General features: G+C 42.2%; 1 protein-coding gene, 1 long non-coding RNA gene, 2 other non-coding genes and 1 pseudogene across 5 annotated transcripts; 3 read left to right on the top strand and 2 right to left on the bottom strand.

Annotated features, from left to right (window-relative positions):
* Positions 1-4,942: 4,942 nt before the first annotated feature.
* Positions 4,943-5,045, bottom strand: LOC133252182 (U6 spliceosomal RNA). Its single transcript, XR_009737812.1, has one exon. It is a non-coding gene; the product is annotated as a U6 spliceosomal RNA (small nuclear RNA).
* A 72,461-nt stretch (positions 5,046-77,506) lies between these two features.
* On the top strand, positions 77,507-143,787 carry RUFY1 (RUN and FYVE domain containing 1). 2 transcript variants are annotated; one of them, XM_061421298.1, is made up of 18 exons: positions 77,507-77,791; positions 90,980-91,153; positions 92,504-92,621; positions 96,692-96,793; positions 98,380-98,503; positions 103,497-103,558; positions 107,082-107,147; positions 112,383-112,452; positions 116,078-116,179; positions 117,031-117,147; positions 117,539-117,706; positions 129,537-129,634; positions 135,284-135,403; positions 136,064-136,193; positions 137,817-137,911; positions 140,452-140,500; positions 142,200-142,277; positions 143,183-143,787. In XM_061421298.1, exons 1-18 carry the CDS (start codon positions 77,536-77,538, stop codon positions 143,327-143,329), a joined length of 2,076 nt encoding a protein of 691 aa, XP_061277282.1. In that variant the 5' UTR covers positions 77,507-77,535; the 3' UTR covers positions 143,330-143,787. The 2 variants fall into 2 exon arrangements, with proteins under 2 accessions (XP_061277282.1, XP_061277283.1); XM_061421299.1 differs by lacking the exon at positions 77,507-77,791 and adding an exon at positions 90,740-90,801.
* LOC133250289 (uncharacterized) lies at positions 87,887-90,658 on the bottom strand. Its single transcript, XR_009737292.1, has 2 exons — positions 88,862-90,658; positions 87,887-88,631 (listed from the first exon to the last, which is right to left on the bottom strand). It is a non-coding gene; the product is annotated as an uncharacterized LOC133250289 (long non-coding RNA).
* LOC133252227 (small nucleolar RNA SNORA11) lies at positions 88,346-88,475 on the top strand. Its single transcript, XR_009737851.1, has one exon. It is a non-coding gene; the product is annotated as a small nucleolar RNA SNORA11 (small nucleolar RNA).
* Positions 131,131-133,798, top strand: LOC133252177 (keratin, type I cytoskeletal 18-like; annotated as a pseudogene).
* Positions 143,788-144,179: the final 392 nt, after the last annotated feature.

Genomic DNA, 144,179 nt, shown 5'->3' with positions numbered 1-144,179 from the left:
AGTTTTGACTTGCATTTCCCTAATAATGAGCAATGCTGAGCATCTTTTCATGTGTTTATTATGATATGTCTTCATGACAGATTGGTCCTTTTTCTGGTGGATTAGCTTTATTTCCATCATATGATTTCTTTCTCTGTCCCTGATAATTTTATTCACTCTGAAGTCTACATTATTTAATATAAATGTAGCCACTTTTGTGTTTTTAATTAATGTTTGCATAGTATATATTTTTACCCTTTTACTTTCAACTATATCATTATAAACATTATAAGTTTCTTGTCAACAGTGCATAGCTGGGTCATGTTTTTTAATCCAGTTTGCCTATCTCCGCCTTGTAGTTGATATATTTAGACTATTTATATTTAATGTAAATGTTTACATGTTAGGGCTTAAGTCTGCCACTTTATATTTTCCTCTTATTCTCTCTGATTTTCATTTCTGTTTTCTTATTCCCACTTTCCTTTGGGTTACTGCAACTTTTTTTAGAATTCCACTTGACATATCTCTAAGATCTTTGAATGTATATTTTTGTATACCCTTTAGTGGTTGCTGTATTACATTATATGTACATAATTTATATAGTCTAACATTTTAGGAATCAATGAACTAAAATAGACTTGAATGGGTGAATTTAACTCAGATGTCCATTATATCGACTACTGTGGGCAAGAATCCCTTAGAAAACATGGAGTGCCAATCATAGTCAACAAAAGTCTGAAATGCAATACTTGGATGCAATCTCAAAAATGAAAGAATAATCTCTGTTCATTTCCAAGGCAAACCTTTCAATATCACAGTAATCCAAGTCTATACCCTGACCAGTAATGCTGAAGAAGCTGAAGTTCAATGGTTCTATGAAGACCTACAAGACCTTCTAGAACTAACACCCAAACAAGATGTCCTTTTCATTATAGGGGACTGGAATGCAATAGTAGGGAGTCAAGAGATACCTCGAGTAACAGGCATATTTAGCCTTGGAGTACAAAATGAAGCAGGTCAAAGGCTAACAGAGTTTTGCCAAGAGAAGGCACTGGTCATAGCAAACACCCTCTTCCAACAACACAAGAGACAACTCTACATGGACATCACCAGATGGTCAACACCGAAATCACACTGATTATATTCTTTGCAGCCGAAGATGGAGAAGCTCTATACAGTCAGCAGAAACAAGACTGGGATCTGACTGTGGCTCAGATCATGAACTCCTTATTGCCAAATTCAGACTTTAATTGAAGAAAGTAGGGAAAACTGCTAGACCATTCAGGTATGACTGAAATCAAATCCCTTATGATTATACGGTGGAAGTGACAAATAGATTTAAGGGATTAGATCTGATAGACAGAGTGCCTGAAGAATTATGGATGGAGGTTCATGACATTGTACAAGAGGCAGTGATCAAGACCATCCCCAAGAAAAAGAAATACAAAAAGGCAAAATGGTTGTCTGAAGAGGCCTTACAAATAGCTGAGAAAAGAAGAGAAACTAAAGGCAAAGGAGAAAAGGAAAGATAAACTCATCTAAATGCAGAGTTCCAAAGAATAGCAAAGAGATAAGAAAGCCTTCCTAAGTGATCAATGCAAAGAAATGGAGGAAAACAATAGAATGGGAAACGCTAGAGATCTCTTCAAGAAAATTAGAGATACCAAGGAAGCATTTCATGCAAAGATTAGCACAATAAAAGAAAGAAATGGCATGGACCTAACAGAAGCAGAAGATATTAAGAAGAGGTGGCAAGAATACACAGAAGAACTGTACAAAAAAGATCTTCACTACCCAGATAACCACGATGGTGTGATCACTCACCTAGAGCCAGACATCCTGGAATGTGAAGTCAAGTGGGCCTTAGGAAGCATCACTATGCACAAAGCTAGTGGAGATGATAGGATTCCAGCTGAGCTATTTCAAATCCTAAAAGATGATGCTGTGAAAGTGCTGCACTCAATATGCCAGCAAATCTGAAAACTCAGCAGTGGCCACAGGACTGGAAAAGGTCAGTTTTCATTCGAATCCCTAAGAAAGGCAATCCCAAAGGATGTTCAAACTACCCCACAATTGCACTCATCTCACACGCTAGCAAAGTAATGCTCAAAATTCTCCAAGCCAGGTTTCAACAGTACGTGAACCATGAACTTCCAGATGTTCAAGTTGGATTTAGAAAAGGCAGAGGAACCAGGGATCAAATTGCCAACATCTGTTGGATCATCAAAAAGAAAGGGAGTTCCAGAAGAACATCTATTTCTGCTTTATTGACTATGCCAATTGACTATGCCACTTTGACTGTATGGATCAAAACAGACTGTGGAAATTCACAAAGAGATGGGAATACCAGACCACCTTACCTTCCTCCTGAGAAATCTGTATGCAGGTCAAGAAGCAATAGCTAGAACTGGACACGGAACAACAGACTGGTTCCAAATCAGGAAAGGAGTACATCAAGGCTGTATATTGTCACCTTGCTTACTTATCTTATATGCAGAGTACATCATGTGAAATGCCAGGCTGGATGAAGTACAAACTGGAATCAAGATTGCCAGGAGAAATATCAGTAACCTCAGATATGCAGATGACACCACCCCTATGGCAGAAAGTGAAGAAGAACTTAAGAGCCTCTTGATGAAAGCAAAAGAGGAAAGTGAAAAAGTTGGCTTAAAACTCAACATTCAGAAAACTAAGATCATGGCATCTGGTCCCATCATTTCATGCCAAATAGATGGGGAAACAATGGAAACAGTGGCAGACTTGTTGGTGACTGTTGGTGACTGTTGGTGACAGACTGGATGGTGACTGCAGCTGTGAAATTAAAAGATGCTTGCTCTTTGGAAGAAAGGCTATGACCAATCTAGACAGCATATTAAAAAGCAGAGATGTTACTTTGCCGACAATAGTCCGTCTAGTCAAAGCTATGGTTTTTCCCAGTAGTTATGTACAGATATGAGAGTTGGACTGTAAAGAAAGCTAAGTGCCGAAGAATTGATGCTTTTGAACTGTGGTATTGGAGAAGACTTTTGAGAGTCCCTTGGACTGCAAGGAGATCCAACCAGTCAATCCTAAAGGAAATCAATCCTGAATATTCATTGCAAGGACTGATGCTGAAGCTGAAACTCCAATACTTCGGCCACCTGATACAAAGAACTGACTCATTGGAAAAGACCCTGATGCTGGGAGGGATTGGGGGCAGAAGGAGAAGGGGACAACAGAGGATGAGATGGCTGGATGGCATCACCGACACTATGGACATGAGTTTGAGTGAACTCCGGGAGTTGGTGATGGACAGGGAAGCCTGGCGTGCTGCAGTCCATGGGGTCGCAAAGAGTCGGACAGGACTGAGCGACTGAACTGAACTGAATGGTGTTGCCACTTAACCAGTTTGAGTGACGGGAAGAACACTTACTTCCTTTAAAGTCCCTTTACCTTACACCGTTTATAGTTGTCTTAAATATTATCTCTATAAACACTGAGCCCCACATTAGACAGTGTCATAATTTTTACTTCAATCATCAAAAATAATTTGGAAAACTCAAGAGGGGAAGTCTGTTGTATTGTCTACATTTTTGTTCTTTTCTGTATTTATCTACATTGTTCTTTTCTGATGTTCCAAGGTTCCTCTTTTGTTATTTCCTTTCTGTTTGAGGAACAACCTTAGCCATTCTTTTATGGTAGATCTGCTAGCAACAAATGCTCTTAGTTTTCCTTCATCTGAGAATATCTTGATTTTCCCTATATTCCTGAAGCATATTTTCATGGGCTTGACACAATTCTGGGTTGCAGTCATTTTTTTCAGCATTTGAAACAATACTGCACCACTTCCTTCTAGTCCCTATGGTTTCTGGTGAGAAATCTGCTGAAATTTTGTTTTTCCCCAAAGGTTTCCATATTGTTTCTCTTTAGCTACTTTCAAGGATTTTGTAATTTGTCTTTAGCTTTTAGATATTTGACTCAATGTGTATTGACATGGATTTCTTCAGGTTTATCTTTGAGTTCACTCAGTTTCTTATTGTACATTCAGGTGTTTTGTTTTTGTTTGTTTGGTTGGGTTTTGTTTTTGTTTTTTGCCAAATTTAAGAATCTTTCAGCCATTATTTCTTCAAATATTTTCAGTCCCATGTCTTCTCCTTTCCTGGGACTCTGATGGCATATTTTAGATCTCTGTTAGAAGCCCACACGTCTCTGAAGTTCTATTCATTTTTCCACCACTTTATTTTCTCCCCGTTATTTCAATTGGATAATGTATTTCTATTTTTTTTAATTTTATTTTTAAACTTTACATAATTGTATTAGTTTTGCCAAATATCAAAATGAATCCATCACAGGTATACATGTGCTCCCCATCCTGAACCCTCCTCCCTCCTCCCTCCCCATACCATCCCTCTGGGTCATCCCAGTGCACTAGCCCCAAGCATCCAGTATCATGCATTGAACCCGGACTGGCATCTCGTTTCATACATGATATTTTACATGTTTCAATGCCATTCTCCCAAATCTGCCCACCCTCTCCCTCTCCCACAGAGTCCATAAGACTGTTCCATACATCAGTGTCTCTTTTGCTGTCTCGTACACAGGGTTATTGTTACCATCTTTCTAAATTCCATATATATGCGTTAGTATACTGTATTGGTGTTTTTCCTTCTGGCTTACTTCACTCTGTATAATAGGCTCCAGTTTCATCCACCTCATTAGAACTGATTCAAATGAATTCTTTTTAATGGCTGAGTAATACTCCATTGTGTATATGTACCACAGCTTTCTTATCCATTCATCTGCTGATGGACATCTAGGTTGCTTCCATGTCCTGGCTATTACAAACAGTGCTGCGATGAACATTGGGGTACACATGTCTCTTTCCCTTCTGGTTTCCTCAGTGTGTATGCCCAGCAGTGGGATTGCTGGATCATGAGGCAGTTCTATTTCCAGTTTTTTAAGGAATCTCCACCCTATCTTTTTTTAAAATATGGAACACTTCGCAAATCTGCACATCATCCTTGTTGAGGGGCTGTGCTCATCTTCCCTGTATCATTCCAATTTTAGTATATATGTTGCTAAAGCAAGCACTATATCATTCTATCTTTAAGTTAACTGATTTAATTGATTCTTTCCCCTATCCGCTCCATCCTACTCTTAGGCCAGTTGTTGAGGTTTTTGTTGTTACTGCACATTTAGGTATAAAATTTTTCAGAGTTCTTTATAGTTTCTATTTCTTGCTGAGACACCCTATTTTTTCATTTGTTTCAAGCATGTTCATAATTGGCAATGTTTCGTTTCTCACCCAGCACGTATAGAAGTCTTGGCTCCTCACTTGGCCTTCTCTGCTAGCACCCTACTAATGGAGGCATCGATTGAGCCACCTCATTACAGCATGGCAAGAGAAGAAGTCTAGATCCTCTGGAGAAGGGCATGGAGACCCACTCCAGCATTCATGCCTGGAGAATCTCATGGACACAGGAGTGTAGGCCAGAGGGTCGCAAAGAGCTGGACACAACTGAAGTGACAGCATGCAAGCAAGAACGGACGTCTAGGCTCTCCTCGTGACCTCTGCTGACACAGAGCGGGTGGGACCATCATTGTTTCCTGCGGAGTCTGGCTGAAGCAGAGTAGTTATTGTCTAAAAGTTTTCTGTCTTGCTAGGCTATCTTTCTGGTCCTTTGACCACAGAGAGCAGGCTTTGTTGAGTCCTTTACTTTGTTGGCTTCTATCTCTCTACCTTTCAGTCTTCTTGTGTTCATTTTATATACATCTTCCAGGAGCTTTAGTTGTACTTAACAGAAATAATAGGAAAAAGTACATCGACTCCATCTTTCCAGAAGCAGGGTGGAAGATTCTTTTTAAATATAATCAAATCTATTTTACATTCCTACTAGCAATGCACAATGGTTTCGTTTTCTCCATGTCCATACCAACACTTGTTTTCTGTTTTAGCATAGCCATTCTGATAAGTGTGAAGTGATATCTCATTGTGATTTGTATTTGCATTTCCTTCATGATTACTGATATTAAGCATCTCTCCAAGTGCTTACTAGACATTTATGTATCTTCTTTGGATAGAGGTCCATTCAAGTATTTTCCTTATTTTTGAATTGGGTTGTTTGGGGGGTTTGTTATTGAATTTTAGGAGTTCTCCATATACTTTGTTATCAAATCAGATCAGATCAGATCAGTCCCTCAGTCATGTCCGACTCTTTTCGACCCCATGAATTGCAGCATGCCAGGCCTCCCTGTCCATCACCAACTCCCGGAGTTCACTCAGACTCACGTCCATCGAGTTAGTGATGCCATCCAGCCATCTCATCCTCTTTCGTCCCCTTCTCCTCTTGCCCCCAATCCCTCCCAGCATCAGAGTCTTTTCCAATGAGTCAACTCTTCGCATGAGGTGGCCAAAGTACTGGAGTTTCAGCTTTAGCATCATTCCTTCCAAAGAAAGCCCAGGGCTGATCTCCTTCAGAATGGACTGGTTGGATCTCCCTGCAGTCCAAGGGACTCTCAAGAGTCTTCTCCAACACCACAGTTCAAAAGCATCAATTCTTCGGCGCTCAGCCTTCTTCACAGTCCAACTCTCACATCCATACATGACCACAGGAAAACCCATAGCCTTGACTAGACGAACCTTTGTTGGCAAAGTAATGTCTCTGCTTTTGAATATGCTATGTAGGTTGGTCATAACTTTCCTTCCAAGGAGTAAGCGTCTTTTAATTTCATGGCTGCAGTCACCATCTGCAGTGATTTTGGAGCCCAGAAAAATAAAGTCTGACACTGTTTCCACTGTTTCCCCATCTATTTCCCATGAAGTGATGGGACTGGATGCCATGATCTTCGTGTTCTGAATGTTGAGCTTTAAGACAACTTTTTTACTCTCCACTTTCACCTTCATCAAGAGGCTTTTTAGTTCCTCTTCACTTTCTCCCATAATGGTGGTGTCATCGGCATATCTGAGGTTATTGATATTTCTCCTGGCAATCTTGATTCCATCTTGTGTTTCTTCCAGTCCAGCGTTTCTTATGATGTACTCTGAATATAAGTTAAATAAGCAGGGTGACAATATACAGCCTTGACGTACTCCTTTTCCTATTTGGAACCAGTCTGTTGTTCCATGTCCAGTTCTAACTGTGGCTTCCTGACCTGCATACAAATTTCTCAAGAGGCAGATCAGGTGGTCTGGTATTCCCATGTCTTTCAGAATTTTCCACAGTTTATTGTGATCCACACAGTCAAATAGGTGTTTACAAATATTTTCTCCCACTTTTTTACTTTGTTGCTGGTATTCTTTGATGCATGAAAGTTTTTAACTCTGATGAAATCTAGTTTGGCCATTTGTTTTCTTTTTTTGCCTTTAGTCTCATATCCAAGAAATCATTACCAAATCCAGTGTCATGAAAATTTCCCCTGTGTTGTCATCTAAGAGTTCTATGGTTGGGAGCTTCCTAGTGGTCTAGTGTTAGGGTTCTGCCCTTTCACTGCTGTGGTCCAGGCAGTTTCTGGTCAGGGAACTGAGATTCTGCAAGCCACATGGACAAAAAAAATAAAATAAAAAAGTGTTTTACAGTTTTAGCTCTTACACTTAGGTGTTTTATCCATTTTAACTTAATTCTTGCATATGGTGTTAGACAAGGGTACAGTTCATTCTTTTGCATGTTGATACCTAGTTTTCCCAGCACCATTTCACAGCACTATTGAAAAGACTGTTCTTTCGCTATTAAATGGTCTTGGCAACAATTACTTGTCAAAATTCACTTTTTTAAAAGAGTGAAATCATGAATTCATAAAATATAAAATAAGCAAATACAAAATATTTAATTCATTGATTAATGATAAACCAATAAGATGTTGCAACCAGCTTAAAGGAGAATTCAAAGGATAGAGACATACATAGAGCATAAAATGAATCTACAAATAGATATAAATAGACATTTGGGGGGTGTATTAGTTTCTTATTGCTGCAATCACAAATTTACTGGCTTAAAACAACAAATTTATTACCTTACAATTCTAGAGGTTGGAAATCTAAAATGGGTGTTCAGCAGTGTGGAGATTCCTTAAAAAACTGGAAATAGAACTGCCTTATGACCCAGCAATCCCACTGCTGGGTATACACACTGAGGAAACCAGAATTGAAAAAGACACGTGTACCCCAATGTTCACCACAGCACTGTTTATAATAGCCAGGACATGGAAGCAACCTAGATGTCCATCAGCAGATGAATGGATAAGAAAGCTGTGGTACATATACACAATGGAGTATTACTCAGCCATTAAAAAGAATACATTTGAATCAGTTCTAATGAGGTGGATGAAACTGGAGCCTATTATACAGAGTGAAGTAAGCCAGGAAGAAAAACACCAATACAGTATACTAACACATATATACGGAATTTAGAAGATGGTAACAATAACCCTGTAAGCGAAACAGCAAAAGAGACACAGATGTATGGAACAGTCTTTGGACTCTGTGGGAGAGAGCGAGGGGGTGATGATTTGGGAGAATGGCATTGAAACAGGTATAATATCATATATGAAACAAATTACCAGTCCAGGTTTGATGCAAGATACAGGATGCTTGGGGCTGGCGCACTGGGATGACCCAGAGGATGGTACGGGGAGGGAGGAGGGAGGGAGGATTGGGATGGGGAACACGTGTATACCTGTGGCGGATTCATGTTTATGTATGGTAAAACCAATACAATATTGTAAAGTAATTAACCTCCAATTAAAATAAATAAATTTATATTAAAATAAATAAATAAAATTAAATGGGTGTTCAGGTCTGTTTCCTTCTGGAGGGTCTAGGGGAGAATCTGTTTCCCGCCTTTTCCAGCTTTAAGAGATTGCCTTCATTCTTTGGTCCATGACTGCATCACTCCAACCTCAGCTTCCATTGTCACATCTCCTTCTCTAACACTGACCCTACTGGTAAAAGGATCCTTGTGATTACATTGGACCCTTCTGGATAATTCAAGAGACTCTCCTCATCTCAAGATCATTAACTTATCACATTTGCAAAACCCTTTTGGCCATGTAGAGTAACATATTCACAGGTTATAAGTAGGACATGGACATTTTGCAGGGAGCATTATTCTGCCTACAAAAATGGGGGGTCAATTATTCCTTCCATCATAAATAATTAAGTTGCATATATAAGATTAAAATCATTTGCACTGGGGACTTCCCTGGCATTCCAGTGGTTAAGACTTTGCCTTCCAATGCAGGTGGTCAGGGAGCAAAGATCTCACATGCCTCATGGCCAAAAAGACAAAACCTAAAACAGAAGCAAGATTGTAACAAATTCAATAAAGACTTTTTTTTAATGGCCCACATCAAAAAAAGAAAAAGAAAGAAATCACTTGCATTGCTATTGGTTATTTACAATTTGCATGTGTGTGTATATTCAGTCGCTCAGGCCTGTCTAACTCTTCGTGCCCTACGGATTGTAGCCTTCCTGGTTCCTCTGTCCATGGGATTTTCCCAGCAAAAATACTGGAGCAGGTTGCCATTTCCTCCTGCAGGGGATCTTCCCAACCCAGGGATCAAACCCATATCTCCTGCACCTTATGCACTGCTGGTGGATTCTTTACCACTGAGCCACCGGAGACGCCCCATTTACAATTTACAAAATCATAAAATAGCACAAAGGTGCAGCCCCCGAGGGGATAATCCAGAAAGCAGTGTTTAGTGTTCCATTCCACTCCAAAGCATAGTTTTCCATTAAAGATACCTCATAATCCTTTTGACCCAATTCAATGTCTTTCACCGTCTTCACTGGTTCTCTAACCTGTTTCATTCCCTTATTGCTGTTTCAGGTTCTTTCCTCACTGATAACCTCTATATGCCTTAGTGTGCTTTCTGCTCTACTCTCTTTCAAGCTCCTTTTAATTTAGTGTTCATTTCTGATTTTGTGTTTTCTTCTGTTTCTCTCCTGATTTCTACCAAGATAGTTCACTATCTTCCTTTCGTTTAGCTCCTTCTTTCCTAAGGTCTTAAATTTCTGCTGTGTGGTTTTTCTTCAAAGCTGCAACTATTTCACTGAGCTATTATTATTATCATTAATATATGTTGGAAGGTTAGGGTACAATTTTCCCCCACCTTTAGCAACATTTTTCTGGTGTGTTTTCTTCATATGCAGAATAATTCTGTTTTTCCTTTTCACTATTTTTCTTATGATATTCTTATAAATGTGCTATAATACCTATTATGTTCCTGATATTTTGGTGAGTTCTGTTTTCTAGGATCAGCTGTTAGTGGGCAATCCTGAATGTTGGTAGTACTGGGGCTCCAGGGCCCCCTCTTCTGTGAATACAAAGGACAGATTCTTTCACCTACTTTCTGCAGAGCCAGGCTGCCAGTGTAGAAGGGCTCCCCAAGGCTCACAAACACATGACAACTAAACAACGCACTCCTAGACAACAAATGGGTCAAAGAAGGAGTCAAAAGGAAAACCAGACAATGCTTTGAGATGAATAAAAATGAAGGCACAACATACCACAACATATGGTATGCAACTAAACAGTGCTTAGAGGAAAACTTATAGTTATTATCACTTTTGTTAACAGAGAAGAAAGAGCCTATCAATAACCTAATGCTGCTGCTGCTGCTGCTAAGTCACTTCAGTCGTGTCCGACTCTGTGCGACCCCATAGACGGCAGCCCACCAGGCTCCCCCGTCCCTGGGATTCTCCAGGCAAGAACACTGGAGTGAGTTGCCATTGCCTTCTCCCAATAACCTAATGGTCTACCTCAAAACGCTGGAAAAAGGAGAGCAAACTAAACTACAGAAGGCTTTCTTCCCAAACTCTAAGCATCTTCAGTTCCTTTATCAGTAACTGCTGTCTCCAAGGAACACTGAATCTGCCTTCCAGGGACCCACTCTTTTCCTAAAGCAGTTATTCCTAGGTTGGCCACATCTAGACACCCTCCAGGCCCATCTACATCTTCTCTCAACCTCCTCCAACTGATTTTCAGTCTTTATTACAGCAGCTCCTCCTCAGAGTAAGACCTTCTCCTTCTAGGAAATTCTTGTTAGACTCTTCCCCACTGCCCCTTCTTCTCTGCCAGGCCTAGTGATCAACTGTGAGAGCTTTTGACTGCAGTTAAATGTAATTCCAGCTTGGAGCTCTCCTCTGTCTCCTAGATTCACCAAAGGTGCCGTTTCATGTTGTTATTGAGACATGGAGGAAAGTTCAGGGTACTCATTGTTCTACAAGGCTTTTAGGACAAAAAGCGTGAAAGTCTGTGACTAAACTGCTACCTGAGTCCTTCCCAGATTTCCAAGGGGTTTTCTCACCAAATAACTCAGTCTCAATCATGGCTCACGTGAGAGGGCACAGGGAGCTATTGGGGGAGCCCTAGGTTATACTACCATGGCCCTCACCAAGGAACAGAGGCCGCTGCCCCCTTGCATACATGCTCAATTCCACATTTACACTGGGATTATTAAGCCAGAGTGCAATCCTGCAGTTCAGTTCTGATGCTAACAGTCGAGAGCTAGCATCAGGCTCCACAGGGCAAAGCACAGTAAGTAAACGTGCTGTCCATCTGGGCTCACTCTGCCCCTCCAGGTTTACAACAGGATACAGCATCAGAACTGCAGTGTCTGCAAAAGCCCCTCTGCGCAGGGCTCACCGGCCATCTTTCCTCCTCACACTTCCTCTTGCCACGGGCTGGGTCTGCTCCTCTCTCTTCCCACAGTACCAGCCTCTTAGCCTCAAATTCCTGTACACAATCCCAAATGAGTCTCCAGGACAACCTCTGCTCAACTAAGAACTCACTAAGGTGAACCCTAAGCAAAATGCCAAGAACCCTTGGTCTCTGCTCTCAGCAGCATGGAGAGAAATCTTTGACCCTCCTCCCTGAACACAGGGCCCCGGCCACAGGGGTAGGCTAGGGTAAGGTGCTTCCTCTCGCCAGACAAAGAAGGCCATCCTCCCCAGGCTCTGCTGCCTGTTCTTCTGCTGCTTGCCCAGCCTGAATTCTTGGGTGCTTGCTCTGGACTCACTCACCATGCATAAGCTGGTTGGGATTCTGTAGGACAAGGCTCCATATGCCCCTCTCTTGGCTCTTGCCTGCCAAGTCCCCATCTGTGGTATCTTCAGAGTCTGCCCTTCTCTTCCTATGTGACTTTCATAGTCTCCTTGGGTGCTCCCACCCAGTCCTATGGCTTTACATCCTACCCAAATGCTGAAAAACCCCCATTTCCTGCCCAGGTCCCTCGTCCATCTGAATGAAAACACAGGAACTCTTAACTATGGTTTCCTCTGGGAAGAAGTTCCAGGAGTTTAGGATGGGAGGAATACCATTTTTCCTTTACTCATTCCCTACTACTTGAATATTTCACAATCTGTAGTTTTCTATCCATGAAGGTTAGTGTTATGTACCAACTTGGCTTAGATGTGAAAGTGAAAAAGTGAAGTCACTCAGTTGTGTCCGACTCTTTGCGACCCCATGGACTGTAGCCTACTACACCCCTCCATCCATGGGATTTTCCAGGCAAGAGTACTAGAGTGGGTTGCCATTTCCTTTTCCAGAGCATCTTCCCAACCCAGGGATCGAACCCAGGTCTCCCACATTGTAGGCAGACACTTTACTGTCTGAGCCACCAGGGAAGTCCTACACTCTTTAGAGACTAAGTAAAGGAGATTATCCTTGGTAACCTGGATGGGCCTCATCCAGTCAGATGAAAGTCTTCAGAGCAAAACTGAGGATTCCCTGAGGAAGAAGCCCTGCCTGTGGATGCACTGTCAGCTCCTCCTTGATGGTCCCAGCCCGCACTTCCTCACAGCCTGCCCTGCGGATTTTCAACTAGCCTCGGCAGCCCTACATGTAAGCTTTGCAATAAATCGACCTCTCTCTCTCTTTAATATCTTTCTGATTTGGTTCCTCTGGCAGAACCCTGACTGATACAGTGCCTAATACCATTAATTAAACTCAAACTCATTACTCTCATTGCCTCCGCCCCACCATCAAGCCCACCCAGGCACACTGCCACGATCCTATCCTGATGGACTGCATGGCCTTCCTGGCAGCTCCCCAAGTCAGAAGCCCTGGGGTGTGAACTGACTCCTCCCTCCTGCTCCTCCTCTACTCAGTCAGCTGGGTGGAAGGAGAGAGCAGGGGAGTAGAATTCTCTCGAATCTGTGCCCAGCCCTCCAACCCCACTCCAATTTCTTCTCCCTCTGGATCTGGCAGTAGTTGCCTCCCTGGACTCCCTGCACCCATGACAACTTCACCTTCCTTATTCACTCACCAGTCAGGGTCGTCTGAGAAACCCACTTCCCCTATCTGAAGGCCTCTGCACACGCAGCGTGGAGCCCACGTCCCCAAGCCAGTGGGCTCTGCCCGCCTCTCGCCATGTCTCCTCCTTCAGCTCCTCCAGCCTTGGTTCCACACCTGGAGCGGGCCTCCCTCTCTCACCTCTGCACCTTGTCTCCAATTTCCTCACCTTCCCAACCACCCCAGTGAGCCAAGCCCAAGTTGCCGAGCCTTGGACTATCATCTGGCTGTTTGCCTGCCTCCCTGGATCCCGAGCACATTCAGCCCCTGGTGGCAAGGGTTTGGGCTGGCTTTGCTCAGTCCCTGTTTCAGAGTCAAGAACCACAGTAATTGCTGAAAAACATGTCTAACCACAGAATCATCACGTGGACTAATTTACTCGCTCTTTCCTTCTTTCCTTTCCCTTTTGCTGCTCGTGATATGGAACCGAAGAAATGCGTTTAATTAGCTTAGGGGGTTACTAAAGGGAATTTCATTCTATGTTTATGACTTAACTGCAGATGATTTAGGACAAAGAATATTTTGCCCCTGAAGAAAACTAAATAAATTGCTTTGACTCATTTTGGGGCTTAAATTGAGTTTAACTTTTTGTTTTCCAGTAGCACTTGATACTAAAATATGTTCTGCTCAGTGATTCTTTAGTATGTCCTAGAAGAAAATGTGACTCCGGGGCCACTTTTACAGAGCCTTAAGCAGTTGGAAGAACCCCACGCCCCGGCAGCTCTTACTGTTGTTGCCATCGTGACTGTTTTGGATAGAACCCATCTGAAGCATCTTCATTTCCCAAACAGAGTCTTGTCCCTTACCTCAAGCCTTTGTCTCCATCCCTGCCATGAAACTCTTCTAAGTGTTAACTTGGAGATAAGCCTGGTTCACCAGGACTCAAGGCAGAGCCCAAAGCCAGGTGTCCTTGATGGGCAGAGCCCACAGGGTCCCGGGCCTGTGAAGCTGCCTGGTCCCCAACACCACAGGGCTGAAGACACAGCATCAGGAAACAGAGCTGACAGGAAAACCAGCAGCACTTGCTAAAATAGCATGCGTGAACTTTAACGTCCTTCTCTATTTAAGACCCTTCATTTCCCTTCCGTGACCCCCAATTCCTAGTAATCATGCAATACTGTGTCCTCACTGAAAAGTTATGGATGTTGATTGAGCAGACATTTCTGTCAGCAAATAACTGCAACACATACAATCACCTAAAGGTAAATTTAATCTTTACCTTTGCAGATTGAACCCCTTGCAGATCGAACCCAGGTCCCCTGCACTGGAAGGGCAGAGTCCTAACCACTGGACAGCCAGGAAATTCCCTAAGTTAATTAAATGAAGAGATCAGATGAAGCGAAGATGGACAGACTCCAAATCCTAACAACCTGTGTGCCAATGACATCTGGGAGGAGAATCCCGGGGCCCTTTTGGGGGGACTGTCTCTGCCATGGAATGTGTCCTCCCACCACCCTTCGCAGGAAGCTCAGGCCTCAGAATTGGCCTCCCCTCCGAGTTCCAGCCCCCTTCCAGAGAGGTCCATCTCCCGGTAGTTTTCCACCCTCGCCTTCTGAATTCCTGCCATTCCATTGCTCAGAGACAAAGTCGCACTTCTCATAAGCTCAGAACTTTCAGGTTCTCTCACACAGAGACCAGACTCATAAAGGGAGTAACCAAAGAAATTCTAAAGCTCCAGGAACTAAGAGGAGCGGAGAGGGCAGCTGCCAACGGCAAAGCAGTTGAGCCCGTGCGGATGGCAGTGAACCAGCAACCTGGCGGGCCACTGCGGGGCTCGGGAGCCCACTGCCATGGAAACCGCACACAGCATCGCTGTCCCTCGCACCGGCACCAAGCAGGTGACAGTGTTCGGCAAGGCCGCTCAGTGGGTAGAAAACAGCTGAATGAAGCCTTGGGAAGCGTGCCTTCTTCTCGTGGTTGTAACACACTCTCTTCTTATGTCTGGAAGGAGGGATTGCCCCAGCGGGACAGCCTCTCCCCGGGAAATAATATCAAAAGAACAGTAGATAAGAAACCTCGGCTCAAAGGCAGCAGCTGCTCTGTGAGCTTAAAGGGACTGGTGTTTCAGTTACTGTGAGTTGAATGACAATGATGAGGACAACCCTTGAGGGGCCAAAGGGAAAGTCACCCCTCCCCTCTACCAGTCAGAAAGCTAATGGAGAAATTATCCCTTCTGGCTAAGGAATTCTCCCCCAAACCGCTGCATGTGAGGTAACACACAACTGGTAAATAGCAATATTACACATTTCTTACCATAGCAAGCCACAGCAGGTACGTGTAAGAATTAAAAATTGCAATCTTTAGTCTCTTCCCATCCTGAGGCCACTGGAATTAATCTGCCTTGACATGGCTCTGGCCATCTTCTCCCTCTACTGTGAAACTTTCAATGGCTGCTTGCTGCCTGCAGGAAAAATCCAAATCTTTTGGTGTCTGGAAGCCCAAGTTCTCCACAATCTGTCCCTGAGCTTTCCTCACACTACTCAGCAGCTTGAACCTGGACCCCAGCCACCTGCATTCCACATCATCCCTTAAATATGCTGGGTTTCCTTCAACAATTCTTCATCTGGTGCACCACACAGTAAATGTAACACTCTATCTACTTATAAGTTATGGACAAGGAAATGGCAACCCACTCCAGTGTTCTTGCCTGGAGAATCCCAGGGATGGCGGAGCCTGGTGGGCTGCTGTCTATGGGGTCGCACAGAGTCGGACACGACTGAAGTGACTTAGCAGCATAAGAAACTTCTGCTAAAAGAGACTTGGACAATACTGGAGAAAAAAGACAACACTGTGAGGGAAAGGGGGAAATCTGCAAGTATTATTTGGTACTGGAAGACAAGAAAGGATTAGACTTAGTCTCACCCTTACAAATAGCTGAGAAAAGAAGAGAAGCTAAAGGCAAAGGAGAAAAGGAAAGATATACCCATCTGAATGCAGAATTCCAAAGAATAGCAAGGAGAGATAAGAAAGCCTTCCCAGAGATCAATGCAAAGAAATAGAGGAAAACAATAGAATGGGAAAGACTAGAGGTCTCTTCAAGAAAATTAGAGATATCAAGGAAACATTTCATGCAAAGATGGGCACAGTAAAGGACAGAAATGGTATGGACCTAACAGAAGCAGAAGATATTAAGAAGAGGTGGCAAGAATACACAGAAGAACTATACAAAAAAAGATCTTAATGACCCAGATAACCACGATGGTGTGATCACTCACTAGAGCCAGAGGTCAAGTGGGCCTTAGGAAGCATCACTATGCACAAAGCTAGTGGAGGTGATGGAATCCCAATTGTGCTATTTCAAATCCTAAAAGATAATGCTGTGAAAGTGCTGCACTCAATATGCCAGCAAATCTGGAAAACTCAGCAGTGGCCACTGGACTGGAAAAGGTCGGTTTTCATTCCAATCCCAAAGAAAGGCAGTGCCAAAGAATGTTCAAACTACTGCACAATTGCACTCATCTCACATGCTAGCAAAGTAATGCCCAAAATTCTTCAAGCTAAGCTTCAACAGTATGTGAACTGAGAAATTCCAGATGTTCAAACTGGATTTAGAAAAGAAAGAGGAATAGGAGATCAAATTGCCAACATCCCTTGGATCATAGAAAAAGCAAGAGAATTCCAGAAAAACATCTACTTCTGCTTCACTGACTATGCTAAAATCTTTGACTGTGTGGATCACAGCAAACTGTGGAAACTTCTTAAAGAGCTGGGAATACCAGACCACCTTACCTGCCTCCTGAGAAACCTGTATGCAGGTCAAGCAGCAACAGTTAGAACTGGACATGGAACAATGGACTGGTTCCAAGTTGGGAAAGGAGTACATCAAGGCTGTATATTGTCACCCTGCTTATTTAACTTATATGCAGAGCACATCATGCGAAATGCCAGGCTGGATGAAGCACAAGCTGGAATCAAGATTGCCAAGAAAAATATCAATAACCTCAGATATGCAGATGACACCAGCTTTATGACAGAAAGTGAAAAGGACCTAAAGAGTCTCTGATGAAAGTGAAAGAGGAGAGTGAAAAAGTGAGCTTAAAAGTCAACATTGAAAAAACGAAGATCACGGCATCTGGTCCCATCACTTCATGGCAAACAGACGGGGAAACAATGGAAACAGCGACAGACTTTATCTTTTTGGGCTCCAAAATCACTGCAGATAGTGACTGCAGCCATGAAATTAAAAGACGCTTGCTCCTTGGAAGCAAAAATATGGCCAACCTAGACAGCATATTAAAAAGCAGAGACATTACTTTGCTGACAAAGGTCCATCTATTCCAAAGCTATGGCTTTTCCAGTAGTCATGTGTGGATGTGAGAGTTGGACCATAAAGAAAGCTGAGCATTGAAGAATTGATGCTTTTGAACTGTGGTGTTGGAGAAGACTCTTGAGAGTCCCTTGGACTGCAAGGACATCCAACCAGTCAATCCTGAAGGAAATCAGTCCTGAATATTCATAAGAAAGACTGATGCTGAAGCTGAAATTCCAATACTTTGGCCACCTAATGCGAAGAACTGACTCATTGGAAAAGACCCTGATGCTGGGAAAGATTGAAGGCAGGAGCTGAAGGGAACGACGGAAGATGAGATGGTTGGATGGCATCACCGACTCAATGGACACAAGTTTGAGCAAGTTCCAGGAGTTGGAGACGGACAGGGAAGCCTTGTGTTGTAAAGAGTTGGACACGACGGAGAGACTTAACTGAGAAGATGAGAAAGGATCAGACATAGTCTTACCCAGGAGAAAGAGGTGCTCTCAGACATTGTTGAGAGAGGGAGAGATATAAAGGGGCAGCTCTAAAGGGACAGCTGGCAAAACCTACCAAAAGTATACATGAAAGTACATTTTAATGCACCAGTATCACTTCTGGAAATCAATTCTGCAAATACTCCTGCATACATAGAAATGACAGACACAAGATTATTAACTGGGATGTTCATTGTAATGGCAAAAGATTGAAAACTTCCCAAGTGTCCCTCAGTAGGGGATTCATTAATGTACTATGATACATCAACCAAGGGGACTACAAAAATAGAGCTGTGAAAGAAAATGAGGGAGATCTTTATGAACCAATATGAAAAGATCTCCAGGGTATATTGGTAAATATATTGCATATCACCCTTGTTAAGAAGAGAAAAATCTAAATATGTATCCATACATAATGCATAGGAAACACACTAGTAGAAACAAGAATCTAATGAAAAAAAAAAAAAAAGTCACCTAGAGGAGTGGGAGATGAAGAAAGAATGTGAATGGGGATAACTTTTCATGACATTTTGATTTTTGAACCCTGTAAGTTATCTCCTGTTTGAAATTAGACATGATTTTTAAAGGATTATACCCATGCAAACAAAACATTTTTAAATTCAAGAACCACAAAAATGTATCAAGTTGGGCTTCACTTGCTGGATGATCCATGAAATCTACGGATTTTGCATGTTCCTCCCTTGAGGGAAAGCATTTTGCCCTATTTGTGTCTCTAGGTCCAAGCTCATAGTAGGCATTCACAAGTATTTATTGGTTAAGATGGCGGCTATTTGTAGAAACTGACAGCCACAGATAATACACGAAATAAGGTACCAGTGTACACGATCAGGACTGTTCACTTTATTTAACAAGAATCACCATAGTGATGAGAGACAAGTGAGAAAGATGGCTCTGCGGTTGCTAACAGCAGCGGCCTGCAGCCGGCAGGTCCTCTGAACAAAACCTGGGCTGTAGCCAACGAGGGGCTCATCACTGGCTAGAACTTATGCTTGGGGGCAATTTACTCTAAAGGTTTATTCATTTTAACAGCAAATGCTGAAAATGTTCAAATATACATTGTCCCTTAAAATGTATAGCTAAAATATAGGAGATTTAGGTCTCTTGCCATTTTTCCTTTGCTGATAAAAAAAAAAAAAAAAACAGGAAATGAAATCTGGTTTATATATAATTTGTCACACATGTAATATATCCAACTTTGTAAGCACTCCAAGTTTTCATTAACTCTGCTGAAATATATTTACACTAAGAAATCTCTCAGCACTAGTGTCTCCAGTTTCAAACTTCCAAACTTAGTTGCTTTGCTAAAAATGCAGATCAGATCCAGATGGAAGATCAAGCACCCCCATTTGACCTCCTTCCTGATCAAAATCCTATAAATGACAGAAAAGACTCATTTAATTAACAGAAGCAAAAAACAAGAGAGGGGAGAAAGGAAAGGAAAAAGAAGTACATAATGGTAACCAAGAATCTCCAAACTCTTGAGAAAAATCAACACCATGATAAAATCAAATTTAGCATAGAAGAACTACAACCAATCAATAGAGGACATAAAGACATCATAGGACTTCTCCGGTAAAGACTCCACCTGCCAATGCACGAGATACAGACTCGACCCCTGGTCTGGGAAGAATCCACATGCCTTGGAGCATGCCCGTGGACCACAGCTGTTGAGCCTGTGCTCTGGAGCCTCTTGGAGCAGGCTCCAAGCCTGCACATTGCGGTGAGGAAAGAGTAGCCCCCGCTCTCCACACCTAGAGAAAAGCCCACACAGCAAGGGAGATCCAGCACAGTCATAAATAAATAAATTAAATTATTTATTAAAAAAATTATAGTAACTAGAATTTCTATTTTTAGAGAGATGACAGGATATTTTACCCATTAAAAATTAATTGCAAATATTTAGCAAAAACTGAAGATTAACTTCAAAAATAAGGCGTTATCAGAATAACACAGGTCAGGGAAACTAGTGACATGAAGATCAAAACAAGGAATTCTCCTAAAGCTAAGTTAGAAGGACAAAGAAATAGAAAACATGAGTCATGAGATATGCAGGGTAGACTCAGAAGTTCCACTGTGTGTGTAACAGGAGTTCCAAAAGGCAAGAACAGGTAAAATGCAAGTGAAGAAATACTCAAAGAAATAACGGGATGGTGGGTGGCAATTCCAGAGCTGAAGAAAGATATTAGTCTTCAGACTAATAGGGTTCATTGAGTGCTAAGCAGAGTGAATGAAAAATCAAATTGAATTTCAGAAATCTAGACATATTGTGGTAAAATTTTGGAACACCAAGCGTAAAAGAAAGTCCTACTAGCTTCAAAAGAGAGAAAATAGGTTATCCCAATACAATGAAAAATAGCTTGGCATCAGTTCAGTTCAATCGTTCAGTCACGTCCAACTCTTTGCAACCCCATGAACTGCAGCAAGCCAGGCCTCCCTGTCCATCACCAACTCCCAGAGCCTACCTAAACTCATGTCCATTGAGCGCCTTCAATCTTTCCCAGCATCAGGGTCTTTTCCAATGAGTCAGTTCTCTGCATCAGGTGGCCAAAGTATTGGAGTTTCAGCTTCAACATCAGTCCTTCCAATGATTATTCAGGACTGATTTCCTTTAGGATGGACTGGTTGGGTCTCCCTGAAGTCCAACGGACTCTCAAGAGTCTTCTCCAACACCCCAGTTCAAAAGCATCAATTCTTCGGTGCTCAGCTTTCTTTATAGTCCAACTCTCACATCCCTACATGACCACTGGAAAAACCACAGCCTTGACTAGACAGACCTTTGTTGGCAAAGTAATGTCTCTGCTTCTTTAACATGCTGTCTAGGTTAGTCATAACTTTCCTTCCAAGGAGTAAGCGTCTTTTTATTTTGTGGCTGCAGTCACCATCTGCAGTGACTTTGGAGCCCAAGAAAACAAAGTCTGCCACTGTTTCCACTGTTTCCCCATCTATTTGCCATGAAGTGATGGGACCAGATGCCATGATCTTTGTTTTCTGAACGTTGAGCTTTAAGTCAACTTTTTCACTCTCCTCTTTCACTTTCATCAAGAAGCTCTTCAGTTCTTCTTCACTTTCTGCCATAAGGGTGGTGTCATCTGCATATCTGAGGTTATTGATATTTCTCCCAGAAATCTTGATTCCAGCTTGTGCTTCATCCAGCCCAGCATTTCTCATGATGTACTTTGCATAGAAGTTAAATAAGCATGGTGACAATATAGGGCCTTGATGTACTTCCTTTCCTTTGGAACCAGTCTGTTGTTCCATGTCCAGTTTTAACTGTTGCTGCCTGACCTGCATACAGGTATCTCAAGAGGAAGGCTTTGGCATAGTCAATAAAGTAGAAATAGGTGTTTTTCTAGAACTCTCTTGCTTTTTCTATGATCCAAGGGATGTTGGCAATTTGATCTCCTATTCCTTTGCCTTTTGTAAATCCAGCTTGAACATCTGGAAGTTCATGGTTCACATGTTGTTGAAGCCTGGCTTGGAGAACTTTGAGCATTACTTTGCTAGTGTGTGAGATGAGTACAACTGTGTGGTAGTTTGAACATTCTTTGGCATTGCCTTTCTTAGGGATTGGAATGAAAACTGACCTTTTCCAGTCCTGTGGCCACTGCTGAGTTTTCCAGATCTGCTGGCATATTGAGTGCAGCACTTTCACATTGAGTGCACATTGAGTGCAGTTTGACATCAGACATCTCCATTACCCTGAATGCTAGAAGATAGTAGGGCAATTTCTCTCATAATCTGAAGGAAAAAGCATTTTTAACCTAGAATCTAATACCCAACCAAACTAGCATTCAAGTGGGGATGCTAAATAAAGACATCTTCATGCATGTGTCAGTTCATAGCAGGTAAAACTTGCAAAGAATCAAAGAATCAGAGAAAGTGGAAGATATCAGTTCAGTTCAGTTCAGTCGCTCAGTGTGTCCGACTCTTTGCGACCCCATGAATCGCAGCACGCCAGGCCTCCCTGTCCATCACCAACTCCCGGAGTTCACTCAGACTCCTGTCCATTGAGTCAGTGATGCCATCCAGCCATCACATCCTCTGTTGTCCCCTTCTCCTCCTGCTCCCAATCCCTCCCAGCATCAGATATAGAACCCAATAAATAATGGAGGAAGAGGTAAAGTAAAAACTTAGAGTTGGTGCACTAGTTTTAACAAAAAGTTAAATTTCAATATGGAATTAAAATCTCAGTGAGCTCACTGTGATAAGGAACTGGTTGCGGGGTTAATGGGAGCAGCTAGGAGAGAAAGAAGTGAAATTATTCACAAAGTGTATATACTGCCGGACTGCAAGAACAGACCTTTTTTAACAAAACATCCTATTATAACTGCCATATTCTATAAAAATAACTCAAATATGTATTTTTTAATAAATTGCTCAGATTCACTAAATAGTTGGACTAGTAAACCAGTGTTGCTTTTTATTAAGCTAATGAACGTGTTTATAAAGTTTGTCACTGAATTAACTCAAGGCCAGAAGCAAGGTGAGGAGTACAACTAAGATACTGATTTAAACTGTCACATATACTTTTCAGTAAATCAGATCATACTAGGTGGAGAGCTACCTGAGATGGTAGAGAAATAGTATGTGATCAGCAACTGTACAGGAAAGCTTGTATCCTGACAGGTTCTCTTAAAGAGTGTTGAGTTGCTGAGCATGAAAAATTTCTAAAATCACTAATAAATACATTATTAACATATCAGCATATTAAGCTTGAAAGAAACCTCTCCTTTATCCCTTTAAATCCAATAAAGAAGCTTCTTTTAATTTATAACAACAGAATGCAAAGGGTGGTAGACTGAACTATCTCCCCAGTTGTTCTCCTCTCTCTGCAGCCACACCCTTGTCACGGTCTCCATGCGGGAGGCACTTTCCCACCCCTTTGGGCTTTCCCATTGACTTTGGGCTCCCTCAATGATATATTAGCAGCTCTGACACAAGAAAAATTTGAAATATGTTTGAGTGGTCAAGAGTGCCCTCTCTCAGACCCCTGCCACCACCTAGAGATGAACATGACCCTGCTAGTTGCAGGAGGAGGGTAGGAGTCCAAAAAAGCATGAAACAGAGCCACACCAGGCAACTTGCAAACTCATGTGCCTCAGGTCATACACAGCAGGCGCTAAGTCACTTCAGTCATATCCAGCTCTTTGCGACCCTATAGACTGTAACTCACCAGGATTCTCCATCCATGGAATTCTCCAGGCAAGAATACTGGAGTGGGTTGCCATGCCCTCCTCCAGAGGATCTTCCTGACCCAGGGATCGAACCCCCATCTCTTAGGTCTCTTGCATTGGTAGGAGGGTTCTTTACCACCTGGGAAGCCCCACAAACTCATGAATAAAAAATAAATACGTATTACTGTATGTCATTGACATGTAAGTTATGCTGTTATGCAGCGTAACTGTGGCAATACCTAATACTGGGTAGGTGTTGGGTGTTACCGCAGCAGGTGTAAGGAGTGACTTCTGAGTCACTGCCTGTTAACATGACTTCTCCCATTGTAGATAGAACATTCCACCATAGTAAAAAGTCACCACTTCTCAGGAGCACTGTGGTGACAAGGACACGCTCATATGTTGCTGGTGGGAGGGTAAATGGATCCTTTCAGAAAGCAATTTGGGCATAGGTGTTAAGATTCTTAAAAATGCTCACATCTACTGACCCAGTAATTTTACTTCTGAGTATTGATCCCAAAAGAGTAATCTTAAATAAGGAAGAAGGCTTTGTGCAAGATAGTAATGTGGTTTATAACAAAAGAAAAAAGGAGCATTTACTGCAATTATCCCAGTAAGGTTTCCACATGCATTTTTTTTTAATTGGAGTATAGTTGTTAGTTTCTGCTGTAGACAGTATAACATGCAGGTTAGGACCATGGGCTGGGAACCAGCAGTCCAGCACTTCCCCTTCAAACCTGGACTGCTGGCTCCAGGGCCCATGGTCCTAACCTGCGTGCTGTTCCGCCTAAAACAGCCTAAAGAAAGCATGTGGTTCACTCACACTCTGGACTGTTATGCAGCCATTTTAAAGCACACAATAATTTTATTCTTTTTGATGCAATGGTAAATGAGGTTGTTTCTATCATTTTTGTTTCTGGTAGTTCATTGTTAGTGTATAGAAATGCACCAAGTTTGTTTACTAACTGTATTTATTGTTTTATTTATTGTTTACCAAATTGACCGATGAATTTTTCAGTTTTCTGATGGCACCTTTGGGATTTTCTGTGTACAGTATCATGTCATCTTCAAAGAATGACAGTTTTTCTTCTACCTTTCCAATTTAGGTTCCTTTTATTTCTTTTTCTTCCCTGATTGCTGTGGATAGGACCTCCAAAACTATGTTGAATAAAAGGGGTAAAAGTAGGCATCCTTGTTCTTTTCTTGACCTTAGAAGAAATGCCTTTAGTTTTTCACCATTGGGTATAGTGTTAGGGCTCCCCAGGTGGTGCTAGCGGTAAAGAACCTGCCTGCCAGTGCAGGAGACAAAAGAGATGTGGGTTCAATCCCTGGGTGGGGAAGATCCTCTAGAGAAGGGTATGGCAACCCACACCAGTATTTCTGTCTGGAGAATCCCATGGACAGAGGAGCCTGATGGGCCTACAGTTCATAGGATTGCAGAGTCAGACACTGAAGTGACTTAGCACGTACACACTGCATCTCAGATCCGGTATAATGTTAGCTGTGAACGTATTATATGGAGTCTTTATTATTTTGAGGTATGTTTCCTTTATGCTCACTTTCTGTAAAGTTTTGTCAAAAGTCTTTCTGCATCTATTGTGATGATTATATGCTTCTTATTCTTCAATTTGTTAATGTGGTATATCATATAAATTGATTTGTGGATATTGAAAAATCCTTGTATCCCTGGGAATACCTAGGAATAGACCTATCTAAGGAAGTAAAAGGCCTTGGAAAGTATAAGACATTGAAGAAATAAACTGACCACTAATGTCACCTGGGAAGCCCTCTCTTACCTTATGACCCAGCAATTCCACCCCTACATATTGACCCAAGAGAAAGGAAACACGTGTCCACACAAATTATTCTTCAAGAATGTTTATTGCAACTTTATTCATAGTAGAAAAATGGAAGACAACTCAAATGCTCATCAACAAGAAAATGAGTAAGTAAATTGTGGTATGGGTTTCCCTGGTGGCTCAGTGGTAAAGAATCCGCCAGCCAATGCAGGAAACACAAGAGACACAGGTTCAGTCCCTGGGTTGGAAGGTCCCCTGAAGAAGGAAACAGCGACCCACTCCAGTATGCTTGCCCGGAAAATTCCATGGACAGAAGAGCCTGGCGGGCTACAGTCCGTGGGGTTGCCAAAGAGCCGGACACGACTGAGCGACTAAACGACAGTGACAATAATACAGGGGAACACTACGTGACAGGTTTAAAAAGGAATGGTTTACTAACACGAGTGAGAACAAAGAGTACCCTTCAAAAGTGTGTTCTGAGCCAAAGGAGATCCGAAAGAGTGTGTACTTTATGATCGGTTAATATGGAGTTCAAAACTAGAAAAAAAGGCTAATTTTTTGGAATAGAAATCAAAATAGTGTTTGCTTGGGGAGCAAGATGGGGGCAGGAGGGAGACAGAGTGGAAAGGAACAGGCAGGATTTTTTCTAAGATGATAACAATGTTCTATAAGTTGATGGGGGTGTTGGCCACACAGATACGCAAATATTTGTTAAAAAAAATCATTGAGCTAAATACACTTAAGGTGTGTGCATTTGACTGAACTATACCTCAGTTTTAAAATGCATGTGTGTGGAGTTGGAGATGATATCCGGCTGAAGCTGAGGGACAGAAAGGCCCATCTGTGGACTTGGACAGCCCCCAACACCCAGCAGGCTCCAGGTAGACAAAGCTTGGCACTCTCACGAAGACTCTGGAACACTTTTCATGGGCTCGGGGTCTGGGCACACCTCTAGATATTTCTGAGGGCCCAGACGAATCTTGGGAAAGAAGTTCAAGTGGGCTGACAGTTGCACTGAAGCTTGTCTGCCGCATGGGAAGGAGGCTGAAGAAGGCAGGTGAGCAGAGGAAAAACAGGGCGTGTGCTGAACCCTCCGGAGGAGTCCTGCCTGGAGTCCATGGGCCCTGGGGAGGCAGGGGAGAACCTGCTTCTCAGGCTGTGCAGTTCAATGAACCCCCTTCCCACCTTGGCTCGCCAAGAGTCTTATGTAAGTCTGTAGTTTCAGCAGTCCTTCCCATGTGAGAGGGGAACGCAGACCGTGCAGGCTTTTCTCATCTCTGTCAGAGGAGGGAGATGCATGGGAAGCTCCTGGGAGCTTGCCCTACTACAGGTACTGAAGAAGCGGACACACTGGGGCCCATACAGAGTCTGAAAATAGTGTCAGTGGAACAGCAGGTCACAGTGGTGCCCCTGGCCTGAGAGGGCAGAGCGAGCAAAGGCCAGAGGAGCAGGAGCAGGGCACCGCAGGCCATGGCCCCGCACAGGACGGGAGACGCCCTCCACAGCCCAGAGACCAAGAGGGCCCCGGGGGGAGGGCTGGGGGCTGCTGTTCGAAGGCGGAAACACTTGAGGACACACCTTAGCCAGAATCCACAGGTGACACCTTAGAGGCAGCTGGGTCACTGAAGTAAGACCCACAAAGACGCTGAGGGCCAGAGCCCACCTGGGTCCCGGGCGGAAGCATGAGCAGCTGAAGGCTCCGAGCTGCCACATACACACGGCAATGTCAACAAAACAGGACTTGGCTGACACAGCCTGGGACTCTGAGTTTGTACTCAGAACACCTCAACTGTGCAGAAATATGTGCAGAAACACTGGGACAAAACATGGCAAGACATCAGTAGCGACTGTCTCTGGTGTCTTGGCCATACCCTGGAACCAGCCCACCCATGTGACTGCCCATGAGCAGACTTTCCCAAGGGGCCTCCAAATGGACAGGCAAGACACAGCCAGCATAGCAAATAACTCATATTTGTCTTGCATAAGACCTTAATTTGTATAATTTTGTGATTTACTTTGGCACTGTCATGAATCTGACTTTTTTGTCACAAAACAGCAAACAACATTTGTTAAACAATGTATGGAATTTAGGGACTTCACCAGTGGCTCAGCTGTAAAGAATCCGCCTGCAGTGCAGGAGACCCTGGAGACATGGGTTCAGTCCCTGGGTCAGGAAGATTCCCTGAGGGAGGAAATGGCAAGCTACTCCATTGTTCTTGCCTGGGAAATCCCATGGACAGAGGACCCGGCAGGCTGCCGGCCATGGGGCTGCAGAGTCGGACACAACTGAGCACACCCATACCATACATACATATGGAATTTATTTTTTATTGGTAATAAAAAATGAACTATGTACTTTTAAAAGTGATTTTCCTCTTCTCTGTAATGTTTTGGTTCTTTACAAATTTATAATACAAGAAAATCCTTGGGACTTCCCTGGTGGTACAGTGGTTGGAACTTTGCCTTCCAATGCAGGGAGTGTGGGTTCGATCCTTGGTGAAAGAGCTAAGATCCCCCATGCCTCTAGGCCAAAAAACCATAACATAAAAGAGAATCAATATTGTAACAAATTCAATAAAGACTTAAAAAAAAAAGAAAAACTTTGAAATGTATCTGTGGATATGTGATTACATATAAAATAGTGAATTCAAATGTTTTTGCCTCAGGATACTCTTAAAAAGCTATATTGCAGACCCCCAAAATAACTTTTGTTATGTGAGTTTGTACCTATCCATTTTAATTGTATTAGATAGTGAACTGAGGAGATCTTGAGATATTTATTTATTTTAAAATAGCGTTAATAAACTTAGTGCATGTTAATATAAAATAAGTTTTATGAAAATTAACTGTATCTTCTAAAAATGTAGTGATATTGTCTTACGTTTACAAATCTCTTTAAGGTCTGGCTTTGCAGATGACAGCTGGATTCTCAGATCTACTTCAGCCTTCAATCTGTTGCTATGTCATACGTCATGTAGTCTCCTAAAAACTCCACTGTATACTCCTGGGAGAAAGAGTAAAAAAAAGGGCAAATGACATCTTAGTATTATTATGAAAATAGTCTTGGTTACACTTAGATTCCCTGGTGGCTCAGAAGGTAAAGCATCTGACTGCAATGTGGGACACCTGGGTTCGATTCCTGGGTCGGCAAGATCCCCTGGAGAAGGAAATGGCAATCCACTCAAGCACTCTTGCCTAGAAAATCCCATGGACGAAGGAGCCTGACAAGTAAAAACGCCCAAATAAAGGTGCCGTGATGCCACCTGGTGGTGTCTCTAATTATTGCAAGTACTGGTTACCACACGTGTGTATGCATTTAGTGTGTGGCGTGTGTGTGCAGGTGTGTGTTCCCATAGGTCATGTGTGTGATGCAGTGCACTGAGCATGCAAGTGACACAGTGTGGGTGTGGGTGGTACGTGGTACATGCGAGGTTGTGGCACATGTGCGTGTATTGCCTGTGTGTGCTGCGCAGGTATTGTGCATCTAGGTGTCTGTGTGACATGCGTGTGTGCGGTGTCTGCGTATGTGAACACACCGTGTATATGGTAAGTATGTGCGTGGAATGCACGCCTGCAGTGTGTGCTGCCATAGTGTGTGTTTGTGGTGCACGTGCATGTGCTGTGTGTGTAGTATGTGAACACGAGAGAACACTTGCTCTTTCACTGTCTTTGGCATATGCACTCAGCCCTGGACCAATCGCTCAACATTGTAAAAACACCCATTAAATCGCCTAGCACAGCTCCAGGCAGGTGTAAGCCCTCAAGAGACATTCATTGCTGTCCACCAGCTTCATGAATCAGGCATTATCTTCATTGACAAGGAGGACTCTTGGAGGTAAAGTACTTGCTCAAGGTTCCACACCTAGTGAGTGGTAGACCTGGGATTCAGACCTGGGTCTTCTGATCAACTTGGAATTTAGTCATCTGCACTAATGACTGCTTCTAAGTTGTAAAAAATCATCTATAAGATATGACCCAAAATATGTTAAAAGGCAAAGGCAATGGCACCCCACTCCAGTACTCTTGCCTGGAGAATCCCATGGACAGAGGAGCCTGGTGGGCTGCAGTCCATGGGGTCGCTAAGAGTTGGACACGACTGAGTGACTTCACTTTCACTTTTCACTTTCATGTATTGGAGAAGGAAATGGCAACCCACTCCAGTGTTCTTGCCTGGAGAATCCCAGGGATGGGGGAGCCTGGTGGGCTGCCATCTATGGGATCACACAGAGTCGGACACGACTGAAGTAACTTAGCAGCAGCAGCAGCACGTTAAAAGGCAAACAAATTTCCAAATGAAAATAGCATGACAGCATCACCTGGGCATTTTCTCTGCTCCATTACCCTTTCCACTGGTGTGCGGGCACACATGTAGGCTACATGAATAATTGAAAAGATATTAATTAGCACCTACTGGGCACCAATTGTATGCCAGGCACTATGCATATTTTCACATTCAAGTATAAATGTAACAAATACAAATTTTCAGCCTCAAAATCACATGTTCAAAACCTAGCTCTCTATTTTTCATAATGCACTCTGAATTTTTCTTTGCCACATTGCATGGCTTGTGGGATCTCCCAACCAGGGATCAAACGTGGGTCCACAGTAGAGAAAGCGCATGTCTTAACCACTGAACCACCAGGGAATTCTCCTGAATTTCTGATTCCAGTTTCTGTACAGTTTCTTCCAGCCTCCTGAAGGAAAACTCGGTCCCATCTTTGATCCCTCAGACACTTCATGCAGATTCATCCCACCCTGCCCCCCTTTTCTTGGATGGATCCCTGGCTGCAAGACTGACACCTGGCCTCAGTTCCACCAGCATCCTCCCAGACAGCACGTGATGGACGAGCATTTGTGCCTCCACGGAAGCCCACCCCCAGCCATGGCCACCTGCTGGGAGGGAAGGCACTTTTCGTGTTTTTGTCATTGCTGAGAAAGTCCCTGAGGTTCTCTCTCAAGAGATCCAGGCTGTTTACCTGAACTCCCTGCCCCAAGTCCTGATGTGCTGAAGTGCTGGTACCCCACAGTCGGCAGGCTTTCCGTGCTCACACACAGCCCACCCACAGTCCTGCCAGGCTCCCAGCCAGTGCACTCATCTCTCAGCTCCTACAGTTCAGTTCAGTTCAGTCGCTCAGTCGTGTCCGACTCTTTGCCACCCCATGAATCGCAGCATGCCAGGCCTCCCTGTCCATCACCAACTCCCGGAGTTCACTCAAACTCATGTCCATGGAGTCAGTGATATCATCCAGCCACCTCATCCTCTGTTGTCCCCTTCTCCTCCTGTCCCCAATCCCTCCCAGCATCAGGGTCTTTTCCAATGAGTCAACTCTTTGCATAAGGTGGCCAAAGTATTGGAGTTTCAGCTTCAGCATCAGTCCTTCCAATGAACACTCAGGACTGATCACCGTTAGAATGGACTAGTTGGATCTCCTTGCAGTCCAAGGGACTCTCAAAAGTCTTCTCCAACACCACAGTTAAAAAGCATCAATTCTTCAGCGCTCAGCTTTCTTCACAGTCCAACTCTCACATCCATACATGACCACTGGAAAAACCATAGCCTTGACTAGGCTTCCCTGGTGGCTCAGAGAGTAAAAGCGTCTGTCTACAATGCAGGAGACCCGGGTTCAATCCCCTGGAGAAGGAAATGACAGCCCACTCCAGTCCTCTTGCCTGGAAAATCCCATGGACTGAGAAGCCTAGTAGGCTACAGTCCATGGGGTCGCAAAGAGTCGGACATGACTGAGCGACTTCACTTTTTGAGTAGACAGACCTTTGTTGGCAAAGTAATGTCTCTGCTTTTTAATATTCTATCTAGGTTGGTCATAACTTTCCTTCCAAGGAGTAAGCATCTTTTAATTTCATGGCTGCAGTCACCATCTGCAGTGATTTTGGAGCCCAAAAAAATAAAGTCTAACACTGTTTCCACTGTTTCCCCATCTATTTCCCATGAAGAGATGGGACCAGATGCCATGATCTTAGTTTTCTGAATGTTGGGCTTTAAGCCAACTTTTTCACTCTCCTCTTTCACTTTCATCAAGTGGCTTTTTAGTTCCTCTTCACTTTCTGCCATAACGGTGGTGTCAATCTGCATATCTGAGGTTCTTGATATTTCTCCCAGCAATCTTGATTCCAGCTTGTGCTTCTTCCAGCCCAGCGTTTCTCATGATGTACTCTGCATAGAAGTTAAATAAGCAGGGTGACAATATACAACCTTGACGTACTCCTTTTCCTATTTGGAACCAGTCTGTTGTTCCATGTCCAGTTCTAACTGTTGCTTCCTGACCTGCATATAGGTTTCTCAAGAGGCAGATCAGGTGGTCTGGTATTCCCATCTCTTTCAGAATTTTCCACAGTTTGTTGTGATCCATGCAGTCAAAGGCTTTGGCATAGTCAATAAAGCAGAAATAGATGTTTTTCTGGAACTCTCTTGCTTTTTCGATGATCCATTGGATGTTGGCAATTTGATCTCTGGTTCCTCTGCCTTTTATAAAACCAGCTTGAACATCTGGAAGTTCATGGTTCACATATTGCTGAAGCCTGGCTTGGAGAATTTTGAGCATTACTTTACTAGCGTGTGAGATGAGTGCAATTGTGCAGTAGTTTGAGCATTATTTGGCATTGCCTTTCTTTGGGATTGGAATGCAAACTGACCTTTTCCAGTCCAGTGGCCACTGCTGAGTTTTCCAAATTTGCTGGCATATTGAGTGCAGCTCTTTCACAGCATCATCTTTCAGGATTTGAAATAGCTCAACTGGAATTCCATCACCTCCACTAGCTTTGTTCGTAGTGATGTTTTCCAAGGCCCGCTTGACTTCACATTCCAGGATGTCTGGCTCTAGGTCGGTGATCACACCGTCGTGATTATCTGGGTCATGAAGATCTTTTTGTACAGTTCTTCTGTGTATTCTTGCCACCTCTTCTTAATATCTTCTGCTTCTGTTAGGTCCATACCATTTCTGTCCTTAATTGTGTCCATCTTTGCATAAAATGTTCCCTTAGTATCTCTAATTTTCTTGAAGAGATCTCTAGTCTTTCCCATTCTGTTGTTTTCCTCTATTTCTTTGCATTGATCACTGAGGAAGGCTTTCTTACACCAACCTGCAATCTTCCCTATTCAGTTCTTCATGCAGAAAAAATGTTTGAATGAGTCTTTCAGGATTTGTCTAAGCAAATCAAAAAGATCATGATTTTCAAATTAGTCTTTCCTTGGTTGTAAGTTAATCCATTTAGAAACTTGGCTGTCTTTGTGTTCTCTCTGGGTCTGAGATCTTAGTGTCCCTTCTTCCCTGAGCCAGGAAGAGGCCCGAGAAAGCCTACAAGGACCACAGTGAGGTAAGAATGGTAATTAACATGCACAGGGCTGGCTGGGTGCTGATTCAACCCAAAACATACAGATGGAGAGGTAGAGAAATGGGAATCCAAACCTCTGTTGGCCAGCTCGCTCACCATTCTCTTGTCCCCACGCCCCCAGGGAAGGAAGGACTTGCTCTCATGCCTCATGCCAACTCCCCAGTGTGGTTGGGCAAGAGCCCCCAAATCTTACCAGTGCAGGTCTGGAGGGGCCCACATCCCTCACATGAGTAGGAAAGCAAAGGCCACAGGGATATAAGTAGCAGTTCTCAACAGAATCCCTGGGGAGCTAGTAAACATACATGTTCCTGGGCCCTGCCCCCAAATATTTGATTCAGGCGGTCTCCAGCAGAACCTGAGCATCTGCATTCCCACAGAGCTCCCAAGTGACGCTAATGCTCTGGCCCAGGACCACAGTGAAAGCACTAATTCAAAGGACCTCAAAGGTGGCTTGAAGGAAGGGGACAGAGGCCAGCCATCAGAGGAGGTGGCCCCAGCAGAGGCAGACTTCAGAAAGGAAACAAAAAACAATGCTGAACACAAGAGACACTGTAATGAGAACTCTTAAGGAGATATGTCTACACAGAGACAGGGAGAGAGAAATTAGATACAGATTTGGTATAGATATAGTCCAAAATCTTTGTTTTTTCTTTTCTTCTTTTTTTCTTTTTTTCTCAGGAATTCTGGCCCTCAGTCCGACTTCTCCCTTAGACACAGGAGTCTGAGCCCCAGCCCCTCCTGTCTTGTAACCAATTGTCCAGGGCCTCTACTCTCCTATATGGTTCTTCTAGGTTTTTCTCGTGGGACCTGAAGAGCTGACCAATGTCCGCAACGTAGAGAGACTGAAGAAGGAGCTGAGGGTGAGGCTGGGAAGTCTGTCGCCCCTGCTCACGTCCTCTGACTTGCAGTTAGCCTGCCTCCCTTACCCTGGAAGCCCTCTCTAGGTTCGCTGAGGCGGCGGGCAAGGCGTTCATCAGCCTGGTCATGTCGGGCCGGGTGGTGGCAGCGACCGAGAGCTGGTGGCGGCTGGGGAGGCCGGAGGCTGTGCAGCTCCCCTGGCTGGTGGGGTCCCTGCCGCCGCAGGCCACTCGCGACTCCCCGGTGTACCTCTTTCCTGGCTGTGACACCTGTTTCCCCACAGGCTGCTGCTCCTCCACCTGGAACTGAAACGCTCGTTTTTTCTTACTGTTTCTTGCTAATATCTTCCTGACTCTCCTTAAGAGTTCTCATTACAATTATTTTTTAGATTTTTGTTATAATTTTAACATTTTATATATTTGTGTATTTTATTTTTATTTTATTTTTAATAGTTTTTAGTCTATATACATACAGAACATATATACATACATTCAAATTATAAAAATTCAGTAGAGATAATGAAAAGCAAAATGGATGCTCTCGCATTATCATAATTATCACTCCCACACACACGCCAAACTCCTGCCCCTAACTTCCTTGAACTCTCTTAATGAAACCTTAACCATGTTAAATCCAACTCTCCAGCAGAAGATAGCTGGGAAAAATCACAAGTCGCATGGATGGGCTTCACTCCAATCCCTGACTGTGAACCTCAAGAGGCAGTTTGTCCTGCCCAGGTCATGTTGTACTTCCCTCATCCGTCCACTCCCCAGTCTCCAGAGGCTGGTTCTCACTTTCCTCTCTCGCCGCAAACCCCCAATATTCTGCCTTTGCCAGCCCTCTCCCACCAGCGTCTGCCCACCCTGGATTGTCCAAGCTGCCACCCACAGCCAGTCCCTCCTAACCGATGCAAGGGTCCTGCTCCAAAAACATCGCTCTCTCTCTGCCACATCATCAGTCTTCATTCTTTCATTCTCCTGGATCTTCTTCAACTGTATATAACAATGCTGTTACCTCTCCCAGCTGAAAAGAACAAGAGAAAACACCCTAGTGTTACAAACATAGAGAAAAGACTTGTGGACACAGCGGGGAAGGAGAGGGTGGGACCAGCTGAGACAGTAGCACTGAAACATATACATTACCATATGCAAGGGGCTTCCCTGAGAGCTCAGTTGGTAAAGAATCCGCCTGCAGTGTAGGAGACCCCAGGTTGATTCCTGGGTCAGGAAGATCTGCTGGAGAAGGGATAGGCTACTCACTCCAGTATTCTTGGGCTTCCCTTGTGGCTCAGCTAGTAAAGAATCTGCCTGCAATGCGGAAGACCTGGGTTCAATCCCTGGGTTGGCAAGATCCCCTGGGGAAGGGAAAGGCTGCCCACTCCAGTATTCTGGCCTGGAGAATTCCATGGACTTCCTGGAGAAGTCCATGTGGTCGCAAAGAATCGGACACGACTGAGCAACTTTCATTTTCACCATAGGTAAAATTAGATAGTCAGTGGAAATTTGCTGTGTCATGCAGGGAGTTCAAATCTGGTGCTCTGTGACAACCTAGAGGGCTGGGATCAGGTGGGGAGGTGGGACAGAGGTTCAAGAGAGAGGGGACATACATATACCTATGACTGATTCATGTTGATATATGGTAGAAACCAGTGGAATATTGTAAACCAATTATCCTCCAATTAAAATAAATTAAAAAAAAAAAACCACTGCAGTTTTGTTTTTTTGGCCACACAGCACTGTTTGTGGGATCACAGTCCCCCAACTAGGGATTGAACACATGCCCCTGCAGTAGAAGCATGCGGTCTTAACCACTGGACTGCCAGGGAAGTCCTCAAAACACCCTAGTCTCGAGCTTACTCCTCCTGCCAACATCTGTCCCATTTCTTGTCTGTACTTGTCTCAAATTCTTCTCCATCCACCATCTCTCTTTAACGTACTTCAATCAGGCTTTTACACGTGACAGTAATAAATTGCTCTCCTCAAGCTTACAAATCATTTCCATATAGATCCCATGGGCTGTCCTCATCTCACTGTCCCAGCATGGCCACCTTCCCATCCTTGTAATATTTTCATCCTTGGTTTCCAGGATACCATCTCCTTGAATTCCTTTCATCTCCTGAACATTTCTTCTCTGTCTCCTTTGCTAGCTCCTCCTCCCCTCCATGACCTTCTTTTCCCCTCTAACTACCTGGCTTCCCTGGTGACAGCCACATCTCCTCCCACTCCTTCCCAGCAACTAGAAGACCATATGTGACTAGTTCTGGCTAATAGATTGAGTAGAAGAGACAGGTCACTTCCCAGCAAAGCCTGGCATAAAATTTTCCAGCTGTCTTTTCTCCTGCTGTAGCTATTTAGAGAATTTCTCATGTTGATGTGTGGGACCAAAAAACCAAAGCAGCCTGTTCACTGAGTCACTCTATAAAAGACAGACGTCCTGGAAATGAACCCAGACATGCATCAAGCTTCATATCATTGAGCAAACATCTGTGTATCAATTGCTTGTATTTGGGAGATATTTGTTACCAAGGCAGAAGCCTCATCTATTCTGACCAATACAGTTACCTTATCCAACTTTATACCTTTAACTACTTAACTACATATGCCAGTTACTCCCAAATTTATAGATTTTGCCAAATTTGTCTCCTGGACTCTAGACTCAAATATCCAACTACCTACCCAATGCCTCCAGTTGAAACATTAGACTTCTCAAACTTAACATATCCCAAGCCAAATTATTGATTTTACTCTCATAACATTCCTCATTTCAGCTAGCGGAAACTCTGCTAGCCATTACACTCCACTGCTACCAAACTCCACTGCTACCACCCTGATCCCACTGTCACACTCGTTAAAGAATCACTTCCAGTTAGTTCTCCCACTTCTACCTCTACAGTCTATTCCCATACAATTGATACCTGGACAATCTATGCCTAACAGATTAGCCAGAGAGATCTTTTTATTGTTTATGAAACTATACTAAAAATTCTTTATCTTATTGAAGTATAGTTGATTTACAATGTTGTATAAATTTCTGCTTGTGCAGGACAGTGACTCAGTTATATACATACATATTGTTTTTTCATATTCTTTTCCATTGTGGTTTATCAGAGGATATTGAATATAGTTCTCTGTGCTATACAGTAAGACCTTATTGCTTATCCATTTTACATATAATAACTTACATAAGCTAACTCCAACCCTCTGTTCCATCCTTCCTCCAACCCTCTCCCCCTTTTATAATAAGTCAGATCAAGTTATTCTTCTGTATCAATACTCTACAATGGCTTCCCATTTTAGCCAGAGTAAATCCAAAGTCTTTACTGTGGTCTATAAGACCCTATGCTATGCTATGCTATGCTAAGCTAAGTCACTGCAGTCGTGTCCCACTCTGTGCGACCCCATAGATGGCAGCCCACCAGGCTTCCCCGTCCCTGGGATTCTCCAGGCAAGAACACTGGAGTGGGTTGCCATTTCCTCCTCCAATGCGTGAAAGTGAAAAGTGAAAGTGAAGTCACTCAGTCATATCCGACTCTTAGCGGATACTAAATATCCAACTACAGTCCAAATATCCAACTACCTACCCAATACCTCCACTTGAAACGTTAGACTTCTCAAACTTAATATATCCCAAGCCAAATTATTGATTTTAATCTCATCAGATCAGATCAGATCAGTTGCTCAGTCGTGTCCGACTCTTTGCGACCCCATGAATTGCAGCACGCCAGGCCTCCCTGTCCATCACCAACTCCCGGAGTTCACTCAGACTCACGTCCATCGAGTTAGTGATGCCATCCAGCCATCTCATCCTCTTTCGTCCCCTTCTCCTCTTGCCCCTAATCCCTCCCAGCATCAGAGTCTTTTCCAATGAGTCAACTTTTCGCATGAGGTGGCCAAAGTACTGGAGTTTCAGCTTTAGCATCATTCCTTCCAAAGAAATCCCAGGGCTGATCTCCTTCAGAATGGACTGGTTGGATCTCCTTGCAGTCCAAGGGACTCTCAAGAGTCTTCTCCAACACCATAGTTCAAAAGCATCAATTCTTCAGCACTCAGCCTTCTTCACAGTCCAACTCTCACATCCATACATGACCACAGGAAAAACCATAGCCTTGACCTGATGAACCTTTGTTGGCAAAGTAATGTCTCTGCTTTTGAATATGCTATCTAGGTTGGTTATAACTTTCCTTCCAAGGAGTAAGCGTCCTTTAATTTCATGGCTGCAGTCACCATCTGCAGTGATTTTGGAGCCCAGAAAAATGAAGTCTGACACTGTTTCCACTGTTTCCCCATCTATTTCCCATGAAGTGGTGGGACCGGATGCCATGACCTTCGTTTTCTGAATGTTGGCCTCATTTCAGCTAGTGGAAACTCTGCTAGCCATTACAGTCCACTGCTACCAAACTGCTACCAAATATCCATGGACTGCAGCCTACCAGGCGCCTCCATCCATGGGATTTTCTAGGCAAGAGTACTGGAGTGGGTGCCACTGTCTTCTCCGATAAGACCCTATAGGTTTTGTTATCCATCAGAACCTCAATATCCACTCTGTGCCAGTCATACCAGCATTCTTGCTCTTCATCCAACACACAAGGTACACGCCCTTCTCAGGCCTTTGCACCAGCTGCCTCCTAGAATGTTCTTCCCCAGGTCCTGCAAGGCTCACTCCCTCACCTTGTTTGACTAATTCTCACCTTCTCAAGAGGCCTACCCTGAACAACCCATTTAAAATTGCAGATCAGAGGAGCTAAGATGGCAGAGGAGTAGGACAGGGAGAACACTTTCTCCCCCACAAATTCATCAAAAGAACATTTAAACGTCGAGTAAATTCCACAAAACAACTTCTGAATGCCGGCACAGGACATCAGGCACCCAGAAAAGCAACCCAAGTCTTCAAAAGGAGGTAGGAAAAAATATAAAAGACAAAAAAAGAGACAAAAGAGGGAAGGACGGAATTCCATCCCGGGAAGGGAGTCTTAAAAGAGAGAAGTTTCCAAACACCAGGAAACCTTCTCACTGCCGAATCTGTGCAGAGCCTTGGAAGCACAGAGGGCAACATAACAGGGAGGAAAAATAAATAAACAATTAAAACCTGCAGATTACGAGCCCTATGGTAACTCCTCCAGCGGAGAAGCAGAGCAGACGCCTGCACACGCCACTAGCAAGCGGGGGCTGGGCAGGGAGGCGTGGCACAGGCTGCATCGCTTAGAGTAAGGATCTGGCCTGAATACCCCGAGCGCTATCTGAGCGAAATAATTTGGGCTAGCAAACCAGACTGTGGGATATCTACCACGCTAAAAGCCAGCCCTAACCTAAGACACCGCCAGGCCCACGCACGGAACAAAGGACTGAACAGAGATAGCCGGCTGCAGACCATCCCCCTCCGGTGACAGGCAGCCAGAGCCAGAAGGGGGCAATTGCAGCCCTAGAGAGACATTATCTATAAAACTGTAAGCAGGCTTCTTTGCTAACTAAGATTTCTTGAGGGTCTGGACGGTCAACATCCACCTGAGAAGATGCGCCGGTTGTACACCTAGATAACTGAGTGGTGGGGAGGCGATAAGTCGCAGCAATCGCGCTCGCCAAACACCTCATCACCTGAGCTGCTCGGACCTGGGAAGGGCACAAAATGCAGGCCCAACTGAGTCTGCGCCTCTGAGGACTACCCGAGTGCCTGAACCTGAGCAGCTTGGACCTGGGAGGTGCAGGCAGCCCAGGGCCGGCCACGGATGGTTCCCGGCAGAGCAACCTAGAGCCTGAGCAGTGTGGGCAGGGAGGCTCCATGCGCCGTGAGCGGGGGCAGAACCAGTGTGGCTGAGGCACTGCGAGCACATGCCAGGGTTATTTGTTTGCAGCGTCCCTCCCTCCCCACAGTGCGACTGAACAAGTGAGCCTAAAAAAAAAAAAAAAGTGTCCACCACCGTCCCCTTTGTGTCAGGGCGGAAACCAGACACTGAAGAGACCAGCAAACAGAAGAAGTTATAACAGAGGGAACCGCCTTGGAAGCTACAGGCAATAGGTACTAACCCTGTGGTTAGTACCATCTACATAGGAAGGGGCCTATAGATCTTGAGAAATATAAGTCGGACCAAGGAACTAGCCGAAAATGAACTGAACCCACAATACCGACAACAAAACCAGAGAAAGTCCTAGATATATTTTTACTATTTTTACGATCATTCTTTATTTTTTTTTAATTTTTAAAAAAATTTTAAGTCCTCTATTGTTCCTTTAATTTTCACTTCTATAACCTACTATTACTTTGCAAAAAAAAATCTATTTTTTAAAGCAAACTTCATATATTTTTTATAATTTTTTGACCTTTTTTTTTCTTCTTTTCTTTCTTTTTTTTTTTTTAAATATATTTTATTTTGTTTTATTTGGCTGCACTGGGTCTTAGTTGCAGCATGTGGGATCTCATTCCCTGACCAGGGATCAAACCTGGGCCCCATGGACTGCAAACACAGTGTCTTAGCCACTAGCCCACCAGGGACGTCCCCTTCTTTTCTTTAACATTGTATTTCTGAAATTCCAAACTCTACTCTAGATTTTTAATTTTAGCTTTTTGGTATTTGTTATCAATTTTGTACCTATATTTTTTTTCTTTTTATAATTTTGTGACTTTTTTTTCTTTCTTTCTCTTCTTCTTTTATATAACATTGTATACCTGAAATTCCAAACTCAATTCTAGATTTTTAATTTATGCTTTTTGGTATTTGTTATCAATTTTGTACCTATATTTTCTTTATAATTTTTGCAACTTTGTTTGTTTTTGTTTGTTTGTTTTCTTCTCTCTTTCTTTTTCTTCTTCTTTTTAACATTGTATTTTTGAAATTCCAAACTCTACTCTAGATTTTTAACTTTTGCTTTCTGGTATTTGTTATCAATTTTATACCTATGTTTTCTTTATAATTTTTGTGACTTTGTTTTTGTTTGGTTGGGTTTTTTTTTTCTCTCTCTTTCTTTTCCTTTTCTTTTCTTTAACATTGTATTTTTGAAATTCCAAACTCTACTCTAGATTTTTAATTTTTGCTTTTATGTATTTGTTACCAATTTTGTACCTTTAAGAACCCAATCTTCAGTACCCATTTTTCACTAGGAAGCGAGATTACTGGCTTGACTGCTCTCTCTCTCTTTGGACTCTCCTTTTTCTCCACCAGGTCGCCTGTGTCTCCTCCCTAAGCCCTCTCTACTCTATCCAACTCTGTGAATTTCTGTGTGTTCCAGACGGTGGAGAACACTTAGGGAACTGATTTTTGGCTGGATCTGTCTCCCTCCTTTTCATTCCCCCCTTTTATCCTCCTGGCCACCTCTGCCTCCTTCCTCCTTCTTCTCTTCTCTGTATAACTCCGTGAACATCTCTGAGCAGTCCAGTTGTGGAGTGCACATAAGGAAGTGATTACTCGCTAGCCCACTCTCTCCTCTATTGATTCCACCTCATCTCATCCAGGTCACCTCTAACTCCCTCCTCCCTCTTCTCTTCTCCATGTAACGCTGTGAACCTCTCTGGGTGACCCTCACAGCGGAGAAACTTTTCATCTTTAACACAGATGTTTTATCAATGGTGCTGTATAGAAGGAGAAGTTTTGAAACTACTGTAAAAATAAGACCGATAACTGGAAGCAGGAGGCTTAAGTCCAAACCCTGACTCCAGGTAACTCCTGACTCCAGGGAACATTAATTGACAGGAGCTCATCAAAAGCCTCCATACCTACACTGAAACCAAGCACCACACAAGGGCCAACAAGTTCCAGGGCAAGACATACCAAGCAAATTCTCCAGCAACAAAGGAACACAGCCCTGAGCTTCAAGATACAGGCTGCCCAAAGTCACCCCAAAACCATAGACATCTCATAACTCATTACTGGACACTTTATTGCACTCCAAAGAGAAGAAATCCAGCTCCACCCACCAGAACACCGACAGAAGCTTCCCTAACCAGGAAACCTTGACAAGCCACCTGTACAAACCCACACACAGTGAGGAAATGCCACAATAAAGAGAACTCCACAAACTGCCAGAATACAGAAAGGACACCCCAAACTCAGCAATTTAAACAAGATGAAGAGACAGAGGAATACCCAGCAGATAAAGGAACAGGATAAATGCCCACCAAACCAAACAAAAGAGGAAGAGACAGGGAATCTACCTGATAAAGAATTCCGAATAATGATAGTGAAATTGATCCAAAATCTTGAAATCAAAATGGAATCACAGACAAATAGCCTGGAGACAAGAATTGAGAAGATGCAAGTAAGGTTTAACAAGGACCTAGAAGAAATAAAAAAGGGTCAATATATAATGAATAATGCTATAAATGAAATTAAAAACACTCTGGAGGCAACAAATAGTGGAATAACAGGCAGAAGATAGGATTAGTGAATTAGAAGATAGAATGGTAGAAATAAATGAATCAGAGAGGAAAAAAGAAAAATGAATTAAAAGAAATGAGGACAATCTCAGAGACCTCTAGGACAATATTAAATGCTACAACATTCGAATCATAGGGGTCCCAGAAGAAGAAGACAAAAAGAAAGACCATGAGAAAATACTTGAGGAGATAATAGTTGAAAACTTCCCTAAAATGGGGAAGGAAATAATCACTCAAGTCCAAGAAACCCAGAGAGTCCCAAACAGGATAAACCCAAGGAGAAACACCCCAAGACATATATTAATCAAATTAACAAAGATCAAACACAAAGAACAAATATTAAAAGCAGCAAGGGAAAAACAACAAATAACACACAAGGGAATTCCCATAAGGGTAACAGCTGATCTTTCAATAGAAACTCTGCAGGCCAGGAGGGAATGGCAAGACATACTCAAAGTGATGAAAGAAAATAACCTACAGCCCAGATTATTGTACCCAGCAAGGATCTCATTCAAATATGAAGGAGAAATCAAAAGCTTTACAGACAAGCAAAAGCTGAGAGAATTCAGCATCAACAAACCAGCTGTCCAACAAATACTAAAGGATATTCTCTAGACAGGAAACACAAAAACAGTGTATAAATTTGAACCCAAACAATAAAGTAAATCATACTTATCAGTAATTACCTTAAACATAAATGGGTTGAATGCCCCAACCAAAAGACAAAGACTGGCTGAATGGATACAAAAACAAGACCCCTACATATGTTGTCTACAAGAGACCCACCTCAAAACAGGGGACACATACAGACTGAAAGTGAAGGGCTGGAAAAAGATTTTCCATGCAAATAGGGACCAAAAGAAAGCAGGAGCAGCAATATTCATATCAGATAAAATAGACTTTAAAACAAAGGCTGTGAAAAGAGACAAAGACGGTCACTACATAATGATCAAAGGATCAATCCAAGAAGAAGATATAACAATTATAAATATATATGCACCCAACACGGGAGCACCGCAATATGTAAGGCAAATGCTAACAAGTATGAAAGGAGAAATTAACAATAACACAATAATAGTGGGAGACTTTAATACCTCACTCACACCTATGGATAGATCAACTAAACAGAAAATTAACAAGGAAACACAAACGTTAAATGATACAATAGACCAGTTAGACCTAATTGATATCTATAGGACATTTCATCCCAAAACAATGAATTTCACCTTTTTCTCAAGCACACATGGAACATTCTCCAGGATAGATCACATCCTGGGCCATAAATATAGCCTTGGTAAATTCAAAAAAATAGAAATCATTCCAAGCATCTTTTCTGGCCACAATGCAGTAAGATTAGATCTCAATTACAGAAGAAAAACTATTAAAAATTCCAACATATGGAGGCTGAACAACACGCTGATGAATAACCAACAAATCACCGAAGAAATCAAAAAAGAAATCAAAATTTGCATAGAAATGAATGAAAATGAAAACACAACAACCCCAAACCTGTGGGACACTGTAAAAGCAGTCCTAAGGGGAAAGTTCATAGCAATACAGGCATTCCTCAAGAAACAAGAAAAAAGTCAAATAAATAACCTAACTCTACACCTAAAGCAACTAGAAAAGGAAGAAATGAAGAACCCCAGGATTAGTAGAAGGAAAGAAATCTTAAAAATTAGGGCAGAAATAAATGCAAAAGAAACAAAAGAGACCATAGCAAAAATCAACAAAGCCAAAAGCTGGTTCTTTGAAAGGATAAATAAAATTGACAAACCATTAGCCAGACTCATCAAGAAACAAAGGGAGAAAAATCAAATCAATAAAATTAGAAATGAAAATGGAGAGATCACAACAGACAACACGGAAGTACAAAGGATCATAAGAGACTACTATCAACAATTATATGCCAATAAAATGGACAACATGGAAGAAATGGACAAATTCTTAAAAGTACAACTTTCCAAAACTGGACCAGGAAGAAATAGAAACTCTTAACAGACCCATCACAAGTACAGATATTGAAACTGTAATCAAAAATCTTCCACCAAACAAAAGCCCAGGTCCAGACGGCTTCACAGCTGAATTCTACCAAAAATTTAGAGAAGAGCTAACACCTATCCTACTCAAACTCTTCCAGGAAATTGCAGAGGAAGGTAAACTTCCAAACTCATTCTATGAGGCCACCATCACCCTAATACCTAAACCTGACAAAGATGCCACAAAAAAAGAAAACTACAGGCCAATATCACTGATGAACATAGATGCAAAAATCCTTAACAAAATTCTAGCAATCAGAATCCAACAACACATTAAAAAGATCATACACCATGACCAAGTGGGCTTTATCCCAGGGATGCAAGGATTCTTCAATATCTGCAAATCAATCAATGTAATACACCACATTAACAAATTGAAAAATAAAAACCATATGATTATCTCAATAGATGCAGAGAAAGCCTTGGACAAAATTCAACATCCATTTATGATAAAAACTCTCCAGAAAGCAGGAATAGAAGGAACATACCTCAACATAATAAAAGCTATATATGACAAACACACAGCAAACATTATCCTCAATGGTGAAAAATTGAAAGCATTTCCTCTAAAGACAGGAACAAGACAAGGGTGCCCACTTTCACCATTACTATTCAACATAGTTTTGGAAGTTTTGGCCACAGCAATCAGAGCAGAAAAAGAACTAAAAGGAATCCAAATTGGAAAAGAAGAAGTAAAACTCTCACTGTTTGCAGATGACATGATCCTCTACATAGAAAACCCTAAAGACTCCACCAGAAAATTACTAGAACTAATCAATGACTATAGTAAAGTTGCAGGATATAAAATCAACACACAGAAATCCCTTGCATTCCTATACACTAATAATGAGAAAACAGAAAGAGAAATTAAGGAAACAATCCCATTCACCACTGCAATGGAAAGAATAAAATACTTAGGAATATATCTACCTAAAGAAACTAAAGACCTATATATAGAAAACTATAAAACACTGGTGAAAGAAATCAAAGAGGACACTAATAGATGGAGAAATATACCATGTTCAGGGATTGGAAGAATCAATATAGTGAAAATGAGTATACTACCCAAAGCAATTTATAGATTCAATGCAATCCCTATCAAGCTACCAACATTATTCTTCACAGAGCTAGAGCAAATCATTTCACAATTTGTATGGAAATACAAAAAACCTCGATTAGCCAAAGCTATCTTGACAAAGAAGAATGGAACTGGAGGAATCAACCTACCTTCAGGCTCTATTACAAAGCCACAGTCATCAAGACAGTATGGTACTGGCACAAAGACAGAAATATAGATCAATGGAACAAAGTAGAAAGCCCGGAGATAAATCCACGCACCTATGGACACCTTATCTTTGACAAAGGAGGCAAGAATATACAATGGATTAAAGACAATCTCTTTAACAAGTGGTGCTGGGAAAACTGGTCAACCACTTGTAAAAGAATGAAACTAGAACACTTTCTAACACCATACACAAAAATAAACTCAAAATGGATTAAAGATCTAAACGTAAGACCAGAAACTATAAAACTCCTAGAGGAGAACATAGGCAAAACACTCTCCGACATACATCACAGCAGGATCCTCTATGACCCACCTCCCAGAATATTGGAAATAAAAGCAAAAATAAACAAATGGGACCTAATTAAACTTAAAAGCTTCTGCACAACAAAGGAAACTATAAGCAAGGTGAAAAGACAGCCTTCAGAATGGGAGAAAATAATAGCAAATGAAGCAACTGACAAACAACTAATCTCAAAAATATACAAGCAACTCCTACAGCTCAATTCCAGAAAAATAAATGACCCAATCAAAAAATGGGCCAAAGAACTAAATAGACATTTCTCCAAAGAAGACATACAGATGGCTAACAAACACATGAAAAGATGCTCAACATCACTCATTATCAGAGAAATGCAAATCAAAACCACTATGAGGTACCATTACACGCCAGTCAGAATGGCTGCGATCCAAAAGTCTACAAGTAATAAATGCTGGAGAGGGTGTGGAGAAAAGGGAACCCTCTTACACTGTTGGTGGGAATGCAAACTAGTACAGCCACTATGGAGAACAGTGTGGAGATTCCTTAAAAAACTGGAAATAGACCTGCCTTATGATCCAGCAATCCCACTGCTGGGCATACACACTGAGGAAACCAGAAGGGAAAGAGACACGTGTACCCCAATGTTCATCGCAGCACTGTTTATAATAGCCAGGACATGGAAGCAACCTAGATGTCCATCAGCAGATGAATGGATAAGAAAGCTGTGGTACATATACACAATGGAGTATTACTCAGCCATTAAAAAGAATACATTTGAATCAGTTCTAATGAGGTGGATGAAACTGGAGCCTATTATACAGAGTGAAGTAAGCCAGAAGGAAAAACATAAATACAGTATACTAACGCATATATATGGAATTTAGAAAGATGGTAACAATAACCCGGTGTACGAGACAGCAAAAGAGACACTGATGTATAGAACAGTCTTATGGACTCTGTGGGAGAGGGAGAGGGTGGGAAGATGTGGGAGAATGGCAATGAAACATGTAAAATATCATGTAGGAAACGAGTTGCCAGTCCAGGTTCGATGCATGATGCTGGATGCTTGGGGCTGGTGCACTGGGACGGCCCAGAGGGATGGTATGGGGAGGGAGGAGGGAGGAGGGTTCGGGATGGGGAACACATGTATACCTGTGGCGGATTCATTTTGATATTTGGCAAAACTAATACAATTATGTAAAGTTTAAAAATAAAATAAAATTGGAAGAAAAAAAAAAAAAAAAAAAAAGAATTCATTTGAACCAGTTCTAATGAGATGGATGAAACTGAAGCCTATTATACAGAGTGAAGTAAGCCAGAAAGAAAAATACCAATACAGTATACTAACGCATATATATGGAATTTAGAAAGATGGTAACAATAACCCTGTATATGAGACAGCAAAAGAGACACTGATGTATAGAACAGTCAGTCTTTTGGACTCTGTGGGAGAGGGAGAGGGTGGGCAGATTTGGGAGAATGGCATTGAAACATGTATACTATCATGTATGAAATGAGTCACCAGTCCAGGTACAATACATGATACTGGATGCTTGGGGCTGGTGCACTAGGACGACCCAGAGGGATGGTATGGGAAGGGAGGAGGGAGGAGGGTTCAGGATGGGGAACACATGTATACCTGTGGCGGATTCATTTCGATATTTGGCAAAAACCAATACAATATTGTAAAGTTTAAAAATAAAATAAAATTAGTAAGAATAAAAATAAAATAAAATAAAATTGCAGATCATCCCTATATTATTAATACCACTCCCAACTCTCCTTGCCCTACCCTACTTGTCTCTTTCTTCTTTAGTACTCATCATCTTCAAATATATTATGGAATTTACTTCTTTGTCATCTATCTCTTCTCACTAAAATGCAAGCTCCTTGAAAGCAAGGTTCTTTGTGTTATTCATGATATAACCTAAGTGCCTGAATTTGGGCACAGAGGAGGTGCTCAAAAATGTTTGTTAAGTAAATACATAAATAAATAACACCACAAACGCATATTCCTGACAAGAAAGGAAGCACGGAGAAAAAAAGAGTGAATAATAATAGTTCCAAAATGAAAGAAAGGAACAGTAGAGAAAGTAATAATATAAGATATAATACATGAAAACTTCCTTATCTGAAAAAAAGACTTGAATTTTCTGATTGAAAATGCCAAGCTAAGTACCAAGCAGAGTTAATTTTTTTAAGTCATAAGTATGACATTTCCTGTAAATTTTTTGAACTGTGATTATCAAAAGACAATCTTAGGAGCTTCCAGAAAGAAAGAACAGGCTATTTGCCAAAGATAATCATACTTCTAATGCATTTCTCATACAGTCTACCATAAACATGTCCTTTCTAAGGAAATAACTGAAGAATAGTTTCATAAACATGAAAATTAAATCAGAACAGTAACCTCAAGACAAGAGAAGACAGTGTATACAAGGAATACTGATGAATGAGAAATCTAATTAAAACCATAACCTGCTTTGTGAAATAATTTTACTAAACTGCTCATTAGGAACTGGGTGTTATATGAACCACCAAATCAAAAAACTGGGTGTGTTCAGAAGCATTTCATTATGACATGTAAGGGGTACCTACTAGAAAAGTCTGAGTGGTTCCAAAAGACCCAATAAAATACCTGTGTGTGTGTGTCAGTTTCCACAGGACCTGCCCCTACTGCTTTGCTGCCAGGCCTGCCACTGTTCTGTGATCTTATGGGTATTCCCTATGACCATAAAATGAAGAGAAAAAAGCACAATATGCCAGCACCAGCCTAAAGGGGACAACCACTCAGGGAAAACCCTAGAAACCCTAGAAAACAGTATTTGGAGATCTTCCCAAAGACGGAACTTCAGACAAGACATCTGGTGGTCCGTGTTGTATGGAAGGAAAGATGGCCTGTGATATGGGTCCACAGTGGTTCACGTGCAGTGGCTAATAGATTGGCCAGCTGGTCTAGGACTTGGAAAGAAGTAGAATACCTAGAAGACAACATCCACCTCCTGAAGAGAATGCTCTCATAAATGTCAGTCAGCCTCTTCCCCAATTGCCCAGTGCTTGTTCATTAAGTCTAGGTACAAAGTGGCCACAGGAACAAGAAGGAGCCTCTTTGTGGACTTTCCTTCATAGAGGTTGCTCTGGCCACAGCTGCTGCTGAGGGCCTACCCTACCAAAGGCAGATGGCACCAGTTCCCAGGGAGACCACTCAGCCCACTCCAGGTGACCACACTGGGCGCTTCTGTCAGGAAGGGGATCAGCCCACTCCAGGTGACCACACTGGGCACTTCTGTCATAAAGGGGATCAGCCCACTCCAGGTGCTCACACTGGGCACTTCTGTCATAAAGGGGATTGGCCCACTCCAAGTGATCACACTGGGTACTTCTATCATGAAGGGGATCAGCTCACTCCAGGTGCTCACACTGGGGACTTCTGTCATGAATGGGATGGGCTCACTCCAGGTGCTCACACTGGGAACTTCTGTCAGGAAGGGGATCGACCCACTCCAGGTGACCACACTGGGCACTTCTGTCAGGAAGGGGATCAGCCCACTCCAGGTGCTCACACTGGGCACTTCTGTCATGAATGGGATGGGCCCACTCCAGGTGACCACACTGGGCACTTCTGTCAAGAAGGGGATCAGCCCACTCCAGGTGATCATACTGGGTACTTCTGTCAGGAAGGGGATCAGCCCACTCCAGGTGATCACAGTGGGCACTTCTGTCAGGAAGGGGATCGGCCCACTCCAGGTGATCATGGTGGGCACTTCTATCATGAAGGGGACAGCAATTTGTGCTAATAGAGACAGACATAGTTTTGGTGTATGAATTTGCCTTCCCTGACCGCAATATTCTTGGCAGCTGCCATAACCATCACAACAAAATTAGACAAACTAGAATATTTTTTAAAAGGAAGAAACATGGAAGGAGGGAAGAAGTAAGAGAAAAAGGAAAGAAGGAAGTGAGAAAGGAAGAAAAGGAAGACAGGAAGAAAGGAAAAAGAATGGGAAAGGAGAAAAAAAAATCCTTATAAACCAAATGCAAATTTTCTAAATAAAATATCAGTAAATAGAATCCAGCATTCTATTAAAAGAAAAATAATAACAATCTAATGGAACTTATTTCAAGAATATAAGAATGGTTCAAGAGTAGAAATTTTCTTACCACATTAACAGATTAGTGAGAAAAATTTCACCACTATCTTGATAAACATGTTTCTCCCACTATCCAAAAGTAGAGCATTCCTATGAAACCTTTTGTAAAACTACAAAAGGGCAATAAAGCTAGAAGCGATTACCTCAGTATACATCTTGCTAAAGGACACATGAAATACATCTAGACAAAGCACAGATGCTCACGGACATGGTTCACAGCTTCAGCAGCTCCTTGCTGAGGTGCCAAGCGGTTCCCAGGGAGGGAGTTGGGCAGGGCCACTCTATGCTTGGGATTCAGCTGCTTCTGTACAGACTCATCTGGTTAGCAAAAAAAATGCTGAATGCTGTTTTAGCTTCTTGCCTTTTTTGTAAAGGCAAAAATCTTCTTAGACTTCTTTCAGTTCAAAGCAAAAACAGGTCGTTTTTTCATTGAATAAGGATACTTGCTTCACACTATTGTGTTCGTTTCTGCCATATAACAACTTGAATCAGCCATAAGTATGTATACATATATATGTGTGTGTGTGTATATATGTATCGGAGAAGGCGATGGCACCCCACTCCAGTACTCTTGCCTGGAAAATCCCATGGATGGAGGAGCCTGGTAGGCTGTAGTCCATGGGGTCGCTAAGAGTCGGACACGACTGAGCGACTTCACTTTCACTTTTCACTTTCATGCATTGGAGAAGGAAATGGCAACCCACTCCAGTGTTCTTGCCTGGAGAATCCCAGGGATGGGGGAGCCTGGTGGGCTGCCATCTATGGGATCACACAGAGTCGGACACGACCAAAGTAACTTAGCAGCAGTAGCAGCAGCAGTATATATATATATATATATATCCCCTCCTTCTTGAGCCTCTCACCCCTCTATGTCATCACAGAGTGCCAAGTTGGGCTCCCTGTGTTATACAGCAGCTTCCCACTAGCTATCTAGTTTATACATGGCATTTTTGCCTGGAAAATTCCAAGGACAGAGGAGCCTGGTGGGCTACAGAACATGGGGAGCCAAAGAATCAGACACGACTGAGCATACTATACACAGACAGTGTAGATGTTTCAATGCTACACTCCCAGCTGGTCCTGCCCTCTCCTTCCCCTTTTGTGTCCACAAGTCTTTTCTCTACATGTTCCTCTCTATTCCTGCCCCCAAAACAGGTTAAAAGGTCTCTTAAGGTAAGTCTTTGTAAAAGTGAAGTGGTGTAAAGTAGGGGATACCTCTGTCTGTAAACCATTTTATAATGTTTGATACCATTCCTGATTTTATTTTAAAGCTGAAGAAGAGAAAGAAGCTTATTTAACATCATGAAATTTTAAAAAATGTCTCCCCACAAATCTATAATAAGAAATAATGCCATAGTCTAAAGCAATCAATCAGTAATAATAAGAGCAAAAGATAAAGACGTAAATCTTAAAAAGGAGGGGGGGAACTGACACTGTTTTGCAAAAGACGTGATTGCCTACCTAGAAAATTCAAGAGGGTCAATTGATAGGTGAATAATTAACAAAAGAATAAAGTAGAAAGATATCACAACACAGTAAAAAATCAATACTTTACATTTCAAGTAAGTGGAGGAAAAATAGACTATTGAATAAACAGTGTTTGAATAAATGGCTAACATTTGGGGGAGAAGTTAAGTTCCTGTATTGTATCAGACACCAAAATAAATTCCATACAGATCAATATATCAATATAAAGAATACAATTGTAATACTACTAAAGCAAAATATAGGAGTAAGTGTTTAGAATCTTGAGATGGTAGCAGGGGGGAGTTTAAAAAACCACAAAGACATAAAATAAAAGAATAATATAAGTTCCAGAAAGAGAAACCCAAGAAAACTAAGTAGACAGGTTTATCAAATAAATAATGTGAAACCATTCCCAGAAAAGTAGAACACAAGTTTTCAGATTAGAAGTGCCCACTACTACTACTACTTCTACTACTAAGTCGCTTCAGTCGTGTCCGACTCTGTGCGACCCCATAGACGGCAGCCCACCAGGCTCCCCAGTCCCTGGGATTCTCCAGGCAAGAACACTGGAGTGGGTTGCCATTTCCTTCTCCAATGCATGAAAGTGAAAAGTGAAAGTGAAGTCGCTCAGTCGTGTCCAACTCTTAGGGACCCCATGGACTACAGCCTACCAGGCTCCTCCATCCATGGGATTTTCCAGGCAAGAGTACTGGAGTGGGGTGCCATCGGAAGAATGAACTTTCAAATCATAATTCAAAATCCACTGGGGATGAAATATGCAACATGATGATTAGTTTACACTGCTGTGTAATCTATTTGAAAGCTGACAAAAATTTTCATCACAAGAAAAAAATTTTTTTTCTTTTTTTCTTGTATCTATACAAGATGATGGATATTAAGTAAACTTATCATGTTAGTTATTTTGCAATATATGTAAGTCAAGTTATCACACTGAATACCTTAAATTTATATAATGGACTATGTCAATTATATATCAATAAAACTGAAATTAAAAAATAAATCAATAAAATTGGAATTTAAAAAATGAAATCCAGAGGCCACACAGCCTTGCTTCCTGCCAACTTGGCAAACCAAGGCTGCAGACTTGCTCCCAAGAATGGAGAAGGAAACATGAATACCAAGAAATAACCATCCCCCCAAAATAATAATCCCCAAGAAAGCTCTGAAAAGACTAAAACTTAAGTAAAGGCAGAATTTGCAATAAGAAGGCATATTGGAGTACAGCTTTTTACTCCATCCCCCAAAACCCAACCCACCCATTTTCTCCGGACAACATGTCCCCCTAGAAACCTGTGGTTAAACCATAGGTGTCACAGATTGTGAGGTGGTGTCAGAGCAGTGTAAAATTCTGTTGAGATGAAAGCTGATGAAGAGATACTATTGCACCATAAAAATGAATGAAAATTTTCCAGCAGTATTGAGATATTATTGATATATAACATTGTATTAGTTTAAGGTATACAATGCAATGGCTTGAAATATGTATGCGAAATCAACTTAATTTTTTCTCTAGTTATGGAGAAAGCCACAACTGGAAGAAATTTTAAGAGAAATAATAAGTTATTAATACCTTCTCAGAAACTGATAGAACTGTAGGGAATAATAGCTAGATCAATAATATTAACATCTCTCTTGGAACCAATAAACACAGCAGATAAAGCAATAAGCAGAGACATGAAAGACCTACAAAATGCTTTTTAAATTTATATGTATGTGTCTTTATCCACAATAAACAAAATTATGTAATTACATATTTAATTATGTAATTTAGAACATTTCTGAGAATTAAACATATGATTGCACCTTAAAGTACACTTTAATAATTCCAAAAATTTAATATCATAACACCTCTGTTCTCCAACCATAATGGAAATGAAAAGAAAGAGAGAGAAGAGTAAGGGAGAGAGGAAAGGAGGAGGGAGGGATCTTGGAAGGAAAAGAGGAAAGGAAAAATAAAGAAAGAAATTATGTACGCCTACATAACCCTTCCAGCTGAGCTATTTCAAATCCTAAAAGATGATGCTGTGAAAGTGCTGCACTCAATATGTCAGCAAATTTGGAAAACTCAGCAGTGGCCACACGACTGGAAAAGTCAGTTTTCATTCCAATCCCAAAGAAAGGAAATAACAGTGTTCAAATTACTGTACAACTGCACTCACATCACATGCTAGCAAGGTTATGCTCAAAATCCTTCAAGTTAGTCTTCAGCAGTACATGAACCGAGAACTTCCAGATATACAAGCTGGATTTCAAAAAGGCAGAGGAACCAGAAATCAAACTACCAGCATCCACTGAATCATAGAAAAAGCAATTCCCTTGCTTTGGAATGGAATTCAAAAAAAAAAATTCTACTTCTGCTTCACTGACTACACTAAAGTCTTTGACTGTATGGATCACAACAAACTGTGGAAAATTCTTAAAGATATGAGAATACCAGATCACTTTACCTGCCTCATAAGAAGTGAAAGTCGCTCAGTCGTGTCGGACTCTTTGCGACCCCATGGACTACACAGTGTGTGGAATTCTCCAGGCCAGAATACTGGAGTGAGTAGCCTTTCCCTTCTCCAGCAGATTTTCCCAACCCAACCCAGGGATCGAACCCAGGTCTCCTGTATTGCAGGCAGATTCTTTACCAGCTGAGCCAAAAAAGGAAGCCCCCTCCTAAGAAACCTGTATACAAGACAAGAAGTAACAGCTAGAACAGACATGGAACAATGGACTGGTTCAAAATTGGGAAAGGAGGAGTACGACAAAGCTGTATATTGTCACCCTGCTTACTTAACATATATGCAGAGTACATCATGCAAAATGTGGGCTGGATGAATCACAAGCTGGAATCAAAATTGCCAGGAGAAATATCAACAACTTCAGATATGCAGATACTACTTTAATGGCAGAAAACAAAGAAGAACTAAAGAGCCTCTTGATGAAGGTGAAAGGGGAAAGTGAAAAAGTCTGGCTTAAAACTCAACATTCAAAAAATGAAGATCATGGCATCTGGTCCCATCACTTCACAGCACATAGATGGGGAAACAATGGAAACCGTGACAAATTTTATTTTCTTAGGCTCCAAAATCACTGCAGATAGTGACTGCAGCCACGAAGTTAAAAGACACTTACTTCTTGGAAGAAAAGCTATGACACACCTAGACAGCATATTCAAAAGCAGAGACATCACTTTGCCAACAAAGGTTCATTTGGTCAAAGCTATGATTTTTCCAGTAGTCATGTATGGATGTGAGAGCTGGACCATAAAGAAGACTGAGCACAGAAGAATCGATGCTTTTAAACTGTGGTGTTGGAAAAGACTCTTGGGAGTCCCTTGGACTGCAAGGAGATCAAACCAGTCAGTCCTAAAGGAAATCAGTCCTGAATATTCATTGGAGGGACTGATGCTGAAATTGAAGCTTCAGTACTTTGGCCACCTGATCCAAAGGGCAGACTCATTGGAAAAGACTCTGATACTGGGAAAGATTGAAGGCAGGAGTAGAAGGGGGTGGACAGAGGATGAGATGGTTGGATGACATCAAGTGACTCAATGGACATGAGTTTGAAGCTCCAGGACATAGTGAAGGACAGGAAAGCCTGGCGTGCTGTAGTTCATGGGGTTGCTCAGAGTTGGACGCGACTTAGTGACTGAACAGCAACAAGAATAGATTGACGCAACTTGTCAAATCCTGGATTGTTAGAAACCCAAATCCATTTTAGACCACTAGATGGAGCCAAACACTGATACTTGTTACATAGTCATGCATGTCTTTGGGCATAAATTTAAGAGTATTCATGATATTCCCTACTGGGAAGTAGAAAAGCCTTCACCTCTCTGCAGAGCAGAGCAGAGCTTCCAGACTAATAAGGCTACTCAGCAGTTAGCTGTTCAGAGATGCTGATATGTTTGGCCCAGGGGTGACCCAGTGAAGTCTGAGGAAGCAAGACTCCCCAAGTGCTACTTCTGCAGCAAGAAGTCTTCCATTCATTTACAATGCAGTGTTCTACCACAAACAGTATCATGTTCTGAGTGATTCATGATATGAAAAAGATTAGGAAGCACAGCTTTAGGAATGAGAATCTCTCAAACTTATAAAGGAGTACAAAGACCAGAGAGTTTGAGAATGCTTGTTCAGGAAATGACCTGGAGCAGCCATCTACCTGAAATTTACTGAAAGAGTAAATATCCATTCTGAGCTCTCCGTTCTGAAAACAATTTGCATATATAATTAAATAATATCATACATTCCTTTCAAACATACTTAATGAACACTCGATCTGTGTCTTCTCTGCCATACAGAAGGGAGTGTTATTGTCAGGTGGCCCCTTTTTTCAAGGAGCTCCCAATGTAGAGAGGAGCCAGACAGACAAACCAAATACTATCATACAGCAATAAATACACTGTGAAACTAGCACACCAAATGAAGTTCAGGTTCACACAGTGCATCACTTAGGGATACTTTCAGCTGCAAGATGAAAGTAAGCATTTACTGTGGCATAAACAGAGTTATTTACCCTCATGCTGGTCACATTATGATGCCAAAATGGCTGCCATGGCTCCAGCCATCGTGTCTACATTCAAGGAAAGGAAAAAAGGAAAAGGAAGTGGATCATCAGCTGGTGAATACATAGATAGACCTGGTAAATGTTATATGGCTTCCCACTTATCAGAAAAAGCCAAAGACTTCCCAAAAGCCCCAATACAGTAGTTACACTTCATTGGTCAGAATTATGCTACATGGCATGCCTAGCTGCCAGGGAGGTAATAAACATCAGTATCCCACCTAGGATTGAGCCTATTAACAAAATCACCATTTATTTAGCAAAAAAAAAGAGTACCTATACTAATAAACAAAGAAATGAAACAAAAGGAGAGCTCTTTCTCACTTATCAAATTGGCCCACATCTCTAAAGGCTGATAATGTCTAGTGTTGGAAAGATGGAGGAAAGTGAACATTTTCATAACTTGTTGGTAGAAGTGTACAGCCTTCATCTGGCCATCTACTACAAATCAAGATTTTTTATTTATTTTTGGCTGTGCTAGTTCTTCGTTGTTGCATGCCAGCTACTCTCTAATTGCCGTGCTCGGCTTTCTCATGCAGAGGCTTCTCATGTTGCAAAACAGAAGCTCCAAGATGTATAAGCTTCCTTAGTTACAAACTGTGGCCTCAGTAGTTGTGATGCATGGGTTTAGTTGCCCTGAGGCATATGAGATCTTCCCAGACCAGGGATCGAACCAATGTCCCATGCATTGGCAGGTGGATTCTTAACCACTGGACTACCAGGGAAGTCCCAAGATCTTTTTTTAATGAAACATTTTGACCCAAAAATTCCACTCCCAGAAAGTTACTTAGGAGACAAGTACACAAAGATATGCATGCATGTTAAGTCACTTCAGTCATGTCTGACTCTCTGAGATCCTGTGGACTGTAGCCAGCCAGGCTCCTCTGTCCATGGATTCTCCAGACAGGAATACAGGAGTAGGTTTCCATGCCGTCCTCCAGGGGATCTTCTCCCAACCCAAGGATCGAACCTGTGTCTCTTATGTCTCCTGCCTTGTGAGGCAGGTTCTTTACCACCAGCACCACGTTGGCTCAGTAAAGAATCTGCCTGCCAATGCAGGAGATGTAGGTTCAATCCCTGGGTCAGGAAGATCCCTTGGAGAAAGAAATGGCAACTCACTCCAGTATTCTTGCCTGGGAAATAAATCCCATGGACGGAGGAGCCTAGGGGGCTATAGTCCGTGGGATCTCAAAAGAGTTGGACACAACTTGGTGATTAAACAACAATTTATTTTTAAATTAATACAAGATTAGTTTCCTAGAATAACTGTCTTGCATAATAAGAAAGACATATTTGATACTCTGCTCCTGGTCCCCAGAACAGAGCTCCTAAAACTTGTCATTTCCTGAGTGAAAGAGAGATGGGAACAGCTTTTTTGTTATTTGTAAAAAGCCTGTTTCAACAATACCTGAGTTTATGCTAATGAGGTGACTTTTGTGATTAGAGAGTTGGAAATTTCATGCCTACCCCACCCCCACCTCCTGGGAGGGGTAAGGGGCTGGAGATTGAGTTCAATCACCAATGGTTAATAATCAATCATACCTATCTAACTGAACTTCCACTAAAACCCTAAGCAGCAGGATTCATATCAAGGTGCTGAGGGGGTAATGCACACAGAGAGAGCATGGAAGCTCCAAACCTCTTCCCATGCACATTGTCCCGTGCATCTCTTTTTCATTTCCATTGGTTTCTTAGCTACATCCTTACCACAAAGAGGATAGTTAAGTAAGGCACTGTCCTGAGTTCCATGAGTCATCCCAGCAAGTTATGAAACCTGAGGAGGGGTTCGTGGGAACGGCTTACTGATAGCCAGTCAGGTAGAAGTACTTGTGTCACCAAACAAGGGCTTCTGTGCCCACAGCACAGACAGCCAAACCCTAACAGCAGGTGTCTGCAGAAGTGAGAGTGTATTTGCAGGGTATCAAGCAAGGGAGTGGAAGACAAGCCCCAGATCTACTCCAACCCAATCTTCGGCTTGGGGGTGTTTTTTAAAGGGAAGAACAAAGAAGCTGTGTTTAAACATTATCTTGTGACAATTCTTGGTCATAATTGCAGAGGTCAGGATATCTCCAGTTTAAGATTCTCTAGCCATGTGTGGTCCATGGCTCAGGAGTCTGTGAGCTCATATTGCCCTAGAGAAACAACCTGAGTTTTTACATTAATGATGATGTCTACAATAGCAATTTGAGTACTTCAATAATGTTATTGACAAGAGCAATTTTAGTCATTCGACTCTGGTTGACTAGGGTTCAGTTAGCATAGGACTGAGGTCAGAGCGGACAAGAAAGGGAATAAAGTTTTAAATAGATTAATCATAAACTCGGTAAAGGAACTCAGTTTTAGGGGGACTCAGTTTCACTGGAGGCCTAGATTGGCCTCTGAATTGAGGAGACAGTCTTTTTTTATCTTTTTTTAATGGAAGGATAATTGCTTTACAGAATTTTCTTGTTTTCTGTCAAGCATCAACATGAATTAGCCATCAGTTCAGTTCAGTTCAGTCGCTCAGTCGTGTCCGACTCTTTGCGACCCCATGAGTCGCAGCACGCCAGGCCTCCCTGTCCATCACCAACTCCTGGAGTTCACTCAGAATCACGTCCATCGAGTCAGTGATGCCATCCAGCCATCTCATCCTCTGTCGTTCCCTTCTCCTCCTGCCCCCAATCCCTCCCAGCATCAGAGTCTTAGGAGGGGACAGTCTTGTGGGACTGAGCTCTCACCCTGTGGGGTCCACATTAACTCCAGACAGTTAGTGTCAGAAGTACTGTGAGTAGGAAGACAAGTTTTCCTTTCAGTTGGTTACCCTTTAAACTTTCACACTTTGATGCCATCTCAGCAACAGTACTTACATCTCATTCAGTTACAACGAACCACCACAAGTTCTACAATTCAACTTATCATTGTAGAGTATTTTACCCAAATCCCTGTAGTTACAAGGCCATTCAGAGAAGCCGAAGTCTTTAAAATGTTAAAATATTTACTAATGAGTATATTAGTATTACCACTTATAAAATCCATCCCTGCTCCAAGCTCACTTCCTGCTGGACCCCAAAGTACCATACCTCAGGTACTGAGCCAAAGGCTAGCCAGTCTCTGGCTGGTTGTCAGATGTCTACAATGCAAATCAATTGTACAGTCAAGCTATAAATCTGCACACAATGCAAGATTTCACGGAGTAAACAAAAGTGATACTAAAGTCCCAGCCAATCCCACACAAAGCCACAGACATATAAGATCAGCAGAAAAGAAAACTAATGCTGCTGATCCAATAGGAGCTTCAAAATAGAATAGTTGGGGAAAAATAGTAAATTTAAAACATATGAAAAGAGAAGAGTGAGCTTAGATGGGCAAAACGGCTTGTTTTTTCCTATGAGATATCCCACCAAAATATCCAGAAGGATGAATTACATGATAAACGGGACAATTACTTTACCACTTTGGGCCAACTAGCTTGAATTGTATGTACATGCAAAGAGATACAAGTGAAATGAAAAGGTAGCCAGAATAGGGTGTGGTTTAATCTGCCGCAGGATTAAACGGGCCTTGAGAAAAAATATGAAGCCTAAATATTTTTGGACCCTCTTTCTGACTCCATTGTGAATCAGATGTGAAATAAATAATGCTATATAATGTGATTATCTTCAGAAAAATTGTACAAAGAAAATTAGCACTTATTCATTCTTTACTCATTATACAAACTAGTACATGGTTGCGAACATTTTAAATTCTGTTAAGTATAAGATAAAAGAAACTTATTTTTGTTTTTATTATCAAAATAAAATGTCAGTTAAGACTTTTTTTTCTTTTTTTTAATTGAAGGATAATTGCTTTACAAAATTTTTGTTGTTTTCTGTCATACCTCAACATGAATCAACCATAGGTATACATATATCCCCTCCCTTTTAAAACTCCCTTCCACTTCCCTCCCATCCCACCCCTCTAGGTTGATACACAGCCCCTGCTTGAGTTTCCTGAGCCATACAGCACATTCCTGTTGGCTATCTGTTTTACATATGGCAATGTAAGTTTCCATGTTACTCTTTCCATACATCTCACCCTCTCCTCCCCTCTCCCCATGTTGTAAGTCTATTCTCTATGTCTGTTTCTCCATTACTGCCTTGTAAATAAATTCCTCAGTACCATTTTTCTAGATTCCATATATGCACGTTAGAATATGATTTTTATCTTTCTCTTTCTGACTCACTTCACTCTGTATAATAGGTTCTAGGTTCATCCACCTCATCAGAACTAACTCAAATGTGTTCATTTTTATGGCTGAGTAATATTCCATTGGGTATGTATACCACAACTTCCTTATCCATTCATCTGTCGATGGGCATCTAGCTTGCTTCCATGTTCTAGCTATTGAAAATAGTGCTGCAGTGAACTATGGAATACATGTGTCTTTTTCAACCCTGGTTTCCTCAGGGTATATGCCTAGAAGTGGGATTGCTGGGTCATGTGGTGGTTTTATTCCTAGTTTTTTAAGGAATCTCCATACCCTCTTCCATAGTGGCTGTATCAATTTACATTCCCATCAAAAGTGCAAGAGCCTTCCCTTTTCTCCACATTCTTTCCAGCATTTATTGTTTTTAGAATTTTTGATGAGGGCCATTCTGACTGGTGTGAGATGATATGTCATTGTGGTTTTGATTTGCATTTCTCTAATAATAAGCGATGTTGAGCATCTTTTCATGTTTGTTAGCCATCTATATGTCTCCTTTGGAGAAATGTCTGTTTAGGTTTTTTCCCCCACTTTTTGATTGAGTTGTTTGTTTTCCTGGTATTGAGTTGTATGAGCTGCTTGTATATTTTGGAAATTAATCCTTTGTCAGTTGTTTCATTTGCTATTATTTTCTCCCTTTCCAAGGGTTGTCTTCTCACCTTGCTTATAGTTTCCTTTGCTGAGCAAATGCTTTTAAGTTTAACCAGGTCCCACTTGTTTACTTTTCTTTTTATTTCCTAGGAGGTGGGTCATAGAGGATCTTGCTTTCATTTATGTCATCAAGTGTTCTATGTTTTCCTCTAAGAGTTTTCTAGTTTGGGGTCTTATATTTAGGTTTTGAATCCATTCTGATTTTATCTTTGTGAACGGTGTTAGGAACTGTTCTAATTTCATTCTTGTACATGCAGCTGTCCAGTTTTCCCAGCACCATTTATTGAAGAGGCTGTCTTTGCCCCATTGTATATTCTTGCCTCCTTTGTCAAAAATAAGGTACCCATAGGTGTGTGGGTTTATTTCTGGGCTTTCTATCTTTTTCCATTGGTCTGTATTTCTGTTTTTGTGGCAGTACCATACTGTCTTGATGACTGTAGCTTTGTAGTATAATCTGAAGTCAGGAAGGTTGATTCCTCTAGCTCCATTCTTCTTTCTCAAGACTGCTTTGGCTATTCAGGGTCTTTTGTGTTTCCATATGATTCTGAAATTTTTTGTTCTAGTTCTGTGAAAAATGCCATTGGTAATTTGATAGGGATCACATTGACTCTGTAGATTGCATTTCATAGTGTAGTCATTTTCACAATACTGATTCTTCCTACCCAGGAACATGGAATATCTCTCCATCTGTTTATGTCATCTTTTATTTCTTTCATCGGTGTCATAATTTTCTGTGTACAGTTCTTTTGTCTCCTTAGGTAAGTTTATTCCTAGATATTTCTTTTTGTTGCAATGGTGAATGGGATTGATTCCTTAATTGCTCTTTCTGATTTTTCATTGTTAGTATATAGAAATGCAAGTGATTTCTGTGTATTGATTTTGTATCCTGCAACTTTGCTAAATTCACTGATTAGCTCTAGTAATTTTCTGATACTATCTTTAGGGTTCTGTATGTACAGTATCATGTCATGTACAAACAGTGAGAGCTTTACTTCTTCTTTTCTGATATGGATTCCTTTTATTTCTTTTTCTTCTCTGATTGCTGTAGCTAGGACTTCTGGAACTATGTTGAATAATAGTGATGAAAGTGGACAGCCTTGTCTTGATTCCTGATCTTATGGGGAATGCTTTCAGGTTTTCACCATTGACAATAATGTTTGCTGTAGGCTTAGCATATATGGCCCTTACTGTGTTGAGGTAGGTTCCTTCTATGCCCATTTTTTGAAGAGTTCTAATCATAAATGGGTGTTGAATTTTGTAAAAGGCTTTTTCTGCATCTATTGAGATTTCACTTTTTGCTTTCATGCATTGGAGAAGGAAATGGCAACCCACTCCAGTGTTCTTGCCTGGAGAATCCCAGGGACAGGGGAGCCTGGTGGGCTGCCATCTATGGGGTCGCACAGAGTCGGACACAACTGAAGTGACTTAGCAGCAGCAGCAGCATTGAGATTATCATGTGGTTTTTATCTTTCAACTTGTTAATATGGTATATCACATTGATTTGTGTATATTGAAGAATCCTTGCATTCCTAAAATAAACCCAACTTGATCGTGGTGTATGAGATTTTTGATGTGTTGCTGAATTCTTTTGCTAAAATTTTGTTGAGGATTTTTGCATCTATGTTCATCTCAGTCAAGACTTTTTTGAGGGTTTTTCAGTCTTCTTGTTTTCTGTCACGCTGTGTAGCTTTCGGGATCTTAGATCCCCAAACAGGGATTGAACCCAAGTCCACAGCAGTGAAAGTGCAGAGTCCTAACCACTGGACTGTCAAGGAATTCCCTAGGATTTTTCAGTCTTTATGACACATTGGTTCCCATTTCATATGTATTCACTTTTTTATATATCTTTTTACTTTTTATTATGAAAATTCAGACATTCAAAAAAGTAATAACTCTCTTACACTCATTACCTAGATTTCAAAACTGTCAAGATCTTGCCACGTTCACACCAAATACTTTCTTGACTTTCTAGAAAGAAGTCTTTCAGAAGGTAGTTCCAGTCTCATCAGGGTTGCCTGTTCTACCAGGTCATGGCAGATGCTGCCCATTGTAGGAATGTCTCACTGTTTGCTACAGGTGCTGTTTCTCTTCTTCCTTTCTCCCCTGCATTTCCTATAACCCAGTCACATGATCTTCATTGCAAGTGCTCAGCAGCTGCCTGTGACTCCTGTACAGTCACAGGCCACCATACAGAACATTTACAGCTAAGGGTTCTATCAGACAGTGCTGCTCAAAAAGCATATTTTGCTTTAGGTAAACACTTTTGGCAGAAGACCACAGCCAATGGCATATTGTGTTATTCAGAAAAATGATTTGACCTTAATTGGCCGTTCTTGGCACAGGGTACCAATTATGTCCAGATAGTGAAGCTCGCTTAGATTATAAAATGCCAATCAAAGTGCACAAATTATACACACATGAGACACAATTAGTAAAGCACCGTCTACTGATAGGCCAATTGCAATCCTACTGAAGCCACAAGGATCCATCTCTTTGGCTCTCACTTTGGACTCAGCCAAGTCACCCAACCATCACGGGATGCTGCATAACTCGATATCTAGTCCGCACCAAGGAGAAAACGAGCAATCTGCAAACTGCAGCATGTAGACAAGACAAAGCCTCCTGCCACAGGGAAGCAAAGGGAGGTTTGAAAACAAGAAGGAAAGGATCAGCCCTGGGTCTTGGAAGTCCTTGGCTGAGCTGGAACAGATGCAGGAAGTAAAGCCCCAAGGCACAGGGAAATGTCCTGGTGAGTGACTACAAACCAGGCAAGAATCCACTCAGGCAGGGGCACTGGGCATAGAAATGCAGGGCCTGATGTGAGAGACAGAGTCTAAGAAATGTGATGAGAATCCTCCAAAGGATTTTTTTAAATGAGAGTGACTGCAATGGGCACAGGATGGAATCAGACTCAGGAAGAGGGAGTAGACGCATGTAACCCAAGCCACGAGAAATAAGTCAGAGAAGGGAGAAAAAGTTCTAGGCCTAACCACACAAAAAGGCATTTGTTAAAAATGCTGGGGTGCATTTCTGGGCATATAGTCAGAACAGACAAAAATTCTAATTTGAAAAGACACATGAACCAAGTCACGGAAACAACTTAAGTGTCCATCAACAGACGAATGAATAAAGAAGATGTAGTATGCACGTGTATATGAACATGTACATGCTTTGTGTTTAGTTACTCAGTTGTGTCAGACTCTGTAACCCCATGCACTGCAGCACACCAGGCTTCCCTGTTCATCTCCAAGTCCTGGAGATTGTTCAAACTCATGTCCATTGTGTTGGTGATGTCATCTGATCATCTCATTCTCTGTTGTCCCCTTCTCTTCCTGCCTTCAATCTTTCCCACATCAGGATCTTTTCCAATGAGTCAGTTCTTCCCCTTAGGTGGCCAAAGCATTGGAGCTTCAGCATCAGTCCTTCCAATGAATATTCAGGACTGATTTCCTTTAGGATTGACTGGTTTGATCTCCTTGCAGTCCAAGGGACTCTCAAGAATCTTCTCCAACACCACAGTTCAAAAGCATCAATTCTTTAGCACTCAGCTTTCTTCATGGTCCAACTCCCAAATCCATACACGACTACTGGAAAAACCATAGCTTTGACTGGACAGACCTCTGTCAGCCAAGTAATGTCTCTGCTTTTTAATACGCTGCCTAGGTTGGTCATAGTTTTTCTTCCAAGGAGCAAGTGTCTTTTAATTTCATGGCTGCACTCACCATCTTCAGTGATTTTGGAGCCCAAGAAAACAAAGTCTCTCACTGTTTCCATTATTTCCCCAACTATTTGCCATGACATGATGGAACCAGATGTCATGATCTTAGTTTTCTGAATGCTGAGTTTTAAGTCAACTTTTTCACTCTCCTCTTTCACTTTCATCAAGAGGCTCTTCAGTTCTTCTTCACTTTCTGCCATAAAGGTGGTGTCATCTGCATATCTGAGGTTATTGATATTTCTCCTGGCAATCTTGATTCCAGCTTGTGCTTCATCCAGCCTGGCATTTTGCATGATGTACTCTGCATATAAGTTAAATAAGCAGGGTGACAATATACAACCTTGATGTACTCCTTTCCCAATTTGGAACCAGTCTGTTGTACGGTTCTAACTGTTGCTTCCTGACCTGCATACAGATTTCTCAAGAGGCAGGTAAGGTGGTCTGGCATTCCCATCTCTTTAAGAATTTTCCACAGTTTGTTGTGATCCACACAGTAAAGGCTTTGGCATAGTCAATAAAGCAGAAGTAGAAGCAGAAGATATTAAGAAGAGGTGGCAAGAATACACAGAAAAACTATAGAAAAAAAGATCTTATAAAAAAAAGATAACCACCATGGTGTGATCATTCACCTAAAGCCAGATATCCTGGAGTGCAAAGTCAAGTGGGCCTTAGAAAGCATCACTACGAACAAAGCTAGTGGAGGTGATGGAATTCCAGTTGAGCTATTTCAAATCCTAAAAGATGATGCTGTGAAAGTGCTGCACTCAACATGCCAGCAAATCTGGAAAACTCAGCAGTGGCCACAGGACTGGAAAAGGTCAGTTTTCATTCCAATCCCAAAGAAAGGCAATGCCAAAGAATGCCCAAACTACCACACAACTGCACTCATCTCACACACTTGGAAAGTAATGCTCAAATTTCTTCAAGCCAGGCTTCAGCAGTACATGAACTGAGAACTTCCAGATATTCAAGCTGGATTTAGAAAAGGCAGAGGAACCAGAGACCAAATTGCCAACATTCATTGGATCATATAAAAAGCAAGAAAATTCCAATAAAACATCTACTTCTGCTTTACTGCTTTGGGGTAGGAACTTTTTAATCATTATTGAATATTTCTAGCACATAGAAAATTATAGAAAAAACATAACAAGTACATTAGAGTATCATCTAAATTTCACTATTTGTACCTAAAATAGTCAGACATATCCTCTTCACCAAAACCCCCTTAGCAAGTTTTCTCCAAAGTTGATCTCATATACAGTAAAAATTGAAAGAACCTGGAACTGCCATGTTTCTTTTGGGGCTTCCCTTGTGGTTCAGCTGGTAAAGAATCCAACTGCAATGTGGGAGACATGGGTTTGATCCCTGGGTTATGACGATTACCTGGAGAAGGGAAAGACTACCCACTTCAGTATTCTGGCCTCGAGAATTCCATGGACTATATGGAATGGGGTCGCAAAGAGTCAGACATGACTGGATGACTTTCACTTTCATTTTGCTAGGACCATTAAGATAAATACATGCAAACTCAATTGTCCACCTATCAAAAATACATATTTTATAATGTTCCACTTGCTATTCTGAAATGAAACATATAGAATAAACCTACAAACACTCAAAATTACAAAAAATTTAATACAATGTCATAAGCATAATATGAAAGAGAAATAAACCTACAGTATGTATTTCATATATTTCAAAGGAGGTCACCTCAAGCCAAACTACAGGGAGGAGACACAGCCCCACCCATCAACAGAAAGTTGGATTAAAGATTTGCTGTGCCTGGCCCCACCCATGAGAGCAAGACTCAGATTACCCCACAGCCAGTGCCTCCCATCACGAAGCTTCCACAAACCTCCCATCTTCATCCATCAGAGGGAAGACAGAATGGAAACCACAAATACAGAAAACTAACCAAACTGACCACTTGGATCACAGCCTCGTCTAACTCAATGAAACTATGAGCCATGCTGTGTAGGGCCACCCAGGATGGTGGAGAGTTCTGACAAAATGTGGTCCACTGCAGAAGGGAACAGCAAACCACTTCATTATTCTTGCCCTGACAGCCCCATGAGCAGTATGAAAAAGCAAAAAGATATGACACTGAAAGATGAAATTCCCAGGTCAGTAGATGCCCAATATGCTTCTGGAGGAGAGCAAAGAAATAGCTCCAGAACGAATAAAGAGGCTGAGCCAAAGTGAAAACAATGCCCGGCTGTGGATGTAACTGGTGATGGAAGTAAAGTCTGATGCTGCAAAGAACAACACTGCATAGCAACCTGGAATATTAGGTCAATGAATCAAGATAAATTGGAAGTGGTCAAACAGGAGATGGCAAGAGTGAACATCGACATTTTAGAAATCAGTGAACTAAAATGGACCAGAATGGGTGAATTTAATTCAGATGACCTTTATGTCTATTACTGTGGGCAAGAATCCCTTAGAAGAAATGGAAAGTGAAAGTCACTCAGTCGTGTTCGACTCTTTGAGATCCCATGGACTATACAATCCATAGAAATCTCTAGGCCAGAATACTGGAGTGGGTAGCCTTTCCCTTCTCCAGGGAATCTTCCCAACCCAGGGGTTGAATCCAGGTCTCCCGCATTGAAGGCAGATTCGTTACCAGCTGAGCCACAAGGGAAGCCCAAGAATATTGGAGTGGGTAGCCTATCCCTTCTCCAGCAGATCTTCCCAACCCAGAAATCAAACTGGGGTCTACTGCATTGCAGGTGGATTCTTTACCAACTGAGCTATCAGGGAAGCCACAGAAGAAATGGAGTGGCCCTCATAGTCAACAAAAGAGTCTGAATTGCAATCTCAAAAATGACAGAATGATCTCTGTTTGTTTCGAAGGCAAACCATGCAATATCACAGTAATCCAAGTTGATTCCCCAACCACTAATGCCAAGGAAACTGAAGTTTAATGGTTCTATGAAGACCTACAAGACTTTCTAGAACTAACACCAAAAAAGATGTCCTTTTCATCATAGGGGACTGGAATGCAAAAGTAGAAAGTCAAGAGATACCTGGAGTAAAACTGGCCTTTGAGTACAAAATGACGCAGGGCAAAGGCCAACAGAGTTTTGCCAAGAGAACTCATTGGTCATAGCAAACACCCTCTTCCAACAACACAAGAGACGACTCTACATATGGACATCACCAGGGGGTCAAAAATGAAATCAGACTGATTATATTATTTGCAGCCTAAGATGGAGAAGCTTTATACAGTCAGCAAAAACAAGACTGGGAGCTGACTGTGGCTCAGATCATGAACTCCTTATTGCCAATATCAGACTTAAATTGAAGAAAGTAGGGAAAACCAAAAAAAAAAAAAAGAAAGAAAGTAGGGAAAACCACTAGACCATTCAGGTGCAACCTAAATCAAATCCCTTGCAATTATACAGTGGAAGTGACAAACAGGATCAAGGAATTAGATCTGATAGAAAGAGTGCATGAAGAACTATGGATGGAGTTTCATGACACTGTACAGGAGGTGGTGATCAAAACCACTCCCAAGAAAAAGAAATGCAAAAAGCCAAAATGGTTGTCAGAGAAGTCTTTGCAAATAGCTGAGAAAAGAAGAGAAGTGAAAGGCAAAGGAGAAAAGGAAAGATATACCCATCTGAATGCAGAGTTCCAAAGAATACCAAGGAGAGATAAGAAAGCCTTCCTAAGTGATCAATGCAAAGAAATAGAGGAAAACAATAGAATGGGAAAGACTAGAAATCTCTTCAAGATAATAAGAGACACCAAGGGGACATTTCATGCAAAGATGAGCACAATAAAGGACAGAAATCGTATGGACCTAACAAAAGCAGAAGATATTAAGAAGAGGTGGCAAGAATACGCAAAAGAAATATACAAAAAAAGATCTTAATAACCCAGATAACCACGATGGTGTGATCACTCACCTAGAGCCAAACATCCTGGAGTGCAAAGTCCAGTGGGCCTTAGGAAGCATCACTACGAACAAAGCTAGTGGAGGTGATGGAATTCCAGTTGAGTTATTTCAAATCCTAAAAGAGGATGCTGTGAAATTGCTGCACTTAATATGCCAGAAAATCTGGAAAACTCAGCAGTGGCCACAGGACTGGAAAAGGTCAGTTTTCATTCCAATCCCTAAGAAAGGCAATGCCAAAGAATGTTCAAACTACTGCACAATTGCACTCAATCTCACACGCTAGTAATGTTCAAAATTCTCCAAGCAAGGCTTCAAAAGTACATGAACCAAGCACTTCCAGACGTTCAAGTTGGATTTAGAAAAGGCAGAGGAACCAGAGATCAAATTGCCAACATCTGTTGGATCATAGAAAAAAACAAGAGTTCCAGAGAAACATCCACTTTTGCTTCATTCACTACCCCAAAGCCTTTGACTGTGTGGATCAAAACAAACTGTGGAAATTCATAAATATATGGGAATACCAGACCAGCTTACCCAACTCCTGTGAAACCTGTATGCAGGTCAAGAAGCAACAGTTAGAATTGAACATGGACAATGAACTGATTCCAAATTGGGAAAGGAGTACATCAAGGCTGTACACTGTCACCCTGCTTAGTTAACTTATATGTAGAGTACATCTTGCAAAATGTCAGGCTGGATAATGCACAAGCTGGAATCTAGATTGCCAGGAGAAATATCAATAACCTCAGATATGCAGACGACACCACCTTTATGACAGAGAGTGAAGAAGAACTAGAGAGCCTCTTGATGAAGGTGAAAGAGGACAGTGAAAAAGCTGGCTTAAAACTCAACATTCAAAAAACTAAGATCATGGCATCTGGTCCCATCACTTTATGGCAAATAGATGGGGAAGTAATGGAAACAGTGAGAGACTTTGTTTTCCTGGGCTCCAAAATCACTGCAGATGGTGATTGCAGCCATGAAATTAAAGGACATTTGCTATTTGGAAGAAAAGCTATGACCAATCTAGACAGCATATTAAAAAGCAGAGACATTACTTTGCCAACAGAGGTCTGTCTAGTCAAAGCTATGGTTTTTCCAGTAGTCATGTATGGATGTGAGAGTTGGACCATGAAGAAAGCTGAGTGCTGAAGAATTGATGCTTTTGAGCTGTGGTGTTGGAGAAGACTCTTGAGAGTCCCTTGGACTGCAAGGAGATCAAACCAGTCAATCCTAAAGGAAATCAGTCCTGAATATTCTTTGGAAGAACTGAAGCTGAAGCTGAAGCTCCAATACTTTGGCCACCTGATGCGAAGAGCCGACTCATTTGAAAAGAGCCTGACGCTGAGAAAAATTGAAGGCAGGAGGAGAAGAGAATGACAGAGGATGAGATGTTTGGAAGGCATCACTGACTCAATGGGCATGAGTTTGAGCAAGCTCCGGGAGTTGGTGATGAACAGGGAAGCCTGGCATGCTGCAATCTATGGAATTCCAAAGAGTGGGATATGACTGAGCAACTGAACTGAAGATTGGGATCATGATATCAGTTCCTGAAAAAAATCTAACTATCTAAAGATATGTCCCACCAGATTCCCTGGAGCACAGAGGCCTCACTCCACCCTGAACTCAACAGCGGGTGTTGGAGGTCAAGAGCCACAGCAGTGCAGGGTTCAATGTTGGCAGAAAGTGAAAAGAGAGAGAAAGTACTAGTCACTCAGTCGTGTCTGACTCTTTACAACCCTACTCGGTGGTAAAGAATCTGCTTGAAATGCAGGAGACCTGAGTTCGATCCTTGGGTCAGGAAGATCTCCTGGAGAAGGGAATGGCAACCCATTCCAGTATTCTTGCCATGTAAATACCCTGGACAGAGGAGCCTTGAGGGCTACAGTCCACGGGGTCGCAAAGAGTCAGACACAACTGAGCATGAGCCACCATGAAGGACTGTAATCCATCAGGCTCCTCTGCCCATGGAATTCTCTAGGAAAGAATACTGGAGTGGGTTGGCATTTCTTTCTCCAGGGGATCTTCCCAATGGCAAATGCCCTTGTTCAGTCGATGGCAATGCTCTTGGCAAGTGCCAATTTTTAGTTGACAGGCAAATGCCAATTTGTAGTTGACGGGTTAATAACTCTTGGGTTCTAAACAAATCACGTTAGTCACATTCTGGGGAAATTCAGAGTACATTTATGGCAGTCATTATACTGTCCATCAATATTCCATTTTCCTTTTCCCAGATTCTAGTAGGAAGTTGGAGATGACATGTGACTTGCTGTGGCCAATGAAATGTGTATAAACAAAGTTTGTCACTGAACGGCTAGGATACTTAAAATTGAGTACTTGGAGCAAAACTCTGCTCCAACAAGTGGAGCCTCCAACGGCCTGACCCCTGAACAAAGCACAAAGACAAAAAACATCTGTGATGTTAAACCATAAAGATTTGAGGGTTATTTTTGTTCAGATCAGATCAGTTGCTCAGTCGTGTCCGACTCTTTGCGACCCCATGAATCGCAGCACGCCAGGCCTCCCTGTGCATCACCAACTCCCGGAGTTCACTCAGACTCACATCCATCGAGTCAGTGATGCCATCCAGCCATCTCATCCTCTGTCGTCCCCTTCTCCTCCTGCCCCCAATCCCTCCCAGCATCAGGGTCTTTTCCAATGAGTCAACTCTTCACATGAGGTGGCCAAAGTACTGGAGTTTCAGCTTTAGCATCATTCCTTCCAAAGAAATCCCAGGGCTGATCTCCTTCAGAATGGACTGGTTGGATCTCCTTGCAGTCCAAGGGACTCTCAAGAGTCTTCTCCAACACCATAGTTCAAAAGCATCAATTCTTCGGCGCTCAGCTTTCTTCACAGTCCAACTCTCACATCCATACATGACCACAGGAAAAACCATAGCCTTGACTAGACAAACCTTTGTTGGCAAAGTAATGTCTCTGCTTTTGAATATGCTATCTAGGTTGGTCATAACTTTCCTTCCAAGGAGTAAGCGTCTTTTAATTTCATGGCTGCAGTCACCATCTGCAGTGATTTTGGAGCCCAGAAAAATAAAGTCTGACACTGTTTCCACTGTTTCCCCATCTATTTTCCATGAAGTGGTGGGACTGTAGCATAACCTAGCCTGGTAGAATATTAAAATTATTCTTCCCCCAAAAGTTTATGTTTTTATGCAAAATGGAATTTGGTTCCAGTCTCTAATCATTATAAACAAACTTTTCATCGATATGATTGTCCAATGGCATTGGAAAGTCACAAAGGATCCCAGACAACAGTTTGTTTTTCCAGACTACCTAACACATCTGTCCACTCTATTCCAGTAAAGGCTAGTAGCATCCCCTCAATCATTGTGACAACTCAAATAGCATGCCCACAAATTACTTAGTCACTCCCCACCCATCTCTCCAGAAAACAACTGGCCATCAGGAACCAGTCAAGTCACAAAAACTAATTAAAGGGGCTAGACGAAGTAATGGAAACAGTGAAAGACTTTGTTTGTTCCCGCTATGGACTAGTATGGGCTCCAAAAATCGCTGCAGATGGGTAAAATAAAATTGCAGCCATGAAATTAAAAGACACTTGCTACTTGGAAGAAAAATGACCACTGCAGATGGTGGATAAAGAAGATGTGGTATAAATATCAATGGAATATTGCAGCGAAAAATGACCACCATGGATAGTCATTGCAGCCATTAAATTAAAAGTATCGAGACACTTACTTCTTGCAGAACAAAGCAGACCACCTAGGCATATTCTGCAGACTTATTTGCCAACAGAGGTCTGAAGCTATGGTTTTTCCAGTAGTCATGTATGGATGTGAGAGTTGGACCATGAAGAAAGCTGAGTGCTGAAGAATTGATGCTTTTGAGCTGTGGTGTTGGAGAAGACTCTTGAGAGTCCCTTGGACTGCAAGGAAATCAAACCAGTCAAACCTAAAGGAAATCAACCCTGAATATTCATTGGAAGGACTGATGCTGAATCTCCAATAATTTGGCCACCTGATGCAAAGAGCCAACTCATTGGAAAAGACCCTGCTGCTGGGAAAGATTGAAGGCAGGAAGAGAAGAGGGCAACAGAGGATGAGATAGTTGAATGGCATCACAGATTCAATGGACATGAGTTTGAGCAAACTCCAGGAGACAGTGAAGGACAGGGAAGCCTGGCATGCTGCAGTCCATGGGGTTGCAAAGAGTTGGACACAACTGAATGACTTAAAAACAACTCAGTCGTGTACAACTCTTTGTGACCCCATGGTCTGTAGCCCACCAGGCTCCTCAGTCCATGAAATTTTCCAGGCAAGAGTACTGGAGTGGGTTGCCATTGCCTTCTCCAGGGGATCTTCCCAACCCAGGGATCGAACCCAGGTCTCCTGCACTGCAGGCAGATGCTTTACTGTCTGAGCCACCAAGGAAGACAAAAAACAACAATATATATTAATAAAATAGATAATCAACAAAGACTTATTGTTGCATAGGAAAGGCTACTCAATACTTTGTAATAACCTAAATGGGAAAAGAATCTGAAAAAGAATGTGTACAGCTAAATCACTTTGCTATACATCTGAAACTAGTACAACACTGTAAATCAACTATTCTTCATTTAAAATTTTTTAACGTATTTTAAAAATTTAAAAAGGGCAGCCATCATGCACTCCACCAGTTTGCTGCCATCAGAGAATAATACATGGAGCTGCAAAAGCTTCTGATGTCTCAAAAGAAGGCCAACATCCAAATCTTTATGTAAATTCTTTTGATTTCTAAATATCGGTCACTTAAATATTTTTAATTTGAAATTCAAATGTTCTGGGAATCAAAACACTTCTCCTAGTTTGATGAGGCCTATATGCCAACATTTAGCAAACAACGTGTTAAATGTTAGTGAAATTTAAGTTTCTATTTAGACAAATTTCTTTTTTCCAAGTGACGAAGAAGACTATAATATCGAACAAGCAGATCCTGTCTTGCCCAAGCCACATAGCTAAGAAACAGACAGTCAGTGCAGTTATTCATGTCTGCCATGTGCTCCTTATTTAATAATGAGATTGGCTCTATTATTATCACCATTTAGTTAATTAACAGCAGAGTCATCTGCTGGATCATACAAAATAGAGGAAAGAAATAGAAGAAAAACTAGAGATCTCTTCAAGAAAATTAGAGATACCAAGGGAATATTTCATGCAAAGATGGGCTCAATAAAGGACAGAAATGGTATTTACCTAACAGAAGCAGAAGACATTAAAAGAGTTGGCAAAAATACACAGAAGAACTGTACAAAAAAGATCTTCATGACCCAGATAATCACAGTGCTGTGATCACTCATGTAGAGCCAGACATCCTGGAATGTGAAGACAAGTGGGCCTTAGGAAGTATCACTACGAACAAAGCTAGTGCAGGTGATGGAGTTGATCTATGCTGCTGCTGCTGCTGCTAAGTCGCTTCAATCATGTCCAATTCTGTGCAACCCCATAGATGGCAGCCCACCAGGCTCTGCCATCCCTGGGATTCTCCAGGCAAGAACACTGGAGTGGGTTGCCATTTCCTTCTCCAATGCATGAAAGTGAAGTCACTCAGTCTTGTCTGACTCTTTGTGACCCCACAGACTGCAGCCTACCAGGCTCCTCTGTCCATGGGATTTTCCAGGCAAGAGTATTGGAGTGGGTTGCCATTGCCTTCTCGTAGATGAGCTATATCAAGTCCTAAAAGATGATACTGTGAAAGTGCTGCACTCAATATGCTAGCAAATTTGGAAAACTCAGCAGTGACCACAGGACCAGAAAAGGTCAGTTTCATTCCAATCCCAAAGAAAGGCAATGCCAAAGAATGCTCAAACTACCACACAATTGCACTCATCTCACATGCTAGTAAAGTAATGCTCAAAATTCTCCAAACCAGGCTTCAGCAATACGTGAACTGTGAACTTCCAGATGTTCAAGCTGGATTTAGAAAAGGCAGAGGAACCAGAGATCAAATTGCCAACATCCTCTGGATCACTGAAAAAGCAAGAGAGTTTCAGAAAAAAAAACATCTATTTCTGCTTTATTGACTATGCCAAAGCCTTTGACTGTAGGGATCACAATAAACTATGGAAAATTCTGAAAGAGATAGGAATACCAGACCACCTGACCTTCCTCATGAGAAATCTGTATGCAGGTCAGGAAGCAACAGTTAGAACTGGACATGGAACAAACTGGTTCCAAATAGGAAGAAAATGTAGTTAGAAACTGCAGAGTACATCATGAGAAACAAGAAGCTGGAATCAAGATTGCCAGGAAAATATCAATATCCTCAGATATGCAGATGACACCACCCTTATGGAAGAAAGTGAAGAGGAACTAAAGATCCTCTTGATGAAAGTGAAAGAGGACAGTGAAAAAGTTAGCTTAAAGCTCAACATTCAGAAAACAAAGATCATGGCATCCAGTCCCATCACTTCATGACAAATAGATGGAGAAACAGTGGAAGACTTTGTTTTGGGGGGCTCCAAAATCACTGCAGATGGTAATTGCAGCCATGAAATTAAAAGACACTTACTCCTTGGAAGGAAAGCTATAATCAACCTAGACAGCATGTTAAAAAGCAGAGACATTACTTCACCAACAAAGGTCCATCTAGTCAAGGCTATGGTTTTTCCAGTAGTCATGTATGGATGTGAGCGTTGGGACTATAAAGAAAGCTGAGCACTGAAGAATTGATGCTTCTGAACTGTGGTGTTGGAGAAGACTCATGAGAGTCCCTTGGACTTCAAAGAGATCTAACCAGTCATCCTAAAGGAAATCAGTCCTGAATGTTAATAGGAGGGACTGATGTTAAAGCTTAAACTCCAGTACTTTGGCCACCTGATGTGAAGAACTGACTCATTTGAAAAGACCTTGATGCTGGGAAAGATTGAAAGCAGGAGAAGAAGGGGATGACAGAGGATGAGATGGTTGCATGGCATCACCAACTCAATGGACATGAGTTTGAGTAAACTCCATGAGTGGTGAAATGGACAGGGAGGCCTGGCATGCTACAGTCCATGGGGTTGCAAAGAGTTGGACATGACTGAGTGACTGAACTAAACTGAACTGAATTGTTGGATCATCAGAAAAGCAACTGAATTCCAGAAAATCATCTACTTCATTGACTATGCTATGCTATGCTATGCTAAGTCACTTCAGTCGTGTCCGACTCTGTGTGACCCCATAGACGGCAGCCCACCAGGCTCCCCCGTCCCTGGGATTCTCCAGGCAAGAACACTGGAGTGGGTTGCCATTTCCTTCTCCAATGCGTGAAAGTGAAAAGTGAAAGTGAAGTCGCTCAGTCATGTCCGACTCTTAGTGACCCCATGGACTGCAGCCTACCAGGCTCCTCCATCCATGGGATTTTCCAGGCAAGAGTACTGGAGCTAAAGCCTTTTTTCTGTGTGGATTACTACAAACTGTCAGAAATTCTTAAAGAAATGGGAATATCAGACCACCTTACCTGCCTCTTAAGAAACCTGTATGCAGGTCAAGAAGCAACAGTTAGAACCAGACATGGAACAATGAACTGGTTCAAAATTGGGAAAGGAGTGTCATGGCTGTATATGTCACCCTGCTTATTTAACTTATATGCAGAGTACATCATTAAAAATGCCAGGTTGGACAAAGCTCAAGCTGGAATCAAGATTGATGGGAGAAATATCAATAACCTCAGATATGCAGCTGACACCACCCTACTGGCAGAAAGTGAAGAGGAACTAAAGAAAAAGTTGTGGTACATATACACAATGGAATATTACTCAGCCATAAAGAGGAATGCATTTGAGTCCATTCTAATGAGGTGGATGAACCTATTATACAGAGTGAAGTAAGTCAGAAAGAGAAAGATAAATATCATATTCTAAAACATATATATGGAATCTAGAAAAATGATACTGAAGAATTTATTTACAGGGAAGCAATGGAGAAACAGACATAGAGAATAGACTTATGGACATGAGGAGAGGAGAGGAGCAGGTGAGATGTACGGAGAGTAACATGGAAACTTACATTACCATATGTACTATAGAGAGCCAAGGGGAATTTGCTGTATGACTCAGGAAACTCAAACAGGGGTTCTGTATAAACCTGGGACTTCTCTGTAGCTCAAATGGTAAAGACTCTGCCTGTGATGCAGGCGACCAGGGTTTGATCCCTGGGTTGAAAAGTTCCTCTGGAGAAGGGAATGGCAATCCACTCCTGTATTCTTGCCTGGAGAATTCCATGGACAGAGAAGCCCAGCAGGCTACAGTCCATGGGGTCACAAAGAGTCAGACACAACTGAGCGGCTAACACACACACATACACACACATCAACCCAGAGCGGTGGTATGGGGAGGGAAATGGGAGGGAGGTTCAACAGGGAGGGGATATATGTATACCTATGGCTGATTCATGTTCAGGTTTGACAACAACAAAATTCTGTAAAGCAATTATCCTTCAATTAAAAAATTAATAAATTTTTTAAAAAATAAAGAGCCTCTTGCCCAGGGTGAAAGAGGAGAGTTGGCTCTTTCTCTTTTTAATCCAAAATGTTGGCTTAAAACTCAACATTCAAAAAACTAAGTCCATGGCATCGAGTCCTATCACTTAATGGCAAATACATGAGGGAAAAATGGAAACAGTGAGACTTTATTTTCTTGGGCTCCAAAACAACTGCAGATGGTGACTGCAGCCATGAAATAAAAAATGCCTGCTCCTTGAAAGAAGAGCTACTACTAACCCAGAAAGCGATTAAAAAGTGGAGCCATCACTTTGCCCACAAAGGCCCATATAGTCAAAGCTGTGGTTTTTCCAGTACTCATGTATGGATGTGAGAGTTGGACCATAAAGAAGGCTGAGTGCTGAAGAATTGATGGTTTTGAACCCTGGTGTTGGAGAAGACTTTTAAGAGTCTTTTGGACAGCAAGGTTATCAAACCAGTCAGACCTAAAGGCACTCAGCCCTGAACATTCATGGGAAGAAGGACTGATGCTGAAGCTCCAATACTTTGGCTACCTGATGGGAACAGACTCTGATGCTGGGAAAGACTGAAGGCAGGAGGAGGAGGAGACAGAGGATGAGATGGTTAGATGGCATCGTGTGACTCAATGAAAAAGTTTGAGCAAACTCCAGGAGCCAGTAAAGGACAGGGAAACCTAATGTCCTGCAGTCCATAGGGTTGCAAAAAGTCAGACACGGCTGAGCGACTGAGCAAAAACAGCCGGACCTTCTGATTCCCATTCCACCACAGTGTGTTCAAAAGAATACTGCCAAGTTGTCAGTTTTCAGTTATTTAATTATTTTTTTATTTTTTAAAGTCCTGCCTTCCTGCCTTAACTGTTGCAGAATTTCCTTACCCGCTCTTTTAGGGCTTGTTCTGAAAACTACCGCAGAATAATGGCTAAGCAAAGCAAAATATGAAATGAAAATTTAAAAGAGGGAATTCTTTCACAAAGAAAACTACGGCCTTTGGGGCTCTGTTTTAAGCCAGATAGGAGGAACGACGAAAAAGGGAGAAAACCCAAGAGGAACTTCAACGGAAACAAGTCCCCCCAGCTGATAAGAACGTGTGACTTGCGCCTTCCCGAGCTTTTCTAAACTGAAAGAAAGGAGAGTAGAACCGTAAAGAGGAAGAAAACCCGGCGCGAACACGAAAACGAGCAGCGAGGACGTAAAAGCGCCCTCCCGCGCGCCCGGCTAGTCAGCCGCCGAGGGCACGTGACACGGCCAAAATGGCTGACGGGGACCACGGCTGCCGGCCGGAGCAGGAGCCGGGGCCGGAACCGGGAGAAGACTTTGAAATCGTGGACCGGAGCCAGGTGCCGGGCCCAGGCGAACTGCGGAGGGCGACGAAAGGCTGGTCCGCACCCATCCTGACCCTGGCGCGGAGAGCCACAGGCACCCTGTCGGCCAGCTGCGGGAGCGCGCTGCGCGCGGCCGCGAGCCTGAGCGGCGCGGAAAGCGGCGCGGACGACGTAGTGCGCGCAGGTAGGCTCCGGCCGGGCACGCTGCGTGAGCTTTCCATCAGACAGGTGGTTGTTTTGCCTTGGGTGCCAGGCTGGCAAGACTGTTTAACTGACTCAGCTTGTTAGGTTGTTAACACGCGCAACTACTCGTCGGTTTTCTTTACACCGTGCGTCCGAGTCAAGATAAATACCTGGGCGTGGGTGGCCTGAGATTGGAGCAATTTCACTTCGTACGGTGTGCCCCAGACAGCATTCTTATTCTCATCGGTGACCTTTATACTAAAAACTGGACGGCTTTAAGTTTAGTTAGTACTTATTTATTTTTAAAGGACTTACTTAGGAAATGAAAATGTACTTTTCTCTGCTTTAAATCTCAAACTTCCATGCCAGCTCACATCTCTAGTTGTTGACGGCGCATACTGACTCACCGCGGAGTCAGAACACCAGGTGGAGTTTAGAGGGCGAGGGTTCCGGTTCAGTTCAGTTCAGTCGCTCAGTCGTGTCCGACTTTTTGCAGCCCCATGGACTGCAGCACGCCAGGCCTTCCTGTCCATCACCAACTCCGGAGCGTACTCAAACTAATGTCCATTGAGTCGGTGATGCCATCTAACCATCTCATCCTCTGTCGTCCCCTTCTCCTCCCGCCTTCGATCTTTCCCAGTATCAGGGTCTTTTGCAATGAGTCCGTTCTTCACATCACATGGCCGAACTATTGGAGTTTCAGCTTCAGCATCAGTCCTTCCAGTGAATTTTCAGGAATAATTTCCTTTAGGATTGAATGATTTGATCTCCTTACAGTCCAAGGGACTCCCAAGAGTCTTAATCACCACAATTCAAAAGCATCAGTTCTTCGGTGCTCAGCTTTCTTTATAGTCCAACTCTCACATCCATATATAACGACTGGAAAAACCATAGCTTTCACTAGATGGACCTTTGTCGGTAAAGTAATGTCTCTGCTTTTTAATGTGCTGTCTACGTTGGTCATAGCTTTCCTTCTACGGAGTAAGTAAGCATCTTTTAATTTCACGGCTGCAGTCACCATCTGCAGTGATTTTGGAGCCCAGAAAAATAGTCTCTCACTGTTTCCATTGTTTCCCCATTTATTTGCCCTGAAGAGATGGGACTGGATGCGATGATCCTAGTTAAGCCAACTTTTTCACTCTCTTCTTTCACTTACATCAAGAGGCTCTTTAGTTCTTCTTCACTTTCTGCCATCAGGGTGGTGTCATCTGCCTTTCTGAGGCTATTGATATTTCACCCAGCAATCTTGATTCCAGCTTGTGCTTCATCCAGCCTCTCATTTTGCATGATGTACTCTACATATAAGTTAAGTAAGCATGGTGACAATATACAGGCTTGACATACTCCTTTCCCAATTTGGAACCAGTCTGTTGTTCCATGTCCAGTTCTAACTGTTGCTTCTTGACCTGCATACAGATTTCTCATGAGGAAGGTCAGGTGGTCTGGTGGTACTCTCATCTCTTTTAAGAATTTTCCACAGTTTGTTGTAATCCACACAGTCAAAGGCTTTGGCATAGTCTATAAAGCAGAAGTAGATGTTTTTCTGGAACTCTCTTGTTTTTTCGATGATCCAATAGATATTGGCAATTTGATCTCTGGTTCCTCTGCCTTTTCTAAATCCAGCTTGAACATCTGTAAGTGCTTGGTTCAAGTACTGTTGAAGCCTCGCTTGGAGAATTTTAAGCATTACTTTACTAGTGTGTGAGATGAGTGCAATTGTACAGTAGTTTGAACATTCTTTGGCATTGCCTTTCTTCGGGATTGGAATGAAAACGGACCTTTTCCAGTCCTGTAGCCACTGCTGAGTTTTCCAAATTTGCTGGCATATTGAGTGCAGCACTTTCACAGCATCATCTTTTAGGATTTGAAATAGCTCAACTGGAATTCCATCACCTCCACTAGTTTTGTTCGTAGTGATGCTTTCTAAGGCCCACTTGACTGCACACTCCAGGATGTCTGGCTCTAGGTGAGTGATCACACCATTGTGGTTATCTGGGTCATGAAGATCTTTTTGTATAGTTCTTCTGTGTATTCTTACCACCTCTTCTTAATATCTTCTGCTTGTGTTAGGTCCATACCATTTCTGTCCTTTATTGTGCTCATCTTTGCATTAAATGTTCCCTTAGTATCTCTAATTTTCTTGAAGAGATCTCTAGTCTTTCCCATTCTAATTCCAGACGACCACTACAACCAACGAGCTGTATGATACAGGCAAGTCATCACATTTTCCAGTCTGTAAAATAGGAATTTTGTGATTCACAAAGTTCTTATAGCCTTCAATGATCTCTTATCATCAACTCTTTTAAGCCTTTGTCATCTAGAATAGTTTCAGCACATGAGTAAGAATGGAAACGTTAAATGATGGTAGAGTGTGACTTAGAAAGTCCTGTAAAGCCAGATATTTAGAGCTCTGCCAACCAGTACAATAGCCACTACCCACATGTGATGTTTAGCGATTTAAAATTCAGTTCCTCAGTCACAACAGCCACATTTTAAGTGGTTCAGTAATCTACATGTAGCGAGTGGCTACTGTACTGGATTGTGAACTGAGAACATTTCATCATAGTGCTATGGGGCAGAGCTCACTAAAGACTGTGAAGTACCCCCTAACGTATTACAGTGTGCCTTTAAGGCTTCTTGATTCCATCCTATCCAGTGTATATTTGATGTAAAAAGCACGGATAGTGAGTTGTGATAGTTTCAATGGCTAGGAAAGATTTTTACAGTTTAAAATCTCACTTGTTTTGAGATAGGAAACTGTATGTCTCTGGCAATAGAAAGCAGGACTAGAAGGTAATGAAGGAACCTATTTAACTCAGGAATCTAGTTCCCACTAAATTGCCACCTTTACACGTTTTGACTGTATGCCCACCCACTGGTGTTCAGTCCAGAGAGTCAAGGCCCGAGATCTTCTTAGAGGCTTGTTAGTAAGCAAATAATGTTAGCTGTTTGGCGAGGAAATGTGCCAGTGCCTAGAACTGTGCCTAGCACGGAATAATATTTGTTGAACAAATATTTGAAAAATACTTTTCTATTTATGGTAATGCTATAAATAATAAGCAGCACTTATATTGTGCTTCCTAGGTAACGGATATTATTCTTAAATCTGTACATATATTAGTTCATTTCATCTTGACAGTAATCCTAGGTGATAGCTGAACTGGCTTCATGATGTTCATGAAGTGCAGGCTTTAATCAGTATGACTGCACAGGGCCAGGCCCTCAAAAGTACCCACGATAGAAACTCTTATCTTTAAATTTGTGTTAAGTGAAGTCTCATGGGACAAAGGAGCAGGTGTGGGGCCTTGGAGCTGGGCTCCTGTGTGGTCCCATCTCCCACTGTCTCCGTGGGACAGGTTCTCTGCCACTCAGGTCCATTGAATTTCCCTCGGGCTTCTCCCTACCTGTCCCTGACATACTGCATGACCATGCTGCCCCAGGGAGGGTTGATGTTATGCCGTTTGACTCTCAGGGCAGGGCCACGTGTCCACTGGCCTGCTGCAGGCTGGCAGCACCACGGCACATTAGGCAGGAACTGGGCAGGGACTTCTCACCCACCCAACCGTATGGGAACTGCATCCCTGCAGGAAATTGCAGTCCCTTAGGGGCATGGGAAGGAGTCGTGGACTTCATGCCTCCACTCATGTAGCCTGCCCCATGTGATAGATGCCATTATTATTCCTTGTTTATAAAGAGGGAGGATGAATTAAAAAGTAAATTGACCAAGTTACTTAGAAATGGCAGAGCCAGAACTTGAACCAAGACAAGCCTCCTCTCAAGCCAGTGCTTAGTTACATCACCTCAACACCTTGATGTTTTTAAATAATGTTGTAATACGCTGTAATATATACATATGGATTTTTTAGTCAGTTAAGTAAACAACTGCCACTGAAATGTGGCAAAAGTTGTGAGCATGGCTTACTGAGGGCGAAAGGGTGGGGAACAGCTGGCATGAGCTATGTGACTGGTTTCCCAGTGGTAAGCCAGATTTTAAGTCATCAGATAGAGCAGGAGTGGGAATGGGGAAACGGAACTGAAACCCAGGTAGCACGCTCTGCAGAGGCCTCAGAAAGCAGGTCAGAAGATAGTGGTCACCACTCCAGCCAGGGCTGGCTCATTTCCTTTCCTTTGATCTGCTTATCTGCTTACAAAAGCAGTGAGGTCAGAGATTGTTCAGTGGGAGTGGTGGAGGAGCAGAGACTGAATATGAGCAGCACTCTTGCCAGATAGCTCTTGTGGTGATCTAGGTTTAAGAAAGATGCTGTGGAATGTCATGAAATGACTTGTATTAAAATGTTAACCCACATGGGGTCTGGCAGCGCAGTTTGCCACAATGATTGTATTCTCTGTAGTTGTTTGGTTTGGGGGTATTCTTTTTCTAAAGGATGAATAACAAAACTCACTGAAGAAGTCACTCTTTAATTTTAAAAGTATTTAGATATATATTTGCCATTAGGTAAGTGATATTATATTATGCCTTTCTTTGTTGTCTTCCAATGGCAAATTTTATTTTCCACGTATGAGAGCTCCACTGCACAAAGTAATATGCCTCCTTCCAAAATGAAGTACAATGCCTTTTTCATTTCATATTGCTGAACTCCTTAAGTTAGCCATTGAGATGATAAGTGAAAAATCTGGAAAATTAGGAAAGTGTAAAATGGTTTTCTTGTCAGTACAGTGTAACACCATATTGTATTATAAGATCTTTTGAGACACCAAAGGGCTAATCAAAACTAAAACTCAAATTTATAAAGACTCGTTACTTCTCTTTAATTCAGAACCCAATAAAAAAAATCTGTAGAGCCCACTCTCCTGAATATGTATTCTCTATACCAAGGTTACAACACACTGGCAGCCCTTTGAGATGTTTGTGCTGGTAGCTGCATTCTTTTTTTTTTTTTTTTCACATCCTGCACAGTGTAAAAGCATTTAGTTTTTTTTTTTTTTTTTTTTAGCCAATTACCAGGTTTTCTATTAAAAATCCAGATCCCAGTTTCTTCTGACTCCCATCTGGCACACATGATCAGTTAGCATTCCTCTAGCAAGGTGTCTTTATGTCTTCTCCAGCTTTTCCTCTCACTGGGTCACTCTTTTATGTTACAGGCTCAGCCCCTCTGTAACAGTCAAGGTCCAGATCCCTGATCAGACCATTTACTTGGCAATTCGATAAGTGTAGAATTTTATGATATTCTGTGTGCTGTGTTGAACTATTATTAATGAAGCTTAGAGATGTAAATAGCTTAGCCAAGGTCACAAAGCTAATAATATGGAGAAATGAAACAAAGATCCTTCCAATCAAATTTTCCATGACTCTAAATTGAGCTCGAATGGGAATTGGTGACTAACCTAACTGGGGAATAGATGAGATGGCTGCAAAACACTACTGTGTTCCCAGGAATGACTGTAGGAGCCACTTCCTGAAACACTAGTCTTCACATTTTTTGTTCACATGACCCCCTAAAAAAAATCTTCAACTTTTAAAGTTGATACATAAAATTCATCATAATTTTCAATAAACTTTTTGGTTTATTGTAAAAATTGACTTTTTAAAATAAAACCACTGTATCATTATTTTAAGTGTATCAAGTGATCAATACCTTAACAACTTGATAACTCTGCCATCTATCTTGTTAATAAATTAATAATAAAATTATTTAATATTTATAAATTTTACACTTTTCCCTTTATTCCTTGAATTTCCAAGCCACTTAATGTATGTTTTAAATTTTTTTATTGGTCATCCTATCATACATCTCAGAAAAAAATATGTAAATTAATTAAAATATAATAAACTTTTCTTGTGACTAAAGCTCTGAGTGTATAAAAAATTTTTTCTTCTATAATGAATTACCATTAAAATTATTAGTAATGCTAAGTTGATTAAAGGGATACAAATATAATTTTATAAGTAATTATACATAATTTTTTCTTGGAATTACTTCTCTTAATGAACTGAATGGTGTCTTTGTTTTTAATTTAAAAAATGCAGATGAATATACGTGATTTACTGATGTAAATGTGATGGAACTCAGCATCAATTTTATTCCCATCTTTTGGGTTTTTTATAGATGTGATCCTTGAGAACTCTGACTCATATAAATAAAAAATAGAACTGGACAGGTTGGTTTGTTTTCCCCCCATTGGTAAATTCTACCAAACATTTTAAAATATTTTATTTCAGTACAGTTGATTTACAATCTTGTGTTAATTTCTCCTGTACAATAAAGTAACTCAGATATGAAATGGACAACTGTGTTATAGTAATGTTATTCAGGTCTTTGAACTCCTTCTAAGTTATATGCCCCAAATCGCATTGATCTAAAAACATTTTTTTGATCAAAAAATTTTTTGTTCAGATTTTCATTTTGTTCGAATGAAAATCACCTTTCTTGCAAACATTAAAGATATTTCTCTTTCAGGGAAGTTCTCCAAAAAAGGCTTTACCAAGACCTATCAAACGATAATTATGCCTTATAATTCTTTCACTTTGTTGTTAACCTAGACACTCAAAATGGTTGGAGACATCTAAACATTGCTTATATCATCACATCTTGCCGATACATTATGTTTTAACAGAAAGACTTTAGGAAATTCCCTGGTGGTCCAGTAGTTGGGACTGAGCACTTCCACCACAGGGGACACGTGTTTGATCCCTGATCAGGGAACTAGGGTTTCATATGCCAAGATGTGGCCAGAATGCATAAAAAAGAGTTAGTGTACGTGTTCTTCAAGGGCTGCAGTTTGGCTCATTTAGAGAACATGTCCATCAAGTTAATGGCACATCCAAGGAATAAGTATTGAGACCAACCAAAAAGAATTACATACATTTTTACTTGTAGATAAATTTTTTTTTTAAACTTTCTAAATTCAGGATACCCAGCAGACGGGTAGAAACCACTCCTCTCCCCCAAGATCAAGTTTCTTTAACTAAGTTCAGCAAGTGAAAGACTGGAATCTCTTCAAGTTTTTAGTGATTTGATGAATCATCAAAGGAAGCTTCACCCCTATCTGGTATGTGGCAATTTCTGTACCTCAGGTCAGTGCCTCAGGAGGAAGATACGGGACAAGGAGTGAACTGTGATTCTTCTGTAGAGTGGGTAAAGAAAGAGTGCCTGTGAAACTTGAGATCTAAAAATCAAGTTCCTCAAAATATCTGGACCTGCCTAGCCCTCTGCAGGACTTCCTGCGTATTTATTCCCATGTGAAGACCACTAGACTTCGTTTATAGCCTAGGGATTGGTATCTTCTTTAAGGATCAGTTCAGACGCTCAGTTGAGTCTGATTCTGCAACGCCATGGACTGCAGCACCGCAGGCTTCCCTGTCCATCACCAACTCCCGGAGCTTGCTCAAACTCATGTCCATTGAGTCGGTGATGCCATCCAACCATCCCATCCTCTGTCGTCCCCTCCTCCTCCTGCCTTCAATCTTTCCTGGCATCAGCGTTTTTTTTTTTCCAATGAGTCAGTTCTTTGAATCAGGTGGCCAAAGTACTGGAGTTTCAGCTTCAACATCAGTCCTTCCAATGAACATTCAGGACTGATTTCCTTTAGGATTGACTATTTGATCTCCTTGCAGGCCAAGGGACTCTCAAGAGTCTTCTCCAGCACCACAGTTCAAAAGCATCAATTCTTTGGTGCTCAGCTTTCTTTATAGTCCAGCTCTCACATCCATACATGACTACATACAGACCATAGCTTTGACTAGATGAACCTTTGTCGGTAAAGTAATGTCTCTGCTTTTTAATATGCTGTCTAGGTTGGTCATAGCTTTTCTTCCAAGGAGCAAGTGTTTTTTATGGCTGCAGTCACCATCTGCAGTGATTCTGCAGCCATGAAAATAAAGTCTCTCACTGTTTCCATTACTTCCCCATCTATTTGCCATGAAGTGATGAGACCAGATGCCATGATCTTAGTTTTTTGAATGTTAAGTTTTAAGCCAGCTTTTTCATGCTCCTCTTTCATCAAGAGGCTCTTTAGTTCTTCTTCGCTTTCTGCCATAAAGGTGGTGTCATCTGCATATCTGAGCTTATAGATAATTCTTCTGGAAATCTTGATTCCAGCTTGTGATTCATTCAGCTTGACATTTCACATGACGTACTCTGCATAGAAGTTAGATAAGCACGGTGACAATATACGAGCTTGACATACTCCTTTCCCAATCTGGAACCACTCTGTTGTTCCATGTCTGGTTCTAACTGTTGCTTCCTGACCTGTATACAGATTTCTCAGGAGGCAGGTCAAGTGGTCTGGTATTCCCATCTCTTTTAAGAATTTTCCACAGTTGGTTGTAATCCACACAGTCAAAGCCTTTAGTGCAGTCAATAAAGCAGAAGTAGATGTTTTTCTGGAACTCTCTTGCTTTTACAATTATTCAACAGATGTTGGCAATTTGATCTCTGGTTCCTCTGCCTTTTCTAAATCCAGCTTGAACATCTGCAAGTGTTTGGTTCATGTACTGTTGAAGCCTGGCTCGGAGAATTTTGAGCATTACTTTACTAGTGTGTGAGATGAATGCAATTGGGCAGTAGTTTGAACATTCTTTGGCATTGCCTTTCTTTGGGATTGGAATGAAAACAGACCTTTTCCAGTCCTGTGGCTACTGCTGAGTTTTCCAAATTTGCTAACGTATTGAGTGCCACACTTTCACAACATCATCTTTTAGGATTTGAAATAGTTCAACTGGAATCTCATCACCTCCACTAGCTTTGTTCGTAGTGATGCTTCCTAAGGCCCACTGGACTTCACATTCCAGGATGTCTGGCTCTAGGTGAGTGATCACACCATCATGGTTATCTGGGTCATTAAGATCTTTTTCGTGTATTTCTTCTGTGTATTCTTACCACCTCTTCTTAATATCTTCTGCTTCTGTTAGGTCCCTACCATTTCTGTACTTAATTGTGTCTATCTTTGCATGAAATGTTTCCTTGGTATCTCTGATTATCTTGAAGAGATCTCTAATCTTTCCCATTCTATTGTTTTCCTGTATTTCTTTGCATTGATCACTTAGAAGGCTTTCTTATCTCTCCTTGCTATTCTTTGGAACTGCATTCAGATGGATATATCATTCCTTTTCTCCTTTGCCTTTCACTTCTCTTCTTTTCTCAGCTATTTGTAAGGCCTCCTCAGACAACCATTTTGCCTTTTTGCATGTTTTTCCTTGGGGACGGTTTTGATCACTGCCTCCTGTACAACGTCATGAACCTCATCCATAGTTCTTCAGGCACTCTATCTATCAGATCTAATCCCTTGAATCTATTTGTCACTTCCACTGTATAATCATACGGAATTTGATTTAGGTCATACCTGAATGGTCTAGTGGTTTTCCCTACTTTCTTCAATTAAAGTCTGAATTTGGCAATAAGGAGTTCATGATCTGAGCCACAGTCAGCTCCCAGTCTTGTTTTTCCTGACTGTATAGAGTTTCTCCATCTTTCGCTGCAAATAATATAATCAGTCTGATTTCATTTTTGACCTCCTGGTGATGTCCACATGTAGAGTCGTCTCTTGTGTTGTTGGGAGAGGGTGTTTGCTATGACCAGTGAGTTCTCTTGGCAAAACTCTGTTAGCCTTTGCCCTGCTTCATTTTGTACTCCAAGGCCAACCTTGCCTGTTACTCCAGGTATCTCCTGACTTCCTTCTTTTGCATTCCAGTCCCCTATGATGAAAAGGATATCTTTTTTTGGTGTTAGTTCTAGAAGGTCTTGTAGGTCATCATAGAACCATTCAACTTCAGCGTCTTTAGCATTAGTGGTTGGGCCATCAACTTGGATTACTATGATATTGAATGGTTTGCTTTGGAAATGAACAGAGATCATTCTGCCTTTTTGAGATTGCACCCAATCACCCATCTCATTAAACTTTTCAAATTTATAAATAATACATAGGAGTCTCTCAATATTTAAAATATACCATCCCCACCCAGATGCTTTACTTAAAATCTGTTTTTCTTTTTCCAAAACCAAGATGAAATATTTAGACCAGTTTTTCTTTCCCAGTAGCTGTCTTCTTGGGTTTTGCTGAGAATTTGGAATTTTCAGTCCCAGGCTGTCTTGAGTCTCATTCGTATTTACTTAATACTTGTATTATAAATTCAGAGTCATAGTATCATCCTTTTTGATTTAGCTATACACATATATGCTCTTTTTAACTATATATCCATATTAATTATTGCTGATGAAAGAAAGCAGGTAAACAAAGGATTAATATCCACAATACACAGACCCATAAGACAAAAGCAAACAAATCAAGAAAGTTAAAAGATTTAACAGGCAAGTCATAGAAATAATACTAGGAAACAATAAACATGAAAGTCTGCTTAACATATATAATGAACAACTGGTAAACAACCATATACTTCCCACCCCATCCTCCAATCCAAGGGGCAAACATTTAAAAGACCAAAAGGTGGCATTGGTGCAGAGAGAGGGGTGCACCAGCCAGGGCTTATTTTCCTGCTGGAACTAGGTTATAGTTTGAGGGTCTATAATAGTTTTAATTTCCAGAGTGACAGTTTCCTAGGCTTGAGAGGTCACTCAGTAAGAATTTGTCATGGATTGGGTTGCACGTAGAGCAGAGGGCCTAAATAAATGGCTCATCTGTTTATAGCCCACCAGATAGGAATCTGGGTTCACTGTGACAAGAGGCACAAAACTTCTAGTGTTTCAATGAACAAATATCCAAACTGTGTCCTTGTTCACCTCCATGTGGCTGCTGGGCAGGACCAGTGGGACAGGGCTTGATATTGGAAGAAGAGCTGCAGTACTTAGTCAGGGAGCTTGTGACCTAGAGCCGTTCTGGTCATGCATGTATCGGCCATGAGTGGTCTTAAAAAGGCTTTGAACCTGTCAAGGAGAAAAAAAAAGAAAAATAGATTCCAACTAAATGCCATTCTGGAAAAGGCAAAACTATGGAGACAATAAAAAGATCAATGGTTGCCTGGAGTTAGCAGGGAGATGCATACACAGAGTACAGAAGTTTTTATGAGCAGTGAAAATACTTTGACATTATAACAATGTCATTATAATGATATTATACTTTTGTCCAAACCCACAGAAGGTGCAATACTACTTACTTCATCAGTGAACATAGAGGATGAACTGGGACCTTGGTTATCATGTGTCAATGCAGTTCTGCTGCTGCTGCTGCTAAGTCACTTCAGTCATGTCCGATTCTGTGTGACCCCATAGACAGAAGCCCACCAGGCTCCCCCGTCCCTGGGATTCTCCAGGCAAGAACACTGGAGTGGGTTGCCATTTCCTTCTCCAATTCACGAAAGTGAAAAGTGAAAGGGAAGTCACTCAGTCGTGTCCAACTCCTAGCAACCCCATGGACTACAGCCTACCAGGCTCCTCCATCCATGGGATTTTCCAGGCAAGAGTACTGGAGTGGGGTGCCATTGCCTTCTCCACAATGCAGTTCATCCTTATTTAAAAAAAAAAAAGTTCCAGTCTTGATAACAGCTATGCATGTTCATTGGAAGGACTAATGTTGAAGCTGAAACTCCAATACTTTGGCCACCTGATGTGAAGAGCTGACTCATTTGAAAAGACCCTGATGCTGGGAGGAGAAGGGGATGACAGAAGGTGAGAAGGCTGGATGGCATCACTGACTCGATGGACATGAGTTTGGGTAAACTCTGGGAGTTGGTGATAGACAGGGAGGCCTGGTGAACTGCGGTTCATGGGGTCGCAAAGAGTCAGACACAACTGAGCGACTGAACTGAACTGATGCATGTGCAGCTGCTGCTGCTAAGTTGCTTCAGTCGTGTGCGACCCCATATACGGCAGCCCACCAGGTTCCCCCATCCCTGGGATTCTCCAGGCAAGAACACTGGAGTGGGTTGCCATTTCGTTCTCCAATGCATGAAAGTGCAAGTGAACTCGCTCAGTGGTGTCCAACTCACAGGGACCCCATGGACTGCAGCCCAGCAGGCTCCTCCGGCCATGGGGTTTTCCAGGCAAGAGTACTGGAGTGGGTTGCCGTTGCCTTCTCCAGATGCATGTGAGGGAAGGGAATTTCCGTACCTTCCTGTCAATTTTGTTGTAAACTTACAACTACTTAAAAAAAAAAAAATTCTCCCCGCCCCCCAAAAAAATTAACTAAGGGTAGACTTTTTCGCAAAATTTTGTTTCACCTTTATACATTTTTACATATTAAATGAGCTTTCCTCTTGGCTCAGTAGTAAAGAATCTGCCTGCCAATGCAAGAGACGGGCCTCGGATCCCTGGGTTGGGAAGATGCCCTGGAGAAGAAGAAAATGGCAGTCCACTCCAATATTCTTGCCTGGAGAATCCCATTAACAGAGGAGACTGGAGGACTGAAATCTGACCTAACAAAATGAAAAATAATCTAATGAAATATTGCTGAACTCCAGTGGTTATTAAGTGTAAATACAATTAATGAATACAAAGAAACTTCTAGCACATTGTATTTTATAATTATTTATAATAGTAATAAAATAAAGTTTAAAAAACCTTGAATGATTGAACTTTTATTAACTGTACCAGTTTATAGTGCTTGCATTTTATTCTAATGGTTTTACCTTACAAAAGAAGTGTGAAACAGTGCACTAATCGTGCACGAAAGAAGGGCAACGAGAATTTGAGCCCTGTACCAAGGAATGGATGCTTCCCCGAATGCCCCGGGTGGCACTCACAGACAAAACAGCTGGCTCAGGAATCCCTCTAGCTAGTATACGACCCACCCCAAGCAAGCCCGGAAGCCGCTACCTCCCTCCTGGCAGAGAAGTCAAAATGGCGCCCGCGAGCTCTGGGGGCGTGGCCTCGAGCTGGACTCCTCCAATAGAAACGAGAGGGGGTGAAGCACTTTCCCAGCAAGCCTCCTAGCTTAGGGCAAGGCTTTCTGGAGTATGCATCGTTCCATTGGTCGAAAATGGAATAAGGGCGTGGGAGACACCAATCGCAGTGAGTGCTGATAGGGCCGTCGCCGTAGCAACGCGCGGAGCTACCTGGGAGAAGCCTTGCAGACTGACCCACGGCCTCAGCCGCCCGGGTGAGGCTGTGACCTCCCGGGGATAGGGGCCGGTTGGCTGAGAACTCCAGTTAATCCGCACGTGAGTGCTCAGAGCAGACCAGCCGACGGGTCTTCCCTTTGTTGTTCTGCGTCTAGCCTCCTCACCCGGGACTACATTCAGTGCGCTAACGAAGCTGTCCCTGCTTCCACTCTACAGCTTCCAAGGGCCAGATGATGGAGGAGCGTGTCAACCTGATGCACATGATGAAACTCAGCATCAAGGTCTTGCTCCAGTCTGCCCTGAGCCTGGGCCGCAGCCTGGATGCAGATCATGCCCCCCTGCAGCAGTTCTTTGTAGTGTTGGAGCATTGCCTCAAACATGGGCTGAGAGGTGAGCCGCGGCCGTGGGGCGGGGTGGGGCGGGGGGCTTCCAGGGCGTGAAAATTCAGGCTGACTTCGCTCAGCATCTTCAATGCCAAACATTCTTCTGGGTGCTGGGATAACAGCTGTGCACAAAACAAACAAGATCCCTGCCCACAAGACATGACATTATAGAGCAGCGCTGTCCAGTAGAAATGCCATGCAAGCCACATGTGTAATTTCTGATATCCTAGTAGCCACGTTTTTAAAAAGCAGAAAGAAACACATGAAGTTTTAGTAATTTATTTTATTGAACCCAGTATAGCCAAAATAGTATCATTTTGACGTATATAGTCAGTATAAACCTTATTAGTGAGATATTTTACATTCTTTTTAAGGTGAGGCTTAAAGATCCACTGTATTTTACACTTAAAGCACATCTCAATTGCACTGGCTACATTTCAGTACCACTTGTGGCTAGTGACTACCTTGGACAGCACAGTTCTAGAGAGGAGATAAGACAACAAATTCAGAAGCAAAACAGTTGCAAAATGCTACTAATTCAGGGATGCAAGAGTGGTTAAAAGATAGAGGGAATCAAGGGAAAATCTTTCCAGTTAGGGTAAAAGGGGAACGTCTTTCTGGGGAGTGAAATGTGAGCTGAGAGCTAAAGGAGAGAAGGCGTCAACTGTGCAAAGGTTTGGGGCAAGAGCCTTTCTAGAAAAACAAAACAGGTGCAGAGGTCTTGAGTGGGACCAACCTTGGTTTGAGGAAGACACCAGGTAAGTGAGGCATGCCAACAGGAGGAGAGGAGGTCAGGGTAGTTGGGATGGGCTGGATAACATCGGCCTTTAAAGGTCAAGTTAGGAGTCGGATTTTATTTCATGAGTATTTGGAGGATTTTCAGCCATGGAAAAATAAGATCTACATTTTTAAAAAAACCTTTCACCCATGTGGAGAACAGATTAGAAAGGTGGGGTGGTAACAATATTAGGAGCAAGGAAACCCATTAGGAGGTTCTTGCAGCAATTCAGATGAGGGATGGTGATGATGATTTGACAAAGTCCATCAAGAATTGACTTTGGCATCAGGTAAGAGGGAGAAAGGGCAAGGATTTCATAGATGATTATTTGAGCACTTGTTTTATTTTGTGGGCAATAAATACTTGAGGGAGCATAATGGGTATGACAGAGAAACCCTGTCATCAGAAGCAGGGAGAGCTCATTTGGTATTTGGCTTCTCCCAGTCCCCAAGACTGAATCAGAAGGAATAAGCAGTGCAGCTCCATAGCTTTCATTTGGCTTTTGGGAGAGAGACTGAGGGCCCCTGAAGACGTTTTGCAAACTGTTCTTATGAATAATACTTTTGTTTTCCCTTTTAGTTAAGAAGAGTTTTATTGGCCAAAATAAATCTTTCTTTGGTCCTTTGGAGCTGGTGGAGAAACTTTGTCCAGAAGCATCAGATATAGCCACTAGTGTCAGAAATCTACCAGAATTAAAGTGAGTGAGAAGTAGTTACATCAATTTGATGTTTAAAAAAAAAAAAAAAAAAAAACTCCCTTCTATTTATCCACTTCTCAATTCCTTGCTAATAAAGCATCTTCTAATTTAGAACAAACTATAGCACAAGCCACACTTTACTTAGACTTTAGTCTCAGCTCTGCTGCTCAATTTCCACATAAACTTGAGCAAAATTTGCCCCATTCTGAGCCTCAGTTTCCTTTTCTTTAAAATGAGGACCATAATTCCTGCTTGTCATACAAGGTTCTGTAATGAAAAGGTATTGTCACTGCAAGAGCAGTTACAGGAGGAGAAGGAGATCCTGGGGTACATACCAGAGCCCCTTGCAGAGTCTTCCACAAGGAACCTAACTGTCCAGACTCTCTTTGACCTTCTCCTGCAGAGCCAGCCTATTCCATTTTAGGGTAATTACATTAGCCACCACCACTGACTAAGGCCCTGCCAAGTGCCAGGCATTGTGCTAAGGACAATGCCTTAGCACTTCATTATTTCATTTCATCATCCACAAATCCCTAGGAGCTAAGCTGTTGGTGTTCTTATCTGCAAGTGCAGAAACTGAGACTCAGAGTGGTTAAGTAACTTGCCCAAGGTCCCTCGGCAACTAAGTGGTGGAACCAGGAAGAGAACACAGGTCTCCTGGCCTCTGAAACCCTCTGCATCTTGCTAAACTCATCTGCTGCTGAACCCCACGCGTTTATAGGATTTAAGCCTTCTGTCTCTGACCTGGGTTCAGCCCTGTGGGCCTGTGCCACCTAAGGCTTTCGCCTATAGCAGGTGACAAACTTTCATATATTTATTTGGTGACACCACCCCACCCCACCACCCCCACCAGCCATGATCTTCCTGGGCTTCCCTGGTGGCTCAGATAGTAAAGAACCTGCCTGCGATGCAGGACGTGTGGATTCGATCCCTGGGTGGGAAGATCCCCTGGAGAAGGAAATGGATACCGACTCAGTATTCTTGCCTGGAAAATTGGATGGGCAAAAGACCGTGGTCCATGGGGTTGCAGAGTTGGACACGACTGAGCAACTGACCCTTTTGCTTTTCACTTTCACGAGCCTCCCACATCTGCCTTGTTTCTTCAGTTGTTCTGTGCATGGTCCTGTTGTCCATCCCTTCCAGCCAGCTCACTCCCTCTAGAGACCCTGTCCTTGGGTGGTCTGATTGGGTGGAGCAGGGGTCTGCCTTCTCCTGCACTCACGCTTCTATTTCCACTTAGGCACAGGGGCATTTCCGAAGTCTTGTTATGCTAACAAAGAGCTTCTTGTCAGCTGAACTCACTGCTTCTGTTCCCTTATTAACCCTGTGGATGCTGAACAAGCAACTAGTTGAAGTATCAAAATCCTCCCTGTGTCTGCCAAAAAGGAAATACAGAGTGACTCCCTCTTCTTGATGCCTCTGGAGTAGTAGCCTTTTTGGGAGCCATGTGAGAAGACTACTGGCTTTGCTCCATAAACAGCTGCAGTGTTTTTACCATTTCATTAAACAGGAGCACAAGTTCTAAAATTTCTACAGGATTTTGGAAGTTATGATTAGTATTTTTTGGAGAGTAGAGACTGTTTGCTCTGAGGTAGTTTGAAACTTGCAGGACAGACTTTGAGTCCTGAGAGTCATCTCTCTGGAGTTTAATTTCCTTGTCTAAGTGAGATAAAAATGTCTTTTACAGTGTGGCCCAGTACCCAGAACTTTACATTGTTTTCATATCATGGTTCACTATTAAACATACTGTTACACAACAAATACGATTTCATGTATTGGCATGTAAACCCAGACAACAGACAAGGTTCTCTACTTTTTTGGAAATTAAAAACAGTCTTTTTTCTTATTACATAATTTTTAATTAGGAAATAAGAACAAGCAAAAAAGATGCTTCTGTTAGCTTACTGCTCAGAAAAAACAAAGCTACAATTAATATCTTGGTCATTATCCTTGTAGAGTCAGACAGACGAATAAAGAAGCTTCTACTGTGATTCACCTTTGCCTCCCCCAGTGGCATCACTGTTGCAGTCCTCATGGACTAACCACCGAAGCCACCAGCGCATCTACCTTTTGCCCCAGTAACTCTACTTCTAGGGGTTTTATCTCATAGACCTAACACGTGAAAATGACACATGTACAGAGATGTCTGTTGCAGCATCATTTGTAACAGCAGCAGATTAGAAATGGCCTAGATTAAAAACTGGAGAAGGCGATGGCACCCCACTCCAGTACTCTTGCCTGGAAAATCCCATGGATGGAGGAGCCTGGTGGGCTGCAGTCCATGGGGTCGCTAAGAGTCGGACACGACTGAGCGACTTCACTTTGACTTTTCACTTCCATGCATTGGAGAAGGAAATGGCAACCCACTCCAGTATTCTTGCCTGGAGAATCCCAGGGACAGGGGAGCCTGGTGGGCTGCCATCTATGGGGTCGCAAAGAGTCGGACACGACTGAAGCAACTTAGCAGCAGATTAAAAGCTAGGTAAATAGATCATGGCACAGTCCAGTAGTGAAACACCTTAAAGCTATGAAAACATGAACAGGAAATTTCCTGTGTACAGAAAGAATTTCAAAATAACAGATATTCAGTAAAACGAGCAAGTTGCAAAATGGTATATGTAGCATACTAATATTTTTGTAAGAAGGGAAGGAAAATAAGAACATTTATTTCCAATGCAGAAAAATGCTTGGGATGTGAACCTTAACTAGGAGCAGCATATTAATGAACAGAGAAGGAGAACTGGGGATAAAACAAGTATTAAGCTGTACATACTGTAGCTTTTTTCCCATTTAATAGTAGACTTTAAGCCTTTTTCCATATTAAATATTCATCCACAACTTTGTTTTTGAAGTGAGCACACAGCATTCTGTTGTTTAGCCCCTCCCACTTTGGGCTTTGTGCTGCTAAGTCACTTCAGTCGTGTCCGACTGTTTGTGACCCCGTGGACTGCAGCCTTCCAGGCTCCCCTGTCCATGGGATTTTCCAGGCAAGAGTACTGGAGTTGTGGTTGTCTTCAAATCCTCATTGTCCAAACTGCAGTGCTGACCACCCCCAACACACATCTTTGTGCACATCCTCAATTACTTCCTTACCTTGCTAGATGCAGAACTTTGATAACCGGCTGGCATTAAATTGCCTGCTGGAAGAATTGTGCCAGTTTGTACTCCCACCAAGCAGGACATGTAGATGTGCATTTTTCCTATTTCTTTTCTTCTTTTACTCTAACTTCACATCATTTATTGAAAGGTGGGGGGAATCCAAAGCCTTTTATATTAAGTTGGGTGCCTTCTAGCCCTTTGAGGCAGGTATTGATTACAGCAGTACCTCTAATACTCTCTTGGACATTACACATGCAGTTACTCTGCTTAGAACAGTAACTTTTTTTTCCTTAAATAGTGCTAGGTCTATATTTGGGAGGCTTTTTCTTTCTTTTAAAACAGATCTTTTCAAAATTGCACCTTTGAGACTGGTTGCACAACATGTGCCTAACAGCTAACAGTACACTTAAAAATGGATGAGGTGGTAAACTTCATATTATGTGTATTTTACTGTGTCAGAAATAAACTTGATGTAGTAAATTTCAAGCTAATGCCTTAGAAATCTTGTGAGTTCAGTACTTTAATAACTGTATTCTATATTCATCTTTTGAAAGAATGTTTATCCATGAGACAATCTAACCTGATATTTCCTGGCTTCCTGTGAAATGTATGAATACATGCAAAGTTTTATCTAATTGTATTTGTTCCAGAAATCATATATTTCTGGCTTAAATATTTTTCTGGTTTTGTTGTGGTTGTTTTTTTTGAGGGGGAGGGAGGGAAATATATGCCTATGATAGAGACTTCAAACAGTCCCGAAAAAAATGCAGTGAGCCATTTCCTCAGCCTTCCCAGAGTGTTCCCGCAACCCCCAGGGCAGCTTTGCATTCACAAGCGTGCGTGTATGTGTGTGTGTCTGTGTGTGTGTGTGTGTGTGTGTGAATATATTTCTCCCTGGCTAAGTTGGCTTTTTTCCCTTTGTTTTTGTTGTTGTAATGCTTTAATAGTCTGATCCTCTGTTTGAATTACAGGACAGCTGTGGGAAGGGGCAGAGCTTGGCTTTATCTTGCACTCATGCAGAAGAAACTAGCAGATTATCTGAAAGTGCTTGTAGACAATAAAAATCTCTTGAGGTATTTCATCACCTATCTTCGCTTAGTTTTTGCTTCGTAATTAGAACATAGTTTTGTACATCATTAGGAATTAAAATAAGAATGTATTGACTTGGCCAAATGGTTCATTCATGTTTCTCTGTAAGATGTTAACGCAAAAACCTGAACAAGCCTGTACAGTTTTTATTCAGATTATTATGAAGTGTAACTATTCTGTGGCTTACTTTTAAAATAGCAGAATTTTATTTTTTGAGCACTGATGTCTGAAAGTCTTTATTAATGAAGATTCATATTTTCATTTTGAAGATAATTCTTCAAAAATACCTAAGATCAGGTAACTGACAGCATACTCCATTAAGTTTCAACAAAATAGTATTTGATTGGGTGATAATAGGGGGGAAATGACTTGAACTAGATTCAGTGGGCAATTTTAAATTATAAGACCCTGCTTTTTATAAGAGAACATACCTAGATTACCTATTTTAGGATTCCATATTCAAATTGTAAACTTTTATATCTCTTGGCATCAGTAAAGACAAACTATCTCTGTAAATTTATGACTGGGTTCATTTTTTATATTTATAACTGTATAGACGAAAGAAATCATTATAAGAGGAATTTTCTCTATGATATGAGAATTTTTGAGGAAAAAATCTTTATAGAGCTAATGTTCTTATCTAACTGAAATAAAAATATCTTTTACAGTATGGCCTATCATCCAAAATTTTCAATTGTTTTCAAGTCATGGCTTATTACTGAACAAATGTTTTCATGATAAATACTGATTTCAAATAATTTACATACCTTGTACTCCTCTCTGACCGTTATACTGAATAACTTTGAGGTACGGATTTTGTTCTAAACAACTAGTTCTGGGACTGCCCTCACGGTCCAGTGGTGAAGACTTCGCACTTCCACTATAGAGGGCACAGCTTCCGTCCCTGGTCTGGGAACCAAGATCCCACATGGCTCACTGCCAAAAATAAAATGATAATAAATAAATAAATAAACAACTAATTCTGAAGATAACAAGTTCTTATGCACTCACACACACGCTGGTGTATTAGCTAATCACTGATGACCAGAGCGGTGACGGATGGAGCCTCACTACACATGGCCCGGGGGACTGGGAGGGAAGGAAGTCAAAGCAGGCAATGTTCCCTGGGACACAGGGGAGAGGGAAGAGTGTTGTTCTGGGTCAGGGGGGTGGGGATCGCAGGATTGCACTTCATGTTGACATGAACGTGAGTGTAGCAGTAGTTCACGTAGGAAGACGAAGGAAGCAGCCAGGTGGAAAGAGGGACAGAGTGGCGTTTAGGAACACAGGGGCCTAATGAGAAGAGCTGGGCTCCAGGGTCCAACCAGAGAAGTTAACCTTAGACCAGAGGTGGGAGGGGTCCGTTCTAAGCCCCAGGAAGAGAGAATAGGCCAGAGAAGAGATCACAGAACTTAAAGTGAGAGAGGGAATAAAAGGCAGAAGGGAATACACACAAGGCAGCCTCTGGCTCCTGGTGAAACTCTCAGCCAGGCCACGAGCTAAGAGGTGAAAAGTCAGGAGGTCCAGTAGAAGGGTGGTGAAGGTGTTCTGTCGTATCCATCTCTTTCAGTGAGTTCTATGAGCCTGAGGCATTAATGATGGAGGAAGAAGGGACAGTGATTGTTGGTCTGCTGGTGGGACTCAACGTGCTTGATGCCAACCTCTGCTTAAAAGGAGAAGACTTGGATTCTCAGGTAAGATGGGAATTTTGACTCGAGATCAAATGTCTTATTTGGGCCAGGGATTTTACATTGGATCTGCAGACGTGTGCAGGAAGGGGCAGATGGCAGGGGGTATCTGGCAAAGGGCTGTGCAGGGTGCTGTGCTGGATCAAAGCTGGAACAGCTGGCAAAAGTCCTGGGGAAGAGCGAAAAATAGCTCGGGCAAAGGCACAGAGGCACACACACAGAGCATGGCATGTCTGGGAACGGGAAATGGTTCTCCATGGCTAGGACGCGGCCTGCCCAGTGAGTCACATGGAGGTGGAGGCCGGCCCAGGTTTTACATCGCAAGTGCCATGTTAGAGGCTTCAGCTTTTGTCCCTGGAACTTTGGGAACCATGGGAGGTTTTTAGGCAGTACACTGAAATGGTCAGGTCTGAGACTGAGAAAGTTGAAGCTAGCAACCATGCGGGTCATGAGTTAGAAGCAGCCAAGAATGGGGAATGCAGAAACATGAAGCAGATAAGTCAGGAAGTCAGGGGCAGACAAGTCTGCATGAGGAGTGGGAGAACAGACTCAGGAGAGATTTGGAAAGTCAGATGGTAAAACGGAGCAGGAACTTTCAGGCCGTGAGGTGCAGAGTGCCCCTTGCTGGAGACAGCCTTCTTGGGATGGGCTTTTCCTCCTGCACAGAAGCCAGTAGCCAGGGCTGAGGCCTAAGCTCCAGGTGCTGGAGACTAAATCCAGACAGTCTGCCCCGCCCTAACCTCCACCCCACTTCAGGGCATCAGGAACTGTGGCTGGACCGCTGCCCCGCCTTCTTCCCACTACATGTTTGGACATGAATCTAAAGCTTCCCCAATCCCTCCATGACCAGATCAGCTGCTTTTTTTCCCCCAGTAGTTTTCTTGTTCTGGCCTGTTGAATATTTTTCAAAAAATATAAACAAGTTTTTTTTTAAAGAAACAAAGTATCACATATTGTCCCATTACACAGAAACAGCTGATTCAGTGTTACATTTTGGGATATATCCTTCCAGCACATGAATAAAAGGTGTGAGTGTGTGTGTGTGTGTCTTTGTATCTCACAGACAGATGTTTGGAGCTTTTTTTTTTCATTAAACCAAAATGTGATTATTCCAAGAACACCATTTTGCAATTTCTTTATTTAACAATGTGTTCCACATAGCTCTTGATGTCAAGAGATACATCCATTTTATGAATATACCATAATTTATTTAACCAATACTTTTTAATTGAAAGATAATTGCTTTACAGTGTTGTGTTGTTTTCTGCCATACAACAACACAAATCAGTCATAACTTTACATATATATATACATATAATTGTATATATAATATATATATCCCCTCCTTCTTGATTCTCCCTCCCTAACCAATACTTATTAATGTAAGTCATTTTCATGTTATACTGACAGTGTTATAAATATCCTTATACTTGTTTTTAAGCCTTGTCCTTTTGTTTTCTTAGGATAAGTTTTGAGATTGCTGTGTCAGACTGCACAAGTTCTGCATGAGTGTTGTGAAAGCATGAGAGCGTTCTTGGTCTTTTTCAATCAGACAGAAAAAACTCTTCATCTCAAATTTGTGTTTTTGAAAACTAGGATGATGGAGTTGTTTTGGTTTTTTTTTTCATGTTTTATTTAAATATCATACAAGGTTTATTCATTTTGTATTACAAACATTAAACAAACCATTGGTGGTTCACCTGTTCATATCCTTTGCCCATTTTTTTGAATATTCCATCTTTTTCCACTTCTTTATTATAGATAAGGATATTTACCATTTGTCAGAATATTTGTTATAAAAATTTTTTTCTGCTCTCTCGGGGTTTGTTTTCTCTATAGACCTTTTTTTTTTCCCCATGCAGTCGTATTTAATGGACTTTTCCTCTATACCTTCTAAACTATTGTGCCTAGAAGGTCCTTCCACATCTAAAAATTAACTTAATTTTTAAATCACATGTATATATTTTACATGTAAATAATCTGCCTGTCATTCTTTTTGACATAGTATGAAGTGGAAATCCAGATTTCTTACATAAGTACAGCAGTGAACCAGTGTTTCCAGTATCATGTATCAAATATTATTATTTTGCCTACTAATTTGAAATTCCACCTTTATCATGTGTTAAAATATCCATTATACTCAGGGGGCTTATTTGTAGACTCTCTATTTAGTCTCTGGATCTTTTTATTTCTATGCTAGTAACATAGTCTTTTAACTACCAAAGCCGTATAGTGTGTTTTATGCTCTGGCAGTTCACCTCCTACCTACTTTGTTATGCAACATTTTCAGATTTAGTTGAGGCTGTCCCGTTTTCCATTCTGCCCGATGACCTTGAACATCATTTATTTTGTCAGATTCCAAAATGAAAATTTGTCTGGGATTTTTATTAAATAATAGATGTGATTGAGCCCCTGGCTTATTCTTATCGTCAACATAATGCCTCCTACATGTCACTAGGAAGCATGAGTATTTGCTGCTGCTGTCTGAGAGATCCTCTTTCTCGTGTTTAGAAAGTGCTGTTCTCTTCTAACTTTGCATTTTTATTTAAAAATGAATATTGACATGTATCAGCCACAGGTGTACATGTGTGCCCCCGTCCCAAACCCTATGACAAAAACCACCTCAATATTGTAAAGGAATTAGCCGCCAATTAAAATAAAGAAATTAATTTAAAAAAAATGAATATTGAATGCTATCCAGCACTTTCTGGCATCTATTGAGATGTCATATCCATTTTTAGCCCATAATTATAATTGAAATAATTGTTGGGCTTCCTATTGTGATATTATTATTCCTGCATTCTTAAAATAAATCTTACTTAGTCATCGTACATATACTTTTAGTGTACTCCTAGACTTAATGTCTGTGGTTTATTTGGGATTTTTGTGTTTCTACTTATAAGAGACACTTGTCTGAATCTTCCCTTCCTATACTGTCTTTGTAACTTTTCAGTGTCAGGATTGTATAACCTCATAAAATAAGCTGGATAATATTCTTTTCGTTCTTATTTTCTACAAAAGTTTGTTATAGCAAGAATTATTTTTCTTTAAATGTTTGTTAAAACTTGCTGGTATAACCATTTCAGCTCTTTATAATCTGCATACTCTGACCACTTCTATTTTTTGCATAGCTTTGGTCAGTTCATTGGTTTCCTAAGCAGCAGCAGCAGCAGCCAGCCTTATAAAAACCTTTAGTCATTTATATTTTTCCAGAAACCATTTATTTCATTCAGATCTCCGCTGTTAGTTGCATGAGAGTATTTTCTTGCAGCTTTTTAAAATCTCACATTTCCAAATTGTAATATTGTACACATGACAGAGTTCGTCTACTGTGTTGAGCTCGAAACCCAGATCTTGCTCTTTACTCATCACTTCTGCTTCGGGAGGAGGACTTTATCTGTCTTCTAGTCCATTAATTTCTACTTTGGGTATTAATTCTTTCTCATTCTTTCTATTGTTTCCTTTTTTCCAGGCAAATGTATATTTTTTTTTTACTCTTTTTCTATTATAGAAGAAGTACATGCTTGTTGAAAAAAATTAAGCAATTACAAAAGCATGCAAAGTGAAAAGTGAAATTCAAGCTTCCCTTTTCTCCTCCCCCTTCAGTCCCGCTTTTGTCCCCACAGGTAATGTGAAAACTTGAGGGACTACTTTTTCTATGCATTTATGTGTACATAGGTTTTTGTTTCTGACTAAATCTTTTCTGGCTTTCTATTGCAGTGTAACAAATTAACAGTCACATTAAAAATACCAATCACTCATAGTTGATGGTTAGCTGATTTCAGCAAGTTGATTCTGAAGCACACCTGTGATTATAGGCAGTTGGTGGCTAGGACTGGAGTGGCTGAAGGCATGTGCTGTCACTGCCCTCTGAGTTGAGAAGGTCAGTGAGTGGGCGCTGGAGCAGCAGGGGTTTCCTGGGCATCTCTGTCTGCATCTGGTCTCTCCACATGGTCTCCAGCGTGGTGCCTCAAGGTAGCCAGACTTTTCCCATAGAAGCTCAGAACTTCAGAGGCATGTGCCCAAGGGAAAGAGCCAGGATGAAGTGTGTACTGCCTTTGTTAACCTAGCTGAAAAGTCACAGCCTCCTTCCTGCTGCTTTCTGCTCATTTGGACAGGTAGTAAGGCCACCCAGGTTCAAGGGTTGGGAATGGAGATTGGTGGGAGGCGCAACAGAGAAGTTGCAAAAGACGTCACATATAGCTTTGGCTTTTAACATGAGTGGGGTTGCTATACTATATATATATAAGTGGGGTTAATGCTGTACATAGTATTCTTTGACTTACAGTTTTATCCTGGAGCTTTCTTCATTTCATTACATTTTCATTCCCTGTGTTCTTTGTTATGGTTGCAGAGGGTTCTGCAGTATGGCTATAATGTGATTGATTTAAATATTTCTGTATTGATGGACCCAATTATCCTGTATTTCAAAGGAATGGCTTCACTTTCACCAGAGTCAGTGGTGGCAGGCTAGGGCTCTCATTCACTCTCTCTCAAGTGCTTTATTTCTGAACAAAGCACCTAACTTTGAGATGTTGAGGGATCTTGGACCTCCCTAGTTCCCTATAGCAGAGAATTTTCCCTGAAATACTGACTGGACCTTTTCATCCCAACTTGGGGAAAGAAGGAGTCAGAGTTATCAGTTGAGGTCACCACTTTAAAGATCCAGGTCTCTCTCTCTCTCTTTTTTTTTTTATCACTTTGTACCCAAAGAACTTTGTTGATCTTTGTCAAAAGACAGAAAAACTAATCATTATTAAGTGGTAAAATTTGAGAATATTCCCTCGAATTCTGATTTTTAGTAAGTTTTTCTTCTAGAAGATGATGGGGTTGTTTTTCTTTCGGTTTGTTTGCTTGATTGCTACTTTAAGCTCATCCGTCTAACTGACTGTTTAGGAAGGAGATAAGCAATAAACACCATGAATTTTAAAGATAGTAAGGTTTGTGGAAAGTGGGGAAATTATCTTTCATTTAAACTGGTGCATTTTCTTTCAATCAGGTTGGAGTGATCGATTTTTCTCTCTACATTAAAGATGTGCAGGATCTAGATGGCGGCAAAGAGTAAGTTCTGCATTGTATGCTGCTCTTATGATTTTAATGAAATTCTAGCAAAGAATGCAACTTTTTAAAAAACTGAGATGTAATTGACATATAACATTATATTATTTTCACATGTACAACATAATGATCTGATGTTTATATATATTGTAAAGTGATCACCACAGTACATTTAGTGTACATCCATGACCTTAACATAGTTAGTTACAAAAGAACATTTTTCTTGTGACAAGAGCTTTTAGGATCTACTGTCTTAGCAACTTTCAAATATGCAGTTTTACTGTTAACTATAGTTATTAGTTATACTTGATTATATATATTAACTATATATATAAAATGCTCTTAACTATAGTCATCATGCTGCACGTTGCGTCACTAAGCCTCCTTTGTTTTATAACTGGAAGTTTGTGTCTTATGACCCCCTTCACCTTCTCCCCCACTCCCCAACCTCTGGCAACCACCACCAGTCCCCGTATCTGTGAGCTTGGTTCTGTCTTTGTTTGTTTTAGATTCTACATATAAGTAAGAGCATAAGGTATTTGTCTTTCATTGTTTTACTTATCTCACTTAGCATAATGTCCTCAAATCCACTCATGCTGTCAGAAATGGTAGGATTTTTTTTTTTTATGGATGAATAATATTTTGTTATATAAATATACTACATTTTCTTCATTCATCTATTGATGGACACTTAGGTTGTTGCTATAAAGGAGTGAAGTGAAAGTCGCTCAGTTGTGTCCGACTCCTTGCAACCCCAAGGAAAATACAGTCCGTGGAATTCTCCAGGCAAGAATACTGGAGTGGGTAGCCTATCCCTTCTCCAGTGGATCTTCCCAACCCGGGAATCAAACCAGGGTCTTCTGCACTGCAGGCAGATTCTTTACCAACTGAGCTATCAGGAAGGTTGTTGCTATATCTTGGCTATTGTAAGTAATGCTGCCGTGAATATGGGGGTGCATATATGTATTCATGTTAGTTTTCCCTTTATTTGGGTAAATACCCAGAAGTGGAATTGCTGAATCATTTAGTAGTTTTATTTTTCATTTTTTGAGAAACTGCCATACTGTTTTCCATAGTGGCTGTACTCGTTTACATTCCCACCAACACTGCACAAGGGTTCCCTTTTCTCTGTTTCCTGGCCGACACTTCTTATTTCTTGTCTTTTCAGTGATAACCATTCTAACAGGTATGAGGTGTTACCATCTTGCAGTTTTGTTTTGCATTTCCTGATGATTAGTGTTGTTGAGCATCTTTTCCTGTAACTGCTGACAAAGAATGCTACTTTTGTTTTTGCACTGTTTGAGATTTTAGTTTTTATTTAGCTGTTTTTAATTACAGTGGTAATGTGTTCCTGTTCCTGTAGTTTAAGGAATTAGGCTCTCAGGAAGAATAGAGAGTACAAGGGCGATTTCCCCATCCACACTATCCCCCGGTCTCCCACCTCAGTCCCACTCCCCGCCTCCTTCGTCAGAGGAAGCCACTCATGCATGACTCCTTCCAAGTCCTTTTTTTAATGCCTTTCAGATGTATATTGTTGGTAGTGTAATTTGCTTTATGGATTGTTGGGATGTAAATGGAAAAGCACTGTGACACATTTAGGTTGCCTCTAGACTTACTCTGACCACAGTGTGTCTTGGATGTCTTTTCATGCCACATGTAACTCTACCTCATCCTTGTTAACAAGAGCATTAAAAGAAGTCACTCTGAAAAAAGAGATGGAAAAGAAAAAAAAGCAAACAATGTGTATAACATGCTCAAATTTATGTTGTAATAAAGAAGACATAACACTTGTATTTATATGTTGTACTTCCATATACATGGATCACTTCTAGAGAGGCACATGGACTGAACACAGATGTGGGAGGGAGTTTGACTGTAAACCCTTGGGCTGTTTGAATATTCTGCCAGAAACATCCATTACTTGTCCTTCACACTTCTTCGTATTGAGGACTCTTCTGGTCTCAGTGTCCTGGCAGTGTACCTTACCAAGGAAGGCATGCTTTATGCCCCCAGAGTACTAAGGTTTGCTCACTTGGAATTAAAAATATATTCTTAATGTCGAAAAGAACTGGAAATGAGCTGATTGTCCACCTTTAAGGGAATGCAGTCAGCCTTTCATACCTGCAGATGTTGAACCCACAGATGTAGAGGGTCAGCAGTGCTACGCCATGTGTATGAGAGACTTGAGCAGTTGCAGATTTTGGTATCCACAGTGGTTTTGGAACCCGTCCCCTGTGGACACTTAGGGACATCTGTAATTGAATGAATTGTGGAATATCCAAAATGTTCCACGCTGTGGTATATTATACAGACATGAGAAAAAGCAAATTTTACCTAGTGAATAGTAGGTTTAGAGGGGTTTCCACAGGTATTATTGAGTGAGAAAAGTATAATACTGAGAAGTATATATATTCCATTTTTTAAACCCTCCAAATCTCTTTTATATTTTAATTGTATATACTATATATAAAAATATAGATATTATGATTATATGCACAGAGGCTACTCATCAAGCTGTCAGTATGTGTCACCTGGGAAAGCTATGTGAGGGCAGAAAGGTTAAAAAAATAATAATAATAAACTATACTGACCAATAAATCCAGCACCTGTGGCATGAGTGTGGGTTGAATAATCTCATTTACGTACATATGTATGTAAAGAAATTGGTGGGGGGAGGCTAACTTTAAAATGTTAAAGTCTTTTTTATATATATAAATACATATAAAGTTTTTTGTTGTTGTTTTGTCTGTCACACTGCGTGGATTTGGGGATCTTAGTTCCCTAACCAGGAATTGAACCCACCCCCTTGGTACTGAAAGCACAGAGCCCTCACCACTGGACCACCACGGAATTCCCAATGTCTTTTTTTTTTTTTTTTTTCAAACCCAGACTAATCAGCTTTGTGTTGTGAAGAGTCTTGTGATCTTCTTTTATGAGCCAGCTTCTTTTCCTTCAGTATACCAAGGGCTGCTTCATCTCCTGCCTCGGGAGCCATTTGCGTATGGATTTTGGTGTTTCCACCTCGCACCCTGGTGGCATTCTCAAATGCTAGGGGTGCGGTGGGAGGAGTATCTGTAGGGAGGATCCTTTCCAGGCAGCGTTGCCAGAGTGTTCCATGTCCTCCCAGCCAGTCGTGCTGGTTCACTCAGGACCAGGTAGACGTTGCTACACTCTGACTGTCTCTTGGTTTCCCAGTGGCACTAATGACATTGGTACTCCTACAAGGTAATTGGAAGGTTGGGGGCAATTACAGAGTATTAACCCTGAGTAAAAGCAATTCCTTGGGACTTCCCTGGTGTCCCAGTGGTAAAAAATAATCCATCTTAGAATGCAGGGGACACAGGTTCAATCCTTGGTCAGAGAACTAAGATCCTACATGTCAGGAAGCAACTAAGCCCATGCACCACAACTGGAGAGTCCATATGCCGTATCAAAAAGACCAAACACAGCCAAATAAGTAAATGCATTTTTTTAAACTATTCATTGCAAAAAAATAATTTCTCTATTTTTATGCCCTTTTTTAAAGGCATGAAAGAATCACAGACGTCCTTGATCAAAAAAATTATGTGGAAGAACTTAACCGGCACTTAAGGTAGGACTCCCTTCTTTTTCCAGTGTTCGTTCTCAGTGCCCAATAATTGCCTCATGGGACCTTTTTTGAGTTGCCATATATTTATAACTTTTTTCCTAATCAGGAAGAAAGACTGTCATTCAGTGCTCATGTGTACAGGTTATAGAAGTATGATTTCTTGATAAAGAGCTTTGGGGAATCCTTTGGTGCCTTGTTCTGTGTAGTCATGCAGCTTAGAGAGTAATGAATGAAACCTGACTCTCCACCCCTCAGCCTACAGCAGCTTAGTTGGAGATCACTGCCTAGAAACCACTACTGCCGCTGGGAATCAGCACACATCCCTCCCGTGTGCTGAGCAGGAAAAGGAGTTGAAAACCACTGGGTTAGACCTTTGAAAGCAATTCAGAAGAGATTTAATAGCAAGTGTTTTTTTTTTTTTTTGAAAGTGGGTATCTTTATCTTGAGTTTTCTTTTTAATTGGAAAGCTGCTCCTGTGTGTCCTGAAAAACTGGTTGTTGCCAAGTGTTGATGGGGAGTGGATGGAGATTCTCAGCGTAACATTTTTGGGAGATACAATTCTCTCCCTGAACCCTCAACCCCTTTAGGAAATTTACTCTGCACATTAACAGTGCCCTATGGGAGAAGCCTCTGTGGCCCCCAAAGCCAATGAAACAGGCAAAGGATCTGGCATGTTCTTTAGAACATACATAAGGAAGCACATTTCTGAGCTCTCTGAGGTATGATGCTGACTATTGTTTTGAGAGAGAGATTCTTAATTCATTCCTAGTTTATTGAGAACTTAAGAAATAGATGTTGAATTTTATCAAATGCCTTTTAGCATTCATTAAGTTAATCTTGACTTTTATCCCTTAATCTATTGACATGATACAATTTTACTAATTTATTTTTTCCACAGGAATAAACTACTTGATCATAGCTTTAATGATTTAATCATTCTCTTAAGGCATAATCTAATGTAATTGTTCCACAGTTTTCCTTCTGGCATGGTCTCAAAGCAGCCTCACAAAATGAATCAGAAAGCTTTGCCTTATTTCTGTGCCTGGGAACACCTTCTAGTTCATGAAATCCTTGAAAATTTGAAGCACCTGTAGAGAGGCAATACTTTGCCAGCTTTTCAGTCTTTCCTTGGTTGTTAGTTCATCTAGCTTTTCTCCTCTTGTTCAGTTCAGTTCAGTCACTCAGTCATGTCTGACTCTCTGCGACCCCATGAACCGCAGCACACCAACTCCCAGAGTCCACCCAGACCCATGTCCATTGAGTCGGTGATGCCATCCAACCATCTCATCCTCTGTTGTCCCCTTCTCCTCCTGCCCTCAATCTTTCCCAGCATCAGGGTCTTTTCAAATGAGTCAGCTCTTCGCATCAGGTGGCCAAAGTTTTGGAGTTTCAGCTTCAACATCAGTCCTACCAATGAACACCCAGGACTGATCTCCTTTAGAATGGACTGGTTGGATCTCCTTGCAGTCCAAGGGACTCTCAAGAGTCTTCTCCAACACCACAGTTCAAAAGCATCAATTCTTCGGTGCTCAGCTTTCTTTATAGTCCAACTCTCACATCCATACATGACCACTGGAAAAGTCATAGCCTTGACTAGACAGACCTTTGTTGGCAAAGTAATGTCTCTGCTTTTGAATATGCTGTCTAGGTTGGTCATAACTTTCCTTCCAAGGAGTAAGCGTCTTTTAATTTCATGGCTGCAGTCACCATCCGCAGTGATTTTGGTGCTCAGAAAAATAAAGTTTTCCACTGTTTCCCCATCTATTTGCCATGAAGTGATGGGACCAGATGCCATGATCTTAGTTTTCTGAATGTTGAGCTTTAAGCCAACTTTTTCACTCTCCTCTTTCACTTTCATCAAGAGGCTCTTTAGTTTTTCTTCATTTTCTGCCATAAGGGTGGTATCATCTGCATTTCTGAGGTTATTGATATTTCTCCCTGCAATCTTGATTCCAGCTTGTGCTTCATCCAGCCCATCATTTATCATGATGTACTCTGCATATAAGTTAAATAAGCAGGGTGGCAATATACAGCCTTAACATACTCGTTTTCCTATTTGGAACCAGTCTGTTGTTCCATGTCCAGTTCTAACTGTTGCTTCTTGACCTGCATACAGGTTTCTCAAGAGGCAGATCAGGTGGTCTGGTATTCCCATCTCTTTCAGAATTTTCCACAGTTTATTGTGATCCACACAGTCAAAGGCTTTGGCATAGTCAATAAAGCAGAAATAGATGTTTTTCTGGAACTCTCTTGCTTTTTCGATGATCCATGGGATGTTGGCAGTTTGAGCTCTGGTTCCTCTGCCTTTTCTAAAACCAGCTTGAACATCTGGAAGTTCATGGTTCACGTACTGCTGAAGCCTGGCTTGGAGAATTTTGAGCATTACTTCACTAGCATGTGAGATGAGTGCAATTGTGCGGTAGTTTGAGCATTCTTTGGCTTTGCCTTTCTTTGGGATTGGAATGAAAACTGACCTTTTCCCGTCCTGTGGCCACTGCTGAGTTTTCCAAATTTGCTGGCATATTGAGTGCAGCACTTTCACAGCATCATCTTCTAGCATTTGAAATAGCTCAGCTGGAATTCCATCCCCTCCACTAGCTTTGTTCTTAGTGATGCTTCCTAAGGCACACATGACTTCACATTCCAGGATGTCTGGCTCTAGGTGAGTGATCACACCATTGTGATTATCTGGGTCGGGAAGATCTTTTTTGTATAGTTCTTCTGTGTATTCTTGCCACCTCTTCTTAATATTTTCTACTTCTGTTAGGTCCCTACCATTTCTGTCCTTTATTGAGCCCGTCTTTGCATGAAATGTTCCCTTGGTATCTCTAATTTTCTGAAGAGATCTCTAGTCTTTCCCATTATATTGTTTTCCTGTTTCTTTCCATTGATCACTGAGGAAGGCTTTCTTATCTCTCCTTGCTATTCTTTGGAACTCTGCATTTAGATGTGTATATCTTTCCTTTTCTCCTTTGCTTTTCGCTTCCCTTCTTTTCACAGCTATTTGTAAGGCCTCCTCAGACAGCCATTTTGCTTTTTTGCGTTTCTTTTCCATGGGGATGGTCTTGATTCCTGTCTCCTGTACAGTGTTACGAACCTCCGTCCATAGTTCATCAGGCACTCTATCAGATCTAGTCCCTTAAATCTATTTCTCACTTCCACTGTATAGTCATAAGGGATTTGATTTAGGTCATACCTGAATGGTCTAGTGGTTTTCTCCACTTTCTTCAATTTCAGTTTGAATTTGGCAATAAGGAGTTCATGATCTGAGCCACAGTCAGCTCCCGGTCTTGTTTTTGCTGACTGTATAGAGCTTCTCCATCTTTGGCTGCAAAGAATAGAATCAATCTGATTTTGGTGTCAACCATCTGGTGATGTCCATGTGTAGAGTCTTCTCTTGTGTTGTTGGAAGAGGGTGTTTGCTATGACCAGTGCATTCTCTTGGCAGAACTCTATTAGCCTTTGCCCTGCTTCATTCTGTACTCCAAGGCCAAATTTGCCTGTTACTCCAGGTGTTTCTTGACTTCCTACTTTTGCATTCCAGTCCCCTGTAATGAAAAGGACATCTTTTTTGGGTGTTAGTTCTAGGTTTTGTAGGTCATCATAGAACCGTTCAGCTTCTTCAGTGTTACTGGTTGGGACATATACTTGGATTACCGTGATATTGAATGGTTTGCCTTGGAAATGAACAGAGATCATTCTGTCGTTTTTGAGATTGCATCCGAATACTGCATTTCAGACTCTTTTGTTGACCATGATGGCTCCTCCATTTCTTCTGAGGTATTCCTGCCCACAGTAGTAAATATAATGGTCATCTGAGTTAAATTCACCCATTCCAGTCCATTTTAGTTTGCTGATTCCTAGAATGTCGACGTTCACTCTTGCCATCTCGTTTGACCACTTCCAGTTTGCTTTGATTCATGGACCTGACATTCCAGGTTCCTATGCAATATTGCTCTTTACAGCATCAGACCTTGCTTCTATCACCGGTCACATCCGCAGCTGGGTATTGTTTTTGCTTTGGCTCCATCCCTTCATTCTTTCTGGAGTTATTTCTCCACTGATCTCCAGTAGTATACTGGGCACCTACTGACCTGGGGAGTTCCTCTTTCAGTATCCTATCATTTTGCCTTTTCATACTGTTCATGGGGTTCTCATGGGAAGAATACTGAAGTGGTTTGCCATTCCCTTCTCCAGTGAGGATGGTCTCCTCTTGAGGATATATCTTTTTTGGCAATTTATGTTTTTTAAGATTTGTTCTAAGATTTATGTTTGGAAATTTATGTTTCCTAAGAAAAAAATAGCAATTTATTAGTACTTTGTGAGTTATATAGTCAGTACAGAATTGAAAATACCATACTCTTTAAACTTGTAATTCCTTCCATATCTTTTGTTTTGTTGCCGTTTTCATTTTGTGTCAATTTGTATTTTTATCTTTCTCCCACCCAATTCCTGAACCTTGGTTCACTAGCCTTGAAAGATTTGGCTCTTGGTACCCACCCCCTCAATCGCAAAAAACATCAGTTTTTGGGAGTAGGATCTGTTGCCTAAAAGTGCAGATTCTAGATCCAGACTTCCTGGGTTCATAGGGGTATGAACTTAGTGAGTTTTTCAATGTAAAGTTACAGTTTCCTCATCTGTAATACAGATTAACAATAAAATTTGCCTCACAGAATTGTGGGGAGGATTACGTAAGTTGATGCATTTAAAATGCTTAGACCAAAAGAGAGCCTGGTACATTGTCCAAAAAGAAAATTACTACTATTATTGTTGTAGCTATTGTTGTTGTTTATGAAGTCTACACTAGCTTTTTGTGTATTTTTCAGTATGAAGGTAGAGCATGTTACTTAAAGAGTATGTGAAAAATGGGACAAAGTATAAAAAAGATTTAAAAATCAACTTTGATCCTACTGCCCAAAAGTACCAGTATCTTGTTATGAATGTTACTTTAGATGTATGATTGCCAGGGCATTTTGGCTCCCATCTATTGTGTTGGGAGAAACTCTTGTTTTCTTTCCAGTTGGCTAAAAAACAAATGGGTAGCATATTTGGGGAAGAAAACATTGAAAACTTTTCAATTAATATACATATATATTTAGAATCCTCATCTATGAGTTAATTGGAAACCCTTTGACTCCATTTCATACAGGAAATCTGAAACTCTCTATTCTCATTGTTTACAAATTGGGAAGACAGCCTTCATAGGTTCACATTTACTTAATATTTTCTGTTTTACAGCTGCACAGTTGGGGATCTTCAAAGCAAGATAGATGGCTTGGAGAAGACTAATTCAAAGCTTCAAGAAGAGGTTTGTAACTTCCTGAAATGCTTAAGCCAGAATGACCCCAGGCTAAGAGAAATGGTATGGTTGGTATATCTGACCAGAGCTGCTCACTGGCAGGAATGGGAAGTGCTAACCTTGGCTGGAGCTGCAGACAGGACGGGCACTCTCAGAATTTCACATCCTCAGAGTGTCTGTGTTCTGCGCTGGCCAGGGCTCCCGTGAGCCAGTGCAGCTGATCGCGAGCCAGCTCTCGGGGACTTCGGTTTCATCGCGCCACAGTGGCTCAGAGGAGACAAGTGCAGGTCCTCTTGTGAACGTGCTGTTCTCTTCCTCTTTTACCACCCGTCCTGTGATGTTTGTGTCTCCCTGCTGTCGGAAGGCGCAGGCTCTGCCACGGGGTGGAAGTACCCTTACCCGCCCCTTTGGTGTTTTGGCCTTGCTGGCGCGTGGAGCCAGTCTCCCCACAGTGTGGTCTTTCTCTGCTTTCTCACTAGGAAGAGAGAGAATGAAAGGCCAGGAAGAAGGAGGGCTGAGGCCGAGGAAGAGGCTTGCTGCCCGCACCCGGCCGTCCGCTTGGTGGACACAGCTCGTCTCCTACTAGCAGGAGCGGGGTGCGTGCCCACAGGTAGCGGTCCCTGGCTGCCCGGCCCCCCCAGCTCTCACTGGGAAGGAGAGGCCGCGAGAGCAGCCGGAGGACAGCCGCCCGTGGCTTGGAGCAGGTCACGGCCGGGAGGAGTCGCAGAGCATGCCTGTTAGTAAGGACTCCAGTGGAAGGCTCACTGCAGACTTCCTATACTCTTCTCAGGGCCATGACCGGAACAGCTTTCAGGAGAGGAGCTCAGATATGTGAGAGGAGGCAGAAATTCAAAGATGAGCGTCACAGGAGAGACTTCATCGCATTTAGAACTGAAGCACTCAAATTCCTCTGGGGATGGAGTGGGCCTTTGGGTCTCTCTTTCCTCATCTCCAAATTGGGTGATAAGTCATACCTTACAATAGTGTTGTATAGATTAAATTAGGTTAATACCATATAAACGTGCCTTGCCTGATACTTGGCATGTAGAGGCGCTCAAAGAGACCTTAGCTGCTTTTAGAACAAGCAGATTCACTCTTTGTTCTCCCAGATGAGGCGGCATGCTTTGTTTTTTGTTGTTGTTGTTGTTTTAGGGTTTTTTAAATCATTTTTATTGAAGTATAGTTGGTTTATAATGTTATGTTAGTTTCAGGTATACAGCGAAGTGAATTAGTTATATAAATACATACATCCACGCTTTAGATTCTTTTCCCATATAGACCATTGCGTAGTATTGAGTAGAGTTCCCTGTGCTCTACAGTAGGTCCTTATTAGTTAACTATTTTCTTTTTTTTTTTATTTTTTTTTAGTTAACTATTTTATATAGCAGTGTGCTTACGTTAGTCTCAGTCTTCCAGTTTATCCCTTTCCTCCCCCTTTTACCCCTGGGAACCATAGGTTTGTTTTCATCTGGAACTCTTTTTCCATTTTGTATATAAGTTCATTTGTACCCGTTTTTTAGTTTCTACATATAAACAATATCATGTGACGTTTGTCTTTCTCTATCTGACTTACTTCACTTGTATGACAGTCTCTAGGTCCGTCCATGTTTCTGCAAACTGACATCATTTCATTCTTTTTTATTCCATTGTGTATATGTACCACATCTTCTTTATCCCCTCCTCTGCTGATGCACATTTAGGCTGCCTCTGTGTCCGGGCTGTTGTCAGTAGCGCTGCAGTGAACACTGGGTCCGTGAATCTCACACTCTTGCTTTCTCTGCTGCATGCCCAGGCGTGGCACTGCTGGGTCACGGTAGCTCTAGGAAGACTTTTTTAAGGAACCTTCACACTGTTCTCCACAGTGGCTGCACCAGTTTACATTCCCACCAACAGTGTAAGAGGGCTTCCTTTATCTACACCCTCCCTGGTATTTGCAGTGTAGGCTCTTATGATGGCCATTCTGACCTGTAGTTTTGGTTTGCATTTCTCTAGTAATTAGTGATGTTAAGCATCTTTTCGTGTGCTTTTTGGCCATCTGCATGTCTTTGGAGAAATGTCTGTTTACATCTTCTACCAATTTGTTGATTGGATTTTTCTTTTTTTAAATACTGAGCTGCACGAGTTGTTCGTATATTTTGGAGATTAATCTCTTATAAGTTACTTTGTTTGCAAATATTTTCTCCCACTCTGAGGGGAGTTGGCACACTTTGAATGAAGGTCTAATTTAGCTTTTGAAACTGAACAACTGGGTTATTTTTTCTTCAAAAGCAAACAGTTGTAATAGAAAATGTGCTTTAGAGAAAAGTACACCTCTCAGTCGGGGTGTGCTCTCTCTATCCTCAGAGAGTAGGACTGGAATTACCATACGGTTTTTTCCTGCTTCTTCCCTTGTAGCAACTAGCACCTCCTTTCAAGCCTTACAGTTTTTAGCTTGGGCACAGAAGTTATGTTTAGAAAACCTCAGTCCTGGGTTCTGAGTCTGAGTGGACCTAGATGCATTGACCAAGAGAAGGCTCCCCTTCGCGAATGATGCTAGGAGCATAGCCACACATTGGGACACACGTCTTGCTTCTTTCTCCTTACCCAGCCTCACCTTCTCTCTCGAGGCTGGTTCAGAGTCTGGATCAGGACAAGCTGGTTGGAGCATTCACTCCTTGTCTTTCCTGCTGGCCTCTCTTCAGCAGCTCCACGAAGGCACCTGCTCCTATATACTTTTCCCTAAACTATGTTAACTCATTCAAGGCAAGGAAGATGTTTTCCTCAGGCACATCTTTAGTGGTTTGGTTGTGATTCTACTCCCACATTCTTTAATTATCTCTCTAGTGATAAGATATACTTTTGCTCATTGGCTAGAAAAACTAAAAAGGGGGTGGGGGGGAGGGGTAGACAGGAAACCCATAATCCCTTGGCTAAATGACAGCTCTTTTTAACACTTGGATTAAAGTGTCCCCATCTTGTCCTAAAAGTTTTGTTTGTTTGTTTGCTTTTGATTTTCTTCTTAAGCATTTTTAAGTTGTGGGGGTTTTGTTTTGTTTTAGGCCATGCCGTGTGGCATGTGGGGTCTTAGTTCCCCAGCGAGGGATCAAAACCATGTCCCCTTCACTGGGACCACCAAGTCTTTACCCCCACCAGGGAGGTCCTTGTGGCGGTGGTTGTTTTAAACTAGTCATGAGAACATACTCTATAACCTGCTTTATTGTATTATATCATAAATATGTTCTCAAGTCATTAAAAGTTTTTATAAATATTTTAATAACTACTTGTTTCTTTTTTTTGCTCTCACTGTGATTTGTTAAACCATTTCTAGTATTGGACATTCAGGCTGTTTCTAATATTTTGTGTCCGTAAATCTTTGCCCATGTGAAATAGATGGTATATTGTCATTTTTGTGAAAGAGTATCTGGGGAGGGCAGAGATCACTAGGGGCAAGGGTGGGAGAGAGATTTTACTGCCTATGTATTTTTATCTTTGGAATTTTGTGACCGTATTACCTAATTCAAAACAAGGATAAAATACAAAATTTCACATATGTGAAAATGCATTGTCAATTTCGAGGATGCTAAATGTTAGCTTCTGATTTGAGCAGTAAGATTCATTTTGATGTTAAAAAAATATAAAAATCTTTCTTAATAAGCTTTCAGCTGCAACAGACCGAATTTGTTCACTCCAAGAAGAACAGCAACAATTAAGAGAACAAAATGAATTAATTCGTGAGAAAAGTGAAAAAAGCGTAGAGGTGAGAAATGGGCCCTGCAGGCACTCAGACCTGTCCATCACAGACCTCAAGCTTGAAACGTGCAAAGATGCTCTGTTTCAAAGATGCCTTGGTACCCTCATGTCACTCTCAGGCCACCTGGACCACTTGCGGTTTCCCAAGTGCCTCTAGGCCTTTGTAAATGAAAGTTACTGTTCCCTCCTCAGCTTCTCTTGTGCGCCCAGGCCCCTGTGGGGCTGCCCCAGTGCCCAGCAGTGGGCCTGGGCCCTTCTCCTCCTGTGTTCTCATCACTCGTCGCGTCTCCCTCCATTATAGGAGCCATTTGCTGTTTTGTAGAACTGCTGACTTGCAGCCGTCTCACCCAGTGACTTGAGGGTAGAGACCGTATCTGATTCATCTCTAAATTTACCCAGTGCCAACAGTTATGCTAGATAAATATTGAATGGGGACCTTTCCCACTCAGAACAACTTTTCTGTTTTAAGGAAAATTAAACTGTTTCTGAGCCCACCTTTTCAAAAATCTGTTAGTTTGCTTTCATCCTTCAAGTTCAAACACATTAAAATATCTTTAAAATTTTAACTTTTCTCTATTATTTTAAAAAATAGAAATTAGAAATTATGCTACTTTTTAAAACATATGTGTGGTATATTTTAGCAACTTTTTGACCAGAGATGTATTAATATATCTTTTGTTACTTGAACGTGATTGACCAGAGTGTTTCATTATTCACTTACATAACAAATCGCCAGTCACGGGCATTAGTTTCTGCAATAATTCCCCAGTCAATAATGCGTTAAAATACTTTGTACTTGGCCAGCCCAGTAGTTAGCTTGTTTCTGTAAGCAAACCTGGTGCTCTTGTTTGATCACAGATAACAAAACAAGATACAAAAATTGAACTGGAGACTTACAAGCAGACTCGGCAAGGTCTGGATGAAATGTACAATGATGTGTGGAAGCAGCTGAAGGAGGAGAGGAAAGCCCGTCTGGTGAGTGTGTGGGCCTGAGAGTCGTCAGAAAGATTTCCCACTTCATTCCCTGTAAGCTAACTTCTATCAGCACTTTGCAGACACATGCTTCAGCCTTCTTTAAAATGAATTAGTTTTATGGGAATAAGGCTTTTAACGTGTTAAAAAAAAATTCCTGGAGTGTTCCTCATTGCCACCTACCTACTTTCTGTTGACTTGATGCTGAGCCAGTGTTCACTGTAAAATGAGAAAAGGGGTAAAATTAAATCTAGTTGTGCTCCACACAGACTTGTCTGTATCTCCCTAACCTGTTCAGACCTTTGTATTTTCAGCACTGCCCCAAATACAGTATCAGTTAAGTTCATTTCTCGGATCTACTTTAATAATATTCTCCTTATTCATATCCTTTAAGGAACTAGAAAAAGAACTGGAGTTACAAATTGGAATGAAAACCGAAATGGAAATTGCAATGAAGCTACTAGAAAAGGACACCCATGAAAAGCAGGACACTCTAGTCGCCCTGCGCCAGCAGCTGGAGGAAGTCAAAGCCATTAACTTACAGATGTTTCACAAAGTCCAGGTGGGAATTGGCTTTGTGTCCACATCACACAAAGCCCCGACACAGTGGGCATGGATTCCGTCTTCCAAGTTTGGGCAAGTGACAGTTTGACTTAATGTTGGCCATAACTCGCAAGGCTCATGATATCTGCTTTGGCATCGCCAGACCCCTGTCTGCAGAGTCAGCACAGCATAGCTGGATTCCCCAGGGAAGGACCACCCCCACGTCCCTCTAGTGCTGCTGGAATTCTGGCTTCACCCTCTTTCTCCCTCTGGGCTTCAGATGCCGAAGGCTGAGTCAACACTTGTATCCCTGGTTGGAGAATTATAAAGAAACATCCCTCCTGTTTTCTTATTTCCTTTTACCCCCACCCCACTCCCATCCTCTTTCCTGTAGCTCAACATTCGAAAGCGTTAATCTTTTCATTTGTATTTATCACTCTAAAACGTGTATCGTTTTGAGATACAAATTTTAGTTTCCATCAGTGGTATTTTGCTGTGGCTCTCTTGTTCCTTTTTCTGCCTCGGCGTGACATTTATCTGCGTACTTGTCTGCTGTTGGCTTCTTAACACAGTTTAGCTTCCCAGTGTGTGTACCCACTGCACTTTCCTGCCCAGTGATGGACAAATGATTTTCCTTCACTATGCTAGCACAAGCCACACCCTGGCAAGCAGTGTACCCATCTCCCTTTGCAACCTGGGAGAATCTCTCTGGCAGACATAATCGTAGTGTCCTCCCAGCCAGACGCTTCTTTCTTCCTTTGTGTTCTTGGTTTGCACAAGTCCAGCCACACAGCTTTCCAGAAGGGCTGCACCAACATACACTCCCTCCAGCTGTGTCATGCGGTTACCTGTATTGTGAGTGTACAATTGTTTTAATATTCATTTCTCAGTCTAGTGAGCTTGAGCATCCTTTCACATGGCAGTTAGCCATTTATGTTTCCTCTCTGTGGCTTACCTGTTCATATTTTTTGTCCTTTATTTCTTTTGGGTTTTCTGTTTTCCTTGTTGATGAGTAGTAATGTATAGTGTAAATATTAGTCCTTTACTGGTCTACAGATTGTAAGTATCTTCTCCTAGTCATCTACTATCCTTAAGTCCCTAGTTTTGATGTAGTCTAATGTGTTGATTTTTCACATATGGTTAGCACTTTGGGGGCTTCCCTGATAGCTTAGTTGGTAAAGAATCCGCCTGCAATGCAGGAGACCCTGGTTCTATTCCTGGGTCTGGAAGATCCCCTGGAGAAGGGATAGGCTATCCACTTCAGTATTCTTGGGCTTCCCTGTGGCTCAGCTGGTAAAGAATCTGCCTGAAATGCAGGAGACCTGGGTTGGGAAGATCCCCTGGAGAAGGGAACGGCTACCCACTCCAGTATTCTGGCCTGGAGAATTCCATGGACTGTATAGTCCACGCAGTCGCAAAGAGTCAGACACGACTGAGCGACTTTCACTTTCACTTTCTTTCTTTGCACTTTGCTGCTGCTAAGTCGCTTCAGTCATGTCCGACTCTGTGCGACCCCATAGACAGCAGCCCACCAGGCTCCCCGTCCCTGGGATTCTCCAGGCAAGAGCACTGGAGTGGGTTGCCATTTCCTTCTCCAATGCATAAAAGTGAAAAGTGAAAGTGAAGTCGCTCAGTTGTGTCTGACTCCCAGGGACCCCATGGACTATAGCCCACCAGGCTCCTCCACCCATGGGATTTTTCCAGGCAAGAGTACTGGAGTGGGGTGCCATTGCCTTCTCCCCTTTGTACTTTGGAGGTTTTGTATTAGAAACTTTCTCGTGCCTAGGTGTCAAAGATAGTCCACACTAGTTGTCTCAACCTTTCATGTTAGGTTTGTACTGTTATCAAGAGTTAGCCTTGGTACATGGCATTACCCAGGGATCCAGTGTTCTTTTTGTCCATATAGTAAACTGCTTCAAGTTCACTTACTGGCGTGTGGTGCCGCCTTCATCATGTGTCAAGTTCCTATGTAAATGAATGGAACTGTCTCTGAGGTCTCTGTTCGGCTTGACGGTTTGTTTATTTTCATTGCCATAGTTTTGCAGTAGGCTTTAACGTCTGGTTGGTTCTGTTAGTTTGCTCTCGCTGCTGTGATAGAACACCACAAACTGAGCGGCTTAACAAGAATCTGCCACCTCACAGTGCTGGAGGCCAGGAGTTTCAGCGTCAGGTATTGGCAGGGGTGGTTTCCTCTGAGGGTTGTGAAAACGTCAGTCCCAGCCATCTGTCCTGGCTTCTGGTGGTTGCTGTCAATTTTGGGGGTTCCCACTTGAAGGAGTTACCACCCCATCTCTGCCTTCATCTTCACACAGCATTTTCCCTGTGTGTGCATGCCTCTGTCCACATCTCCCCTTTGTATAAGGACACCAGTCGTATTGTATTGGGAGCCCACCCAACTCCACTGTGACTTCATCTTAATTAATTATGTCTGCAGTTAGTGACCCTGCTTCCAAATGAGATCCTGAGTCATACTGGGGGTTAGGACTTCAACATAACAGGTTTGGGAGGGATGTGACTCAGTCCATAATGTTGGTCAAGCCTGCCCATGTTTCCCCGTTTTCTCTCTTCATTTTCCGATTGACATCTATTTATAAATGTTTGTTCTTTTTTATCTTCTTTTAAATTGAAGGATAGTTAATTCACAATGTTGTGTTAGTTTCCAGTGTAAAATGACTCTTTTTCAGATTCTTTTCTATTATAGGTTATTATAAATTATTGAATATAGTTCCCTGTGCTATACAGTAGGTCTTGATCTATTTTATATATAGTGATATATATCTGTTAACCAATTTCTAATGTATCCCTCCCTACCCCTTTCCCCTTTGGTAACCATAAGTTTTTTCTCCAAGTCTGACTCTGTTTCTCTGTTGTAAATAAGTTCATTTGTATCATTTTTTTTAGATTCCTCATATAAGTGGTATGATATTTGTCTTTGGCTGACTTACTTCACTTACAGTGATAATTTCCAGGTCCATCCATATTCCTACAGATGGCATTATTTCTTTCTTTTTATGGCTCTGTAGGGCTTCCCTGGTGACTTAGTGGTAAAGAATCCACCTGCCAATGCAGGAGACTCAGGTCTGATGCCTGGGTCAGGAAGATCCCTGGAGAAGGAAATGGCTACCCACTCCAGTATTCTTGCCTGGGAAGTCCCATGGACAGAGGAGCTTGGCGGGCTGCAGTCCATGGGGATGCAAGAGAGTCAGACACGACTTAGCAGCTAAACAACAGCGATATTCCATTGTATGTGTGTCTGTATGCACTATATATATATATACACACACACACCATATCTTCTTTATCCATTCATCTGTCGATATTTTGTTTGCTTCCACGCCATGGCTATTGTAAATAGTGCTGCAATGAATATATATCTTTTTGAATTAGATCATTCATCTTTTCTAGATGTATGCCCAGGAATGGAATTGCTAGATCTTATGGTAATTGGTACAGACGCTGGAAAACAATATGGAGATTCCTTAAAAAACTAAAAATAGAGTTAACATCAGTTCATTTCAGTTCAGCCGCTCAGTCGTGTCCGACTCTGTGCGACCCCATGAATCACAACACGCCAGGCCTCCCTGTCCATCACCAGCTCCCGGAGTTCACTCAAACTCAGGTTCATCGAGTCGGTGATGCCATCCAGCCATCTCATCCTCTGTCATCCCCTTTTCCTCCTGCCCACAATCCCTCCCAGCATCATGTTGACTCATTGGAAAAGACTCTGATGCTGGGAGGGATTGGGGGAAGAGGAGAAGGGGATGACAGAGGATGAGATGGCTGGCGAAATGAACTGATGTTAACTCTATTTTTAGTTTTTTAAGGAATCTCCATATTGTTTTCCAGCGTCTGTACTAATTTACATTCCCAGCAACAGTGCAGGTGGTTCCCTTTTCTCCACACCCTCTCCAGCGTTTATTATTTGTAGACTTTTTGATGATGACCATTTTGACTGGTGTGAGGTAATACTTCACTGTAGTTTTTATTTGCATTTCTCTGTAATTAGGCATGTTGAGCATTTTTTCATGTGCCTGTTGGCCATCTGTATGTCTTTCAGAGAAGTGTCTAATTAGGTCTTCTGCCCATTTTTCGATTGGGTTGTTTGGTTTTTTGATATTAAGCTATGTAAGTTTTTTATGAATCAAGAAGAGATAAGAAGGCTTTCTTCAATAAACAATGCAAAGTAGAGGAAAACAACAGAATGGGAAAGATTAAAGAACACTTCAAGAAAATTGGAAATATCAAGGGAATATTTCATGCAAGGATAGGCACGATAAAGGACAGAAACAGTAAGGACCTAACAGAGCCAAAAGAGGTTAAGAAGAGGTGGCAAGAATACACAGAAGAACTATACAAAAAAAGATCTTCATGACCACGATAACCATGATGGTATGGTCACTAACCTCAAGCCAGACACCCTGGAATATGAAGTCAAGTGGGCCTTAGCACTACAAACAAAGCTAGTGGAGGTGGTGGAATTCCAGCTGAGCTATTTAAAATCTTAAAAGATGATGCTGTAAAAGTGTTGTACTCAATATGTCAACATTGGCCACAAGACTAGAAAAGGTCAGTTTTCATTCCAATCCCAGAGAAGGGCAATGCCAAAGAATGTTCAAACTACCAGTCAGTTGTGCTCATTTTGCAAGCTAGTAAGGTTATGCTCAAAATCCATGAAGCTAAGCTTCAGCAGTACGTGAATCGAGAACTTCTATATGTACAAGCCAGGTTTAGAAAAGACAGAGGAACCAAAGATCAAATTACCAACATTCATTGGATCACAGAGAAAGCAAGGAAATTCCAGAAAAACATCTAATTCTGCTTTATTGACTACTCAAAAGACTTTGACTTTGTAGATCACAACAGACTGGGAAATTCTTAAAGAGCTGGGAATAGCAGAATACTTTACATGCCTCCTGAGAAATCTGTATGCAGGTCAAGAAGCCACAGTTAGAACCTGACGTGGAATAACTGGTTCCAAATTGGGAAAGGAGTACAACAAGGCTGGGTATTGTCACTCTGTTTATTTAACTTCTTTGCAGAGTACATCTTGGAAAATGCTGGGCTGGATGAATCACAAGCTGGAGTCAAGATTTCCACGAGAAATATCAACAGCCTCAGATATGCAGATGATACCACTCTAATGCAGAAAATGAAGAGGAACTAAAGAGCCTCTTGATAAAAGTGAAAGAGGAGAGTGAAAAAGCTGGCTTAAAACTCAACATTCAGCCACAGGTGCACATGTGTTGCCCCCATCCCGAGCCCCCTTTCCTGTGGCTCATTCATGTCGATGTATGGCAAAAGCCACCACAATATTGTAATTAGCCTCCTTAAATAAGTTAATTTTTTTTAAAAGAACTCAGCATTCAAAAAACAAAGATCATGGCATCCAGGCCCATCACTTCAGGACAAATAAGTGGGAAAACAGTGGAAACAGTGACAGAGTTTTTGTTGGGCTCCAAAATCACCACAGATAGTGACTGCAGCCATGAAATTAAAAAGATGCTTTCTTCTTGAAAACTGTGACAAATCTAGACAGCATATTAAAAAGCAAAGACATCACTTTGCCGACAAAAGTCCAAATAGTCAAAGCTCTGGTTTTCCAGTAGTTATGTACAGATGTGATAGTTGGACCATAAAGAAGACTGAGTGCCAAAGAATTGATGCTTTCAAACTGCAATGCTAGGGAAGACTCTTGAGAGTCCCTTGGACTGCAAGGAGATCAAACCAGTGAATCCTAAAGGAAATCAACCCTGACTATTCATTGGAAGAAGACTGGATCCCTAGGTAATGCCATATACAAAAGTTAACTCTTGATACATTACAAACCTTAATGTGAAAGGTTGAGTAAACTAGTGTTGAATATCTTTGTCACCTAAGCATGAGAATGTTTCTAAAACAAAACCTCCAAAGTGCAAACCATATGTGAAAAATCAACACGTTAGACTATGTCAAAACTAGGGACTTAAGGATAGTAGATGACTAGGAGAAGATACTTACAATCTGTAGACCAGTAAAAGACTAATATTTAGACTATACATGGAATTACTGCTCATCAACAAGGGAAAGATAGGAAATCCAAAAGAAAAGGGACAAAAAATATGAACAGGCAAGCCACAAAGAGGAAACATAAATGTTGAAGCTGAAGCTCCAGTACTTTGGCCACCTGATGTGGAGAGCCAACTCATTGGAAAAGATCCTGATGCTGGGAAAGATTGAAGGCAAAAAGAGAAGGGGGCAGCAGAGAAAGAGATGGTTAAATAGCATCACTGACTCAATGGACGTGAATCTGAGCAAACTCCAGGAGACAGTGAAGGACAGAGAAGCCTGGCATGCTGCAGTCCATGGGGTCACAAAGTCGGCCACAACTTAGGGACTGAACAGCAACTGTAAAGCTGGCTGTTGGTATATTTTCAAAATCCCTCTGTTGATCACATCATTAGCAAATATTTTCTCTCATTCCATAGGTTGTCTTTTCATTTTGTGTATGGTTTCCTTTGCTGTGCAAAAGCGTATAAGTTTAATTAGGTCACATTTGTTCATTTTCACTTTTGTTTCCATTTCTCTAAGAGATGGATCCAAAAAACGCTGCAATTTATGTCAGTGTTCTGCCTATGTTTTCCAGTGTTATACCTTGATCTTTAATCCATTTTGAGTTTTTCTTTGTATATAGTGTCAGAAAATGTTCTATTTTCATTCTTTTACATGTAGCTATGCACTTTCCCAGCACCGCTTGTTGAAGAGACAGTTCTTTCTCCATTTTCTTGCCTCCTTTGCTGTAAGTTAATTGACCGTAAGCGCATGGGTTTATTTCTGGGCTTTCTCTCCTGTTCCATTGGTCTCTGTCTGGTTTTGTGCCAGCATCATGCTGCTTTGGTTACTGTAACTTTGAGTGTAGTCTGATTCTTGATAAATATTTTAGAATAAGATATAAACTTCCTTTTTTAAAACTCCAGCTGAATTTCCTAAGTGGGAATTACATTGAATTCAAAGCTTACTCTCCTTTTGTCCTTTTTATTCCATAAGAGTTGCATTTTCTCCAGGTGAGCCCCTCGATTCTGTCTAGTTCTTGATGGTAGCGTGGTTGTTTCCTTATTTTGGCCGCGTCTTCTAGTGAGGTCTTACTAATATAGAGAAGTGCTTTTGTGCTTTATAGGTTGATCTTGCATTTGACAACCTTGCCCACCACCTGGTTCTGATAGTTTGTCTGTTGATCTTGTTGGTTGTAATTAATCATATTGTAGGCAAATAAAGACAGTTTAGTCTCTTCACTCTCAAGTCTTGTGCCCATTATTTTTTGTTTCTTTTAGCACTGGCCTCCATGACTACATTAAACAGGAATGGAAATAGTGAGCAGACTTGTGATTCTGATCTTAAAAGTAATGCATGCAAAATTTTCTCCATCAGGCCTTCCCTGGTGGCTCAGTGGTAAGGAATCCGCCTGCCAATGCAGGAAACACACGTTCCATCCCTGATTGGGAAATATCCCACATGCCTTGGAGCAACTAAGCCCGCGTGCCACAACTATTAAGCCTGTGCACTAGAGCCTGGGAGCCACAGCTACTGAAGTCCACACACTCTAGAGCCTGTGCTCCGCAGCTAGAGAGTAGCCCCTGTTCCCTGCAACTAGAGGAAAACCCACACAGCAACAAAGACTGAGCACAGCCAAAAATAAATAAATAAAATTATTTTTAAAAAAGATTTCCCCATCAAGAATAATGCTTACTAGATGGTTGGTGTATAATCTTTACTGAATTAAAGAAGTTCTTTTTTTTTTTAATTTATTTATTTACGTTCTGTGCATGGGCTCCCTCTCGCTGCATGGAGCAGAGGCTGCTCTGATTGTCCCACACAGGCTTCTCACTGCAGTGGCTTCTCGTCGTGGAGCACGGGGCTTGTGGGCTTCAGTAGCTGCAGTGTGTGGGCTCTAGAGCACAGGCTCAGCAGTTGTGGTGCTCGGGTTTAGTTGCTCATGGCATGAGCGATTTTCCGTGATCAGGGATGGAACCCATGTCTCCTGCATTTTCAGGCAGATTCTTAACCACTGGACCCCCAGAGAAGTCCATGAAGTTGTTCTTTATTTCTTGTTTGCTCAGAGATTTTTCTCATAAATAAATATTAAATGTTTTAGGCTTTTTTGCATTTTATCTATTGTGATAGAACAGTTCTTTTTCTCCCTTATTTATGTGGCAATTTATAGATTAACGTTCCTGGATTCCTACCTGATTGTGATATATTTAAATATGTAGCTAATGTGTATGTTTATACATGAGACAGACCTCTAACTTTCTTTCCTATTACTAACCTTATTTGGCTTCAAAATCATGGTTGGACTGATACTGTAAAATAAGGTTTCCTGTTCTCTTTCTTAGAAATAACTCTTATAAGATAGCAAGTATTTATTCTTCAAAAGTTTTGAGAATCCCATCCATGTTATGAGAATCCCATTCATCTGGGCTGGGCTTTTTGGCTTAAGAAGACTATGACTGCCATTTCAATTTATTGAATGCTTACTGGTTTATTCGTATTTTCCATTTCTTCTCAGACCAATTTTGGTATATTTTATACTTTTTCCCAAAATGTGTCTTGTTTTATTTAGGTTTTCAAGTGTTCTAGCTCATAATTGTTTATAATATTCTTTTGCAGAATTTTTAGATCTCTTTCAGTGTTTTCTTATTGCATTCTCTGTCTTTCTTCCTTATCTAATCTTGCCAGAACTGTGTCTGTTCTAATAATCTTTTCAAAGAACTGGCTTGTTTTCTAATATTCCTTATTGTGTAAAATTATTGTTTCTTATTTCATTGATCTCTACCTTCACTTTTATTATATTCTTTCTTATTTCTTAGGGTTTACTCTGTGGCTCATTTTCAGCTTCTGAAATGCGTACTTAGCTCATCTGTTTTATTTTTTTTAATTTCATTAAATATTTTATTTAAAGTTTAAAATTGCCCACAAGTACTGTTTTAGCTAGGCTTCCCCAGTGGCTCAGATGGCAAAGAGTCTGCCTGTAGTGCGGGAGACCTGGGTTTGATCCCTGGATCGGGAAGATCCCCTGGAGAAGGAAATGGCAACCCACTCTAATATTCTTGCCTGGTAAATCCCATGGACAGAGGAGCCTGGTGGGCTACAGTCCATGGGATCACAAAGAGTTGGACATGACTCAGCGACTTCACTTCACTTCACTGCTTTAGCTATGGCACTCACATCTTGAGAAAAGTATTTCATTGATTGGGTTGGCCAAAAGGTCTGTTTGGTTTTTTCCATAACATATCTCTCGCAACATTTAGTCTTTAACTTCATTCAAAATAGTTTTGTTAGATTGTATCATGACAGTTGTCATATCAGCCTGCATTTTCAAAAAACAGCAAAATTGGTGAATTTCTGTAAAGCTATTTTAATATTGAAGATGGAAGGAAAAAAGCAGCATTTTTGGCACATTGTTATTTATTATTTCAAGGAAGGTAAAAATGCAACTGAAATGCAAAAAAAAATGTATGTGTACAGTGTGTGGAGAAAGTGCTGGTCAATTGTGTCAGAAGTGGTTTGTGAAGTTTCCTGTTGGAGATTTCTTGCTGGATGATGCTCCCCAGTCAGATGGACCTGTTGAAGTCAATAGAGGTTAAATCAAGACATCAATTGACAATAATCAGTGTTAAATTACATGAGAGATAGCTGACATACTCAAAATATCCAAATTAAGTGTTGAAAATTATTTGCACCCCCTTGGTTATGTTAATCATTTTAATGGCTTGGGTTCCACATAAGCGAAATAAACCTTCTTGACCATATTTCCACATGTCGTTCTCTTCTGAAACGTAATAAAAACATTCCTTTTTAAAAACAAATCGTGAAGGGCAATGAAAAGTGGATACTGTACAATAATATAGAATAGAAGAGATCATGGGGTGAGCAAAATGAACTACCACCAACCTCGCCAAAGGCAGGTCTTCATCCAAAGAAGGTGATGTTATATATATGGTGGGATTAGAAGGGAGTCCTCTATTATGAGCTCCTTCCAGAAAAACCAAACAATTAATTCTAATAAATACTGCTCCCAATTAGACCAACTGAATGCAGCTGTTGATGAAAACTGTCCAGAATTAGTCAACAGAAAACGCATAGTCTTCCATCAGGATAACACAAGACCACATGTTTCTTTGATGACCAGACAAAAACTGTTACAGCTTGGCTGGGAAGTTCTTCTTTAAAAAAAAAAAAAAAAGATAGGGTTTTGTTTGGTTTTATTTATTCATTTGGCTGTGCCAAGTCTTAATTGTGGCATGCAGGATCTTTAGTTGCAGCGTGTGGGATCTAGTTCCCTGACCAGGGATCGAACCTGGGCCCCCTGCAGTGGGCTCTCAGCCCCTGGATCATCAGGGAAGTCCCTGGCTGCGAAGTTCTGATTCGTGCACTGTATTCACCAGACACTGCACCTTCAGATTTCCATTTATTTAAATCTTTACAAAATTCTCTTCATGGAAAAAAATTCAGTTACTTGGAAGAATGTAAAAGGCACCTGCAACACTTCTTTGCTCAAAAAGATAAAAAGTTTGGGGAAGATGGAATATGAAGTTGCCTGGAAAATGGCAGGAGGTAGTGGAACAAAATAGCATGTTGTTCAATAAAGTTCTTGTTGAAAATGAAAAATATGTCTTTTATTTCTTACCTAAAAACCAAAGTACCTTATTGGCCAACCCAATAAAAATCATATTTTTCTTATCTATCATCTCTGAAATTAAGACACGTCTTATAGTCAGTGTCATGACATGTTTCAAGTAGCAGTCTTTTCCTTTCTTAGTGGTATATAAAATTAGGATGCATCTTCAGTAATGAAATACTGCAGTGTTTTCAATGTCTTTCAGCTCTAAGTATTTCATAATTTCTTTTCTGATTTTTTTAGCTCAATGTACTTTAGTAATATTCTACTCCATTTCCAGATGTGAGGTGTTCAGCTATTCTTTAGTTGCTTACATCTAGTATTATTACGTTAAAGCCAGAAAATACAGTCTATGTATTCCTAGGAATGTATCAGTACTTCTTTCTGTCTTCAGTCTTTCTGTTGCCTTGTATTTAAGAGTGTCTCTTGTAGACACACAGAAACATGTTTGGTTGTTTTGTTTGGTTTTGTTTTTTTGCTGCCTCCTGGTCACTCAGCATCTGCCACAGTTGAAAGCTTGGGTTGAGAAAGTCACATGGGTGGGGGTACGAACCCAGCTGCACCGCATATGTGCTGTAACCTTTACCCAGCTGCTTTCTCCTTCTGAGCCTCCGTCTCTTGCTCAGAGAAGTTGCTGCCAAGTCGCTTCAGTCGTGTCTGACTCTGTGCGACCCCATAGACAGCAGCCCACCAGGCTCATTGAAGTGGGGGCTCACAATGCCCGCCATGAGAACCCTGCAAGACTCACGTAAACTCATGGAGGTGCCTGGCATATGAGAAGGCTCAGCAATGTTGAGTCAGATCTGACTCTGAAGTTCCTTTTCAAAAAGGGACTTGGCCTGTTCAAACACAGAGCTTCATTACCTCCCTCTCTGCCTTTTTTCCACCGCTCTGCGAGGTTGCAGGATCTTAATTCCCTAATTAGGGACTGAACCCAGGCCACAGCAGTGAAAACGCCAAGTCCTAACCGCTGGACTACTAGGAAATTCCCCCTCTGCCTTTCTTTATGTTGATGACACTGGGAGCGTTGACCTAGTTTGTCTTCCAGGGCTGTAGTGAAGAGCCGCAATTAATGAAACACTCTTGAAAGTATTATTTAAAAAGTACAAAGAGAACAGTTGAACCCTCTTGTAATCCAGAACAGGCAGGGGGGTGAGACAGAAGCAGAAAATGACCTCTTTCCTTGCTTTTATAGAATGCCGAGAGCAGTTTACAACAGAAGAATGAAGTCATTACATCTTTTGAAGAAAAAGCCAATCAAGTCATGTCCAGCATGAAACAAGTGGAAGAAAGGTAAACTTCCTCCTGGCAGATATTCCCTAGAAGGTACTAGGCATTGTCTGGGCCTGCAGACTTACTCAGAGTCTCTCTCAAAAGTATAGACAAGTTGGAATGACTTTCCTTCAGGTCTTTAGTCTTGCCCGGAAAGGGGACTGGATTCCCTAGTTTTGCCTAAGCGTGTATTCAGTTATTCAACTTTTGGGCTACTATATCACTTTGACATCTCAGGGAGTCAGAACTATCCACTGAGCTCACATTTAAATCAGGTCAGGGACTTCCCTGGCAGTCCAGTGGATAAGACTCTGCACTTCCGTTGCAAGGGGCAGAGGTTTGATCCCTGGTCAGGGAACTAAGATCCTGCGTGCTGCACAGCATGACCAAAAAATAAAAGTTAAATAAATAAATAGCAGGTCAGTAAGGGATCAGAATACAGTTAAAAAAAAAAATAGACTCATACAAATATAGGTGACTGTTTTTTTTTTAACAAAGGTACAAAGCCATTTCAATGGAGAAAGGATAGGTTTTTTTCAATACATGGTTTTGGAAACAATTGGGTATCCATAAGCCAAAAAATGAACCTCAATTTAGACCATACCTTTATATAAAAATTAAAATGAATCATGAATCTACATGTAAAACTTAAAACTAAAAACTTTTAGAAGAAAACATAAGAGAAAAATCTTTGTGGCCTTGGGTTAGACAAAGAATTCTTAGATGTGACATAAAAGCTCTGTTCATAAGAGAAAAACTTGATAAATTGGACTTCCTCAAAATTTAAAACTTTTGTTCAGTGGAAGACACAGCTAAGAGAATAAAAATCCCATATCTGACAAAGGACTCATATCCAGAATATATAAAGAACTCTCAAAACTCAATGAACAGTCCAGTCTAACACAGACAAAAGGCTTGAAAAGACCCTGCATCAAATAGGACATATGGAGGGCAAATAAGCACACAAAAAGGTAGTCAAGAAATCTGTTGGATTTCTTAAGACTAACTATGATATATCAGAAAAAGTAAGAAAAAAATTGCTGTTTAACATCACATCCAAAAAAAAAAAAAAAAACCCTAGGGATAAACCTAACCAAGGAGGTGAAAGACTTTGAAGATGATTCAAGGAAATGTAAAGATATCCCACGTTCTTGGATTGGAAGAAGTAATACAGTTAAAATGACCATACAACCCAAAGCAACCTATAGACTTAATGTGATCCCTATCAAATTACCTATGACATTTTTCACAGAACTACAACAAATAATCCTAAAATTTATATGCAACCATGAAAGACCCTGGATGCCAAAGCCATCCTGAGGGAAAAGAACAAAGCTGGAGAAGTAACCCTCCCAGACTTCAGACAATACTACAAAGTGATAGTAGTCAAAACAGTATGGTATTGGCACAAAAACAGACCTGGATCAATGGACAGAATAGAGAGACCAAAAATAAACCCACACACCTATGTCAATTAATCTTTGACAAAGGAGGCTAGAATATACAATGGAGAAAAGATGGTCTGTTCAGCAGGTGTTGGCAAAGCTGGACAGCCTCATGTAAATCAGTGAAGTCAGAACACTCCCTCACACTATACGCAAAAATAAACTCAAAATGGTTTTAAGACTTAAATGTGAGTTGTTGTTGTTCAGTTGCTAATAAGTCATGTCCAACTCTTTGCAACCCCAACAGACTGTAGCACTGTCCTCTATTATTTCCTGGAGTTTGTCAAATTCATGTCCATTGAGTCAGTGATGCTATCTGTCTAGCCATCTCACCCTCTGCTGCCCCCATCTCCTTTTGCATTCGATTCTTCCCAGCATCAGGGTCTGTTCCAATGAGTCTGCTCTTTGCATCAGGTGGCCAAAGTATTGGAGCTTCAGCTTCAGCATCAGTCCTTCCAATGAATATTCAGGACTGATTTCCTTTAGAGTGGTCTGGTTTGATCTCTTTGCAGTCCAAGGGACTCAAGAGTCTCCTCCAACACCACAGTTCAAAGGCGTCAGTTCTTTGGTGCTTAGCCTTCTTTATGGTCCAACTCTCACATCCATATATGACAACTGGAAAAACCATAGCTTTGACTATACAGACCTTTGTCAGCAAAGTGATGTCCCTACTTTCTAATACACTGTCTAGGTTGGTCATAGCTTTCCTTCCAAGAAGCAAGCATCTTTTAACTTCATGGCTGCATCACCATCCACAGTGGTTTTGGAGCCCAAGAAAATAAAATCTGTCTTCAACTTTTTCCCCTCTATTTGCCATGAAGTGATGGGACTGGATGCCATGATCTTAGTTTTTCTAATCTTTTTCAAGCCAGCTTTTTCACTCTCTTCTTTCAAGAGGCTCTTTAGTTCCTCTTTACTTTCTGCCAGTAGGGTGGAATCATCTGCATATCTGAGGTTATTGATATTTCTCCCAGCAGTCTTGACTCCACCTTGTGATTCATCCAGCCTAGCATATAAGTTAAATAATCAGGGTGACAGTATACAGCCTTGTCACACTCCTTTCCTGATTTGGAATCAATCAGTTGTTCCATGTCTGGTTCTAACTGTTGCTTCTAGACCTGCATATAGGTTTCTCAGGAGACAGGGAAGTGGGGTGGGGGGCATTACTTGAAGACCATTGAGGACCTAGGGGCTCAGATTTTTCCAAATTCTGTGGCCAATGCCTGCATCATTCTACAGATTGGCAATGCCCCATCTCATCTTGCTGCTGATGACTTCAGAGTCAAGTGTGAGACAGAGCTGGCCATGCACCAGTCTGTTGAGAGTGACGTCCACAGACTTCTCAGGTGATTGATGACACCTGTGTCACCGGCTGCAGCTGGAGACTGAGATTGAGGCTCTCAAGCAGGAGCTGCTTTTCATGAAGAAGAACCATGAGGAAGAACTTGGGTTACCATAGAATTGGATGCCCTCAAACCTCAGGACTTCAACAAGATCATGGCAGACACTGGGCCCTGTACAATGAGCTGGCTCAGGAGAACCAGGAGGAGCCAGACCAGTACTGGTCCCAGCAGATCAAGGAGAGCACCACAGTGGTCACTTTACACAATCTGAGGTAGGAGCTCCTGAGATGACTTTCTCAGAGCTGAGACACCATCTAGTCCCTGGAGATCAACCCGGACTCCATGAGAAATCTGAAGGCCAGCTTGGAAAACAGCCTGAGGGAGGTGGAGGCCCACTATGCCATGCAGATGGAGCAGGCCATCGGGGTCCTCCTGCACCTGGAGTCAGAGCTAGCCCAGACTGAGGCAGAGGGGTAATGCCAGACCCAGGAATATGAGGCCCTGCTGAACATCAAGGTCAAGCTAGAGGCTGAGATCAACACCTCCTGCCACCTGCTGGAAGATGGGGAAGACTTCAGTCTTGATGATGCTCTGGACAGCAGCAACTCTATGCAAGCCATCCAGAAGACCACCACCCTCAGGCTCGTGGAAGCAAAGTGGTGTCTAAAGCCTCAGATCCTGAAGTTTTGAGGCATTGAATGAATAGAAGCAGTGTACCCTGCAGAGCAGGAGGCCAATAAAAGTTGAGACGTTATTGCATTAAAAAAAAATGAGCAGAGACCTAAATAGACATGTCTTCAAAGAAGACAGATGAAAAGATGCTCCATCATGGCTAATTATTAGAGAAATGCAAATCAAGACTACAATAAAGTGTCATTTCAAACCAGTCAGAATGGCCAACATGGAAAGTCTATAAATAAATGCAGGAAAGGGTGTGGAGAAAAAGGAACCCTCCTGTACTTGGTGAAAATAAAAAATTGGTGCAGCCACTGTGGAAAACAGTATGGAGATTCTTTTAAAAACTAAAAGTAGAGTTGCCATATGATCCAGCAGTCCCGCTCTTGGGCATATATCCAGAAAAGATGAAAGCTCTAATTCAAAAAGACATGTGCACCCCCAGTGTTCATAGCAGACCATTTACAATAACCAAGACATGGAAGCAAACTTAATGTCCATCAGTTAATGAATGGATAAAGAAGATGTGGTACATACATACAATGGAATATTACTCAGCCATAAAAAATAATGAAATATTGATTTGGAGCAACATGGATAAACCTAGAGATTATCATACCAAGTAAAATAAGTTAGAGAAAGACAAATATATGATATCACTTATATGTGGAATCTAAAAAAAAAAATGTTACAAAGGAACTTATTTACAAAACAGAAACAGACTCAGAAAAACAAACTTATGGTTACCAAATGGGAAAGTGGGGAGGGATAAACTGGGAGAGTGATGAATAGACATATACCATTTTAAACTAGATACACACAGTGATTTTCTGATACCTTATAGCACAGGGAGCTATATTCAATATCTTGTTCAGTTCAGTTCAGTCACTCAGTCGTGTCTGACTCTGCGAACCCATGCACTCCAGCACGCCAGGCCTCCCTGTCCATCACCAACTCCTGGAGTTTACTCAAACTCATGTCCATTGAGTCGGTGATGCCATCCAACCATCTCATCCTCTGTCACCCCCTTCTCCTCCTGCCTTCAGTCTTTCCCAGCATCAGGGTCTTTTCCAGTGAGTCAGTTCTTCACATCAGGTGGCCAAAGTACTGGCGTTTCAGCATCAGTCCTTCCAATGAATATTCAAGACTGATTTCCTTTAGGATGGACTGGTTGGATCTCTCTGCAGTCCAAGGGACTCTCAAGGGTCTTCCTTCTCCAATACCACAGTTCAAAAGCATCAATTCTTTGACATTCAGCTTTCTTTATAGTCCAACACTCACATCCATACATGACTATTGGAAAAACCACAGCTTTGACTAGATGGACCTTTGTCAGCAAAGTAATGTCTCTGCTTTTTAATATGCTATCTAGGTTGGTCATAACTTTTCTTCCAAAAGCAACTATGTTTCCATTTTTAAAAATTGTTCAGCATTAGCCATTAGGGAAGTACATGTTAAAATCACAATGAGATGCCACTGCACACCTATTAGAACAGCTAAATTTTTTTTTTAATGATAATACCAGGTGCTGGTGAGGCTACAAAGCAACCGGAGGACTCATGCATTACTAGTGGGAATGTGCTTTGGAAAAGAGTCTCTGAAAAAAGCTAAACATACTCCTATCATATGATCCAATAATCCCATTGCTGACTGTTTGCCCAAAAGGAGTGAAAACCCATGTTCACAAAAAAACCTGTACACAAATGCTTATAGCATCTCTATTCATAATTGCCAAAATCTAGAAGCAACTCAGATGTCTTTCATCAAGAGAATGGATAAACAGGTCATCTACCCAATGAAATTCTACCCAGCATAAAAAGGAATAACCACTAATACACACAGAAACTTGGGTTGATCTCAAAGATACGCTGAAAGAAAGAAGCCAGTCTCAAAAGGCTGTGTGAAATATAATTCCATGTATTAATATATGACATTTGGGGTGGAGAGGTGTGAGTCAAAGGGGCAGTGGTAAAAGGTGTTTTGCAGAGTGATGGAAATAGTCTGTGTCACCTGTTAGAATGGATTGTGGTAATGCTTACGTGAGTTTATGCCTGTGCTAAAGACTCACAGGATTATATACACAAAGGAGTCAATTTTATCATATAGTAATTTTTTAAAATACAAGAAAGCCAGCAAGGATATGCAAAAATCATGGTAAATGTGAGGAGTGATCCTTTCCTTACAAGTATTTGCTTCCTTCGGTCTAGGTTACAGCATTCAGAGAGGGCGAGGCAGGGGGCCGAGGAGCGGAGCCGCAAGCTACAGCAGGAGCTCAGCGGGAGGAGCAGCGCCCTGCAGCAGCAGCTTGCCCAGCTGCACGAGCAGTGGTAGGAGCCCCGGAGGCAGCATGTAGCTTCGTGGTGTGGCAGGGATGGGGGAGGCCATCTCCCAAGTGGGGCAGACAGCGTCCCACTTCACAGGTGACCCCTGCAAGGCTAGGATTAGGATGAGAGATGAGGTGTCTATTCCCCGCTTCACAAATGAGAAAAATGACTTCATGGGGGCTCAGTATAGTCCCCAAGGCTATTCAGCTGGTGAGAAAGGCATCAGGATTAAACTGAAACTCACCCCCACCCTTTGGTAGCTTCCTCCTTGTCCCGAGCCCCCCAATATCCTCCACTGTTAGCTGGGCTCTTTAAAAAGCAGGATAAATGTTGGAGAATAAATGTCTCCATCTCAGTAGTAGGTTCTGTGTGTGCAGCCACAAGTGTTAGAGCTCTCTTCCTCCCTTCCCATTTGTGTAACTATCAAATGTGTGCCTGTGCCTGCTTTCCTTGACGTGTTCCTGGTCTTTCTTATGGAGGTGCAGATGGCCCTGGGGGAGCGGGAGCCTGATTTCTATGCTTTGTGGAAGGGTCTGTATGCTCACATCACAGTTCAGATTGCTGTGAATCCCCTGTTTCTGATGTGGTGACTTGGGTTGTGGATTGTGCATTTCCATGAAGATCTCTCATTGAGACTAACTCAAGTTCACTGTGCAAAAACAGCGCAAGTCTAGAGAAAGAGCTGAAATCAGAAAAAGAACAAAGACAAGCTCTTCAGCGAGAGTTACAGCATGAGAAAGACACTTCCTCTTTACTCCGAGCAGAGCTACAACAAGTAGAAGGATTAAAAAAGGTAAGGTGGACTGCCTTGGGGAGAAAAAGAGCTTCTAGATCTCCAGAAACTCCTGCCCGAGAGCCTCCCAGCCAGCAAGTGAGACGCACGGCGGCTGCAGAGTCCGTCCCCGCTGTGCACACATCAGCTCTGGGTCTGGGACACTGTTCCCACATCCTCGGAGCCTCTGCTTCAGGAAGAAAAGACAAAGACAAATCCTAAGCAGCGAGCAAACCAGAGATTCAGTGATGAGGGCTATGAAGAGAAGAAAACAGGAGCGTGTCCCCACACCGGGGTGGAGGGTGGCCTGGGAAGAGAGTGACAGTTAGACAGAGAACTGAATGGTGAAGCAGGGCCAGCCATGCAGAGCTGCCAGGAAGTGTGAGGGACCGTCACAGTGAAAGAGCAGAGAGAAGGGCTGTGTGCCCTAGGTGTGACAGCAGAGGAAGGAGGGCTTGGGCAGCGACCCCAGACGGCCTTCCTGTGCCGCTGGGGCAGTTCCCAGACAAGGGTTTTGTCTTGTTGAACACAGTAATGGGCACCGCTGCAGTTTGAGGTAAAAGCCCTTTGATTTCTATTGGAAAGTACCTAGAGTCCCTCATGGGAGAGCCTGCTAGGCCCAGTGTGGGGGTTGCTAGTGAGGAGAGAGCTTTCCAGGAGCCACTCAAGCTCAGAGATGGGAGGAAAGGACTTCTAGAAAGTTCTGCATGATGGAACACTCCCCCTTCACTTCAAAATGCTTTGGTCTAAGATTTGAATTACACACACCCTGCAAAAGGAACAAAACAGCATATCTAACCTTACCAGGAAGCCTTAGCATGCCCTTGTGAGTCCGTGTTAAACGGTCTCTGGGGCAGAAGGCCCAGGGGGTGGCTGAGGTGGGAACTGCCCCCTACTCAGGCCTTAAGCCCTACTGCTTGCCCTGGGATCAGCCCTGAAAACCAAGTTGCTTTTCCGAGTCTTCGTCTCTGCCCTTGCCAGCCTGTGTCCTCAAGGTGTGCTCACCCCAGTTTATAGAGTCATCAACATCGTGCCCACTGAGCTTTGCTCCGTGGCTCAGGGCCCCTGGAGGGGCTTGCCATCCTCAGGGCCATGAAGGAGATCCCAGATCTTGGCTTTCATCAGCCTTGCTCATTTATTTTCAGAAAATGTTGACCAGCTCTTTCTAAAAAAGTTTATTCCTAAACTAGCTTTCCCTGATACAAATCTGTCTTCTAATAGAAACAGAAAAAACTTTTTTTGCAAAAATCTGTTTGGAATGTTTCCTGCCCCACGTTCCACACTGCAGAGCCACTCATGAAGCGCTTCCCTTCCAGTTGTCCATCTGGAGAAACACACGAGTGTTTCTCGAAATAACCCTATTGTGAATGAGATTGATACAACAAAACTGTTCCTTGCTCTTGCAAAACATTCTAGGGACTTCCCTGGTGATCCAGTGGCTAAGACTCCATGCTTCCACTGCAGAGGGGTGAAGGTTCAATCCCTGATCAAGGAACTAAGACCCTGCATGCCATGTGACATGACCAAAATTAAAAAATAGGAAAAAAAAAAACCATTCCGACCTGCTTGTCAGTGTGATGACTAAACCTTTTTTTTAAAAAGGACTTTGAGTTCTGTGTCAGGCATCTGGTTGGTTTGTTTTAGGAGCTGCGGGAGCTCCAGGACGAGAAGGCAGAGTTACAGAAGATCTGTGATGAGCAGGAACAAGCCCTCCAGGAAATGGGTCTGCACCTCAGCCAGTAAGAAACCCACTCCCCTTGTCTGCCACCCACATCAGGGCCACCGGGCCCACCTCCCCCTGGAGAGTCACAGCAGCCTGCCCACTGCGTCACTTGAGCCGCAAACCCGTGTCCTTTTTGTCCAGGGAAGGGCAATCAGGGAGGCCTGCCAGCTGTTCAAGGGGAACCCCCTGCGCAGGAAGTCAGGCTTCAGGGACACAGCAGTGGTTTGGGTTAATTAATTCATCGAGAACATCCTTTTCTAGTGACCGGAAGTCTTACGGTCACAAACTGAGTGTCTGTGTCCCAGGGGAATCAGATGAGTGATAAGAGGGTGGTGTGTTTAGCTCCAGAGGGAGTGCTGTGGCTTGCGACTGTGAGCCCGCCACAGTGCAAGTCTGGTGACCACTTCCCTCCCTGGAGCCTGTAAACTCGCATCTGCCAGAGTCTGCCTGTCTGCCTCCGACGGGTGATACTGCGGGAGTGCACACCCCGCGGCTCTGTCTGCCCTCTGACTGAACAGGTCTCCTCCCTGATGTCCCAGTCCTGCCAGGTTGCTCTGGACAGTTTGGTAGGTCACACCGCAGGCGGTGGAACTTGCCCATTTGTGTGATTGTTGCGTTTTTAAACAAAGTGGGTAGCTTTTTCTCCTCAAGTCACAACTCTTGGTTGCTAGTGACAGAAATCCAGTTCAAACTGGCTTAAGCAAAAAAAAGTCATCAGGAGTCAGTGTCTACCTGTCACTTGCCTCGCAGGTGGGCCTGGCCCCCAGCAGGGCTGTCTGTCAGAGGAACGAGCCTGTCTCTCTCCCGTCACTCCACAGAGATCCCAGGTTGACTCACGGCCCACCTGAGTCCTGGTGCAGGCTCAGTGAGCAGCAGAGCCCGGCTCAGGCCCGGTGCAGGACACACCGTGACCAGAGACGGGAGCTCAGAGCAGAGGAAACCAGACATACTCAAGTAGTGCACATGTGTGCACAAGCTTGGGAGCTTTCTGTCTGCAGAGTTGGAAGGTCTCAAGCAGTGCGGTAGCCCACAAAAGTATAAAGAAGAATGTTATGACTCTGATGAGGTGGTCTTTCTGGTAGTTTAATGTGAAGATGCTGCCCATTTGCTCTCCTCTCCCATTCAGCGGCTCTTTCTAGACCAGCTCAGGGCCACTGGTCCTTCCCCTGAGAGCTGCCTGCCCCCCACAGGTGGAGTGTGCCATGCGCTGCCCCCGCCTGGGGGAAGCTCTCAGAGAGTACCGGCCAGCTCTGAGGGCTCCCTGAAACTACTGAGAACCAGCTGTGGACGCTGACGTGCTGCTGCTTCTTGGATGCGAGCGGTATTTAGAGAGACGGAGGCATTCTCAGGGTGCCCTCCCCCTTCTCACATGGCTCGCCCTGTTTTTTTCCTCCTGCCTGTGCTCTTCACGTTGGACAAACAGCAGAAGTCAGAGACACATTCCTAGTAAGGCAGAGGCCTCAGAAAAGCAGTCTGGTCTTAGAAAGGCACCCCTGCCCTTAGCAATCTCCACCTTCAGTGCCCTTCACAGCCGAGGTGTCAGCGCTGCAGACGAGACATGTGTTCTCCCTGTTCCCTCCTTTATGCAAGCCCCCACCAGACGACAGAGAAGGGAAAGCCCACTGTCAGATGCCTCCCCCAGCTGCAGACACACGTCTGGATTCTCAAGTTGTGTTTCCCAGGGAAGTTCTTCTGTGTCCCAGGCCGCCTCTGGCCCCGTCGGTCTGCCCTCCTGCTTCTGTAGCCGGGCGGGGAGGGGAGGAGCCCCTGCAAGCATTCCTGCAGGCCACAGGGTGTTTTCTTTCAAAGGCTCTGATGTTTGGTTTCCTCGTCCTTCCCTAGAAGTCTAAGCTGTGACTCAGAGCCTTCCTCTCTGACACTTGGATTAGGCGAATCCGGTGACAGTTTAAGCTAACTTCAGCTTTTAAAAAAGGGCTTTGACATACACGTAGTGTTCTGCTTTATCTGGTTTAATTCTGCCATTTTAGACCATGTTCGGTCCTGTCTTCTATGTGGAGAACTAAGGAATTATTCTTCCGTTAATGAATGAGAATGGAACAAGAACAAACTACCGTGCCCCCTGAGCCTGGCTGTTCTAGACAGAGCTGGCAGCAAGAGAGGGGCAGAGAGGCCTACAGATGTGGGGTCCCGCACCTGGTGAGGGAGTGCACCTGCCCCTCGCACATGTCACGGACGGGAACAGTTGCTCAGAGAAGCTAGAAACATGGGCTTTTATGAGATCATTCTGTTTTTAAATGATTGCAACTATTTCAAAGCCTTTTTAAACCCTGCCACAACTCAACAGCGTATATCTTGGGCCAGATTCAGTCCAGAGGCTCAGCCTCAAGACCGCCCCAGACACGAGCCAATACAGTGAGATTGAGACTCTGGGATTGTAAAAAGGTGGAAAGAAGTTATTCTTTAAGAACTCGTTATCATGTTCCTCTCTTACAGTCTTGTTGCCCTCACAAAGCCAAAAAGTTAACTGTGGATTTACTTCATGAGAGCTTGAAAGTCCCTCTTAGTGAGGCTGTGAATTTCTCTCTTTTTTTTAAGGTCAAAGCTGAAGATGGAAGATATCAAAGAAGTAAATAAGGCACTGAAGGTACTGGACTATTAACGTTATTAAGAATCACTGCTCGTAGCTGTCAGTCAGCTCATGCTCATATATTGGCATGCTCTTAGGTTTTCTCACAACAGTCAGATGAGAATATGTGGTTGATTCCTGGCTCCCATCACTTATTTACAGATAAGAAAACGCTGCCCAGAGCTGTGTGTCTAGGCTGAGATGGTGGCGCAGACAAGCAGCAGGGCCTGAACTGGTCCTGGAGGAGTCAAGGTCCTCTGGTTCTGGTCTCTCTGCCGTCAGCTGCAGTTTGACATTAGACCTAGATCATAGGTGCCCTAATGAAGGAAATGAAAAGTGGCAGAAAGAGATCCAAGAAAGGTTGTCTTTTTTTTTTTTTTTAATGATCAGAGTAAGACCTTTCCCTCCAGGTAAGGTGCTAGAGGCCACATTGTCCCATTCAAGTGCCCTGGGCCATTTCCGGGGACCATTTAAACCCTCAGCTGGGCCAAGTTTCTGAACCATTCTGGGGAGGGCAGAATGGCACACGCCACTTATGAGCAGGGATGTGTGGGCCAGGTGACCCAGTGTGGCGCTGAGCTAGCCCGCTGAGGCCGAGAGTGGAGTAGCAGAGGGCAGGAGTGTCTGACCCTCAGCCTCAGCTCTGCTCTGGCAGCAGTGTACAGACAGCCCTCTTCCCAGGGGACCCTGCAGCACATGCTGGAGCAGAGACCCTTCTGTCTCCAGGCACTTGACTACCAGGCCGCCTCAGGTCAGAAGCAGCAAATTGTCACAGCAACTAACAGCAGCCTGGACTTGCAGTTCACATCAGCTTTGTTTTAGCCTCCCTTGTAGACTGAAAAGCTCCTTAGATGTCATTGCTGTGAGCTGTTTTTATCCCCCGCAGAGATAAACAAGTGTTTGCGCAAAATGTCAGCTGACTGTGCTAGAGGGAGGATAAGTCATGAAATGGGACCCTAGCGCTTCCTGGAGCCGTGGAACACAAGGCTGAAAGCACGGTGGGCCTGTGCTGCACCTCCCAGCCGTATCTCTGTGTCATCAGGAAAGCGATAGTCAACAGAAGCCAAGGCGCCAGTAAAGCGCCTGGGGCGCTTGACCCTTGAACAGCTCAGTCCGAGACAGCAAATGCACATCCCGGTTTTCCCTTAGAAAGACTTCCAGAAAGGCATATCTCTAAGCCTCAGGTGCCTCCTCTGCTCCCCCGGGAAGCTCTGAGAATCAGGGCATCAGTGTGTATGGAGAAGCACTTCCTGTCTCCGCAGCACGTTGCCCTTCTTTCTCAGCGGGGACTGGTGTCACAGATTTTCTAGTCTGGCTGCCAGGGTTGGCCTGTCTTCCTCCTGCCAGTTTAGGGGGCAGTTTGGATAATGTCTCAGCCAGGGATGGAGTTACAAGCACCAGACCCTGATTCTGATCACCTCGGCCCTAGGGCACTTACTGAAAGGGAGTGGAGTCTCAGGTTAATGCGAGGCTGGAGAATCTGGCAACCTGCAGAGACGAGGAAGCCCCAGGACAGGCAGGCTGCAGCACATGAGCTCCAGCTGTGGTCAGGGTTGGGGACAATCCTGGGACCACTTCTAGTGGAGAAGAGGCAGTGCCTCAAAAGCAAACCAGGTGCTATTAGGGATAGTGGATGTTGGGCTGAAGGATGAACATGATGGCTAAAGGCTCATCAGGAGCCAAGCCATAAAACAGGACTGTGTTCTTTCTTCCTCAGGGCCATACTTGGCTGAAAGACGATGAAGCAACACACTGTAAGCAGTGTGAAAAGGAGTTCTCCATTTCCCGGAGAAAGGTATGTGGGGTAGCCCTCCACTTGCTCGCCCAGGGACTAAGTTGGTACCTTGCCTGGGCCCTGGTTCTGGAGAAGGCCCGTAGGTCTAGGCCCGCTGCATTGGGTTCATGCTCACCGGTCTGCTGGCAGATGACTTCCCAGCCTGCCCCCCTTCAGGGACCTCAGCCCATTAGCACAGGCCTTGTCTCCACCACAGTCCTGTCAGTGATTTGGGAGTTGGGGCTGCTTGTTTGCAGAAGTGGTCTAGGTGTGTGTGTATAAGCTGAAAATTCTTTGAGAGCAATAGGACCAGAATCTGGCCTAGTTAGGCAAAACCAGAACCTATGGGGAACCTGTGGGCAATCAGTCTTAAGCCTGGCATCCAGGTGGCTATCTGGGCAGGGCACTTGCGGCCAGTGGATCTGCCTCTGCCTGTGTAGCCCGCCTTCAGGTTCCAGGAACACGTGGTCTTGGGCCCAGCCTTCAGTCCAGGGTTGACCAGGCCTTGATTGACCAGTTGGGCAGGGCAAGATACAGATGCCACACAAAATAGAGAGCCTTTATTAAAGGACTTCTCAGGAGTGGCTGGCTAAAGAAACCTTGGGTCACCACCACGGAATGCAGCAATTACAGGGAACATACCCAGGCACATAAGGTATCACTGACTACCAACTCAGAGTTGGCAAGTCCAATAAACACAAAGAAAAAGAACCTCACTCGTGCCATTTGACACCCCCTCCAACACTCCATGGACTTACAGGAACAGAAATGTACAAACACGAGGTCTAGAAGAACCCCTTTCAAAATGATACAAGCCTCTGGAGGAGGGATTTTAGCATATTAAACTTTTAAAGATTGGTCAGCTAGAGTGGGTGTGCAGGCCCAGGCAGCACAGCAGTCGCTAACTGCCTCTTTTCACCCTCTAGCACCACTGCCGGAACTGTGGCCACATCTTCTGTAACGCGTGCTCCAGTAATGAGCTGGCCCTGCCCTCCTACCCCAGACCAGTCCGTGTGTGCGACAGCTGCCACACCCTGCTCCTTCAACGGTGCTCCTCCTCCACCAGCTCCTAAGGCAGGGGCCTCAGCAGGGCCTGCTTTCCAGACCAGTTGCCAGCCTATCTTCATCTCTGTGGGCAGCCTCAGAACAGTGCCAAACTCTCTGGGTCTTGAGTTGGTCCGGGACTTGGAAGGTTGGTTTCCAAGCTGGGCTGCTGGCCCTCTGGAACGCAGCACACAGGACTGGAAGCTGCACATGCCTCTCCTTTCCAAGTTGTACGGAATCAACTCCTCTGGATTGAAATTCTCACTTGACACCACTGGCTTTGGTTCAGACGCAACTTCATGATTTTGCTATTATCATTTTTCAATTTCCAAAAATTAACCTCTTTTGCAACAGCCCAACTAGTTGTAGTAATCAGGTCCTTTTCCTCCCTACCACCCCAGCATGCTTTCCCCTACTTCGGAGTCAAAAAATTCACACCCTTGTGAATATCCATCATTAGCCCTGCAATAAAACTGTTTATTTTTCATTCTGGTATAACGAAGGAGCTTATGTCAGCTTCACAGGATGCCCAGAACAAGCCCCATTTCAGGACTAGAGGCCCTCAGTGAGGGTGGCTGCATCTGAGGTAGAGGCCTGAGCTTGCTGGGTTCTGGGGTGCAGGCTGCTGCCCAGCTGAATAAAGGACAAGCTGAGCTGTCCCCTACACACAACACACACCCCCCTAACTTCCCTCCACCGGTTAATGGCCTTGAGTATTCAGGTTACAGAAGTGTAACAAGTACTCTTAACACAATCAGACAGGTCAGCCCATCTGTATGCAAGGCCTCTTTTCAGTGCCCGAGTCCACCTCCCACCAGCGTTCTGACCTTGACTGTCCAGCCTCTGCTTGAGAGCCTGGCTCTCTCTTCCTTCTGTATT

Source organism: Bos javanicus, chromosome 7, assembly GCF_032452875.1.
Source record: "Bos javanicus breed banteng chromosome 7, ARS-OSU_banteng_1.0, whole genome shotgun sequence".
NCBI lineage: Eukaryota > Metazoa > Chordata > Mammalia > Artiodactyla > Bovidae > Bos > Bos javanicus.
This window is presented reverse-complemented; position numbering and strand designations above follow the sequence as displayed.

What these genes read in the sequence shown, in the direction of transcription:
- RUFY1 (XM_061421298.1), top strand. Translation starts at nt 77,536, where the DNA reads ATGGCTGACGGGGACCACGGCTGCCGGCCGGAGCAGGAGCCGGGGCCG. An exon ending in ATGAAACAAGTGGAAGAAAG is followed by an intron (nt 129,635 to 135,283) that starts GTAAACTTCCTC and finishes CCTTCGGTCTAG; the next exon opens with GTTACAGCATTCAGAGAGGG. An exon ending in AAGTAGAAGGATTAAAAAAG is followed by an intron (nt 136,194 to 137,816) that starts GTAAGGTGGACT and finishes GGTTTGTTTTAG; the next exon opens with GAGCTGCGGGAGCTCCAGGA.